The following is a 129,350-nucleotide window of genomic DNA, read 5'->3' on the forward strand; positions in this document are numbered from 1 at the left end:
AAACTGTAGAAGTGCGTATATACGCTATAGTATTTAGGTGACAATTGGGGAATGTGGTGAGTTGAAACAGGAAGCGAAAAGCAACACAGGAACTGTGGAAGATTTGTGATATCGATTGTCTTAAAGCATTTTTTTTCGTTGTCTTATTCATGTATAAAAATTATAAACAGTTTGTTATTTCTGCTTCATAGCCATAGAATTTAAGGCAAAATAAATAGATGGAAAAAAGATGCTTGTTTTCTTTTATAAGGTCTGTCACCATTAATTGGTAATACTTGTTTATAAATATGATGATGATTATAGAACTATGTGGAGTTTTTATATCAGTAACTTTCTCTGAAATCTTGTGGTTAGATTAAAATGTGTATGAGAATATGGTGCTCCTCTCTTCCTTGAGATTAGTATCCGTTTTTGAATAATGGTGTTAGAATTAACAGTTGTAATGTTTCCATAATACATGCAATATATGGTTATAGTTATCGTTTTAGTATTACTACTTTTGTTAAGCGAAGGAATATGTCGCGGTCGCGTGACAAAACTGGTGGTAACACGGAACCGATGCCATTTGTGCGGAAATTTGGCGCGGCAGCTGTTGCTGCTGCTGCTGCCGGTGAACCGACTGTTGAAACAATGGATAATGCAGAAGAGGGTAGTAATGGAAATGTTCCAGGTTAATTTTGTGGTTGAAAGAGGTTTTGATTTTAAAATGAATAGATATTTCCCGATGGCTGTGCCACTTGCGGGAATATTTGCTGAGAATATTTTTCACGATTCTTTACCGCTCGCATTATTTTTATTTTTTGTTACTATGTTGTAATTAGAATGTTCTGTTTATATGTACACTCACACTCATATTTTTATAGAAAATTATGTTTTATGTCAAGCAGTAAATCCTCTATCTAGAAGTTCTTATTTATGCATAATATACTAATTTTAGAATCTTATGCTCCACCGGTTTCGGAGTATTTGTCGCCAAAGCAGCGTTCTTCCCGTTCTCGATCTCGTTCTCGACATAAGCATAAGCGATCACGTTCACGGAACCATAGCAAACGTCGTTCGCGTTCTCGCGATCGCCGTCATTCACGAAAGCGTAGCCACAGCAGACGCAGCCATAGTCGTAGCAGGAAAAGTCAAAGTCGTAGTCGTCGACGAAGTCGTAGTCGAAGCAGAAGAAGTGGTAGTCACAGTAGGCAAAGTCGGAGTAGAAGCAAGCATAAAAAGCGTAGAGGTAGACTAAATAACCTCTTATTAAGCATTGCATGATAAAATTATTTTAGTGATTTAAATCAGAATTCAGTTTCAGATCGTACTGGTTCTCCACCAAAAGGGCCTGAAGAACAAAGTGAAAATCAAGAAAATCAAGTTAATGTGAGCTTCCATCTATATCCATACATTTAGAAGTTATTCATATCAACTGTATGCCAATTTTTTGCTTTATAGAATTAACTGGCAAATAAATTTTGATGACATTCCCATTTTCGTACATGTTAATTGCGATGTTAGATAATTTATTGTGTTTATTTTTCAATATTTTATGAGTAGATCTTTTAATACATCTCGTCACGCTTCATGATGTTATTTACAAGATGATGAAATGCGTTCTGCGTTTTGCATAGTTCAGAAGTATGGTTTTTGCAGACTACCACTGTTGGCTCTGCAAAATTGAAGACTGCACAGGGAGTACTTCCAATACTGGCACGCCCTGAAGTTGGTAAGTTAGCATCAAATAGTTTCTTTAGCAAAAATCATGTTATCCATTCGAAATGTTTGCAGTTGATAAGATGAAAACTGAAGATGAGGGAGCAGGTGCTGCAAGTGAAATTGGCCAACCGGAAAAGAAGCCTCGTAAATCACGTTGGAGTACCAACAAGTCTTTTGTACCGGGCATGCCAACGATATTACCGTCAAATCTTAGCGATGATCAGCGACAAGCTTATTTGCGTAAGAACTTATATTTCTTGTTAATGTTTTTTGCATTATGTATTAAAATTGGTTTTAAAAAGTCCTTAAAACATTTCATTATGCAAGGAATTGTGTCGATTAATCAGGTTCGTAATATTTTTGTTTTTTATTGTTTTAATTTGTCATAAATTTTATTGCTACTAATGGATCTGATAGAGTATAATGTTATCGATATGTGTAAGCCTTATTTCAGTACTAGGGATACATTAATGCACATTCCAGGGCACTGGAATCACGTTGTAGAAAGTGTAGATTAGCTGGGAGAACATAATAGTAGATCTCCATTAAAGATGACCACTTGTATATCATAAGCATAATTACTACGTCGTTGCTCTTTTTTTTTGTTTTCTTTTTTTTTTTTTTTCGTTTTTACACTACTTTTTCAATTTCACTTCAAATTTTGAGCCAGATCGGTTGTTGCAACTGTTAATGTTTGTTGTGAACTAATAAACGGGGGAGGGTGGCCCCGTAACCACCTATTTCAGTTCAGTTGGAAGTGGAAGATGCAACGCGAAAATTACGTCTTGGCGATTTCATGGGCAATCCGGATCCAGCTTTAAGGTTCATCAATCAATAAACGATAACGTTTATTGCTGCTTTGTTGACAATCAACAATTTAACAAACCATTTCTAGCCTAGCTGAACATCTATGATGTTGATGGACGCCTTCCTTCATTCCTGTATCTGTCAGCTCACTCACCAAGATGATGCATACCACAAGTTTTATTCGAAATTTTTCAATTTAATGAATTTTAAGTTCTTTCGTATTTCGTTCTCGTGGGGTGAGTTTGGTAGAACTATTTAAGTGTTTCGGTTCATTAAGCGCAGCACGCTTCTTAATTATCAGTACCACTCCTTACTCGAAACATCACGAATTGTTATGAAACTTCTGATTGTTAATTAGTGGTTTCATTTCCACTTCATAGTTTCTCCGCCGTTTTAGTGTAAGCTTAGCGTGGAAAACTTTAGTTTTTCGAGCCTGTACTTTTCAAAAAAATTTTTTAGCCCAATTTTAGTCGAAAAAATGAATGAAATGAAAAATATATTTAGACGAATAATTCTTGTTGGTTATGTTGATGATCCAACCTTTGAAATACATTATCCGTCGCCTCCATGCGGAATCTAAAAAATTGTTTTCAGGATCTCATCACCGAAAAGGCTACTAATCTTAATCCTAATCAAATCTTTTTTTAGCCTTTTAGCATCTGCTTTTCGTGAGCGGAAAAATGCTGCTGGGGAAATTCAACAGTTCAAATAAGATAATAAAAATTTCAGCTTTTGTCATTTATGGTTACATTTAGCCTACATCATATCTTTTTTGCAGAAGTCCATCGCCGGAACCGATTTATGATGCCAGCGGTAAACGATTGAATACCCGTGAAATACGAAAAAGGCAAGAATTGGAACAGTTGCGACATGAAAAAATCCAGGCATTGTTGAAATTAAATCCAAACTTCAAGCCTCCAGCGGATTACAGGTGCGTCTTTGATTTTTTCATGCTTTACAATTCATTTCTATAATTTTAATTCTAAGGACGATTTAAATGATCATGAATGTTTTAATTTTTTCTTTTCTGTTGTGTATAAACAAGGACAATCGATACCAAACAAAACAAAACTATCCAGTAGGGCGTAATAATGATCTAATAATCAATGTGCTGATAATTACAAGAGAACCTACTGCTACATTCATATAGTTTCGATATTGTAATCAAATGATGTATAACGTAATGCAACAAGTTAAAAAAGAAGCAAACTCTTTTGACAGTAAAAAAAATCATCCCCAAATTGATTCATTATCTTCTAGAGCACCAACAATACGTTTGCATGACAAGGTTTGGATACCACAAGAAAATCATCCAGAAATTAATTTTGTTGGATTACTGATTGGTCCACGTGGAAATACTCTGAAGGCTCTGGAAGCGGAGGTTTTCTATTATTTCTATTCGCATGCAAATCATAAATCATTATTTACTTAATCTAATGCATGATTTTTATTGGATTAAATTAGCATTATGATTCTTGTTTCATATTAGTAATTGCTCCACCTGGTTGTACAATACTTTGCAATCTGTGGGAGACGTTGAGCTCTTTTTTAATGTTTCAGACAGGTGCCAAAATTATAATTCGTGGTAAAGGTTCAGTAAAAGAAGGCAAATTGGGACGTCGTGAGGGACCAATGCCTGGTGAAAATGAACCCCTTCATGCTTATGTAACAGGCACTGATTATACGGTTATAAAAAAGGCATGTGAAAAAGTAAGAAATTTTTAATTATTCCACGTGCATGCTATTTTTTTTTACTGAAAATTTTGTCGAGTATGAAAATTATAGTTTTTGTAAATGTTTAAAAACTTTTTTGTTGAAATCTTTGAGACAAGCTTTTAGTAATCCTTATTTCGTCATGAATGTTGAAATTTTGATATGCATTTTGTAATTTGCATTTTATATGGTTACCAGTAAGATCTAATTTGTCCATATGGAAACACTGAATTTTAAGAAAACAACATTTGATTATTTTTCCAGTATTTCATGTTTCTTTATAATAATGAATATTCCTTCTTTTCATTTTTTTCCACTTTAGATTTGTCATCTTAATGATGCACTATTCTTTATTAATAATAGTTTTAAATTTAGGATTTAGTGCTTTATTATAACAATACTGCTACAGTCATTTAAAATCACAAATTTTTAAAAAGGTTATCTACTTTTTTCAGATAACATCAATTATAAATGAAGCACTGATGATACCTGATGGTCAAAATGAATTGCGTAAGCTGCAGCTGAGAGAGCTTGCACTTTTGAATGGCACTCTGCGACCTGAGGATTTGGCAAGCGGTGCCCGTTGTAGCAACTGTGGCTCTGATGAGCATAAAACGTGAGTATTCAGTACAAATTTGTGTTTTAGGAGATTTCCAAACTCTTCAGACGTATGATTCTATTGATTTCCCAGAATTTCTAGTAAGTTTACTCTGATAGCCATCACTGGTTCATACCTTGCTCATATATTTTTTCGAAATAATTTTCAGATGGGAATGTCCGGATGCTCCAAATGTTACTGCAAATATTATTTGTACCGCATGTGGTGCTGCGGGGCATATTGCTAAAGATTGCAAAAATCCACGACCTGGGAGTGGAGTGTTCAGTGTAGGAGATGGTGGCATGGATGATGAGGTCTCCTTGTTTTTTTTATCCTTTGTTGCGGCATTTTTGTAGTCACTTTTTTTGCTTAAATCCATTTTTCTCCCTTTTTTTTTTAATTAAGGCGCTGTTTCTATGTAATTCCTTTTCTAAACACTTAATCCTACTTTTTTAGTACACGGCATTGATGGCTGAGTTGGGAGAAAAGCCTGCATCGAAACCATATGGTGCTTCAGGAAAAGCAGGTTTGGGAACTGGAAATGCAGGATCTGGTTATAAGGTTTCTAATTTTTACATTTTTTATAAAGAAGTTGTCTTAAAATCGTGTTTGCTTGCAGACTTATTGACATCATAAATTTAAGGAGTTAAGCATTGAACAGTTCCCGCTGTAGAGTAAATCATTTTATAGGAAGGAAATCACGATTTATTACTACTGCTTTTAAGCCAGTGAATTATTCAGACGTTTCAAATATTTGACTTCAGAAAGGTGTTTCATCCTTTCTAACTTTCATTTACTGTCTAATAATGGATGATTAGAAATAAGTATATAGCAGGAAATATTCGGGTAGACTTGATATTTTCAAGATTTTTGACTGATATTTTGCCTTTATAAAAAATTTTTTTTTCATTTTTCGTTTTTCGTATGCTTCAAATGCAGGAACAGATCTGATAAAGGTGTTATTGTGACTTTGTGAATGAGTGGTGAAATCGTTGCCAAGTGCTTTTGATCTAATATCATTATTTACAGCCGAAGAATTATTCACTACCGACGGGTACACCGATCGTTCGAATCAATTTAGCAAGACAAGAAGGTATTGTGCTATATATATATGATTGCGCTAGCTATATTTTGAAAAGTTGTATATAAATTGAAATAAGTTAGGTTAGGAAGGAATGGGATGTGTTATATCGCAGTGTTATTGATTTCATATTATGCGGGACGATAAAAATTGATATTTTCGTTTTTTTTTTTACAATTATGGTATACTTGTGATATACGTTTGATAGTGGTAGAAAATTTCAAACTGTCCTTATGGATGATAATGCCACACTACAGCATTTTCTAATAGGGTGAGAGGCTTTTAACACGTTTCTTACTTATGGATTTTTTTCCCCTCAATAATATTGATTGATTCATCAGTAATATGCAAATTTTATGTTTAATTAGTACCGGTATTCAGCAGTACTTTTATCGCTGTTTAAGGAAATTGTAAGATTTATATTGAGATTATTTCAGGTATGGAGGGGTATTCAAAAGGTGGCACACAACCACCATTGGGTAGCAGTAATGTATCAACTGAAGGCATTCACTTTTTCAATACACCTCGACCACGACCTTCATACATGCCTAATGCTGCTGCTTGGGGTTCACCAGCAGGTCGTGGGTGGGGTGGTGTACCACCACCGCCGACGAGCCGATATCCTATGCCTGTTCCACCGCCACCACCGCCGATGTCACTTGGACTTGGTTTTATGCCTCCGCCACCACCACCGCCAGCGCCAGTACCGAAAATGGATCTGTCAAGCTTATTGGCACCACCTGCCCCTCCTCCACCACCACCGTCCTAGAATGGTTGCTGTTTTGATTGACTTTTAAAGGTAAGAATTGAGGTTTTGAGGCGTGGTAATATGTATTCAATGATGTTTAAAAGCATATCAAGTTTTTTAAAATAATAGACAGGTTAAAAACTGAAGAAATATTTTTCCTATAAATTTGAAATTAGTCATTTTTAACCATTTCATTTTAGTTTTTCTAACTTTGTTAGGTCATATGAATTGGCCGATTTGTTGACTTTTGATGGATTACTTTTATATATTTCGTGCTTCATTTTCTCTGCTAGCCTCTGAAGAAATGATTTTTTCAGTTGTTTTCCAAATTAAATTGTTTTATTGGTTGTTTTTCATTTTGCACTCGAAATAAGAGACGACTGTCACTAACATTAAGTAAAATTTTTCGATCAGTAAGAGTATCTCTCAGAAACTCTTTTGCACACACAATAATTTTGTATCGACACATGTCTATCTGGAGTATTAAACTGTTGAAATCAGATTACGATAAAAGTTGTACTTGAAAATATATTAATGCCCAAAGAACACTGTGTTCACTTCAGAGGCGGCTATTAAATGTATTTCAAGTTAATTGTCGTTCATCGTGTAGGTTTACTGAAGTTTTTTTTTTTTTTTTTTCAGTGGCTTTTCAACTTTCAAGGCGGTTTCGGAGAACATTATTCACTATTTGTCGCTTATAATTCAAGGACTCAGAAATATGAAAAAGTGTGATTTGCTGGGATACAAGTTTCTCATGAGTTTGTCAAAGTATAAATATAAGTCTAGAAATGGAGAGATAAAAGTTGCTACCCCGGTGAAAAGTTCGCACAATTTATTTTTGGGAGTTGATAGACTACAAAATATAATATTTTGAAAACAATCGAGGAGAATATATGGAAAAGCGGGAAGTAGCGACGTAACTTCAAAGAGTGATGTTACAGTGGCGAGAAGATATGATTAAGCAAATCAGCAAGAAAAATAAATAGAGATGATTACTTATTTCGATTGTAATTTAAAGAATTATACCGAGAAATTATCAACGCGTGATAAGTATGACACGATGGTCGAATTCAATGCGAAGGATTTTTTATGCATTTGAAAAGGGAAGGTGCGATCAAGTATTACCTGAATTATGCATTACCTAAGGAGCTGAGAATTGGAAAACAGATCAGGAATCAATTTTTCTCACCTGAAAATGTATCTCTAGTCCGAGATTATAAGTCATCAATTCCCTATTTAGTTCACTGATGGAATCATTACAGACAGCTTTATCATTAGTATAAACTGAAGTGGCCACTAGAGTGTTAGCATTTAACTATCAAAAAGTCATTATAAAATAAACGAATAAGATTTTTTCTTGATTTTTGTCCCTATTAGGGAAAATTTAATTTGCATGAAAGTGCGTCGTTCGATTGATAAGTACATTTTCAAGTAAGAGACTATGATATGGTGGGTGTGGCTGTAATGAGGAAGAAACAGTTGATATTTCCTTCGAAAGTTAACCATTTTTGTCAGTAATTGATAATAATATACATTTTCGACTTCCTTGACAAAAATTTAATTTGTGTACTTGTGTAGGTGGGAATATTATTTGTTCACTTCCAGTGACTATTGAAATTAAAAAAAATTGCTTTGCTAAACAGTATAACGGTCGCTCTGTTAACTTAAATTCTTTCTTTGTGAAATTTATTATTGGTGATAACCCATTGAAGCTATATTGTCTCATAACCTCGCATTTTGATTTCTTTCTTGACAACAAAAAAAAAAAACATGCAAAGTTTCTCTGCAAGAAAAAAAAAAACACTACGACAATATTGCTCTCTAATTTTTATTTCTTTTTCTTCAATTGAAAATAATTGCTATCAGCTTGAAGTATTGGCTATTTCTTGGGAAAAACTACCATATAAGATGAAAAAGTCGTATTTAACACTAGTCTCTGGACAAATTACTAGTAAATCAAATAACTGAAAGTATTTATTACCTTCGTTCTTCATTATGCAAGCTCATGTCATTCATCGAAATAATATTTATTACATTAATTGCTTATCATTATCAGATCTACACACATTATATTATACTGTTTTTGCGGTTTATTTTTTATAAATTGTCATCAGTGATAAAGATTGTTATTTAATATTAATTGTCAATCAGATGTTTGAGGATATTACCATCTTTTTCACAGGTCAAAAACAATCGAAATGAATAAACTGACGACTAGTTCTAAAAAATAAATTTGTGGAGTAGTTGACGATTTCGGGAAAATTATTTATGTCAACAGTAAAGTAAAGTAGTACAATCACTGCGAAACCAAGACATTAAATGTCTGCTGATCTCTATGATCGTTTAATTGAATAATGATTTTTTTCTTGAAAATTCAGTATTTTCTGATAATATCTCATTTTTATATCGTAATATATCAAAATATGAAATTTCAATCTTAAAATTAGAGTCTTTTACAGACGCAATAAAAGCAAATAAACTTAATGAGTAAGCAAACGATCAGTATTTGATGGAATATGATTTTGGATAAAAAAATATTAAGAAATTCTTGCATATGATAAAGAAGTTAAGAAAGATGTAGGACTTAAGGAAATTCTTTTTAATGAGGCAAGATTGTGACACCACATTTATAGCAGATTCTTTATCAGTAAAGTCAGCTGTTGATGTCATTTTTGGTTGGCTACTTTGGTTTTATATTAATACTCACTAGTCTTGTAAACATGTTAATGTTTAAACATTAGAGCAAACTGAAAGGTAATATGACGACCATATGTATTAATTAAATTTTAGTCTCATTAACTATCGTAGTCGATTAGTTCAAATATTATTTAGTTTTATTTCTCATATCTTTTCTTCATCATCAAGCATTATTTCTCATCCAGTAGGATAACTGGTATCATTGTTTAAGCATATAATCAAATTTCTTCAGATTCAAGGGCAACTTCTTATACAAAGTTTTTGTCTATTGTTGATATTCAAATTCTTCCATGAATATTTTTTGACAATTAGAAATGATCCAAAATTTACAACTTTTTTTTGTTGTCTTCAAATCCTTGCAGATTTATTTGTTTTTACTTCAACGGAATATGTAAAAGAATTTTCTGCTAATGTTACTTAATAAACATTTCATAGAAGCTTTCATTTACTATTGATTGAAAGAATATTCATTAGTGGTTCAAAGGTTTTTTTTTGACTATAGCGTAGTTAAATGAAAAAAAAATGCGTAATTTAAATAGCTCTTCTTCACTTGTGGAAATAATCAAATGAAGAAGTTATGACTCCATGGAAGGCAAAATTTGGCTATTATAAAATAAGTTTGATTTTTTCATTATGACAAATTACTAAAAAAATTAAAGAGAATAACAATGTGTTGCTAGGAGAATGATTATTCCATCAGTAATATTAAAATATAAAGTCTTTTCACCACTTTATAGTACTTTTCATAGTGAGTTAAACATTACTTCCATATTTATAAATGACTGTGTGTTGAATAAAGGACAGAACATATTGGAAGGTCAACAATATACTTTTTTAATATGTTAACAAAGATCTAATTAAAAAAGTGCTGCTTCTAGTTAATAATTAATTAATAGTTTTTATTGGCTTTACAAATTATACAAGTTTTTTCTTCCTTTTTTTTTTGATTTTGGTATTCTAATGGGTTTTCTGCTTTAATGAAATTAGATTTTGAATTTTGAAATTATCTACTGATATTCATTCCATCTGACTAAATTATCTGCTTAAATCAGTTATACAAGTGATATTTATTTATAATTAATAGTATTTTAAGTAATTTTTTTATTTTAAGTAATTTTGTGAATTTCAATATGAATATTTTTTTGAGCTTAGTGTTTAAAAAAGTGGAAACATGGAATCACTATTTAGGGGAATGTATACAAGAAATATAATTACTGTGTAAGCTATCCTTACTAACCTTAATAAAAGGTTTTAATTTTATTTTTACTGCTGTTTTTTTTTTAACGAATAAATCTTCTTTTGCTTAGGAGAAAATTTTATTAAAAAATATTTGCCAACATTCTAAAACTCCTTTTGTTGTCATTTTTACCCAGATTTCTGGACAAAAATTTGTATAGAAAAAAAAATCGGTAAAAGCATATATTTAATTTAAGTACATTCGGAACACGTTCACATAATAATATTTCAACGAACGCTTTTTCTGAAGTACTTATTATAAAAGAAGATAATTTTCCTAATGAATGTTGTAGGAAGGACACTATAAAAACACTTTATTAAGGTTACCTTTGATTTCAATGCCAGGGAAGAAGAAGAGAGGAATACGATGTTGAATAGGATTAAATTAACTTTTGATCTGTTTGTGAAAAGGATAACTTATATTTTGTTTAGTTGTTTTAGTACTGTTAGACTTTCATTGCATAAATGATAAACTTATTCACTGATTCATCAGTAAGCTAATAGCTTGAAAGAAATCTTTGGCATTAAAATGAAAAGTTTTCGCTTGATAAATGGTTCAGACATAACAATAATAAGTGCTTATGTGTTATTGAAAATTTTCATTTCCGTTGATGAAATTTGAAATTTCAATTCTCAGATAGATTTAGAAAATGGAATTCCATAATCATAAAAGTGTTATACATCTAAATACTTCTTGAATGTGAAAAAGCAAGATAGAAATTAACATCTAACAAAAGCTTGCTCTCCGATTCTTTCTTGGGTGTTCGCTTTTATTCCTCAAAATATTATTGTTATTTATCTCTTTCCTCAAAAAAAAAAAATATTATTGCGTCTATATCCTTATGCAAAACTAATATTTGATATGATTATCATATTAATCAAATCCTAAACATTCAATTTCTAGAAAAAAAAGTTGCATTTTAGCATTTTGATTCCATAGATGAAATTGCAATAATCTTTAAAAAGCTATGGCTTCATTTACTGTTTCACAGTAAAGTTTCATTTTTGAAGCTAGAACTTCATTTGACCAATCACAGATTCTTTGTTTAACACATTTGCAGCAGAATGTGAAAAAAATCATTTCTCCTGATATATCGTTGTACTAATTAATTAATCACGATTCTGAGTTAATGATAATGGAAGTCAAAATAATGCGAGAAGTTGTGAAAAGATGAAATAAAACTGGTACAAATAATTATTGTAAATCATAAAAGACAAAACTGACAAATTTTCAAGCATATTAGACTTACAATAAATCATTATTAGATGATTCAATGTGCTAAACAACTAAGCACAATTTAATTTTTGTTCAAAATATATTTTATATTGAACTTTAGATGAAAAATTATTCGCAATTATGTCGCATCCAGCAATACTACAAATCAAGTAATGAAGTAAATGTCTTTAGTCAATATATTGTAATTTGTAATTTAAAAAATAACTTCGAAACTTCGAACTTCTTTTCAGGATGATACTACAATTTTCAGTTTACATCGCAGGAGGACTTGTAGTTTTTGCGCTCAACATATTTTATTTTGCTGCAATCGTTCGAACAAAGATAAATCGTGAAAGATACGGCCTCACAGGAATGGAGGTGTGATGTTTTTTCAATAACTTTTCATTCTATGTTTCATATCCTTGGCCTATCACTTATAACTTAACTTATCTATATTGTTGGCTCGCCATCTATGAGACAACTTATATTGATACACAAGAAGAAACAGCGATTTTTGTTCTCAACGTTCCCTATAATTGAATGCTTTCTAAAATAAAGCAAAATGCTACTACAGTTTCTCATCATTCTCACAAAACTTATTATTTGCAGTTTTTCGCGGATGGTTTAATGGGATTTGCAATAACATTAGCTGGTGCGACACGTAACGCGCAAATTTTTCTAGGAAATCAAAATGGTACAGTTTCAAGAATAATTTGTGTGATTATGCCGCATAATGTTATTTTGGCCTGGTTAGTATATCTTTCCTAACTTGAGTCAATCTTATTTCAATTTCTAAAAAGGAAAGTAAATTTTAAAGACGAAGAGTTAATTAGGTCGATAATACAAGCATAAAACAACTTATATTTTTCATATTTTTTTTGGCATGAAAGTTAGCATATATTAAAAATAAAATATACAATATATATTTTTTTGTTCCGACAGTTTCCATATTTCAATTTCTTGGCTTGGTATGACATTATCGTCCATAAGGATAGTTAAAAATTTCTACCACTGTAAGAATATGTTACAAGGTATAACACAATTATATGTACGTCACAAGTATACCGTAGCAATTGAAATATGAAGCTTGTTAGAATATATCAGTAAGGAATAATTAATGTTAGAATATATCAGTAAGGAATAATTAATGTTAGAATATATCAGTAAGGAATAATTAATGTTAGAATATATCAGTAAGGAATAATTAATGTTAGAATATATCAGTAAGGAATAATTAATGTTAGAATATATCAGTAAGGAATAATTAATGTTAGAATATATCAGTAAGGAATAATTAATGTTAGAATATATCAGTAAGGAATAATTAATGTTAGAATATATCAGTAAGGAATAATTAATGTTAGAATATATCAGTAAGGAATAATTAATGTTAGAATATATCAGTAAGGAATAATTAATGTTAGAATATATCAGTAAGGAATAATTAATGTTAGAATATATCAGTAAGGAATAAGTAAGGAATAATCATCTTTACTGATGGATACAGTAAGAGGGAAATTGAACTTGCACTATGCTCGATTTGGTTGATTTTACTGTTCAAATCTTCATTTACTTGCAGTACGGGTCAAATCTCTCATCGGTAACTCTTAAGTAACTCTTCAATGAACTCATTCATACTTCACTTCCAGCAACAGTGACCTCATGATGTTTTCACTGCCACACTAGAAATTGTAACAATGATCACTGCTTTAGCCATCATGACCCCTTCTAATACCATTTTCTTCTTCTTTCTTCCTTCCATCCATCAATTTCTAGCCTTTTTAATCTTTATTTACTTCGTTTAAACTTTGTCTCATCCTTCTTTTTCTCCTTTTGTCGCTAAACTAATGCACAAACACAGAATTACCATTTGCGCTACGTACAAGAAACATTTGATTCCCGGCTATGGCAATAGACTTGCAGATGTAAGTCTTAATGACACTGCTTATTGCTTTTGTTAGAGCTTTTGTTACTTTTTTATTCTGATGATAATTGGCCAAAAAATTTAGGACAGAGCCGATGACCGCTATATCAATGCTTGTAGTTAGTATTGACCGGTTAATTTCAATCGTCAAACCTATTTTGTATTATAAAAAAATGTTGAATATTCAGCATTATTTGGTAAGATTTACTTGTGTCTTTTATGTAAAGAAATGCTAATTGTTGAATTAGTCGCCGAAGAGAAGATGAAAAAGCGACAGAATGACTCATTGGTTACTGATACGACGAATAGTCAGAGATTTCTTGCAAGCAACATGGAATTACTAAAAGCATTTTATAAGCTGAAACATTATCATATTAAACAGTTAAAGTCGGAAAATCGCAACATCAACTCGTAATTTAATTATCACAAATGTCATAAAACTTTCAAATTACTTATAATTTTAAAAATATTGAATTACAGATAGCTGGCAGCAATCTATCAATCCTTTTATTGATATCTGCAAGTGTACTTTGCTCATATCTAAATAATGTCAAAGTGCATTCTTTCTGCTGGTTAGCGCTATGAGACTTCCTAATGTAAATTCTGGAATGAACAAATGAAATTAACTGAGTCATTTACAGATAACATTTAGAATTTCTTGCGAATTTTTCACCGCTTTTTGAATTTATTTTATCTCTTTTACAACTTAAAGTAAGTAATTTCAATTTTACACTTAACTTTGCATGGCCAAGTTTTAAAGTATGCTTATAGGACACCAAATAGCCGATGTCCAATATTCAATCGAATATTCTATGGCACACGCATTAGTGCAGCTACTGGAAGTGTTATACTTTACATTGTCACTTTATTTATGGTGCGACGATATAGCAAAAGGATAAAAGAACAACAGGTTTTTATTTTTAATCTACATATGAGTTAAAATCATTCAAAGGAATTAATTACTTTTCCGACCCGTTACATTCATCTCAAATAGCAATTGCATTATCAATGTGAACGGTAGCTAATTGGTGAACTTAATTGCTGCATTTTCATGAATTTCACAAGAATCGAAATTTTTGATTTTGACAAAGTGTTTGCTTTGAATGTGTCGGTGGAAGTAAATTTGAAGGGCTTTCAACATTTAATGAAGTTTCTGTGTTAAGCAACAAATCATCTTTTTGTATTGTGATCCATTATGAACTACAATTCGTAATTTTCCAATTTGCTATTTTCAGAATTCCGAATCAGTTAAGATAAACAAGCGTCAATTAAACTTTACAAAAACCGTAGGTTTGTCGTGTTTTGCGACTGCTGGCCTATATGTTTTGCCTATGATTATCGCATTCTACGAAACGAGTGATGAAATCATACCAAATTCTGTTTACTCAGTAATTGTTATCATTTCATTTTTAAATTCTTTTTCCAAAACAATTATTGTTGGCTGTCGTTCACATGAAATTCGGGAAGCGGTTATAGATCTGATGCCGGGCGCATTTCGTATGTAAGTAGATTTCAAGTTTGCATGGTCTTCATATACCATATTTTTTTTATTCTTTTACTTATTAACCAAAGTATGTGCATTGTGTAAAATAATGACAGTACTTTTAGCGGAGTCGTTTAAGTCAAAATATTTCGTTAAACTCTAATTTGAGACCGAAGAATTAGAAAAGTTAGCTTTGTTATTCAACCGACTAAACAAACGAATAGTAAGTGATGGATATATGCCATCAAAAAGAATTTCCTATTTTGTATTATAATGCAGCAGTTGAATAATATTTGTCTGTGTAAGTCATGAAAAACTGAATTTTTTTTTTTTGATCACAGTCAGCGTTTTAGCAAATTGTTTAACGTAGGAAGGATGAAAAAGTTATTTTATGATTTCTAAACTTTTTTCCTTTTTATATTAGTAATCAAATTAAACATAGTTGAATTGGAGCAAAATCTATTTAAGCTCGATTAAATGAGCGTTACTTTCAATTCCAAATAATAAAACTTTATCGATTTACACAATACAGATTTGGAATACATAAAGCACAAACTGCGAAAGTGATCGAATTCAAGACTCGACAACACTGTACAACTGCATGTTAGCAATGGTGCTTACATATTTCGAACATATCTCTTAATTTTTTTTGAAGATATGTTTGCTTCTATGTTTTCATCTTTGTTATGTGATATAGTGCTTTTTCTACAATTCAGAAATAGCAAAATTGTTGGATGTGAATAGTTTTAGATATCAGTGGAAAACTGAATCGAATTATTGGCAATGAATATTTTGTTTTATATTAGCATTATCGCTTGAAAATCGGTAGTTATTTCTGTCCTTATCATTTACATTATTACCCAGTTGAGATTTATATTCCGTGTGAAAAATTTCGATGTCATTAGCAGAATCTTAAAAATAAATTTTTAATTATTTTTGAATTTTGTGCCGTCTTATGCTACACTTCCTTCAAAATTTGTGCTCTTTAATTTCAAAATTCCATACTATTTAAAAATGCATGAAGTATTTGTTGATGAATTCAGGAAGAGATCTACTTCTAATCGCTATTTTATTTAACTCCTTCTTTGCTGATTGAATTTGTAGTGTTATCTGATAACAATTATTGCGCATTATTTGATAAAGCAGGAACTTAATTGTTATTTTGCATTTTTAGTAAAGGTTACCTATTTATGAATTTTATTTTTCATAATTTTCAGATATTTTCTCATACATATTTATTAATTTGAGCTATTCAATTTTTCTTTTTTTGTTGAAATTTACCCCCCACCGTCTTTTGATTATATTATTCACACACTGCTCGAGTAATGAAATATTGAAGATCATTTTTCGTAGATACTTTCATATATTGAAAAACACAGGAAACGTGAAATTTAGTTTTACATTTAGGCCTTTCTTAAAAATGTTTTTTGAATCTCTTTCATTGCATTTTAATCGATATTACAGTATTACGTTCTTATTTTAACATAATTTTTCAATTACCTCTACTATTAATGAGTTTATTTTTAGCATTGATTTATTACATCTTTAATCTGAAATGTAGTAATAGTAGAGTAAAGTTATCTAAGTGGATTCGTTATTCTTTTCCTAAATTCTAAGGACACTTATCTCGTTAGAAAGAAGACATAATCCAAATTAGAAAAAAAATTTTCGTTTGCTTTAGTTGAATTGCTAGGAACAAAACAATAAACTTTAAAAAATCTATGCACGATCAAATTAGCTATTCTTAATGCGAAAAAAGAAAAGTAAAATTCTTAATTAATCAGGGTAAGTCTGGCTAAAAAGAGAACGAAGAGAGATAAGCTCCGAGTACAGTGTAGTTCTAGGTGGGACTCTGAAATGCATTTTTCATTTTCTTTCTACTTTTCATTGAACGAATGACTTCATCAGTCAGTTATTGCACTCTCTTCGAATTCCCTTCCTCCTTTCCTACTCTGAGATGACAAATTTCTTGCTCTAATTAGAAATAAAACAATTGCCGCATACTTTAAGTCATATAATGAGTTATATGTTTAATACTAATAAATGTATTATGGGAAATCCTTCACAATTTGAAAGCATTACTCCACTGTGACAACGTCTGACGGCGATTAAACCGTTTTCTTCCTGCAATTTGAAACTGTGAGAATTTGAAACTTAATAATGAGGAATCACTACCAACAACCAGAGAATTATGTAGTTATGGGATTATATTATTGGTCAGATCCATGATTTTCAGCAAAGGAAATAACTTGAGATAGAGTGCCTAGTAAAAGCAATCAGTCTCGGCATCTCAAGTTACTTCATTAGTTTCTCCTTCCTTCCATTGTCAAAAGCAGCATATATTAGTGAGCTTATCTTCTTTTTAACATATTAATATTGCAACAGAAATATCAATTACTAAAAATTTTTATTTTTTAAAATGAAAAAAGTTGACACTAATGATAGACAAACAATTAACAATTTCAAGACATGAAATGTGTACCATTCGGTTCGGTGGCAAGTTTCCTATAAGCTATGCCAAATATGCTTAAATGAATGCTTAAATCTTATAAACAAGAAAGAGTAGAGAGTAGAGAATTAATTGAATTTTCAATTAAATCCACTTTACGCGAAATTTTCATAACGTCCCAGTCACTGTAACGTAGTGGACTTGGCAAACACGTTGGAATATATTGCACTGGATTCGGGGGGGACGTACGTGGATTTTTTTATTTTGGTGGTGTCGTATAGGTGGTGAAGGGTTTGAGGGCGTGATTACTTGCTGTAGCTGTAATGGTATGTAGAAGTATATGGGAGGATGAAATATAGTTGCATTTAATTATTAACGGAAAAATTCATTAAAAGTTTGAGTTCCCTCAATTTTTTTTCCTAACTTTATTTAAGTCAGCGCATAGGCGTGAAACATTTTCAAATTCGGTATAACATTATCTGGATTGAAATTTAGAATAGTTTGTTTTGTGAATTATGTAAATGCAGCATTAATTGAACACTATGACATCCATCCTCCATCCGTTCTCCTTCAATTCAACTTTAATTTTTCTTCCAGAATATTATTAGTTCAAGTTTTAAATGAATATCTCATCTTTCCGCTTACCGGTGATCCCCAGAATATCGTCTGATTTTTGGACTAGTATTTTTTCCAGAAGTAAAGGTATTGCTTCCGCTGCAGCTGGAAGGTTAGTAAAGTGAAGACTTTTTAAGATGATCAATTAAATGACATAATGAGCTTTCCAGTTATTTCAGAAGCTTTGCTTTTCAGTTCGTGCCATGTTTATTTGTCAAGATCGAACTTTGTTTCTTCAGCACCACATCAGAATTTGATGTCGTTGTGGCGGGAGGTGGAATTGTTGGTTGCGCTACCGCAAGACAGTTAAAAATCAAAAATCCGGAATTGAAAGTAGCATTGCTAGAAAAAGAGGATCATTTGGGTAAGCATCGTGCACGCAAATCTATTCGTTAAATGCCAGTTGCTATAAAAACTTCACAACTCTCCCTCTCTCGATTCAAATAATGATGTTGTTGATTTCATGAGTGGTTAATGAAAAATTTGTTAGAATTGATGAAGAACACATCATCATTTGACATGAAATTTCGGATGAGAATATTCATTTAAAAAATTTAATTGAAAATTTAATTTCCTTGGAGAGATTATTCATGCCATTGATATTATTCTACAGAATTCAGATATAATAGGTAATTAGAAAATTCATAAAGAGGAGAATAAAATAATAATCCAGCAAGAGTTTCTGAATAAATATTGGGAAATCGAATAGAGGAGAAGCGGTGTTGCAGAATGTCGTTAGTAGGAGCTAAAAATATTGAGTTGAATAAGGTTAGGCATTGTGAAGATCAAATTAATGAGACAGAAATTAATCAACCATCTTGTTCATAAAAGTTTGTTGGAAGTAGGATAGGATTTTCTTGTGTGAAAAAAGTCTTCGTTGATTTGCAGCATTCCATCAAAGTGGTCACAACAGCGGTGTTCTTCATGCTGGAATTTATTATGCACCGGGTAGCCTGAAAGCAAAACTTTGTGTTCGTGGTAAGGTTCTCTTCCGAACTATCACTATTTCAAGTGAGCAAGTACCATGTGAAATAATTTCGGCATAAATTGCTAAATTTCGGTGAAGCTTTTGCCTACATCCTGATAGGATATTTCGACCTATATAGTTGTCGCAACCGTGACTTATATGAAATTTGATAGAGGACAAACAACATGAAATATATACATGTATGCAATATAAATTTATGGATTAACATACGGACGTATAAGTTTAAAATTTTAGCGTTTTTACTCATACCATTGCTTATGAAGTAAATTCATGCAATTTACTAAGATTTCAGTGGGATTTTGAGAATTCTCCAAATTCTAACATTAAATTCTAACATAACATTAAATGCAGGTATTGATTTGGCATATAAATACTGCGATGAGCATAAAGTACCTTACAAAAGAATTGGGAAGTTAATTGTTGCGGTTGAGCCAATCGAAGTGCCACGTCTAGAAGTAAGGTTTCCTTTCACATTCTTATATTTTTTTAATGTCTGCAAAGTTTTTAAAATGTATACTATATTTCAATAAATAACTAATTAATATATAACTTTTAGGAAAAAATTTTTTTGATAGAAATTTTAATTTAGCATGTAATATGTCGTGAAACCTCAAACTTGGGTAATTAAACCTTTATTTAACATGAAGCAAATAATAGCGCTTTATACATATCGTACGGATGCTACACCGATTAACAAACGCGTAACGAAAGATATAATTATAAAACATTAAAATGATATGAAAACCACCCCAAAATGCAGAATGAACCACCGTATGGAGGACGATGGTTTATATGCAGAACTGAGCTGACCAGATATCCGGCAGAGGATATTTAACTGATGTGAAACAAAGACTGCTAATAAAGGGTTTTGCTAACAAAGGGTTTTTGTTGTGTGAGGAAAAGGAATAAGAGGAATTTGTTAGTTTTGGATATAATAATTTAAATATTTCGTCTTTCACGACATAATAAGTTTTTTTTTCAGAGATTCCTTCATCCATCTACATAAACAAAGAAATGAGCCTAGATATGAAACATATTGAATAGTAAAATAAGATCACCTTAAGTATTTCATTTTCCGTCAAATATTTCATGCAGAAGTAAATACTACTGGTAAAGCTAACTATACTTCTGTCTTTTCATTTCTCACTCATAAGGCGAAGGTTATGTCTTTTGTTACTTACACATAACACTATATTTCTTCCCTAATAAATTCGAAAAACTGAGACCTTTCATACTAATAAATATACTTTTAGAATTTATTTCAACGAGCTGAGAAAAATGGATGCAGATCAATAAAAATGATTGGTGGTAGCGAAATCAAGAATTACGCTCCTTTTTGCAAGGTAGCGCACAGTCTTTCAGTCTTTTATCGTGATAAAACGCATAGTTTGTTTGACCTGCTAGACTTTTTTAGAGTCTTAATGTTCTAATTTTAAAGCCAAAGCAGATCCAACCACTTTGAAGCAATTTCCCTTATCCACCCTTTCAAGTTGAGTTGATGGAACGCGTTTCACAGTTTGGCGGATAAATTGATTTGGAGTTTTAATCTATTATTGAAAATCTCCAGAATCTGCAGTCTTAGAACACTAACGGATTCATTTATTCTACATTGCTATCGTTTGAAGATTTTCTATGTTGTTGATTTCATATTATTCTAATTGTTGTCTGAATTTTAAATTTCAGAAGCATCTTATCAATTAATAGCTATTATCAGGGATTTCCATTAAGATGATGTACTAACAGATTCATTTATGCTGCCTTGTTAATGCTTGAATGTCTTCTATACTAATGACTTCATAAACTCAGTGACTGTAGTAATACATTTTTTTCAAGTTTGGAAAAATATCAAGCGTAACAAATAAGCAATATTTAAATTTGTGTTTCACAAAAAGATTTTATCATATGACTTGTTCAGGGTTTGAAGGCACTCTGGTCTCCGTATACCGGCATTATTGATTGGGGACTAGTTACAAAATCATATGCAGAAGATTTCCAAAATCGTGGCGGCATTGTTTATACGAAATATCCATTAAAAACGTTATTGCTTGTTGGCGAATCGAAAAAAGAGAACATGGTCAATGATTATCCTGTTATGATCGAATCAGAACCCTCTTTGGTAGCTGTTGTTTTTCCATTTATTACAATGGTTAGTATGATATAGAGGAGATAGAATAGTCTACGTGGACACTTGGGAAACCATGATACATTTTCAGCAATTTGAAATGTAAAATACTTTTGGAAGTAGTTAAATCTGTAATGTTGTTGATGCTTTCACAGTCATATTTCATTGAAATAACTGCTAATTTTAACATTTTTTTGCTTCTGTGCTATGAAATTCCTTTTAATGAGGCCGGAAGTTAGATGAGATCGAGTTTTTATATTTAACTTTATTGTCGGTAGATTTCTGTTCTTACTTATGTTGGTAAATTGCAGCCGAAAATTCGCTGTAAATACTTGATAACATGCTGTGGGCTGCAATCAGATCGTATTGCGAAACTTTCCGGTGGTTTGCCAGACCCGAAAATTGTTCCTTTCCGTGGCGAATATCTTCTACTAACTTCTGAAGAGAAAAAGAAGCTTGTAACGACAAATGTTTATCCTGTAAGTTTTTTCAAGTTGTAATTTCATCGGTAGAATCATGTTTTACAAATGCGAATGGCATTGATTATTTTTTTGGTTAGTTTAGCTTGATAGGTTTTGTTTGTATCGCTCACTATTGGATTCATAATTACTATGTGATTTCCTGATTTCTCTCAACAATTAACTAAAAATTTTTTATAACAACCATTAAAACTTTCAAGTGGTTAGAAATTTTCAGGTGCCTGATTCACGCCTTCCGTTTCTTGGTGTACATTTCACGCCACGTATGAATGGAGGTCTCATATTTAAATTATCTGTATTGTTCTATTCATAAATATATCATTTTAAATTTGGACGTTTTGTCGTCGCTTTTGCTTTTTAAATATTCAAGAATGTCATTCATTCCTTATTATGTATATTATATTTTTATTTTGTATTTTCAGAATCTACTCGTTTATTTTTTTCAATATTTAAAGATTGTTTAGGCATTTAGCTTCAGATGTGTTTGATATTAGCTCCACCTTAAGAAGCATGCTTTCAACCGTTCAATTGCGTCTCTTATTCACGTGTGATTAGCAGTTGCAAAAGATTATATTTTTTTCAGATGTTTGGCTGGGACCGAATGCAGTTCTAGCGTACAAAAGAGAGGGATACAAATATTCTCAAATTTCAGTGCCTGATTTGTATGATGCTTTAACTTACAGGTGATTGCATCGGCATTTCTTTCCTCATAAATTCTTTGTTTATGAAATATTAATATAATGCAGACAGCTTGAAATTCTCTTGCAGAGGTACGAGAAAACTCATTCTCAAATTTTTTGGTTACGGAATGAAAGAATTGTATCGCGGAATTTGGACCAGAGCACAGGTGAAACAGTTACAGAGATTCATGCCTAACTTGAAAATATCGGACATCACACGGTAGATTTCTTTTTCGTTATCCATGTTACAAATCTAACATATTTTATTAGCACCATTACCTGGATAATGGTAGTTACTTTGATCTAATACTCCTACATATATATGTCAATCAACTAATTTCAGTCATTTTTTGTGAGGTCAGTTTCTGCTCTTATGTTTGTGGGAACAGCCCTCTCATCGCAATATTTTGTGGAACTACTCCTGATAATTCATATTGCATTGTTTTTAATCAAACATTTGACCAGATTCATTGTGTTTAGCTATGTTTTATAGTGGTCCGGCAGGAGTTCGAGCTCAAGCCGTTGACTTAAATGGGAATTTGGTTGATGACTTTATTTTCGATTGTGGTGAGGGAGAATTGAACCAATACGTATTGCATGTGCGTAATGCGCCTAGTCCAGGTGCTACAAGCAGTTTAGCTATTGCGGAAATGATTTGTGAAAAGGCATCTACTACGTTTGGTCTAAAACACTAGGCTTCAAAACTTTCATCTGCGCTTTAAGATTGATGTGAGATTTTTTCATTATATTTCTCAAAGTGAGGTTTTTTCATCAAATTTCTTATAAATTCTGCTGCTGTGCAGACATTGTTCATTACTGCAAATGATTTGCGGTCAAAAATGTGACCGAAGATTTATTTGTAATTTTCAGAGATTTGTTGGTATATTTTAAAAGCAATTCATCAATGCAGGCATGCTGGAGTTCAAAGAATTTTGATTCTTTCTTGCGTCATCAGTGTTGTTGCAAAAGATTAATAGTATAATGTAAAGAGATTAGATGAAGCAATGTGATTAGTGATACATTATAAATATGAATACAAAGGATTATTTTCTGCAAGCATTTTAATTTTTGAAGCTTCATTTGCGCAGACATTTAAATGTTCTAACTCGTATTATTTAGGCGTTTCAGTTCTTGAAATTTGTTTATTCCGGTCTTATGTGTATTTAGGTTTTTTAGGCTACTTGAAATTTAAATAATGTGAATTACCGAAATAATTTTATCTAGTCCTGTTAATACTGCTAATTTTCCATACTAATTTATTGTCATTTATCTGTTCGCTAGTTTGCTATTGTCCATCTGTGTAAATAGCTTATTTTCGTTTACTCATGTAATTATTTGTCTAGTATTTCTCTCACGTTTGATTGCTCGTATAGTTTTTTTGATTCAATTTTCAATTTGCAAATATTTTTGCTGTCTCATCATTCAAATGATTATTGTTATTATTATTTTTTTTATCTTACCGCGGAAGTTATACTATGTGAGATTTTTGATAAAACAAGTGCAAGTGTAAAATGTGCAATAAAATTGATTTCACGTTTCTGAAGTTCTGAATAGATTAAGAGTAAAGATATTCGTTTAAGTGTTAAGTCGTGAAAACTTGCACTCCATTGATTAAGTGTTACTCGATTTATTTCAACTTTTTAATTTGCCTCGAATCATGGAATAACGCCGAAATATACGACGCAGTCCCTTCCGGTATGACGAAATGTTTAAGACACCGCAAAAAATAACCACAGTTATAGTTTGTTTTCATGTAATTTGAAAAAAGATGCGAGAGACATTTTTTCATGAACTATTTTGTAGTGTTTGAAAGGTTTAAAGTAATCGAAGAATTAAATGCTGAGATTGAATCCTGAAATACATCTAATATAGCCTGATCTCCTTAATATATGCTTGTGGTGTGAGTAACATTCCGTTTTAATGGTTATATTCTCTAGGGATGTTATTACAATATTTTCAGTAGCAAAAGTTATATGCTCTACAACAGTCGACTTTAGATTCTCGAATTTTGTTGGTTGGTTAGTTTATTCTAAAATTAAGCTTTTTGTCATGAAATGCAATGTGACTAACTACAATGAAATTGGAATAAATTTTTAAAAAAATTCAAATGTATTAGGATGATAAATTTTTCACTTACTAGTGAAGATTGGAGTTTAGATTTTTTTCTACTGAAGTTTAAGTAATGATTTTAAACATCATTTTAATAAATCATTTGTTTCATTGCTAGCTCAGTGTTCTTTTTTTCCTTACAAAAGAACATAACAATAATTTTAAGATCAAATTTCCTGTACTATTTGAAAATTTTCGAGGGTGAAAATATTTTGAACAGTAAAATAATTACGAATCAAATCGACAACTAATGATGAAACGAAGCAGTAAAGATGAAAGAGAAGCGTATAAATACTAAATAATACTTTGAATCATCCGGTAAATGAAATGAAAATTAATACTGTCTATGATATGACAATATATATACCATTTAACATCAGCAGAGGTTACTATTACGTGTTCCACAATAAATTACGAGCTGTTAACTTCCGATTCATCCGTTAGCTACTGACATTGGTTCTATACTTTCTTGAAAGTAAGCAAATATGGTTTCACTGCTTTGACTGCTGCCACTCATTTCTTATAATTCATAACTACTTTAACTCTTAATAGCTAAGGAAAGTAAAAAATATGTGGAAGAAAATTCCATTAAATCCGTGACAATCCTCCAAATTTTAATGAAATTTCAAAATCCAGTTAGTTTTTAACTTTAATAAAATTGATAAATATTTTAAGTAAATATTTTAAGAGCACTAACTATACAGATACTGATAACTGATAATAGTTGCTAAGAATTGGATTAATATCGCATGGTGCTGTCCACTTGGTCGTTATGGTGACTTTATTGTCCGTTTTGTGGTTGATTCTTCTTAGCACTGGAGTCCAGAAGAAAATACAGTTCCTGGCATCATCTTTAATTTTTTGTATCTTTGTCAAGAATCTATGGATAACATTACAACTTATAACGTAAGAAAACACAGACTTGAAAAGATCGATTACCATTCCGTCAATATAAGTTGCTGAGTTCATTACAAGCTCATTTTTCACAACTATTTACTAATTATTCTATAACTGTTCGCTATTACTATTATTTTGATTAACAAAGTAAGTAAATGAGACAGTAATCAGTGGGCTTATTACCAAACATTTTTATATATTTCAAATGATGAAGATGCATCTCAAAAATTTTATTGACTAAAGTTTATAAACTGACAATATCAAAGAATAATCTAAATTTTATTTGCCTATGATCGATGTAGGCCAGCCGAAAAGAATGAATTTCGGCAATTATCTTCACCTAGTTTTGTAAAAATTTAAGAACAACAACTTCAAAATTCAAATGAATTTAAAGTAGACTGAAGATGGTTTTTTCTAAAGACGAAGGAATTAATTGCTAGCTTAGTTCAGCTGTACATATATTATGTCTCCAGATGAGGATGCAACATTTGCAGATCCTTTCCATGATGATGATAAAATTGATTAAGCTCTATCTCTAATTCATAACATTTAGTAACTAAGTGCTAAGTAACACGTCACATGTTTCAAAGTTCATCAAATCAATCACGTCTTATATGTTTAACAAGATACCACGCAGTAAATAAACACGAAAAAAAGCCTTATTCTAATTACAATATTAATAAATAATATCTCAATAATCACCTCAATATTTGAGGCATAATAACAAAATGAAAAAAGTGACAAAATTTTAGGGAAAAATGGTGAAACATATTAATACGAAACAAAATATTTTTGAACTACTCTTTCTTTTTCTCATTAAATGGCCAAGTATTGGTCTATCACAACTGAACACTATGAAAAATGTAGACACGAGTGAACTGGTTACATTGCTATTCATGCCACTAACAATTTCAATGATTTGTTGACAATCAAAAGGGTCGAGACAAAAATTTCTAACTGTAATCGAAATAGAAATGAAAGGAAAAGACTTCTAGCTGTTGTTCTCTATACTTTTCACTTTCTCATTTTCTGCTGTTTCGTTATGTATGCATCACAAATATGTTTGCACAGGCGTACAGAGTAACATTTCTTAGAATATCATTTTTTTATCTTTTCTTTCTAATTCAAAAACTTAAACGGAACTAGTTCTAATTGATATTTCCAGGTTGTAGCATCATGTTTTCTGAAATAATTTTGTTTTCTATCATTGCTTGTTTTATTCTTTTTTTGTTACAATTACAACATGTCTTATTCAAGTTAGTCTCATATTCTTCTTTTTTCTCATATTCTTGTCTTATCTTGTATGTTGTTTTATTGTAGGAAATACTATCCTGAAAAAGTTGAGCAATCATTTTCTTTTTCTTTCTAGTTTAAATTATCCAGTTAAGCTAACTGGTGCTTTTATATTTTACTTCGTATTGAAAAAAAAGCCACTTATCACTTCTCGTAATATCTAACATAAGCATTTTTTTTCGTATATTTTGTTCAAAAAACTTAATAACACTACCTCAATAAAATTACTTGAGTGAATTTGTCTCAAAACCTTCATCTTCAGCATTCCTGTTATTGTGATTTCAGCTTACAATGAAAGTTTTTATTTTTTATAGTTTTTTTATTTGATTTTAATTTCAGTAGCTACTGTAATTAGATGGTAACTTTTAATTTTTTTATTTGCAGTAAATTACGATTTTAAGACAAAGTCATTAAGAAGTAGCATATTCTAAGTTTATTTGAACAATATAGAAGTAAGATATTCGAAGCTTTTTTAGCACAACGATATTGAAATACTAAATTTATTTCTTTCAAGCTATCTCCATATTCAGCGCGACTCTTTGCGCTAATCTTTCTTGGGCTCATTCATGCACTAGTTTTTCCCAAGTTAGGATTGAAATTATTTGCATTAAAAGTAGTTTTGAGTGATGAAATGTATCTACTCTCTTATCAAGATACGATCAACAAAAGCTCAAGGTCCAATTTTAAGGTCACTAACCCACAAAGACACACAAACAGTAAACTTTTTAGTGTTCTGATTAGCTTCGAATTTTTTCCTTCATCACATCATTGAAAGTTATTTTCAGTTCTACTTTATATGTTCACAATTTTACTTAAAATTTTAATAATTTTTTTTCATGACTATTCCATTATTCAAGTTAATTATCCAATCCATAGCATTTATAATAATGGAAGGCCTGAGATAGGAAAAGTAAGATGGAAAAGAAACAAAACATATGAAGGCTTCAAAAACAAAAAGAGGACAGTAACTTCTTATTAATCATGTTATGTTGCTGATTGTGATCTGTTCATTACAATGTAACAAGAGAATAGGAGAGCAAAAGAAAATCAATTTCTTTTTTCCATACTCTTATCGTTTTCTGTGTGAGTGGATCACACTTGATTTTATTGAAACGAACATTTATAATGAAGGATTCTTAATTATAACTAAGGATGAATTTTTCACTTCAATATCTTCTTTTCATTTTTCATTACAAACCTGTTTATCAGCATATTATTACCAAGTTTCTATCGAGGACATCGCATATATTTTGTAAATTATTTTCTCATGTTCTAGTCACTGCCATTGCAGGAGAACGAATTTGTGACTGTCATGTCGTCATTATACAGAGATTCGTCTACCGAAACATATACAGTATCTGGTAGTTCGTCTACATGCGGTAAGATCAAATTTATTTTTTTCGTTTCACTTATATAGTTGAACTTCCTATTGAAACATTTACACTAATATCCAGATAGTATGTAAAAGAGTGCACTTACCTGCACATATAAAATAATCATGAGTATTTTCCTAACTGTTAACAAATGTTTGAAAAGAAGATGAAGAAGAAATGGATCAAACATCTTCGGAAGAGCCTATACGACCAATAATACATAAAAGGCGATTAACATTCACATCGGCAAAAGCTGTTAATGGCAATGAATTCAGCAGTGCTAATTTATTGGATAAAACTGTAATTTTATCTGACTTTTCATTAGCTGACAAACGGATATTGATGAAAATAAATTTGAAAAGATATTTTATAACTCCATACAAAAAGTGCGATAATTTAAAGTAATCTTAAACGGACGAACATTTGAAATAAACTTAACTTAAAGGTCGAAAAGGAATAATAAGATACTGAGAATTTAATAATGAAGTTGACAGAGTGCAGAAGTCACTTATTTGGAGCTGGAACTTTTCGAGCTTAGAAAATACAGTTTTCAACAGTATTTTACCAACTAATGCTTGAATTTATCATAACATGGCATGATGCTGTGAATTTACTATTCGGACAAGTGAGATGAGTCTTCTCTTTTTTAGTAAAAAAAAAGTAAAAACAACCATTCGCTCTTTAAAATCATTTCAGATTTTTTCTGAATTTTTTTCCTTTATTTTTATTTATCCTTTCAACTTTCTTTTGTAGAGAATGACCACTCCAGAAATGGCAACTGAAACCGAGCCAAATGTACTAGAGATTCCTACAAACAAAACAATTGAATTGGATAAGACGGCTGATATATCAAATGAGAACCAGAGCTCTCCTGGATTAGGCAGTCAAAGTGAATTCAATATAGTTTCGAAAGATTTCAATGAAGAAGTATTGAAGGCAGTAATTCGCGACGAACCTGGAACCATTGATGTCTCATCCAATGTTCCTGCTCCCAAAATTAATTTTGAATCTCTTCTTTGTGAATTTCCCACTGAACAAGCATTATTGGAAGCTTTTCCTAACGAAATTTCATCGAAAGCTTTAAGTGAAACTAATCCTGACTCAGCTTCTTGTACGATCATATCAAATGATACTTTAACTCATCCTTTACCTGCTGAACCAATTGACAATGTTTTGCAGAATATTGAATCAAAATCTGCAACTGCAATGCCGGTAGTAACAACACAAGCATCCACTGCTATAAGTACTACAAAAATCGCAGCATTTCAGGGAAAAGTTAAAGATGTTTCCCTATTTCCTGTACAGAATAATGAAGCAAAAGCTTCAGCTTCAGAGGATAATACACAAAAATTAACTGCAAACATCACTACCTCTTCTGTAAATACTGCATCCAAATGCACGACTGAAACCCAACATCTGCAACAAGTCCAGCTACAGCAATCCACTCCAGAATCATCCAAAGTGCAAGCATCACCACATGTTCCAACTCAAACATCATGCGAAACTTCAGAATCTGATACAGCGCAAGCATATAAAATAGTACCCGAATTACTAAGTAACCTGACACCTCTTCCAAACAAAAATTCTACAATACCTAACTTTTCCGATCAGGTGGGCTCTTTCTAAATTTATTCAAACTGTGATGTCAATCTAAATTGGGAAATAGCAGAATATATAAATGCGCAGTGTTTCCTAAGCGCAAGTTGAAGAGGTTAGTTTTGAATTTATGTATATCAATGATTGAAAGAAAACTTCGAAAGAATAAAATTATAGCTACAATTATAGCAATGATTGGAGATTGAAAAAATTTGAGATTGATGAAAAAGATCAGATATTGATAAATACATTAAAACATAGAGAATTATGATAGAGCTGGTCTAATCCATAAATTACGTATGCAATTTCCCTTTTCCTTTATTCAAAGTAAGTTGTGAAATGCGTAGATGCTTGTCCACCGGTTGCTTTTTCTCCTTTTCAGCTAAGATCCCATTAATAATTAGATTGAAAAAAAGTCTTTTATTTTTAGAATTTTTTGTTAAGAGCAATGTGACATTTCTAGTTTATTATCTTTACAATTTTGTCACTCATACCATCTTACTATGGCAGTTACCATTACTTTTTGGCTATTTAGCTGCTACAGCGAAGAGAGGTTTTGATATGCTCCATTGGCTTACGGTGAGGGAATTTGAGGAGGGGTGAAGGATCGGATGTAATAGTAATGAATCGGGCGGGGATTAATTACTACTGGTAGTAGTTATGGTACATCGATTAACATTTTATATTTGGTATTATGGTTTTAATTATAACTACTAGCACATCACAACTACCATTGTTTTTGCTGTAATGCGATTATAATAGTACTAATAATTGTAATTTACGTCCGTTTTTTCTTAGCAGTGCTAAAGATTAATTCAGGTTTATCTAGTTCTTTTCAAACTGCAGTTTACAATTTGCACAGAACTTCTGTAGATATTTGTTAGTTCAAACTTTAATAAATTTCAAATACACTATTTGTGTGATGGATACCTTGAACAGAAATGTAAATAATCTCAGTAGAAGTATTCTTTTGGAATTGTCTGAAAATTTAAGGTGGGAAAGTGAAATATTTCTAGTTGGCAAGAAAGAATTATCTCTAAACTAGTGTCAAGTCTATTATTTATGCCTGTTTTTTAGGTAGTTCTCGTTGGCACAGCATCGGGAACACCAGAGGTTCAAAAAACTGTGCAATTTGGTGTTATGGAAAGGAATAACAGTAGAAGTAAGTTTTTTTAATCTTGCGCTTTTTTTTTTTTTGAATCCATTTATTGCTGAATATTTAGGTAGATTGGCTAAAAAATAGATAGCAATACAGAATTATTCCCGAGATGTCTGAGCAGTTGTGTGGGCGAATAGATATCGAAACTTCTTACTGAAATATGAAGGACTGTCACTAATATTTAATTATGCTGTTGCCAGTATAACTGTCGTAATAGCTAGGATAAATCTGATTTTGGAGCAGGAAAGAGGAATCCTTCAAATAACAAAAATTCGTGAAAATGTGACATGAAGATAAAAAATTCATGAAGATTGTTTTCCAAACATGCGGTTATTGTAATATACATGTAATGGTTGTTGTGTGGTACATATCCTTTCATCTCAATTAGGTGTTCCTTTCGTGAAGATCAGAAAAAAAGGGATAAATATTTTAGTCGTAAAAAAAATTATCTAAAAACTAATTGTTAAGCTATAAAAGAGCGCTATAAAAACTTCTAATTTGCTGTCAGTCTAAAAACGTGACATAAGTTGTAAAGTTGTAAAATCCATTCTGCTACCAGTTGCCGTAAAAAGGAAATTTTCTACTTGCTGAAAAAGTCATCATTGCCAAAAAAGGACCAGTAATTCTAAAAAAGAAACCTGTTCGTGCAATCATAAGATAATTCTGAAGGACTAGATTTGGATTATATGTAGTGATGGGGTATAACCTAATAGTAATGATGAAAGTTTAGGAAACGGTTTGAGATTGTTTTTTCTATGCCCAACTATGTCATCATTATTCACAAAACTTCCTCATCCCTTTCTTTTTTCTTTTCGTGGTAGATTATTTGGACATTTTTAATTTTCCATCTTTTGTTAGTGCCTGATATTCAAACTGTTATTAGAGAAAATTAAGAAATTAATGGTTTGTTCAAACTTTATCCAAATTATATTTACTTTATGATCAATATCTATTGATTATATGACATCTTTTCACATTGTAGCGTTTTTTCGGTATATAATCATTAATATGGCATTAATATATTGTGCTACGATACCTTTGCGATATTCCATACTATGGCTCCTTTGTATATAGCTGACATTAATCAATTAAAGTACGGCAGATAAGAAGGAAGTAGAGAATAGTTCAGTTCTGTTTATATCTATGTATGTGCTCCTATATATATATCTATATCTATATATATATATATATAGATATAGATGTAGGTTATAGGTACATCTGCACATATTAACTATATTGTTGTTGTGTATTTAAGTATTGCATGCCGTTTATGTGTAAGTTTGGTTTGAGAATTTACTGGAGGACTAGAAATGCTGTCAATGACTGGGTCAGCGGTAGTTTCTGTTATGAAATTGTTTGGCAAGAAGAAAAAAGAATGTAAGTTGGAGTTAATACTACATGAGTTGTGTCATATTCTCTATTTCTTTTAAAATTTCATTTTTTATCCTGTCAATCTCTTAAAGACCGTAACTTTTCCTGCCTTAAATTATCAGGTCTCCTTAAAATCGAAATTTTCTTCCCATGTGATTGATAAGTATGATAATGATGAAATTTTGATATTTTACAGAATAATAATGAACAAAGAGAAACAGTTTTCTAATGTGCCTGTCAAATTGATTTAAAAGTTTCTCGAGAGGAAACTTGAAATGCTTAATAATTGGTGAGAAAAGGTGAAACAGATGATTGTCGATATAGCAAATATCTCCATTTACATCCAGTTGAGAGTGAGCTTCCAGAGATTCGGAATAACCAGCTTATTTTGATTAGGAATTATGATCACTAGTTATGTTATCTGTCACTTATTCGTCGGATAGACAAAACATTTTTGGTCTTGCTTTAATAGTTGACAGATTTATTATCTTTCCTCTCCTATAGTAAATAATCGCATGACTTTTGGGAATCTATGTTGTTAGAAATTCGAAAGAAATTAACAAAAAGCTAACTGATTTAAATTTCCTGGTGAAAAGAAATTCAAAATTTTCCTTGTTAGCAAGAATAAATTCATATTAAAAAAATTTTTCAGATGAAATAGTTTCAAAGGAACAGCAGTATCCCAGCGAAACGGTTGGAGTGAAGCAGACGACCCTAATTGAAGCGGAGAAACTGGAAGGCATGGAGGTATCATCTGATGCAATTCCCGAAGGAAGGCAAAATCCTGCCGAGGGACCAATAACGCAATTTGAAACGCCCCGTAGGCCAGCATCGAGGTAGATCCAGGTTTTTGTAAGAAATCTTAGGAAAATCAATGAATTTTTTTTATCTTTAAGATATGTAAGAGGACAGTAAAAATGGAAATGAAATTTTGTGAAAATGATTTGTGTAGTTCAGATTTCGCCGGAAGATACGCCCAAGAAAATGTATGTTAATATTTGTCTGTACGAAAGCTGGATGTATTTCTTGCATTTATATGTATGAAAGCATTTGGTCTTAATTCAGCGCTTGGATTCGAACTTGAACTAGAATGACCATATAACAAAGCCCATTTGCCACTGCTGTCAACGTTAGTCTCGTAGGCGTTTTGAAGCGGAGTTCAGGAATCTTACCAATGAGACTTTTACCGATAATGCAAAAAAACATGAAATATTTTGCAGACAAAGGACCGAAATTAAGTAATTTTTATAACCGCTGAGACGGAAGGAGAAATTGCTTAAGATTATGCTTAAGGTCATTTTTTAATAAAGTAAGTAACTCTAAATATTCTGTTGTAAGGATCAATGATGTTAGAGACTAATCGTATACTTTTGCTATCGAGAATGAAATCGGATTAACTTCTGAACTGCGTATGTTTTGAATGGTAGTACAGATGATGTTGGGAGATTCGAATTCTTTTATTTAGATCCAAATATTTAACTGTGTCGTATTAAATTGTATTCTCAATGAGTACTTTTTGCTAAAAACTTTCCACGCTCGTCATTCTCTTTCTATCATTTCTTTATCTTTGTGTTCCGTACTTTTTATATTCCAAATTTGTGCTATATATCTGCAGTCCAGTATCGGTTACTCTGCCCTCTATTATCTTAAAACTCTAACCACAGGCTATTTCCTCTTATTTTTCTCAAGAGTATTTTAACAGTTGCTAAAAAAAACACTTTCCAAAAAGCTTAGTAAATAGTTTTTTTTGGATTCATTTAATGCTTTCACTATTAAATGAATTAGATGGAATACACGTGTGGCTCCAGAAATCTTAAATAGCAATTACTGATTTCGTTACGAATTATCAGAACTCGCATGTATTTATCAGACATTAATATCGATTGTGACGTAATAAACTTAGTAAATAGTAATTACGGTGATATTTTTCAGCTGAGAATGATGTTCATTAGAGTATAATGTCGGGAACATCTGTTCTGCCATCAAATTAACTAGTGTTTATCGATAGCATCAGTCTTTCTCTTCATCCATTCATTCCTTTCTTTCTCGACATGTTTGTTTGGTATTTATTAACGCCTTTTTTAGTATTCCTATATTTTAACATTGGGAAAGGAGAGAAAAGTAGAAAGTTAATATAATTGGTTGGGAAAATGAGAATAATAGGGAATGAATATAATGATAAGAAATTAAGTATATATATATATTTTTTTTCTCACAAATAATTTTTTGAATCTAATCAGCCATCATTTTGAAAGTACTACATTTAATTATGTTATACTCAATCTTCATCAATACTGTGAAGTGCAGAGTTGTTCTCCATAACTTGTTATTCAGAGTTTGCGAGTTAGCGTAACCTCCGTGACTACTAAGCTACCTGAGGATATAGTGTCCCGATTAATATAACCATTCTCGAAATGAACAGTTACACTAATCTGCAATCTAACACTTCAAAATGTCAAGTTAGTTTTGACTTTCTAGCTTTTATGCAAGTATTATAATGTATTTACATACTAATTTATTATGGTAATTCTTTTTCATAATTGTGTGATTAGAAATATTGATTAATTTAGTCGACCATTCATTCACTAAATATAAAATTTTTCATTCACTAAAAAAAAATAAGTTCATTTCTTTAATTCGAACTGTGACAAGATTAGTTTTTTTCCACAAAATTTAAGTATTATATCATTAAGAAATAACCAGTTTAAAAATTAGTACAGGAAGTGATATCTTTAACTAATATTTGGTAAGTTTGTCAAATATCAAACGTTACCGTAGTATGTCACATAAATCATGTTCTGGATACAGCATTTCATAGAATGTTTTGAAATAATTGCATCATTGTTGAGTTCATTATCCTTTCTCCACCCAGCGGTCGCTGCATGGTTGACGGGAATTGACATTCACTTTCTTAAACTGTCCTCATTTCAGATTTCTCAAGCCCTGTGACATTATTGTCAAAGGCATACGCATCATTAATTTGTATTGTTGTATTCTTCCATTAAATGTTTAAAATTTTCGGATTTGAAGTTTTATGAATTAATTGATTCATTGTTAAAATTCTTTTTTCTGCAAAGCAGTTCAAAATTGAGCCTTTATATAATTCATTATATCTTACTGCCCAGAGTAACTGATCCAGTGGTTTTTTTATTATTTCTAATTCTGTTTTTCAGGCGATTTTGCTGTTATCTTTTATTTCGTGTTTATTGGTATTTGTTTTATACAGAATTAGTAAAGTTTAATCATTCAGGAGTGCTGGATTCTTTTTAAGTTTTTTGTTAGTGATTTTAGTCATCATAGTGTTTAGTCTAGATTTTTTTAAGCTTGTTTTTTTTTTTTTGTTTTGAATTTGTGAGTCAGTTTTTATTTAATTTTTGGGCCAGCTTTAATTTTTTATTTTTTATTACTAATTTTTCTTGACTGGGAGTCCGTACTTTTACTTTGGCTATTGATAGGTTTATGGTTTGTTTTGAAGATGATCATTCTTGAGAATGAGTTTCTAGGTTAGTTATATTTTTTTCTCATTGGTTAAGATTTTTGATGAGTGGTGTGGCTTTAACTTTGCGTATTAGTATTATTTTTTTGATTGGTCATTTTTTAATATTTACTATTTTAGATTTGGGCTTTTTCTTTTCTTTTTTTTCTTTATTGTTTATTATACCTGTTGAATTGTTTTTTGCTTTTTTGCAAAGTTATATTTTTTTAACTTTGATTTGTATGTTTTTATTAAATATAATTTAGTTTTAATTTATTATAGTAGTTTAAGTTAAGAATTTTGTTTTGATAGGACAATGGTTTGTTATAATTTTTTTTTTTTTTTGGCTTTTTAGTATTTTTGGTATTTTTGTTTTCCAAACAAAAGGATTTTAAGCTAATAATTTATTTACAAAATTATGTTTTTCCTGTTCCTAGTAATTCTTATGTTTTTTGTTGTTATTTTATCCATAATTATTATTCTCATGTTATTTTTTTTGGTTTTTTTATTATATTTTTGGTAAGTTTTGGTTTGTATTTTTATGGCAATTCTTTTAAGTTCAATTTAAAGCGTAGTGATAGTCGTATAATTGAGTTAATTTTGCAAGTTTTAGTTGTTAATTTTTTGGTTATCATAGCTGGACCTGGGTTTTGGTTGATCCAATATCAAGGTCGTATGTTTCGTCAGTCTGAATTAACTTTAAAGGTTATCGGTCATCAGTGATATTGAAGTTATGAATATGGTGACGATAGTAGATTAGTTTTTTTTGATTCTTTTATAAAGCCTGTAGATGATTTAAGTTTGGGTGATTTTCGGCTATTTGATGTTGATAATCGTTGTGTCCTACCTATTGGTGTTAACATCGGGCTGTATTGTACTTCTAGGGACGTGATTCATTCTTTTGCTGTACCTAAGTGTTTTGTTAAGATGGATGCCTTGAATGGTTTATTGACTAAAATTACTTTTAATTTTTTCTTGTTGTGGTTTGTTTTATGGCCAGTGCTATGGTAATTACATTTTTCTGGTTACATTTTTAAATTTTTTCCATTTTAATTTACTGGGAAATTTGTTTTTCTCTTTTTCCTTTTAACATTTTGAGATCATAATTTTTGTATACAATGACTTTTGTGTCTGAACTCAGAATTTCTACTGCAGCATAGATTCAAGGACAATTACACGTCCATCAAAAACACGAGTCCAACAATTACCGGATACAAGTCACGTCACGCAGTTCTCGAAAACTGAATCAGAATCTAGGATTGCAGATATGCCTTCTGCTAATCAGGGTAAGGTCTTTTCCTTTTCATTTTCGTTCGACCTTTTGAGAAATCATTTTAATATTTGGAAATAGCAGTATTTCTTCAGATTAAATGCATGATTTACAACCGCACTATAGTAAACACCGATGCATCATTCTGAAAGCCGGAATAACTCAAATGACTTTAGAAAATTTTTCAAAAAAAATCTTTTGAACTCTTACTTAACTTAATTCATATTTTCACTTTCTAACACTTTTTTTCGCTTCTTTGTAACCATAGCTAATGCTTTAACTTAATACCATGATCGTATCATAAGATAAATGTTGGCATTAACCATGCTAATATTCAACTGTAAAACTTTTTTTTTTACTGAAAAATCTGATTCCATTTAAATGTTCTATGAAAATCTTAATTTAACCATATTAGTTTTGTCAAAATATTAACTTTCAGAATTTCTTTTACATTAATGTTTTTAATATTTTTTGTAAAAGTTTTTGTTATTTTCATATTAACTTTCACAAATAAATGGTTACACAACTTTTGTAGGGCAGTCGCTTCCTTCAGCCGTTGTGACCATTACAGGCAGTCATGCTATATCACAACCTCCTCGGATATTGGAGCAGCAGTCGACAGTTGCACCACAACCACAAATAATTCCAGCTCTACCGTCAAGGTCAGCGCATCAACAAACTACGGCATCAAAGTCTGTTCCGCTACAGGAATATGTACCGAAAATCATTCCTCAGTTAGAGCAATTTACAGCCGCAGCAGCTCCAGTAAGGGGTATAATACCACCAAATATTACTCCGTGTGTTTCAGTTAATGCAAATTCTGCTGTCATTTCTAGTGCTGTAGCTATACAAGGTTCTCCTCATCATCCGGAAAATTCCCAAAGGTAAATTTCTATTATGATGATAAACATCTTTTTTCTGAATTACTAAGAAATAAAAGTTTCCTCAATTTTTTGCTTTTTTAGAGAAGAACGAAAATCGTCACAGCGTGTACGGCAGCGAACCGTCACAGTCCAGAGCCAAATAAGTCTCGATATAACAGCTGCATATAATGAAGTGAAACAAGTAATTATATTTTTTTGAAGCATATATTTCAGTTTTTCCAAAGGAAAAGTATTTTACCAATATTATATCATTCCTTAAGCAAAAACAGCATTCGATATTCCTTTTGTTTTTGATCCGTTTCTGTCGCATATTTTTGCAGATGTTCAGATGAAAATAAGTATGTTCTCTTTATTGAACTTACAGTTCAGATAATATTAAAGATTAATTCCTTTATCGAAAACGTTAATAAGAATCATAAAGTGATTTTAGAAGAAAATATTAGATCACTTGAACTAAATTAAGTTTGTAGTATGATTTAAATAAAGTCGAATCAGAACTGATTGTAGATGCACTCAGACGATCCTGCTACGGAACTTATGCGACGTGTGCAAGCAATTGTCGCTACAAGAGAGAAAGAATGGACTGCTAAAAACGAAAAGGTTAAAGAATTTTATGAAGAACTTTTAACTGTGTGCTTGGAAGTATTCACGAGTGGGTAGGACATCTTACAAAAGGATCACTTTGTATAAAGGTCAAAGGTAGACCGGTACTGTTGAGAGTGTAGCTGTTCAAATATAATATATCCGTTTCAGATTTATTTATTGTGTTCTAGTACGATCTATGGATATTAATAGCATAATGAATGTCGTTAATTATTAATTAGTTAATGAACTAATGGACATTACTTCCTAGCGATTAACTCTTAGTCGATTGAATTGTCTGTTAGTTGTTTGTTGCTAAGAAGTATGTGTTATCCATGTAAGTAAATGAGCACTAAATCGCCTATTTTTTAATTACGAATGGATAACTATCATTATAATTTAACAAATATTTATGATGCGTTATCGATTTGTAAATAAATATGCATTAAATAGCCCTCTGTTTAATTATGAATGCATAATTGTCATAAAAAACAACTGAACAAAATCTCACATTATTTTAAACATTTTCTACTTGGATTTAATGAATTGTATTTCAGTTGACTCAACTACTTGCACATGAGCAAAGGCGTAATGAACCACTAGAACAGAAAGCTGCTGAACGATTATTGGCTATGGCTGAATATGAAAAATTGGTGCAAGAATTTGTGGAAGAACTGAAGAAGAAGAATTCTGATGGTGAGAACTTTTGATTTTTTTCTGGTGATTAGATGGGGTCAGAAAGAGGTAAAATTGGTGTGTATTTTTACTCTACTTTAACTCTCCATAAAATAAGTTGATAGTATCATCACGATATAGAAAATTCATTGTATTCAGTTTTCTTGGTAATGTTCTTTCCACTGAACTTCTGATATGAGCTACACATTATCTCCACGATTGCAGTAGTTAGTACTTGCGCAACATAAACAGTTTTCTGATTCTTTGTGTTTGACATTATTTGTTCAAATATGTATACCACTGAAGTTCGTAATAATTTATATTGCTAATAACCGTGCAACTTTTTTTAGTTTTCTTAAAAGAAACATTGACTTTCCAAGAAATTACCGGTTCAACTTTATTGCACTATCAGAAAATGGTTCAGATGCTCAGTTGTTGAAATTGTACAGAAAAATTGCTTAGGTGAATCGAAGTCGGTGGGTAGACCAGGACCAGAAAGAAATTTATCACCAGATGATGTTACTCAGCTGCTTAAAGAACGAGACCAGTTAGCGGAGGAAGTGAATTCTTTGGAAACAAGTTACAGTGAACTTTTCAGACGTTATGAAAAATTGCGACAAACAAGCGTTGAAATTAAACGAGTACGTTTTCTTTTTATCTTCTGATTGTGATGATTTTGGTATGTTTTGCGAACTTTTCTGTGTGATTGACAAAGTACTCCGTTCCGTACTTTTACGAATACCGAAACCTTTCATTTTCTGAACATCGTATTTATGTATGTGTGTGTGTGTGTGTGTGTGTGTGTGTGTGTGTGTGTGTGTGACTATATGGTACTGAAGCAGCTAAATTTAAATTCTAATTAGCTTAAATTACGATCTTATTCAGAAAAATTCATTTAATCTTACTGTTGACATTTGGTTGTGTAAATTTAACTTGCTTATTTATTATTTGTTATTGTCAGTTACTTTCACTTTGAATCGTAATATCTTACACCGACTCATTGAAAAATATTTACACTGAATTGGTTTTTAGAAACTAGATGCCTTTATTTTAGAATGAAGACAGTGTCAAAAGCGCATCTGAGGAAATGGCAAGGAGATATTCACTTCTTGCTGAGAAATTTGAAATGCTTCGACGAAATGCCGAGGAACAACTTGATCTGTAAGCATTAATAAACCACACAAAAATATATATACATATATATGTGCTTCCATTGCTCAATGTTTGTTAATTCCGGTTACTAATGTTTTAGGTGCTAGTAACGTACTTGATCAAACTTAAATAACTGAAACATTTTGAAAAGGTAGTTGTTTTAACCTGTCACGATGACATTCTGAGCAGGGTTGGATTGAAATGATTTTTTAAGCGATTAATGTCTTTCTCAAATCTTTTTTAAGATTCATATACGAGATTGTCTATGTCCTCGGCATATAATTGTTCCATCAGCGACAAACTTACTACATGAATATCGAAGTTTTTATAGTAAATTAAGTACTTTGCCGTGAGTTACCACTTTACGAGCACGTGAATAGTTACACCAAATGCTTTGCTATTTCTGATAGAACATTTGCAAGATTTTTCCGTGGTCTTTTATTTTTTGAAAGGAATGTATTTGTAGCTTTATGCTGCATTTTATTTTGTGATCATGGTAAATGAAAATTTGATATATCTCTATACTAAGATTTGTTGCTATTAGATAATTTTAAAGGGCAAATAACGAAATAGAGAGGCTGATAAAGCAGCATGAAGCAGATACACTTGGTTTGCGTCTGAAAGTGAAACATCAGGAATCAAAGATCGACAGTTTGACTGTGAGTCTGGAAGCTAGGGTAAGTTACTGTATATTTCATAAAAGTGTGGACATGGTCTACTCTTGGAGAACATCATCAAATAGAATTCAAGTTTCTTAAAGTGTCTAATGCAATCTGCAAATGATAGTTATGTTGTTCTTAAATAGATAGAGTTATTTCTACATCAGATTTATTCATTGCGTTGTAAATCAGAAAATCGGAGACATTGATATAGCTGAACCTACTTTTAATTAAATAAGGAGAGTTTTTTAATCCAGGACTTTCCAATGTAGCTAATTCTGGTTCTGTTTAATTCCAGTTCCAGTTGTTTGACGTATATAATCTGATGTCCCCTTTCAGTTTATATAATATAGAATCATTCATTCATCCATTACATTTGATTTAAAACTTTCCGCCCACGCGATATTTTCACTCCAAGCTGCGCTTTCAATTTTCTTAATTTTGTTCTGCTTAATCAACCAAGTTTCTTTTCATTTGCTGCACAGGGAACTGAACCATAATTAAAAATAAATGAAGAATAACTGCATTATGTATGATGAGAAAGGGAAAATAAAATTTGGAAATTGTCAATGAAATTTTAACAAGAGGAGAATAATAATTGATACAGTCTTTATCACTGCGTTTAAGTGCATTTGGAATCAAAATTTTGGAGCTACTTTTCGTCCTTAGCCTAAATTAGTGATATATTTTTCTAGCGAATAAGACGATGTTCGGTAACAATGATATTTTTTTTTTCTAGCGAATAAGTCGTAATATTACGCATTATGCTCTGTGACCTTGAAACTATTTCACTTATCAAGAGTTAGAAGGCAGACCAGATGTAAGGGCAGAATATCTGTCACTCATTTTCCACACAAATTCCTTCTATGTATAAAAGAATATTACTGCCTTATCAGAGTCATGTGAAATTATTCTTAGCACTATATGTCATTACAGAATACATAATTCATTTATTCAGTATGCATAATCCTTTTACTTATATATATATATATATATGCATTCTTTGTTTTATCCCCTTTAATGTAGGTTTGTAAATTATATATTTATATTTGTAGTTATGTACTTGTAATTATATATTTGTAGCAGAAAGAGCTGGAAAGTATGACAGCAATATTTGAAGAAGTAATTACGAAAGCGGAAGCAAATGACGTTGCGGGTGATGCTTGATTTAAGCAAAATTTTGTCTTGTTTGATGGAACGTAATGCCAATGCTTATACATTACTTTACTATTTTGTTGAAATTATTTGAAAATTGTGTTCCTAATCTTTTATATACTAACTTTTATTATGTGTTTACTTAAGGATATCTTTAACTTACAAAGCAGCTTAGAAATATGATTATTCAGATTTGATAATTTCCCAGTTTGTGATCTTTTCATTTGCTTCCTCATTTTTCTTCATTCCAGATTAGAAGTACATCTGTGATTTTAGTAACCGAAAAGAAGAAAAACGGGGAAGCATGTGTATACCGAAAATTCACCTAAAGTTTTCTGATTTTGATTTACAATCAGAAATTTTATTCTGCAATTTTTGTACTTCAGAAACGAAATATGAAGTAATGGAGGATATTTTACTAGTTGTACAGTAATGGTTTTATCTGTGTATGTTATACAGTGAGCCTGAAAGGCATCTGTTCTTATTTAAATTTTGCTGTACTGTGTATGTAACACTTCATAGCTTTTTAATTTCATTTTTTACTTGTTTTAGACCGGTTTTCATTTACATGGATCTTCGATTCCTAATCCAGCACATTAAGTCGTGCAACGTTCTTCCAGATTTGAAAAATATCCTTTTCAAGGATTGTTACATGTACTTTATTTCATATTATGAGGAGATGGAAATTTTTCGAAATTCAAGTTTTTGAGACATTGTGTTCTAGCTTTTTTTTATCTTACCAATTGATTCCTTCCAGCTTAGTAATAGATCTCATCCCTCAGAATTGATTTTTATTGTTTTCATCACTATTTATAATGACAATAGTGATGAATTTCAGTGGGGTTATATGCTATACCTGAGTGGCAGGAAATATCATTCGTTTAGCATAAGCAAATAATTAAAATAATTTTTTTTTTTACTGAACAGGTATTTCTTGCCTCCTAGAGGGAGAAAGAAAGTAATGAATATTCATGGAGCACTTTTCGTTTCATAAACTATAGAAATTTGAGTTCATTTTTGCAAGAGGTTTTAGGATTTTATTTAAGGTTCATGTTTTTGCATAATGTTTCTTAAATTAATTTTTATTATGAGAATTTGTATGTTTATAAGAATATAAGTCTTTAGAAAATACTTAAGAATTAGTATTTCTTTTCTATGATTGTAATTTATCCTGCTTTCTTTGCCTATTTCGTGATATTTTATTTTTCTTCGTATTATATATTTGTATGATGTTTTGGCATATGTGCTTGAAAAATGCTTTTAGCTGACGATTTTCTTTTTCACATGTGTATGTACCGCAAGTTGATAATCAAACATAAGAAGTGAAGACGATGTGGTACTTCAAGTTGTCCGGATCTTTTTATGCTCATCTTTCAGTTAATGCAGATAGTATTCTTCACGGCTCTTCCTAATTCACATTTTTTATCAGTAGGATTGTGCAATACAATTAATGAAATCTAGAAAGAAATTTGTCGAACAAAATCTCTTATTTTCCTTTATTGAATTCTGCGCTGATTTCAAGTTGTAGCAAATTTTTTAAAAATAAAAAAGATAATTTTAGTTGAAGGTTTGTGGTGCTTCTTTATGATTTAAGGGTTCACAAACGAAGATATGGATGTAAAGTTTTTTAGATAGTTTGCGAAAGGTCACATAAGTCATAAGGGTGTTTTTATGTAATTCATTTCTCAACCGACTTGGTTATTTGAAAAGTGTAAAATAGCATTGGGAAACCATAATTCGCTGTAAATCAATTTATTTGCTGACGTAAACTGTTCAGGTTAAAAAAAATTTGAATTTGGAGAGCAGTTCGTAAACGTTGAAAACAAGTCAAAATCCAATGGTATTTGAAGCGTTGAAGAGTTAATGTATGCTTCTGTGTGGAAAATCCGAAAATATTTGAGAGTTCTGAGTCAAAATTCTTTTTGCATTTAAAGTATGTACAAACAAAATTCGATGAAATGAAATTTTTTGTGAAAAGATTTCAAATTCATTCCATTATTTCACTTCAAGCGTATTTCATATATTTCCTTACTTTCTCCTTACTTTCACATAACAGCAATTTTAGCCAAATTACAAAACAAAGTGACATATGGAATAATAATGAAAACAAAATTATATTTTCCTCAGGCAATAAGTTCAGCATCTTTCCTTTTGTGACTTTTTTCCTGATTTTCATAGACAATTTTTAATTGAAAACACTCATATTTAGATAGCGATGAAAAAAAGTTCCAGAAAAAACGCCGAATTTATTGCCCAAAAAAAAGCATTTTCTTTAGACATCGTACAATCTGATATAGATTAGACTGTCTCTCAAAAGCAAAACATCTTTACGAATTCATTCACAACGAAAAGGATTCTATATTAGCAATGGAAAAAAATATACAAAATAAAAAGCAAGCTGTTGTTAAAAGCAAAGAAGTTGTTAGAAGCCATTCAGTCATGTGTTTTTTCAAAGCGAACAATGAAAAATTGCAATACATTTTAATAAAGGATACATAAAAAGTGTGATATTGGAGATAGTTCCACAACAACGTAAACATATTAACTAATGACACCAAAAACGTGAAAATAAAAATGTGGAAAGAAGAATTACTGAAGAAATCCTGTTTGTAATCCAAAAATGCAGATAATAAAAGTGTTAAATACTAAGTAATGCTTATTTGCTTACTTATTATTCACTTAACTGTGATATTGGAGATAGCTTCCACAGTAACATTCACCTAATTTAAAAAATCCTGCAAAAATTTGTACTGATTGAAGAAAAAAAGATCGAAGAACAAGTGTTTCACCTTTTGAAGAAAAGTAGAATCCATAAAGTAAATAAGGTAATAACAAAGAAAAGAATCATGGTAGAAAGAATGAAAGTTGGAAAACAAAGAAATTTCTATTGAATTTTAACGATTTTAATTAATCGCAATTTTTTTATTGTAATTTTGAGCTTTCTATAAGATTTATTAACTGAAATACGAAAGTGATTTAACTGCAAAATTGAATCTTTTGAAAGATTTGTCATCAGTAAAATGAAAATATCAAATACAGTAGTGAATTCATAATCTCAAGAGCTGATCAACATTTCAATTTCTTCCAAAACTATTGTCGTATTTGCAAAAACACATTACCTAGAAAATCTGAGCCATCTATTTGCAAAAACATACCTGTAAGATCTAAGTTTTTAATTGATATCACTATCAGGCAATGATAATTATTTGAAAAAATGTAATTTGTGATCCACTAATTTTAATGAATTTTAGTTTTAAAGTTTTATTATCATTTCGACATCAAAATTTTTATGAATTTGATTGCTTAAATTACAAAACGATATTAAATTACAAAGTTAAAGTGTTTTAAATCATTCATCGCTAAAAAACAGTTCAAAATTATTAAATACTGTGAGTAATTTATCATCTTATTATTTTGCCAGCATTTCAATGCTTTTTTAAAGTATGTTGTAATTACTAGTAAGATAATACCTGCTGGACATTAATCATTTCAATTATTATATTATCAAAGAGATTAGCTTTTGGAGAGAAATGAAAAAATAAAAGAGATCCAATATTTTTAATGATTTTATTTTATTTTTTTATAAACATTTTTTTTTATATAATAAATTTTACTATCTCTTTTATGCTACTATCTTTATAACTTTATTATCTAAACGTAAAAGTGAAGTTAGCTACAATTCTAAAGTCTTTCAAATTATTTTAGAAAAAACTGATAGAAAATGATCAATACTACCAGTGAATAATCGTTTTATGATGTGGTCATCACTTCGATGTTAGCTTTTTCTTAAATATGTTATTGTTGTTATTAAGAATGCGTTACCTGCAAGGTTTAACTTAGAATATATATATAATCAAACAAAGTTCTTTTTGAAATTATCAAAGAAAATTTGAAATCAAAGCGATCCAATATTTCTAATGAATTTTAATTTTAAAGCATTATTATTATTCCGATGGTATTTTTAGAAGGTTTATTGTGTTATTTTAATTTAAGTGATGCTACTGCTGAAAGTATTCAGAATAAAAGAATTATTTGATTACCTCTCCCATTACTCTTATTGTGTATTCTGAAGGAGAAAAGTCGAATTTGTTAAATTAGCTGCTTACGAAAGAGCAGAAATTTCGTTCTAGATGAGCTAAGATTAAGGTTTACTGAGCGGATAGATGAGAGAAGAGAGAAAGATTGGTTGAAAATTTTTAATGAATAATCATTTGATAGCATCGATATTTTAGAAATATATTCATTGTTAAGTGGTGAATATCATAAGTTGGTCGACTCCTATCGCTTTTTGCCGTTATTTATGATAACATCGAATTTTTTAAGGCAAAAGATTGTTTGTTGTCGCTGAAAAAAGAGTAAAATGTCCAGCAATCAGCACAAAAACTTTTCAGCAGAAACTTTCAGTCTACTCGCTCATATGATGAATATGACATTAAACAAAGCTGAACAGGTTCTTATCTCTTCCTTATTTTTCATTAAAGTAAAGTTCACGCTAATCTTAAGCTAAAATTCAGTTGGCTCTTTTATCTCACATTCATTCAAATCTTTTTTCGCCATCAGTTCTCAACTATCAGTGATTATATTAGAACGCTTTCTTGGCATGCATGGAGTTTATGAAGCAACTTTTCTTTTTTTTTTTTTTTTTTGAAGTACTTTAATATTACGCGTTCAAATCATGCAGTGCAATGAAACACCTGGGTTTAATCTATGTTCTGACAATTACCTTCAGAGATGAATGGGCATGTGCTGAAGATACTTGTTGCTTCATAGATCATGACATTGATTATGATCAATGATATACTATTTCCTTTTTTTGACTTTTTGTGTCAACGAAATTTCGCTATTCCAATTTGTCTATAAAATCATGACCAAAGAAAATGTCATAAAACAAAAGCAAAAAGTTATGAGTTATAAATTTCAGAAATGACCAAATTATGCAATTTTTTTTGATTAGTAAGCAGTGATGTTTTTTTTTTTTTTTTTTCAGCTGTCTCAACGCAATCAGTTACCAACTGAAAACCCAAGATCGTATGAGAGTTCCGAGATGAAAGACAAGAATGAAGTATCATCAGAAAGTGGGTTTTCAATAATTGAACAGTAAATTTCAATTAAAATTTTTAAGTCAGATAATGTGTAACTCGCATTTAGATGCATCATTATCGGTTCCAAGAATCAATTCATCAAGAGGTGAAGCGCAGGTATTTATCATTTCAATGAATACTTGAATGTTCTTTTAAATTTGCCGTTTTTTGATCCTAAACTTTTGAAAGTATTAAAGAAAACTAGTTCTTATTTTTCCTAACAGTACTTATAAGCATTTTTTACAATTAACTAAATTATCTGCCACCAAATTCTCATAAGAATTTGCAAACCAAAAATATATCGAAAATTCTCTTTTGATTTCTTTTATTACATTGATAAGAGATGAAAAGGAATATTCAAAAGTGAAATCGTGCGTAATTGAAAACAGTCCAACATTGAACATTGCGCATTGCGCTAATATCTACTGTCTAACCAATAATGATAACAAGCTGATAAATACTTCCTTTTTTGTTTTGCTGTACACTGAAATCATCATTTAATTAATTGAAGAATACAAAAATATTTCATTATTCTAATATTTCAAGATTTCATCCACTTTGCAAAGAAATTTCAGCCAATTGCTTCACATGACGCTGCTGTTGATTTGTTTTCTGCTGATATCGCAACTGGACAAAAGTATAGAACTTACTGTAAACCCATTGTTGGTATTAGTGACTTTTAAACTAACGAGAATTCCAATTTATCTTCAAATTTAAACTTTACAAACTCTACTTCAAAATTCTTTTTTTAATAGGTTTATAATTTGGTAAAAATTTGTTTCTAATCCAAAAAGGTCATTTCGAATTTATGACATTCTTCGAAAATTGGCAGTGGGTTTCAATCATCATAAATATCTATATAAATGATTTTATATCACTGTTTTCATTGAAACACAAAATTTAGACGATTGAAATCTCAAACGAATGCCCAAGTGCAACATTTAATTACATGATGAAAGCACGGAAAGATGCGAGAGATATTCAAGTTCCTGCAAAGGTCATTTCAATTTTATCAACCTGATTGATGTAATTACTACGCCGTCGCAATTTATTTTCTTCATAAGTTAAACTTGTTCCAAATGAAGATTAGTAGTAATTGCAGATCTCAGTAACTCAATTACGTGAAGCAGGTATTTATATTAATTTCCAGCTAGACACACACCTACATCCTGAACTTCCACCGCTGTACATTTGCATATTCTGCCCGAATTATGTGCCGAAACAGGTGTGGATCAATGGAAAAGAATGTATTCATTAATGATATCACTGCTATGCACATACACATTTTCTAAATAAATTTATAACACTTGCAAATCGCTAACAATTGAGAATAGGCGATCATTCCTGATCTGATTTATCGCGATAAATGACAAATAGCTTCTTCATTCGTCTTTTTGTAAGATAGCCAAGAATTGAGAATTTACTGGAGCAATAAATACCCGTAAACACCACTAAATTACATTCGAATGGCTAATATGCTGGACGGAATGTAAAGATTGGACGTGAAAAACATCCTGAATTATTCTTTCCTTTATTCATTTATAGGTCTTTTCGAATCGAGAGCTGAAAAAAGAGGTAAAATCTATGCTTTTCAAGCTGAAAACCTCATGAGTAGAAAAAGGAAAATAACAAATAAACAAACAAACGAACTTTTCCAAATAATATACATTTGAAGGCACGTCGAAATTCCACGTTGAAAATAGTGTAAATGATTGGATTGATGCATGAGTTGATGTAGCCAAGCCAAGTTGTATAGAAAAAGGCATAGAAGTCAACTTGACAACTCTTAATATCCATTTGAATACATACTGCGTTGAGAATATATACCGAAAAAAATGGCACCCAACAAGCTAGAAATATCCCTGAAATTATTAAATCAATATGTTCATTTGTAAAATTATTTTACTTTAGGAGGATTATTTATGAAAATTGAAAAAGAAAACATGATAAAGGGTTATAAAAAGTGTGGAAGGAAATTTGATTACTGTTTTCAAAATTACTTCCACATCGAAACATTATATAACTGATCATCCCAGCTCTCTTTCAAAATTAAATTACAGAATTCGTTCCACATCATTTGTTCCCCAGTGCATTACTCGAGATGCTGGAACGCTGATACAAGCGAAACGGAGCTAATGAGAAGAATTTACAACTTACTTAAAAAAAATATGGAGCGTTCAATTTTTTAAGGTTTCTCGCGACATATATAACTTTGCGAAAAACCTCTGTAACTAATAAAGAAAGATATAATCCTATAATGAATAAATTTTCTATCACCAGAACTACTAATAGAAGCAGATAAATAGAAATAGGTTGTAAGTAAGTGAAATTTCTTTTGCTCGGTTTCAAAAGAAACCTGCAATGATTTGGCAGTGTATATGTGTATACAAATTTATTAATTATAATATCTTAATTGCTGATATTAAAATTCTGAAAATGCAAGAAATATAAATAGAAATATCATACCGACAACAACACCGAGTGTTTTTGTAGCTCGCTTCTCCATTCGTTGACTTCTGCTGCAATGCCGTCCGATCAAACTATTACCACGATTTAATGTTCTTCTAAAGACCGTTGACGCTCGTTCTGTCAGGAAGCTATTTCTATAAATAGATGATACTAGCTACTTAAGAGATATTTAGAAATATGACTGTAAGCAAGGGAAATTTCTTATATAGCTTCAATCTCCTCAACAATTTTAAACAATGAAACTACTCAAACGTTTGAAAAGATTGAAAGGTGCTGTTAGTGATAAATGATATGATAGTGATGTGAATTATCAATAAAGACTAACTTTGAATCATTTGAATTCAAGTGCGGAAGTTTTCTTCCCTTACTTTTCTTCCGAAGTCTCGACAGAATGCAGCATTTTCCCAAAGTTTTTCTGACTGTTTTATCAAGATTGCCAGATTCTTTTCTAGTATCATCCATTCCTCGGCATTCACTTTCTTCACCTTATTGAAATTTCATGTCCATCAGATATGAATTTTTGAATTCAAAAGTTCTTCGAAAATTTTATTAAGCATTGAAATTAATTTGAAGGATGAAAAAGTAAACAGTTGTTAAGCTTAATCATTTTTGCATAGTGAACTCAATTAACAACAGTTACCTTTCTCGAAATTTCTTTGCTGTTTGTCATAATACTCTATTTTAGTATCATTTTCCTTGGTTATTGATTCGTCTTTCTTTGCAACAAAATCAAGTTTTAGCTGTTTCTGCAAAATAAATTTTTACATTTATTTAGGATACCATAGAATTTCAAGCATTTTATCAATTTGTATTGTTTGAATTCATATCTCAAAATTACCTTTTCTTTTTCTTTTTGTTCAACAGTTTCTATGTATTGCTTTGCATTAGCATTTGTGAACAGATGTTGTTCTGTACCATTCAATTTGTCTCTTTCATCCTTAAATAGTACAACGTCAAGCAACCATTCACTTTCTTTTTCGTAGGAAGCAGAAGTCAAAATTCAAATTTCATTTAATCAAATATTCTATCATATCAAGCAGAAATTGAAAACCTTACTTGCGGTACAGGTTTATCAGTGAAACCTATATCAGTTTCCACTTCCTCATTATAGAAAACATCTTTTTCTTGCTTGTTTTCTGCAAAACTTTCAGTGTTTACTTTTCAATGGACAAATATGGAATTTGATGCTGAAATAAAACACGGAAAACGTAAAGTACGAAATATTTTTGACTCCAAAACACTCATATAATGAATGTTGAATAAAATAAACATATAATTTCAGTTTGAACAAATGAAAATTACCGGAAGTGTTCATTTTCTGCAATTCGTAAAATTTATAAACTTCTAATTGTGGAACAAATATCACTGAATTTTCTTTGCTTTTCAAATCGTTCTGTAAGAATCTGCAAAGTGCTTATAATTATATCTGAACAATTTTCCAATATAATTTATTGTCTTATTAACTGATTTTTTTTTTCTCAGCAGAATTTTAATGAGTAATTTTGAAATTTTTGTTTTAAAAGCACAGATTTTACCTTAATAGTAATGTACAACTTTTTCAATTTAATTACTTATATTTTATCAAATCTGTCACTATTTTACCTACTTCTCCAGCGCTAATTTTATTTGTAATTACTTTGAGTAATCCTTTCGACATTTTCATTTAGGGCACTAATTTGTTTTCAATTTACAAAACTTTGTTTCACTTTTCTTTTCTTTTCTTTGCTAGAAAGTATTTATCTAACGAACATAATTTTGTCCAAGGCTCCTTAAAACATTATTCAAACTTTTGTTTCTAAACGTTTCACTAGGTCAGGAATACACTAAATTTGCTAACCTAAATTCTTGTCAGACTTATACCTTTAATTCACTTAAATCTCTCAGCTCATTATTACTAACTTCTTGTTTCTTTTTTTGAAAATGCTTTTTTTTCATCTTTGAGATTTTTGGTTGAACGAGTTAAAAATTTCTAATGAAAATTATTTGATTTTAAATTCTTAATTTTCTTTTATTTGAATTCTTTTATTGAAAATTTATTTGAAAAATCAGTAATAAAAAAACTTTAGCTTTACAAAAGTTGAATTGCAACAGAAAGCTTAGCATACCGATTTAAAGTAACTTCTCTGCAGGGACAAGGCAAATTGTTCCAGTTCAATCTTTCCAGCATTCTCAGCAGAAATCCTTCACTGAATGATTTTTTTACTGCAATTTGAACCAAATTAATTAATGTAATCATTTTTTTGATTCTTTGAATGAATCCTTGAAGTTTTCTAAGCTATCAAGTTTTACTTCTGTTTGACTTCAGAAACAATTTCATTGGTCTTTTATTTATTTATTGATTGACATCTAAAGCCTTTAGTAATAAGGATGCAAAACTTAAATTCTGGATTATTTATCAGCCGCGTCTTACAAATGACATCATAATGATCACTGTGATTCATCTTTTGTAAATTAGCTATTTAAAAAGGAAGAAGTAAATTGCATAATAAGCTAATACATGTATTCTGAGTCACGGTCTCATAAAATTATCAAGCTTGATTAATTCACCTTTATTAGAAATCTCTTCGTCTGAAATATCGCTATCATCGATTTTGATTATTTCAGTATCACCATTCACTATTCTATTTATATACACTCCACAACCGTCGTATTGCTTAAGTGATTTTCGCATTCCATTTTTAGAATATTCCTTATTAATTTTATGAGAATAAAGTGTAGTTAACTTTGAAACCATATCAAGAGTATCGCTAAAAATAATGACAATAAAATTTTTGTGATGAATAAATCAATTCAAAGCAAAACAGGAAGCAGTAGTTCACCAGTATCGATGATGATGTAACGACGTTATAGAATTGTATAGAAGGCTGCAAATGTGCGCATTTTGTGCTAGATATATTTGCTTCTCGAAATATTTCGAGAATTATACCGAGTAATTAATAAATTGGAATGAAAAAGTCAGACAAAGTACTTTTGCTCACATATGTTATTTTTAATTGTTGCCGTTAACACATAATGATTGTTTAGGAAAACTTGTGCTAACAATTTTAACTCTTATTTGCTTGTACTTTTTGCTTTTGATTTCACCTTATCTCGTATTGTTAAAAAAAAAAAATAATATTTTTTGCTTCTAACAATATTATTTTATTTTTTTTTATATTTATTTGAAATACAGGTATTTCGAGAAACAACCAGAAAGCATACTTTTGTTTCTTCTTCCTTCCTTTGCCCAAACTGCCCAAATTCAGTTCATTTTTATCAGGATCTACTGTTAGCTGTGGTCTGATTATTTCTGCTGTTTCTACTGAAAAAAAAAGAAAAAAAAAAAAACTCTATCATTTTTGAATATTATAATTAAGTCCCTTTCTTCACGCGACGAGAATTTTCAGAAAAGGCAACTAAAACACTTTTCAAAAATAAAAAAAATGTGCGCTTATTTTGGTTTACTTGTTTACACAAATTGAATTGTTTTTTTAAAGTGATTCCTTGTTTTATAGATGTCATTTCTTCAGAACTTTTAACTGATGATTTAGTGAAATATAATTAAAATACAAGACTTGAAAAAGGACTATAAATTGCAAACGGAAAGCTTTTCAGAACTTTAAAGCCCCCAAAAACATCAAAGAATTTACAGACCATTATTTAAGCCTTAAGAAATAAATTAGATTCCCAACAAATTTTGGTTATCAAGAATAAGCCACAGAAAAATGAATTTTTTTTTATTTATTCGATTTAATAAGGTTTAAAACCTTGAAAGATAGTCAGAAATAATCGACTAAAATGAGACAAGCCATGCGGAATTCACTCATTCAAATATGGTCGCCAATTTAATATTATAAGTACATCAGACATGTTGGCCAAAGCTTTCCATAGCTTATTATTATACTTTATTTTCCAAAATGTAATAGTATCCTGTTCTTATGTTAATGTGGAGAACTCATTTATGGTCAGGAAGATATCAGCCGTTTAATATCCTGCAGAGGTAAGGGGTCCTTTAGCAATGTTCCATCCGCTCCGTTCCAAATCGTTACTACACTACAATAATAAAAAACAATAAATAGAAATGATCAATGCATTTTAGTGGGTGTCCATTGTCAAGTATATGTTACTAAATTTAATTATCATATCAACGTTGGGTTAATTGATATTGAACACGTCAGAAGATAGTTGAAATTAAAAGGATCGTCTTGAAGTTTTTGCATCACCTATTATGGAAACTGTAGAAATCTGCAGTTATAAAATAACATATGACAGTGAAAGAAGCAGAGGAACAGGGGAACAAAAGAAATCCGGAATATCGGAGGTTTCTTTAAGCTCAGCAAAATAACCTTTTTTTTTTTTTTAAATACGACTCCAAATTGATGAAAAAGAAATACTAATTTATTAGACAAGTTTGAAAGAAACATGTCTAATTAAATGACCAAGAGACCAGAGAAAAGAGAATAGTTTGCTTAACTTTGTCAGATTTCGGAAACATTAAAGAAAAAATATTTCTTAGATTTCCAAAAAAATTGTAATCTTTTCAGCAATATATCAGTGACTCAATCTGCTGTGATACAGCAATTTTCACAAATGGCAAATTTTTACGGAGTCTTTCACTACTCCGTAAAAAATTGAAAGAAGAAAATTTTCAGCTTCATTTCAAAAATGAATTTTGATATTATGATGAGAGCATTCTTACATTTTACATTTTCAAACTTACTAAAACGACAATTTATTTCACAAGATGTGAGTATAATTAAAGTTTATGTGAACTCTTAGTTCTCAAATACGTTCATTTCCATTTCTCTTTTTCTTCTCATTTCAACACTTATTTTTGCTTATATTACAGAAAACAAGAGGGTGGCAAGTTGTTGTGTCGTTTAATGCCATACTTCTAGTATTCCTGTTGTAATTAGAATAAAGCAAACGAATTAATCAATTCATAATAAACAAACCGATTCCAGTTATCGCCTTCTGGTCACTGCAATTGAAATTACTGACAGCTGTCGTTTCCTTCGCTAATCTAAAATTAATGGGAAGGGAAATCAGCAAAATTGCAGTTGAATCCTAGGAAGTGTAACAGCAAATGAAGTATTGTAAACATGTTAAAATAATGAGAAATTTCTTTTAAGTTGACGGAGTGGGAATTAAAATGAGCAAGTTTTCTTCGGAGAGCAAATAAATTCTGATAATTGTTACTGAATCAAAATTTCAGTTTAGACAAAACTGATGAGAATTGTAAACTGAAAACTTCATCTTGCAATTAAAAATTTTGCCCTATGATCCGGAGAACGTTACCGTTCAGTTGTGCATTTCTTCATTCTGAAAACAATTCAGACCTTTTTAACGGTCGTAAATATGACCAACGCTGTTTCCTGGACAATTTTTGTCTTTGACGTAAAGCAATCATTATCCTAAAATATTTTCTGTGTAATTTCGGTTGCAAAACGAAATCTTTCACAAAAAAAGAAATTTAATTTCGGTTGCAAAACGAAATCTTTCACAAAAAAAGAAATTTGCTAAATATTTGAGAAAGGTGCTTTCATATTCGGTTATAACAGAAGATTCAACAAGTAAGACAGATATCATTAGAAAAACAGTTTTAAAAGGAAAATAATGAAAGCAACGAAAACACTAACCTAATATAAACAAATAGGACAATAAAACAAGGTATGACGAAACTAATAATTGACGAGGATATTGAAAATATTGGATTATAGAAGCGACATTCATATGGATCCGCATCTGATGGTCGGATATTCACACCTGCGATTAATTAATTAATCATAAGGAAATTTTGAGTTGATTTTCTGAAGCTAATTATCAAATAAATGAATTAGTTTGATCGATAATAAATACTCCTTAAATTCTTCTAATAAGCACAGTGAAAATATATAAAGCTGGAACAGTGATGACTTACCGAGTACCATAGGACTAGCAAGTGCAAGGGAAATGACCCAAATGACTGCCATAATAAAAATAACCCGTTTTGTATCATGGGAATTGTGTGAATAACTTATGGGATGAGTAACTGCTCGGTACCTACAATTGATAAATTAACCTTTTCGTATTCCCTAAGATGAGGGTTGTACTGCCTAACACATATAAATTCTCATTAATGCTATCATTTTTGTCAGAACTATGAATATATCACTAATTAAATATAGCACTAATAGTTAAGCACTTTTTTCAAATGAAACATAGAATTAATTAAGAATAGTTGCAGAATTTATCACATTAATCTTTAAACTGAGGTCTTTGTGGGATACATGGTTCGCTTCTAATCGATTAAAAAACTTATGTTTCCGTCAGATATGCAGCTGTTCCTTAGGATAGCAAAAAAGTTCAACTGACAAGTTGTTTCAATGGTAACTCAATTAATGAGGTCTGAAAATGATTTTCCATCTGTTTAATCTATTCACCTATCAAAACTAATGACTGTAAGTATAAGTATGGACGCAGTACTACAGGCGACATCACTTGCTGAATATATATCGCACATCATAGATCCGAGGAACCAATAACCACCTTGCACCTGAAATGGAACATGTCGTAAACAATCATAGCTATCACAGTATTACCATGTCATGAAGAGGAAGAAAAAACTATTTAGATGGCAAAGCTGGAAAAAACCATTTTCATTAACTTTGAAATTGATTTAGAAAAATTAGTAAAGCGGTCAGCTATTCTTGAAGTGTAAAAAGACAATTCAATTGTAAGTAATTTCAGTATTGTGTATTATTCCGTTCACCTTTTCTGCATCACTTACTCAAATATTCAATATTTCTTTTTTCCTTCTGAAGAGTGAAGTGATTCTGATAGAATATGTGAAAGCAAATAACTTTAGATCCAGTGAAAATCTTTGTCTTTGTTAGTTATCACATTAGTTGATTAAATAACTTCTTGAAATTCCCACCAAAAAAACACTGAGCTTCATTGAAAATTGCTTTATACTTCTTGAAAAAAATGCACTTGGGAGATTTAATAGCTAATGTTTCCATTCAAGCGATTAATGGAACATTAGTTTTTTTAATCATATAAGCATTTCATTAGGTATTACACCAGTTAAGTTCCCATTGCATATGCGCTAATTAAATTTCTCTATTATTACAGCTTTGCTTGCTTTTCACTTCATCAATTCTTTCTAAAAATAACAGTGAAATTTTTTAAAAAATCTCATTAATTTCTACTAATCTTATTTAGTAATGATTCCAAAACAACGATAGCCCCAACATAGAATAATCTTTAGCATGAAACAAACAAAACGGTTTGCGACAATATTCCTGTTTAAAAAAAATCTAGCATTCCATTTTAGAAGTAAATACACTAGCCTTCTAGGGTAGCAGTAAAATAAGTGAAATCAATGAGAAAAAATCATGAAATCATGGAAAAATAATGATAAGATAAATAGAAACGCTTCTTTACTTGTTAATTTACATAATGTTAATGATAAGTTAATGATCATTAGTACGGTCAGTTGTCTAGTCCTACTAATACATATCCTTTGCTGCTAATGTCTTTAGCTCATTTGCTTGATTCCACTTGTCTTATTATATGATATCATCGGAACTAATATCATCTGATTGTTCATGCTAACATAAATATAGCCTTTTTACGCTAGGCCTATTAACTTTTGAACTAACATTTGATGATTAATTTATCATCCTGCTTTTAAAACAATGTATAATTTCTTTCGACCAGAATTGCTTTTAGCATTCAGCAGCAGAGAAAAAAAAATTGTAATTAAAATGCTTCAATAGATTTTATTGTTTGCTCTCTTAAATTATCACTTGTTCTATCCTTATCACCAGTAATTTACTCTATTTTTTAATGAACTTGAAACAGACTAGAAACTCACATGGACATAAACAGCATAAGGCATGACGAAAAGTCCAACTAGGAGATCAGCGACAGCCAAACCAAAGATTAGGAAATTAATAGCAGAATGAAGAGTTTTAAAACGTAGTACAGCAATAATTACCATCGAGTTACCCAAAACAGTAATGGTCGGAATAATTAAAAAGAATAATCCGGAAATGTTAAGTTCATGATCCGGAGTGGCTAACTTCGGCGAGCATTGCAAAGATGTTGAGTCCGTAACGCAACTGCTTATATTCATGGTATTATAAGTATCATTTTTTGTCGATATCAGATCCATCTGTTTTAAATTGATTTTGAGAAAGGTTTTAACAAAAACTTTTACTAGCAAAAAATAGAACGCTATTTTAACACCTGTCCAAGTTAGCCTTTTTTCTTCCATTTCTATATCTTAAAGGAAAAAATACCAATGTATTATTAATGGAAGACCACTCGATAACGCTTTATTTTTTGCAATCATCCAATTTATGCGGAAATATTCTTCCTATTAGTATCACTGTTTAACCTCGTTTAACCTCTAGCTGGTATACTATCATGTACCATTAAGAGAACTTTCATGGCAAATGACAGTGATGATGCTGCTACTTCTGCTTGTCATTAACTTTACAGCTCGAGAGGGATGCTGGCTTCAAACGATCAGTTCCTAAATTAGTTAATAGGAGAAGAAAAAGTAATCTTCCAATTATTTCTATTAGATTTGAGTTTGCATGCAAACTTGTAGTTTGTGGACAATTCGCTCTAGAAATATTGGTATGTTTTACATACTTCAGTATTCCCTGAAAATTATGATTACATTTGGTAATAATATCATTTTAGCTGGTTATTTGATACATATTACCTAGAGGAATAATTACCGGAACAGGCAAGGAAAAGAACGGAAACTATTTGGTGATGACATTATAGCAATAGAGCGCAATGTTTACTGCCACAGGCAATTGTGCACCCAAAAGGTTATTTCTAGACTTAATGGATTGGCTAGCTGTTAGGAAAACAAATTCGTAAAAGTATAAAAATAATCGTAGTGTATAATCGACTGAAAGAAGAAAGAAAAAAAAGTAAGGCATGATGGGAATTGAAGCTTTCTTTCAACGATTACGGTGAAAACAAGGAGGGGACACGATGAGATGATAAACGGAATTGCATATGAATGAAAAAACGACGGAAATATTCACATACAGCTGACGAACTTAGTAAATTGGCATTGTAACAGGGATTGAATTGGATTGGATGAGTAGCGCAGAAGACTGAATTAACGAGAGAGAGGGAGAGAGAGAAGAAGAAGAAGGGAATTTTTGAATTATCGCTCGAATTAGGTGTGAAAACAACAAAAAACTGACCACTTATTGCAAAAAGTCTGAAATGCAACTATTTCAGTTTACATCCAATGATCAGTTCCTTAATTTGCTTAATCAATCAATCACCAGCCAGAATAAAAAAGCAATTACCGAGATATTCTTGTTTCTCCCTCATTAATACTGGTTATCTAACATTAATAACGAAAAGATATTATCCTGAACCGGAAAAATAATTAAATTAAAAGATGGGATATAAGTGATTGATAGATGAATAAGAAAAGGAAAGACAGAGTGCTTCTATCATCATCAGCAGATCCCTAAATACGGTCGATGCTGTCAAAACGTTCTGGAATTAATTATAAGTATTATTTGCAGTGAAAGTATGTCAGGTGTACCTGTCATTGTAATTAAGAAAATGAATATAATATTACATCTTCTTGTCACTACTATTTACCAAAAAAAGAATGTTGTATTTGTGAAGGGTACAAAGTGTAGAATTTCGAATAAAGAAACTTTATTCAAATTTTGAAAAATCCACCAGCAACAATTCCAATATAGAATTAATGGTTTTGAACTTAGCATTACACTCACTCGTCACTTAGAGAGAAATCATTTATTCAATGGTTGAATATTTTACAGTGAATCATTACTTTATGATGAAAAGAAGTTGCAACTTGGCAACTTGGGAAGTATAGTAATTAGACAATTTGATTTTACTCAAAAAAGTTTTCGAAGAAATTTGTTGAGAGGTAATTAAGAAAAACAGCTATTTTATAGCTCCCAAGCCAATCATGGTAGACTGCACTTCTATTGCAATTCACTCATTCACACTGCATTATCGAAATTAAATATTTCAGACTATAATTATCAATAAATGGAAGCGAAAGTTCCTAAAAAACACAAAATAAACTTTTAAAAACGAGAAATTAAATAAAAGTTTTTAGTTTTCAAAACATAGCTCTCCGGATTTATAATGAAATAAGAGAAAAAGGCAACGAAGCAGAAGAGCAAACACTTTAAAGCACTGATATTCTTTCTTGCTAAAATTGTTCTCATTAACCTTTCAGATTTGGATGATATTTACTTTATCAGTCAATCAATCAATCAATCCATTTTCTCATTATTTATTGGATTTAAATGGACATTTATTTTTATTAATGGATATAAATTAGATACAAACTGCTGAAAAAAGAATAACAAAAAAGAATATATTTAGGAAATATTGATTTTTTCATGTAGCAAATATGTATTCATTCATTACAAAAGTTAATGTTTCGCACAAGAAATTTAAATATCAATAAAAATTAGAAACTTGAGAAAATCTTCGGAGGAATTATGATGATGAAATGTTAGACAATTAGGAAGCAAAGAAAAAATTCTCTGAAACTCATAATTTTTCCGTCTTTTTGCTGATTTATCTCATTTTTCCTCATCATCGTCATTGTTTTTAAGTTTGCTTATTACCTATTCGTTTATTTTTCATTAGCAGAAGTGTTAAAAGTTTTTCTTCACCTTTGTAATATGTGACATATATGTGAATTGTTCTGTGTGTATATGAAATGTTCAAGTAAGAAATTCAACGCAACGAATCTATTTAAAGATTTCACTTTAATATTGTAATTTAACATACAAATAAGTTAATTCTTTTTTGGTAGTAGAATAACAAGATGTAATTAACTTATAATCACAAAAATCATAACTAAGTTGATCATCATTTATCAGCTTTGAAAAAAAGGAATTAACTTTATTATTTACTCATAAATTTTGCTCATTGTTTTTGTTTCTTCTTTATATTAACCTATCTTTTATAAATTTAGCATTTTGAAATAAGGATATTTCATGAAGCAAATCTTTTAGCTACTTATATTGCAATTCTTGCAGCAAGTTAATCAAATTTTAATTTCAATGTTGGAAAGGGCAATTTGTACAAGCGTGAAGGCCATATGACGTGCCCGATGTTTATGATTGACCTTACTACCAATTGACCAATAAAAAGACGATTTTGGCAGTATTCTAGGCAAATTTTAGTTTCAGGTGTCTGATGTTTTAGAAGAGTGAAAAAGAAGTGAATTAAATCATCATGGTGTCAGCTTAAGAAATGCAAAATAAGGCGTAAAATTTAGAGAGTCGATATTTCATTAGTAATAAATAACTGAGTGATTTTTTCTTATTTTTTTAAAGTTGAAAAAACCATGGATATCAAAAATTTAATAATTCTTTAGACTTTTATTTCTTTTTTCATGAAAATTTTGCTTTTAGCCCAAGTAATACATTTAAAAAAATTTAGTTTGAGAAACGTAAGGTAACAAGGCGGTCATGCTTGATATTCACTCAAGCCTTTCGTAAAAACCTGCAATAAAAGCGGTTTAATTCGGATATTTTGAATTAGATCTCAATATACAAACTTTATAATTTAGATAATGCTAAGGAAAGCATGCAAACTTGCAAGATAGAAAATCGCCGAAATTCAAAATTATGAGGAGATTATGAACCTAGAAACATCTCCACACTTTTTAGCTTAAGTTTTTCTAAAACTAAGCTATTAAAAGATAGTTTTAATAAAAAACGGCTTTTTCATAATTTTCCTGGCATAACAGTAAATTTTGCCAGTTTAATCTTAACATGCAATGCGCATTTCATCTTGAATTCCTCAATTTTCAGCTTAGCACAACCTCTCAAAGCACAAATAAACAATTTAAGAATCTTGAATCTCCTAATGCATTACGTATGCTGATTAATCGAATTATTATGAAAAGAATATTTATTAACAAAAGGAGCTCAAATTTAAATATTAGCTAAATGAGGCGACGTTTCCAATTCTTGATAAATTACTTCCAAGCAGAGGACAGTCGTGGTCAAATGTACATTTGATACTAACTTTCAGCAGCATCTAATACAAACATCATCCAAAACTAACATAGTGAAATTGCGTTTGTCTTTAACAATTTATTACTTTTGAATAGGGTTCTCAAATTCTGGAATATAAAGATTTGCTGGACAGGAAAATATTAATATCATCGTTATCGACTTTTGACATGTAAAAGAATGGAAATTGTGCGAGAATGGGTGAAGCAGAAAAATAAAGCTTTAGGAATGTGAAAATGAGTTAAATTTATCAAAATATCTTCCTTTTTTTTTATCTTCCTTTAAAAAGATCGAGCTGACATATCGACCATAAAAGTATAACGGTTAAATGAAGATATCGATCAAATGATTCCAAATGAAAAATGCTTCAAAGCTATGAATTCTTTCAAAATTTAAATTTGTTTTACAGAAATTGTTGAATGGCCAAATTACATTTTGCAAGAATTCATTTGCAAAACAACTTTAAAAAAAATTTTATATATTCAGCGACACAAAATCAAATCATGCAAATTTCTTTGAATAATTGATTAGAAAAATTCATCCGTTTCTGATGTCATCGTCGGATTTTCAAAAAATGAATTTCTCTAGTCAAGAAGATTGATTTAAACTGATTGGAAATAGAAATAGTTTGCAGCAAATTTTTTGCAAAAAAAATTAACAAATCTAACAGTTCTATTTTTAAATTCTAAAAAGGTGAATAGTACTTTTTTTTTTTCTGATTTCCTTAATATTTCTTTTTGTCCTTTCTTCTTTACGCATGATAGTATCTTTTTTTTTGTTTGTATCGGTAAAATCAGGAATTAAGTTTCCAATTTTTTGTTAGAATTTTATAATTCTAAGACGCTATTACTTCATGAAATTATTTGTAACTGTAGTTGGCATACGTAGTCTTTTAGCACCAAATACATTCCCCGAATTTTATATTGATCCGGATATTCTTTCAACCTTTCCGATGCAATTGTGAGTTAAAGAGTATTTGAGATGATTTAATGGAAATTAATGGAATATTCCAAAAGAGACAAGCAAAAAGTTCGTGTAAATGATAATTTTATTGCTGCTTTCTCGATTAGCCACAGTGAATTAAAACAAGTCTCAGTGTTTTGTAAGAAATAAGCACATTATGTTATTTTACTTTTGAAGTAGACTGATAAGTGTTTCAACTGGAAGTAAGGCGGAAAAGGAGCAATTACATGGATTATATGTTTCAAATGAAATCGATTATGAGATAGAGGAAGGGAGGATCAGTATAAAGAAAAAAAGCAGTTTTTACATAATTGAGAAAAACCAAAAATAATATGAGACATGCCGGGATCTCCCGACATGCCGTCAAGAAGAAATTCATTTTTATCCCTGGAATTCTTTCTCACGTTGCTATTTGTTCAAATGGAATTGAATTTGCGTTTTTTTTTTCGCAAAGTCTAATTCAATTTCACATAACTCTGTCCCAAAAAGCCAAGAAAAACAACGGTAGGCCTTTTGGTGAACTAAGAAAAAAGGAAAAGTGTAGGTGTAAATAGATAGTGAAGTAAAAAAATACTATTTTCACATCACCGAACCAACTGTTCCCTATTTCATTTGTTCCTTTGCTTCTTTCCCTTCCACTTTTTGACACCAGAAGAATTAATGAGTTTTCATTTCTATTTCCAACTGAAAAAAGAGAGGTGACAAGAAGGTGACAAAAAAGAAAAGAAAAAGTTATGTCTCAGCTATGCTTCCATTGATTAACGAATTAATTAGACTTCTTCAGAAAATAATGGAGAATTTTAATAATAGAAAAAGAATTCCATTCACTACGCACAAACTATTTGGTTAAAACATAAATTACAGCTTGCTAAATACTGCATAGATTTAGGTTCCAGTTCAGCAGATCAATTTTTAAGTTCACCTTCTTTTTATTTTTATTTGGATAGACCTAAGGTCTTTTTCGATGTTTCAGTGAATGAAAGCTCATTAAGATTAATTTTGAAACAATAGTTTTATGTCACCTGTTCTCACTATTAGACTATCACTTTAATCTAAATAATTTATTACATTAAAAGAATTACACGATACTCGTTTCTTTGTAATAGCCAGCGATACGAAGGATAAAATCGAGGATAAAACTAAAAAACAAAAGAAGAAAAAATGAACAAAATAACTTTCACTTGTTTTGAGGGGCACAATTCGTTCTTAAGCACTAATCGTGCAGTTTGAATATGCAACGATCGTCTCAGCTTCAGCAGAATGCTTACAATAGTATAAACTACTGACAATCACTGACAATCGGTCGTAACGCATTGCAAGAATGACACTTACATTGCGAAGTATAAAATCTTATAATTTATTGCCATAAGATCAAAAAAGTGAAAATTAATAGTTCAGTCCAAGATAAAAATCTTCGTTTATCAAAAAACGATGGAAAAAAAAGAAAAATCGAACAATAAAAAGGAATTTATAAATTTTCTAGCTAGCTCATGACTTCGTTTCTTCAGTCTCATCTGCGAATTTTTTAAATTTCTGCTGAATGAAGTGAAAATCTAGTTTGAGATATTTTGAAAACTAAATTATTAAACTAAGACAATAAAGTTAATGAAGAAATTCAAAAATCTTCATGTTTTCCATCATGAATGTCACTACTTAGAAAGAAGTGAAGTACAAATATCCGTTAAAAGTAAGAAATTTCTGAAGAGTTATAATATAGTGCGTATAAGATTCTAATCCAACAATTCCTTCCCAAAAATTAGAAGACTATTGACGCCCATAAAGGACGAGAATTTCGCTTTGATGATACAAACTTGCTTCAACGCATTGAAAGGAATTCCAAACTATCATTATATCGAAGCGAAAGTAATCACATGAATGATGGTATTTATCATTTTTCTAATACTTCATGATTCGAGAATAAGAGATTAAGCTAGCATATGAAAATTAGATTCACATCGAAAGACCAATTTAAATCTTAAAAGAAACAAGTAGAGAGTTTAATACCAAATTGAATAAAGAGTGCATTCAAATTATGCTCACACACTTAAATGGTGCAATGACAAGAAGCATTTCTACCAATTCGCAACGAAAATAGAGCACAGTAATTTCAAAATACAATCAGTTATCTCCTACTCCTTTTCTTCCTCACTCAATCTTTTTCATCAGTGAGTAGATACAGTGTATTTATATCTACAGCACTTTGTCTTTTTTTCCTTCTCTGTTTCAAGATTTCAGAAGCTATCGGTGACATAACCATCACCACACTTCCTCTCGCGTATGTTAGAAACTTACTTAATTTTGCGTATTCTTCTGTATTTTCGCAAGTGATGAATGAATTCAAGATTTTAGTGCGCAAAAAAAGCAAATTAATTGAATCGTCAGGGAAGCAATTAAAACTTTTACACGATTTTTTATTTAAAAAGAATTTGAATATTCTAAAAAGATTGAATGCAAAATTCTTTAAAAATTTGAAATAAAAAATTATTTCAATTCATCAAATAAAGATCTGTTGTAGATAAATCACTAAAAGTTTCATCTCCCCAGGGAAAGGTTCAAAAATAATCATTCATCTTCACTAACCTTTCCTACTCACTGTTATCACTACAAAATACATCGACCATTGAGTCGTTAAGCATTAATTATTGAACATCATCTGAATTATTAATTATTGAACATAGCAGTCACTTTTAAAACTCTCTGCATCCAGCAATAACTCCTCAGCTGTCAGTTAAACGTACTATCTTAGTACTATGTTATTTGATAAAACTTCGCAAAATATTATTCTAAATCACTAAAAAAATCTTTACCACATTATATTCATTGTAAAACGAAGTGGGACGCGCAAATTTCTTACTCCTCTTATCTCGATTAATTATATCAAAAAAATTTAACATTTATAGCATCCATAGATTTGCTCTAGAAATTTAAAATTATCCTTCCTCTACTTCCATTTCCAAAATACTTCACAAAATTTTTTATGAAAATTAGATTTCGCATAATTTTGACTGATTTAAATCTTTCATACATCCGATTCCCTCTCATTTTCCCCACCCAAAATTGATAACAATCAAATTGTATTCACCACGCTTCTCTAAGAAATGATAGCTATCATTAAAAAACGCAGATTTGAAAACAAAATCAAGACTGGATGAAAATCACAAACAAATCTTACTTTTTCCCTGAATACAATAAGATCGATTTGATAAAAATGGAAAGCACGACCTGGAATGTATTGTAAATATGCTTCCATTACTATGACAGTCTTATTTTATAAATGACTTTCAAAACATATAAGTTAACTTAAATAATAAAAAAAAAAAGCTTGGAGTGTTCAGGGCCAGGTATCTTGTTAACAAGGTCGGCTTAATAAGACGTAGCGGTATTATAAATCAATATCGCTACGCTGCATGTTTGTTCAAAAAATGTTATCTCTTCTTACTTTTTTAAAAAATTAGCTTTGAAAAACAAAAATGAACGACCGGCAGTTATCACATCAAAATGAATTAGAACTTCAAGAGCTTTAATGAGGGGAATAATTTCACTTGGTTGAGGTCGGAAAAGGTACGAAGAGCCTTCGTTGCTAGGAGTTTTAATGACTATCTACCATCACGCATCATTATAAATCTAGTTTTGTGGAGATGATGCTGGACGACACCTAATCAATCCCATTGTTGTTCTAATTGGCACAATGAGCTTAGGTTAACAATATGGAAGAATCCTACAGATTACTGATTCAAATAATTTGGCTAAATCTGATTGTCTGATTACCGGTTGAAATCTTGCAACTACTTGCAAAATCTAATCCTTCAGCAACGGATACTGTAGCGAAAAGTGGAAGCGAAACTTCACATGCTGTTTTTATGCCATTTTGTGGTCGATTTGAAGAGAGAGCTTTATCAACTTAATCATTAAGTAAAATAAATATTCAAAATCTTTCCGTATGTAACAACATCTGGAATAAACTTTCAAAGTTTATCCTGAGGTTACGAACCAAAAAAATGATTTTACCCACTTAAATAATCATTTTTATTTCACTCAATTTTATAAAAAGTGGAACAGAGAAAAAAGTGAGTGGTTATTTTATAGTTTCTTATCCATTAAAAAAACTTCAAATCCAGTGGATGAGGAATGAAATTGAGAAAAAAGCTTTTATGTGCAACATGAAGGAATACATAAATTTCTTATTAGCTTTGTTTCTTCTTCAACGGACGGTACTCAGCGACCACAACCGCATGATCCCTTTCATATGGTTCCAGCGTCACTTGCTCACGTGGCTTAAACTTTTCCTCCTTTAGTTTATTCACTTCACCAGCAAACACTGCTTCCGGTGCTGCCGTCGAATCAATGCAATTCGCCTAAATAAAAATTACAAGCAAGTCATAAAACATACCTAATATATATAGAACTGTCGTTAAATGACCAATTCACTTTCTTAACAAGAAAAAAGGAAAAATTCCTAGATTAGCAACAGCTGAAAAATCTAGTGTCCAGAAAAAGAAAGTGATCGCTACTCGGCTGTTTGTCCCGTCCTTCGGCTCTATCACTTTGTTTATATATGACAAAAAATACTCAGTTCTTAAGAGGAATTGTACACTTTTATGGCTCTTTCATAGTTGAATACATACCCAATTTTTATTTTCCCAACTATTTCACACCCGTCATGCCAGTATCATTGGGAGCTAAAATTTAACCTAAAAGCGTTTGGGAAATCTTAATATTTCTAGAAAATTGACTTCACTTGCTGATAGTAGTCTCAACTGTTATGCACATAGTAGCAATCATATGTTTGGTCAAATGAGTTGATGATCCTAAGTTCGTTTATGATCTCCCACCATTTTATAAATGATGGATGAGTTAAACACAAAAATAAATATATAGTGTAAGACATACAAACATTACATGTATGTAAAATGTGCTTTGCAACGCTAATTATAGCTGTTTCACATGAGGCATATGCAAATGTTCAAATTGGCTTTTCAGGGTGTCATCAACTTTTAAAATGCAATGGGTTTGTAAGAGGATTTAGACAGATAGACCAGAAAGGACAAATGAATTACTACAAGCAAAAAAGTAAACGAACCTTAATCGAGATTACAACATGACCGCCATTTTTCAAGAAATGGTGGGCATTTATAGCAACAATTCTGGCTTGATCAGGCTGCGCTACATCAGAAAATATCGTATCCACCACTCCTACAAAGCATTATTTGATCATTAAAACCAACATCCCAATTTGAATTCCTTTAGTTTTCTAAGGGAATTAAAATATGTAAAAATATATAACATCTATATAATAGTTACATACCGACAAGCATCCTGTATTTTTGAGGATGACGAGCATCGTCTACAATGGGAATGATATTTGGTCTCTTTTTTGCTATATTCAACAGATCTCGACCAGATCTATGAGAAAATTCCACGGCATAAACCAAACCATCCTAGAAAAGTATTTTGGTAAATTTTGAAATTAAATTCATGGATACAGCGGCGATTATGCTTAAAAATAATTGTGATCTGTAACTTACTGGACCAACGATATCAGAGCAGTGAGATACAGTAGTGCCCGATGCAGCACCCAAATACAGAAGCTTTGATCCCGGTTTGATATGTATATCATCCAAACCACCAAGTATTGAAGCTGCCAATTTTGATCGGAAAGGATTCCAAACCCGATATTCAACCTTTTCCTTATCATCATTTTCAATGGACACTCTTTTTTCACCGTACACTGATTCACCAGTAACTAAGTTCCGAGTACCCAATGCATCCTCTTTGCCTTTGATGATAAAAACACCTGAATTTGAAAAAGTACAGAAAATTGAATATGGTAATTCTAAAAGGAGCAGTACCTTGATGAAAAAATAAAAAATTAAATAATAGAGAACACTGTAAATTAATAAAGAATGAAAATGATTAAATTTGGCATTACACGAATATTTTAGCTAGTGAAACGTTTGTTTTATACAAAACGATGGAAGCAAAGTACAAATGACACTAACCTTCATGTCGGTGTGGCTCGATGATAACCTTTCTGCCACCCCGCATTCCTCCACCTCGTCCTCCACCTCGAGGACTTGCACGACCACGCGGTGATCGTCCTCTTCCACTACAAATGAACAAATGATGAAGTTAGCATTCACTTTATTTAAAGTCAGTTTAGAAGTTGTTGTTAACAATAGCAAAGCTTACAAACTGATCAGAAAAAGAAAAATTTTACATTTTATCTGTTATCAGTAGCTTATGTTTGTCAAGAATACAGCCGCCAAAAAATTTTTAGGAAAGCAAACAAACCCTCCGCGAACATCTGCTCCATTCATACCACGAAAGCCTCTTCCACCACCGCCACCACTTCTCCTGTCACCAAAACTTCCCATTCCAACACTGTTTTTGTCACCAAAACCACCTCGACCTGGAAGTTTATAATGTCTTCACACAACACGCTGTTGCAATCACTTTCATGTTCTGATATATATGCAAATAATCAGAGTGATCTTGATTGCAGAAAAAAGAAAGTAATCACCACTTCCTCCTCGGGGTGACCCACGAAATCCACCACCTCTTGATAACCCTCGAAAACCACCACCACCTCTCGGGGAACCTCGAAAGCCAACTCCATCTGAAAAATACTAACAAAGTAGTCATCAATATTAAACGAAAATCAGGGAGATCAAAGCTCGAGTGGAATGTTCAGTAAATGCGCAAAACTTACTGGTACTGGCGCCTCCTCTCGGTACATGAGCTGGATATCCCATTGTATAGTCTTTCTGAAATTAAAGTAACTTGGAGAATATTTTCGACTTAAAAACAAGTAAACGACAGTAACAATGGAGAATATCACACACATAAAACATCTCGCAGATAGAAACTATATAACAGGACGAGATGTCAATCTTTGAGTACTCACCGAAAACGAAGACAGAAAGACGAAAGGCTGGTGGAAATAAAATGAGCATTGTTGTCGGACGACACACGAGTCAAGGAATGCGGTCTACGTTCACGATGAGATGGATAAAAGAGGCAGTTCCCTGGTTCGTCCCCTGGTACCTGAGACACCAATACAGCACAGCACACGCAACTTATTCCCGGAAGTAAAACATCCAGAAAACCCGTGCGAGTATGAAGAGCAAACAGGAAAATGGACAATAGCTGGAAACCCACGCACTGCCACACGAATTTTGCCTTTCTCAGCCTAAACTTCCCACACAGACGTCGTATTTCATAATGTGTTAATTTAACGATGATGGGATGGTTCGCCACTAGATGAGAAGGAATTCCGAGACTTCTCGCACTCTCTCATCAAATGTAGTGTATTTCTATATTACTCTTGTTCTTTATCGTCTCCTGTCAGATAACAATCACTTAATTGCTACCTCTTCTTAGTCTACAACAGCACGTGTTCTCTTATAAATTCTTTTAATCTCTGTTGCATCCTGGTTACAATATAATTTTTATTCGTAATTGATTGTCTTCTGAAGAGTGTTTTGAGCAGGTTGATATGTTGCAGGTGTTGTTGGATAGGGAATTTGTAGTGAAGATTGGGAGGTGTTGTGGTGGCGAGGATGAGTTCTGATGAAGGATGTCGTCCTCTTCGCGGGAAAGTGCTATTACCAGCGAGTGGTGTACTAACTGAAGATGGCATTCCTTTCTATCATTTGATACGGTATGCGCTGAAACCGATTCATTTACAACGAGTTAAGCAGTGTGGTTCGTTTTCATACTTTTCCTTCACGTATTTCACTTCATGGCTAAAGGCGAAGAAAATGTTTAAGTGGGAAATTGACGCATTTATTGACTTTACTCACAATACTTATTCATTTGCAAGTCAAAAATGTCGATGATGATATACTCATATTTTACACAGTTCACATCCAAAATGGATTTTACGACATTTCTTCCGCCAATTAGTGATGTGTTGAAATTTCAAGTATTTATTTAAGGGATCGAACTGAAAATTGGGCAGTTTTCAAATGAAGAAAATAATCTACTTGAAAGGGTTTGATTTATTTCTTAACATTTTCTAAAAAGCCATATCTGATTCGTCCCTCCTCATCTATTTGTAATTGCGATTCTGGTATGCTAGGAATTCTTTATCATTTGTTTGGAAAAGTTCCTTATATTTAAATATATAAAGTGTTCGATTTTTTTAGAACTGGGAGAGATATGCAGCAGCAAATAATGTCGATTGCAGTCGAGCTTATGAATTTGCAGGCGGTTATAGTAGAGAAATGGATGCGGATGAACGGACCAATCTATTAGTCTTTCAGAACAAAACTAATTTTGTCCCGGCAATGTGTAAGTAGTTTTCACATGTTGATGGAAAGAAAAAGTGTTGTGTTATCTTTTTATGTTTCAATTAAAATATTTTATTAGCTCAATGATGTTACAATAGAGAATTTTTTCCATCAAAAAACTGTAAATCACTGCAGCTTTAATATTATTCGTACTGTTTAGTTTTAACAGATGTAATTTTTTTTAAGTTGTCATTTTCAATCGTAATCGTTTCTTAGGTGAAGGACTCAATGATCGGACAGGACGACAGGTGATTAGCAGAATGTTGATTATGTACCATCCGGGTGAAAAAAACAGGTGCCATTATGTTTTTATTTACTGATTTGTTTTTTTTTTTTTCAAATGTTTGCAGATCCTATATTAGTGCTTTTGAAAGTAAACAAAAAGTAGTTTTAAGAAAAAAAGTAAAAAACTTTGAGAGCAAAAAAGAGATGCTGAATGATTTTTTTTTTCATGATGAAAAAATTAAAGTGGTATGGTTATGGATCAAATTTTTTCATAGAATAGATTTAAGAATTTCCTTAATCTATTTCTATGAACCTATTTTTAAAAATTACACATTGGTTTTCTTAAAGGATCATTTGTTTTTCATGTAAAGGCTAGAATGGAACAATGAACTAGAGGAACAATTTGAGAAGTTGTATGCTGAAGGTTGCTCATCCCGGGCTATAAGTATTCGTTTGCAGCGATCCAAGGCCGAAATAGATTATCGAATTAATTTATTGAGAAGGAGAACGGAAAAACCATGTGATTTTGACGACTATGATACTGAATTGACTGATAGTGCTCGACAAGTTCTTTATGGTATTACATTTTTGATTTTTTTACATATTTTTATAGTGTTATTATTCATATTTCTTGATTATTAAGACAGGATTGCCTATGTACTGCTTATATACCGTTTTTTTTTTTTTCCTTTTTTCTCTTAGATCGTTTATAAATAGTTACATTTGCAAATTTCACGCTTGATATTTCTTCAAGCTCACAGTCACTTTTTTTTTCTTTTAATTGTTATCGGAAAGAAACAGCATTTTAATTTTTTTGAAGGTTTTGTAACCAAATGGTTGCTTCCTAGAAATTGTCCTTCCGAATTAGAAGAAATGTTGCCAGAAAAAGAAACATGGAATGTGGCTGATTTTGCTTTACTGCAGGATCAGGAAAAGGCTATTTCGTATTTGCCCTGGCTTTCACTTACTTGGAAAATGTTACGTCCTGTTCCTGTGATCAAAAAATTGTGGTATCAGTTTTTATTTTTATATAAATATTGTATGATGCTACCTCTTTTAAAAAGCATTTTTTTTTTTAAAATAAAGATCAAGTTTTTTTCTTTCATATTGTACTTATATACAAACGTTTGCCATCTAAATACTAGGTTTTTACCTTCAACCATGTTTTTTGCTAGCCTTATCATTTTAGTAATCGCTATGTAAGTCATTGTGATATGCAAGCGAAAATTGCCTAATTCATGACAATATGACTGATCTTGAAGCACTGTATCGTGATTTTCTGTGTATCACTATTAGTGAGGCTGTTAATGAAGGCCAGTATTCGGAATTCTGAATTTTCAAGAAACAAATACTTTTATCGTAGGTTGAAAGAGGTCGATAGATTACGTGCAACATGTGAAAGATTTAATGGCGATACAGAAAAGGCTACAGATGCTTGCATGCCAAAACTTCCTCTAATAAGTGTTGGCGAATATAGACGTGCTCTAAGTTTGTTTCTGGAACAAAAACCAATGTTCCCAAGTCGTATTGATATTGAACAGTTACAAAGGAGGTAAGACCTTCAGTTGTTTTTAGTGCTTTGATGTGACGGCAATATTAGTTACCGGTTACGAACAATGACCCATATTTGATTTTAGACGCGATTTGTTATTCTTTATATAATTAATTTCGATTTCTTCGGTTATAAATCTCAATCGCTAGTCAGTTTTTGTAATTTGATTCCATGTTTGGGAACATGAGTAGCAGTAGAGGTCTGTATATGCTAGTACTACTTTCGTATTTAAAATCTAAGAAATTTAAATTCCAGAATCGAGGAGGAAAATTTAGTCGGATATTGCACAAATGGTTTAATTGAAGGTGAATTTCTGAAAAGAATGTTGTGCGGTCATATTGTTAATTTTAGACATGCCACAAGGACAATGAATTTCAACTGTGTTGGTAAGCTCTTTTAAACGAAATTATTCTCTGAAAATTTTTCTACAAAGTTGGAGGAAATTATTAGATACTTATTAGCTTCTTCAAAAACTGTAATGTTTCGGAATTAAATGTTGTATAACTTTCTTAACTTATTAGTAAGTGTAAAATTGAATACCTACCAACAGAAACATTTCGCCTGCACAATTTTCAGATTGGATTACCGTTCTGATCGAGTATCTGACGCATTTGGATGGAAGCCTCAGGAAGTGGCACTATAGTATGAAGTATGTAAGAGAACTTATTTCACAAAAATTGGAAAAAAAACATGAAAATGTTCTAATTAGCAGTAATGATACTATGAACGCTGATGAGAATAATTCACTTTCTTATTCAGCAGCATTTAACAGGGCTCATAAATATGAACAAAAAAACTGCATATCATATATTAGTGATCTAGAAGTACACAACACAAATAGTCAAAAACTTGTAACAAATAAGGGATCTACTGCCTCTGATTTTTATACTGAATACTTCACCGAAAAATTAAGAAATCTTATCGAGTCTCGAATTATATTGTTTGATGAACAACAGCAACGAAATTTTGCGAAAAAATTAAGGAAGATAATGAAGAAGGATGAGAAATTAGAAGCATTGCGAGGATTGATTGAGAAAATGATTTCCATCCTGGAAGATGAGCAAAAAATGAATTTGATCAGAAAACACGAAAAGATCATAAGAAGATTCCAGAAAATGCAGGGAGCGAGAAGTACGCAAAGTGACGTTCACTGTGATTTTAATGAAGCGGAAATGCCTAATAAAATTTGCAATGGAAAAGATGAGACAAGAAACTATAGCTATTCTGAAGGAGTTGCTGGAATGATCCAAGAGACAAAGATGTTATATTCTGATATTGGTTTTAATATGAGTGGTTCATTGGAAAAGGATGAAGCAAATAGTAAAGGAGAATCAAGACGACGGAAATAGGAATTGGTGGGGACTCTATTTTATCAGGGCTAAATGAGCTAGTAAAGCCAGTTCAAGAATCACAGTGTGGCATTGTGGACATCTTTCCATCTCCAGCAAGAAAGTGTAAAGGAATTAAACATGAAAGGAGAGGAAATTATGATACCATTACTAAATTCTTTAGCATACTGAATGCGTAGCAATTGAATTTCGAATAGCCTTGTTATTCTCTTTTTTATTATCATAACATGGAGGCAAAATTTTGATTATGATTATAGTGAACTTTGTTAACATATATACATTGGATTGTCTGGCTTTTTGTATTTAATGGCTACCCTGAACTATCTACTTTTTTTTTCTTTTTATAAGCTTAATTCTAACAGACCAGTATATGCTTTTTTACATGATTTTGAATTTTGAAAACTTTGTGATTTCTAATCTCTGATCAAAACTGCTAATGAGAAAATCATATGAATCGGTTTTTATTTCTTACTGAATATGAAGAATTTGTAAGAGTCATTGACTTCAGTGTTAATATATACATTTATAACTCTTTTTGTTTGCAGAGAACTGGATGTTTAGACATTTTTTGTTGAACATATACTTCTTTAGTTTGCTGATAACTGATTTGAATAAGCGCATTGAAACAACTTTCCCCAGCTAGTCATCTTTATTAAGGTTTATAAGAGTTGTTGCAAGGATGTATTTGGAACAATCTGCATGTTTCATTTAAAAGCTACTTCTCATTATTAGGATGTTTTTACGCTGATCATATCTCTTCATAATGATGCAATTTAACAGCAGAATACTAAGAACGCAAATTGACAATTTATGAGTAATCAGTTGAGTACCTAATAAAACAAATAATGAACGAAAATGTGTGTAGTCGACGACAAATATTTCTAAATGGTGTGGTCAGTTGCTTTGAAGTTATAGTTATATCTTTTATATATTTACGTATTGCTCATACACTCCGCTGACATAATTCATTCAAGGCTTACATTTTACGCAGTTTTGATGCAACACCCTTCATATAAGCGTTGGATTGAGAAATAATGTGAGCCAATTGTTGTTGAAAAAGTGTGCAGACATCCTCCTCAACCCTTTCGAAATTAATATTTGCTTGTATTTCAGACTTTTCCCAAAACCTGTCAAAATCCACTGAAGTTTCTGACCTCAACATTTAGTAGTTCCCTTTGTAGGTCACCAAAGTGACATGTTTCCCGGGCAGTCATATAAAACTGACGGTCTAGAAATATTTGCACGACTTATAAGCAGCTTTGAGATTTCAACAGATTTTAGAGCTTTATAAGATATACCGATGAATTATTAGGTCAAAATTGACGGAACTTTCTTGGTTAGTAAACTCTGGTTAAAAACTCCGATGCAGCTTTTGTTATTGAAGCTATGTGTAAGAGATTTTCACTACAGCACTGGTGTCGTAGCAGTACTAAAAAATCCCAAGAAAGCGAATTGATTTCCTGTGAGCCGATTTCGATATCCAAAACCATTAGATGCATGCAAGTTCTAAATCGATTTAAAAGCAAAGAATAAGGGCAGATTCTGTACCAACCTTTCATTTACATAAAAGAGAACAATAATCAACACATGTGTTATGAAGTGTTTTTAAAAAGTAATTATATTTCTATTTCGGGTTCGTAAGCAATATCTCGTCCAAGCTCAGTAGCAAATTCGTAGTACAGCTGGGAAACATCAAATGCTGGAAAGCGAATTTTCTCGGTCGGCGAAATGTGCACCACTGCAAGAAACAATAATATTTCAAACATAACAGAAGTACAGTACAACTAGAAGCATATAAAATAGCCCAAACTACAGATATGTAAACTATGCAACTATTAAAAAGGAAGAGAACTGACTATTGCAAACACCGCCAGAACCGGTATCACGATAAGTAGCATGCATTATTCCTCGCCGACCCAGTTTGTATGCTTCTTCATCTGTCATTTTAGGACGGTAAAAATTGTCTAGGATACCATAAGCACTGAAATAAGCGAACATCTTGGCAAAACATATATTTTTACTCTCAATTTTCCCGAAAACATTGACATTAGCTCCCGGCGCATTTGCGCAGAAATCCATTCATCCAGTCCAAAAATTCGAAAAGCTTCGTCCTAGCATTAATTAAACAGTTTTAATAATTCAAATATATGCAAAACACACCTCAGTGAACCTGAACCTATGCTACACAGTCTTAACTGAATGCGCTGTCCTTCACTGTCAACTTTAAAAATCGCAGGACCACGCTTGTCATAGCCAGCAATCATGGAGCCCTGAAAAAATAATTAGAGTTTTAATAAACATTCTAACTGCTTCGATATCAATAATTTCATAACCAACACATCTGGACGAAGTACATGATGGTTTCAAAGCAAAAACATTATAATTTAAAAGAACACATCTCCTTGAATTTCAACAACACTTTCATAAAAATCTAACAAGTTTAAGTTGGTAATATCGACTCAAAAGTTTCAGAGAGTTTGTAAAAGAATAGTAAGGTAAATATGCTAAAAATTAGTAAAAAAACACCACTCACGACTGATAGTCCATGGTTTCGATAAGAATATAAAACATTCTGGAAATATTTGCTTGCAGCAGCCACAGTAATTTCCGTTTTTTCTCGAAGCTCGTACAGTCTAAAAAGTTTTTTTTTTTACTTATTTGATCTTTTATTTACGACAGGATAATGGGAAAAAAAATTTATATACAATAAAAATCACACAATAAACTAACGTGCAATATTTAGCAACTATACGTGTCCAAAATTGACAGTCGGCGGCACCACCAGCCATAGTTGCCACCATTCGATCGCCGATGTCCAGTATTTTCATAACACTCTTGGACGCTGTAAGGAATCTCAACTTACAATAAATTCTAAACTTTCCAAGTTATGCAGCTCAGAAAACTTTTAGGTTTTCATCAGAAATTAATAAAAATAGATCTGGATGAAATCTGATTACATATGTATTCTCCAGCAGATGCACGCGAATCCACAGCAACTATAATCCCTCCTTTATCTGCTGGCGTTTTTGGCTCATAGATGAATGCAAGTGTTGTAGTTCCTTTCAAAAACTGCAAATTCTTTGCACCCGAATGTTTGCCGAAATGTGATTCGACAAATTCAGCAGGCTGAAAGAATAGAAATCCAACGACATAAAAGCACTTCTTATTAGTGTAATCGAAAGATTAAAAGAATAATGATATGTGTTACATACTTGCGCAACACGAGGCTTACTTTCTAAAATGACAAAAAAGTCCTTAGATCTCGTTTAAATGATGTTTTTCTAAAATACATTGAAACAAGAATACAAAATCGATAAAACAAAGATTACAGCACACACAGAGAGAACTTCTTTGTTTAATGAAACTTCTGAAACTTGAACATCAATATTAGCTAGTACTAAAAACTTCCCTAATCAATATGCTGCCTTCTGATGGTGCAAAAATAATCAAACTGTTCCGTTAAGTACATTCGACATTATATTTCTCGTTGCTCCTACAATACATGATTTTTTTCTATGTGGCATTTACATGACTGAATAGACTGAAGGAGTTACTTACTGTTCCATATGGAGGCTGCATGAAGTACAAGTCGTCTATGACTGGCTCGTGAAGGTCACGCTGTGGCACGTCATCACCTACGCTGCCGACTAACATGGATATCTGTAGAAAGAGGAACCCAAACTCCTCCAAGTATAATCAAATGAGAGCAAACCACAACTCACTTCTACTTTCAACACTAACGAAATCGTTATCAAACCAGTGTCGATACGCTACTCTGGTTTCATCACTATGCGAATCCTCCGGTAAAAGAACTGTCTTTGTTTGGATTGTATGAAGTTGGTGAGTGTGGGTGGTTGGTTTTAACTCGATATTTCGGAAGGATTGATAAGGATAGTTCGTAATAAACCTTTTATTATTATCACATAAAGATGGAGTGGTGTTAAATATTGTGGCACAACGGTAATTAGTAGTAAAATTTTAAGGGAATATTTTGAGAATGGTAAAGCAACGAATTAAAAGTGATTTTTTCTTGACAGAAAATTTGAAAATGCTATTATCTATATTTTAGGGAGTTCGTTCTGAGTTTGCTGACGGCTGCATTTTCATTTTAAATGATTGCAGTTATTCTTTGTAGTCGTTGAAAATGTTTTGCAGCTGATTTGTCTTACTTCATAGTTAAAGAGTTCGGATCTTCATGGAAAGTTTGCTACTTTAATTTGCATGAGTAGGTCTTTTTACAAATTTTTGAGACTTCTGGTTCTCAGTTCTTTTTTTTTAAAAAAAAAAGAAAGAAAAAAAAAACGAATCTCTTGTTGCGATTTCGATTGTCTCAAATTTGTTTCCTAGAAATGGGCAGAATAAAGCTCTGTAAAGTTTAGTTACTGAATTGATTTACTCAAGATAAATACCATAAAATATTTTGTTTGCTAATTATGGGTACAGATTGAGGATTGAGCATTACACATTGGATAGGTAACTTCATTTGAAAACAATTAGACATCAGTACAGCACAATAGAAAGTCCTAACAACCAAAAGTATGTAAGAGCTCGATATAAGGACTTTTTTTAAAAATAAAAATTTCCAGAAATCATTTCGAAATACCCTTTCATAAATATTAAGACTTTTACATACAAGTATATGTACGGAAATTTTAGTGTTTATGAAACACGGTTTTGATAAGCCATTTGAATAAATTTTTCTGTCATACTTCTCACATTCCATCAAATTTCTAATGGTAATGGAGATGAGATCAAACTATGCATTTAATTCAAATTTTAAGGCATGAAATGAAACTAAACCCTCAAACAAATTCGCCTTGAAATTTCATGTTCAGAAATGAGGAATTATCACTGAAAGACATTACTCTCGTTTATTTGTAGCCATAATTTTTCAAGAAGTGACAAAACACAAATAATGATTATACATTAGAATCCGTACTCTTGGATATTCTGCGTTGTCCACCACCACCGCGATGATACCCTTCACGTTTATGATTTTTGTAATTCTTCGCTTTTATGCTACCATAATATTCCAGACGGCACTGTTCATCGGCTTCCTTAATTTCCATTCTTTTTGCAACAATTTGTTCATCGATTAGGGTGTTTGCTTTGCATCTGCAACAGTTTGATATTGCATGCGCTAACGTCACACTTTGTGCAGAATGTTTCTGTCTCAATTACAAACAAGGAATACTACTCAGGAAATGGCATATCCCGCAGAAGCCAATGATTTTAGGATGACTAACAGTTTGCTAATAGTGCAGCACTTGGACAACTGTCCGCAATAACTTCTCAATTTGCGTGCTTCACGAAAACACAACTTCTGTTGTGCACTAATTTTTTTGCCTTTGTGAATCGATCTCCGACTTTTTCCGTTGTTTTTTCCCCTTTCCTTTTCATTGGTCACAAGTTTTTTTCTTTTGTCTAAGTTCTTCTTCAGTATTGCATTACATTTCACTTTCTAGAAATATATTCATTTAATGATTAAATAAGGAATTCTTTGCAATAACTTATCCGCTAGTTTTGAAATTATTATATAGAAAAGATATAGGCATCATCTTCCTGTTTTATTTCAAAATTTCTCATACTACTTTACCTAATAAATGTGTTATCTTTTCAGTGGGCTTTAATCTTCCGATAAATTTTCCAATCTCTTCCACCCATAATTTTTGGATCACCCGTCGTGAGAATAGAGACAGATTCAGATTCTTCTACTTATCGAGTTATAGTCCCTTTTTGTTAATGCACCATGTAGAATGTCATTTTGATAATTATATATAGAAAGTGCTAAAGAGTTATACATAGGAACTGCTGAAAAAATTATTACCTTAGGACAAGTTTCTTTGCCGTGACTAGGATTTATGAATTCAATGTTACAGTGCATTACTGCTAAGGATATCAATGCTCAAAGTTAACAATTTTACGAACTCAATAGAGTTAGCTCTTTTTCCAGATGGCTAACATTGGCAATGGTTTATCCAGTTGTATCATTTCGTGGAAATCTCATGGAAACAATTAATTATCCTGAATCAAATCTGGTATGGTGATTCTGTCTACTGCTGGTACTTGTCCGATAAAGATGCTCCAATTTAGTTAACCTTTTTTACCCAAACAGTTCTGGTTAAATATTAGAGAACACGGACTATTCTATTATAATCTGAAACAATTTGCAATATGTCAAGAAATGATTTAACAATACCTTTTTCTCATTTTCAATAGTTGTCGCAGTGGGCAATTTTTCACGTAAACAATTTTCATAGAGCGAAATTCGCTGCAAATAATCTGTCCTATGCTAATTTCAGAGTAAAATTTTAGACAGTTTCTTGCTATGTTTATAACATTTTAAAAAATTGAAAATTTTAATGATGTCAAACTAACGCTGTACGAAATTCCGCTTTTTTATCTATCTCAACACTTGTATTTCTGTTTTATCATGATTTTGGAGTCAACAAACATATAATTATATTTGAATAATCTTTTGGCAAACCTATTGATATTTCACTTTAATTTAGGTTTAATTTAAAATTCTTCGTCATATTTCTCGTAATTACTGCCCTTAACATAAAATCCAAAATTCTTATTTTTTATGATTCCAAGACTTGTATGCATACGTCATTGGTTAATTCTCTGAGTTCTGACTCTAAAGACTCGTTCTGGCACACTCGCTTTTCAGTACGTGATAGGCATTCGTCAGTTTTGGCTCGAGATTTTGCATAACATTCAATCAGTTGCTCACATGCTGGATTCTGTAACGTTATTTAAGTCAAATGAAAATTAAACTTTATCAGTTATACCTACTTCATAAATATTCCCAATATTTAGAACTCAGTCATTCAAAATCAACTTGAAATAACAATCCTTGGAAATTTTGACTATCAACACAGTAAAATATTTGTTTTAGGACAAAACGAAAAGCATCTTAATCTTCGAAGTCAAAACGATCCGAATTACCAGTTTAGAAAAAAACATAATTTAAACGAATTATTTAAGCTTCTAGTGTTGTAACCTCTTTACGCAGTTATATTTGATATGTTATCAGGATGTATTCTATCAAATTATCAGACAGCCATGAAGACTATCATTTCTGATGTGTTGTAAATATGATTCGTCTACGTTGTCAAAAAAAGTTACATATAACGAACTTTTGGTTGAACGACGTTTGAACTGATCGAGATGATCAATACAGCCAATAAGAACATCTAGCAAAATTCTAGCAAGAAGAATCTAAAATAACAAATTTAAGGATTATTAGTTACTTCGATTCAACTTATCCTAATTTGTCTATACTTTTGTTATTTTATTCTGCAGTTCGTTTTTTTTTTTTTTTTCTTTTTTGTGTCTTAAACGCAATTAAATCTGAAAGCAAATCGTATTTCTGTTAAATTTTATGAATACAACTTTTTTATTTTGTGGATAGAACTTTTATAAATAGAAATAAAAATAGAGTTGAAGGAAAAAGCGAAGGTTTAATGAAGAAATGTAAAAAAAATAAGGAAAAATCCCTGAAAAAGTAACGATATGCTTCTAACTGAAAATAATCATTTTATTTAAAAGAGATAAAGTGATAACAAAAATGCACTTCTGCAAATTATCTTTAGTAGTATAATTTTGAAGATTCTGGAAAAATCCAGGAAATATAAATGCATGAGATGAGAGATGTCATCTATGAGAAATGCGCAACTTGGAAGGAGTGGAAAGACAAACAGATATCTCAGTTACACTCACTGGACTGTTTTTATTAAATCTGAATATGATCAATAAAGTGGAAGCTCATGCGAAGTGAAAAGGATATTTTATGGGGAGTGAAATGTGGGAAATGTGGGGCGTAAATAGCATGACATCTTATGAGAAATTATTCAAATGGTCAATCCTGAAATGACCAGATGAGTTTTGCTACTGCATTAGCAATTTCTTCAAATTAATAATTGAACATTTTGAAGTCAATAAAACTGTCAAGAGTTGATATTTCTTATAAAGCATTATGTTAATAGAAATGTTAATAGAAAGTTAACAGAAAGGATTAGATGTTAATAGAAAGGATTTAAAAAAAATGATGATTATTATAACTCACTTTTAGCTTCCTTTTTCCATTGATAGTTTTCTGTTTAAAAACAAAAAAGTTCCGAGGTCACTTTGCAAATGGGTTAATATTTTATTTTCTTAAAAGAATTGCTTTTTTTCTTTTTTCTTTTTTTGTTTTTTAAAGAAAACATTCAGAAAAGAGGAAAAAATGAATGTAGAATCTGAACTTTCTTTACTATTTCCCTTCCATTACCATAATTGTTTTAAGGTTCATAATTTTTTATATTTTCTAAGAGATGGCAATATGAATCCGATAAGTATTTATGAGGGAACACCTCTTCAGAATGAAATTATTTTTGAAAACTGTACAAAGATTAAGTCGTTGAACTATCATATAATAGTGCGATAACTTGGCGAAAATCAGCAGCAATATCACTCAGTTATCATTTATCTATTAACTCACATGATGTACTTTAATGTAACAATTAATATTATTTAATGTTGCATCATTATTATCAAGGCGCAAGAAATTTCACAAAAAGTTTAAAACAACGAATTGCAGCAGGATAGTAAAACTTTCTTTTTGAAATTAAAGTTAAGGATGTTACTATGAACTTCAATTAATTGGAAAAAAAAAAATGGGAGAATTTTCATATCAATGAATAAAAGTGCACTACAAAAGAATAACAGATGTCAGGCATGCGATAATAAATTTCATTTTTTTGAAAACCAATTTCATATTAAACTTCGATGAGTCAAAGAATTAATCATAGGAAAAAATCGAAATTTGATACAAAGGATGTGAAAAGCTGACCAAAATAGTTCTGCTGGGAACTGAAAATCTTGTAATGGTGGAAATTTCGAGTTATTTAAAACAGTTCAAGGCTAAAAGTATGAATCATCCAGCTGGAAACTGTTCCAGTGATACCTGTTTTTTTCTGAATATATTAAATATCTACAACGCAAAAAGGTAAAAGATGACTCGGCACATAAAATGCCTAAGTTACCCGATAAACGCAAAAGGTTTTTAAATATTAAGGTTTTAGAAATCTAGATCGGTTGAAATATTTTATAGGGACTTTCGCAGCTTTTTGTTTTTCCCAACAAATCATCCGATTGTAATGCATAAACTTTTAACTATCCATTCACTCTGCGCTTTAAAAGTATATTTCATTGGTATGGAAACACTGGAACCAAATGCACTAAGAAGCCATCCATATTCAGTTTCAATAAAGTGACCGAGTAAATTGAAGCATTCATTCAAATTTGTATAATTGACAATTTTCAAAAATTTTTAAATGAATAGATTCCATTCCTAAATTTCATCAATTCCATTCCTAAATTGACAACAGATGTTGGGATAGCTGCTTACATAGTTATTAACTCGTAGGATTTTTATAGATATAATGATATAATGTGGAAATTGACATATTCCAAAGAAGTTCAGTAGAATTTATCATCTTAGTACTTCCCTTCATTTGTTTCATTTTATGAAAAACTGAAGAAAACATAATGTTTACAATATGACCGCTATCAAAACGATTCCTCATTTTCGACATACTCTATTGCATATTAATTTTTGTTGCTTTTCTAGAAAACATTCAACGATTATATTTCTATAAAGGAAAGGAAATATTTTTTCTGAAAAGACAAAAGGAAAAAAAAAAATGTTTGTAAAATAAATTTCATAGAGTTATTATTTCTTTACTATTTTCAGAAATAAAAAATAAAGCTATTTTCGTTGCACAAATCACAGGCCGTTTAAGAAATACATTACAATTAGTATTACCAACATGCACAATGATCTTTACTATTTTAATCTGAAATACACCGAGGAAGCCCTCGTCATAAATTAATTCCCTATGTTTACAGTTACATTTATTTGATGCGCATTTCGATGAGCGATCATTATTGACACTCTTACACTATGATGAAATCTTCAGAATAGATTAATATAACCTTAGTAATTCGAATGATTACTTCGAAAATCAAAAATCCACTATCGGTACTAGTAAATCCCCTGTAATTTCTGTTTTCCATTGTCTTTGTTCTGTGAGTACTGAGACAGTTCTAATTTAGAACTCTTTGTTTACTTAGAAAGAAAGCTCCAACAATAAATCAGTGATGTTTCTCTATGCAGATGTACAATCGTTGTCTGTTATGGCAAACAACTTATTGTCTCCATAGATCACCTACGTTGGATTTTTGGCCACAAATGGCTTTTACAAATTATCATAGCATTTTTTCCAATTTATACTTTTCACCATCTCATTTATAATCTTTAATCGAAAATTGAAATAATGCACTAATTTCTGAGGCAAATTTCTTCTTCATAATCATCGCATCTCATTCCTTATCTCTTCTTACAAGCATCTCAGAGAAAATAATTCTTTCAATAAAAGAGAGATTTTTGAGAAAAAACAATACTGGCAAGTAATTAATCTCAACTTGTATATTATTAAAACACTTTGGAAAATATGACGAAATGATCAACTGTTTCATAAACAATTCATGGATGTATGACATTCAGACATATACAAAATACATTTCGCTATGATAAAATGCATCGAAAAAAGTTTAAAAGCAAAAGATAATAGGAATCCTAAATGCTGCCAACAATAGCGAAATGTTAATAATAAGAGATATTTTTTTTTTTTTGAAACTAATATTTAATTCTTCAAGTGATAAGTCTTTTAATCTTCTTTTTGCGATTATCATTTATCAATAAATGTGTAGAGAGCATCCTCTCTTCATGATAGAGGGGAAGAGGAAGAAGAAATGTTCACCGAAAACAATAAATAATTCGTATTTAGAAATGCAATTATATATTTATAAAGATGTTTTTTGCAAATAACAGCTATAAATTTCGAGTAATTAAGTAATACCTGAATAAATGGAAGCAAGCACTATAGCAACAAAGTCAAAATTTAATGAAATTAACAATCGATATTGTTTGCTTCTTCATTTCACAAGAAGTAGGAATGGATGAATGATGAATGAAAATTTTCAATTCGCATCTGATAGAAATGATTTAGAGAATGGATAAATAAATGTTATTGAAGTGATGCTGCGCTACATACACACCTATTTGAATTAGATGGGTCAGTGAACAAATGTATAATATTTGTGAATGTAATTGAAAGATTAATGACACTACCATTCGTCCACTTTGCAGTCCAAGAAATAATAAATGAAACATTTCTGTTTGGTTTCAACCATGACCACTGTCCATTAATGCTTACACAGTTTATTTTACATATTCTTTCTGTTTTATAAAACAGAACAAATTTTGCAATTAAATGTTGCTAAATTGAAGGAATTTTGAAGCAGTATTGGTGTATGGCAATATGCAACAATTACTGCACACTAAAGATAACAAAATAGAAAAAAAGAGAACAACAAAATAAGTTAAATGAGTAAAAATTGTTTTTCTTTTCCCAAAAAACAGATAAAATTTGACATTTATTTTTGCAAGTATACCATGATTAATCAATGTATATTTATTATGTTAAAATGCCTTTGTAAGTGCAAAACTAGCAGCAAAGCGTATTTGACTTGTTTTATTACAAAACCAGAATTATTTTAATTAATTTGAGTTATACTCTGGAAACCCAAGCCATCATTAATAAATATTTTATACTAAAACGACACATGTCATCAAATTTAAATATACTCTAGGCGTCTATATGTTTTCCAATTAAAAAAATTTCTAACAGTATGCTATGATGCATCTATTTTTGCATAAGGCATTTTTTTCTTTATTTTGAACTTCTTGCCTACTGCTGTTTATATTTGGCATTTTCCATCTGAAAAACACTTTATAATAGAAAGAAAGAAAACTACGGAGACATCTTTTCAGAACCTCGAATGTCTGGGTAGTTGCAAGGAGTACCAAATGTCTGAGCACTGAGACAATGGTCAAGAATCTGACCGCTTCTATTTATTTGTTGGTCAGCTGCATCTGTTGTAAACGTAATGTAAACAAAATATCATAAACAAATAGTGTCATAACACGAATATTATTCTAAGTGGTTTCAATAAATAGGCGGAAGTTTTTTACGCCATATCATTTGCAGCACAGTATAAAACTTAAACTAATACAAATTAAACAGCATTAAGCTATGTTTATCTGCTTGATGTCACATCAACAAATTTGTTTTAATTAAACATTATTTGATTCCAACAGCTGATGGTTTTCCAAATGTATTCGTAAGCTGCTACTAATATTGCTAAATTTTTTTTTCCAAATTTTTTTTAGAATGATAGTTTTTATCATCTTATTATGATTCAAATAAATATTTTACAAGCAGTTTTCTTCTTCTCAATCCTTAAGTAATTAAAACCTTATTAATACTTTCTACACTTGGAAACAGTTGCAACCCCTTATGCTTTCTGCAAGATGCACATTAGTTCAATAACTCACTATGTAATTTGAAGTTTAAATTGTATGTCTACTTTTCTACTTTTTTCTATGCAAACAAATGCAACAAAATTCATTTCCACATGAACATTGTTCAACTGAACTTCAGATAACTTCGTTTAGTAAAAAATAAGTTTAGTGATTTGAATGAATGTCCATTAAGAAAAGTGAAGTATTGTTTCTTCAAATAATTAAAATACACAAATGGAATCAATGAAAAGTAAAGGTTTGTGAGCACTACTGAAGTTGTACACTAATGATGATGACTTGAGTGTTCGTGGTCTGCGCAATATCTTTCAAGGCCACTGTTACACTTAACATAATTATCTGCCACTATCAGCAATAAATTTGATCAGTAAATTAGCGTCAAAAAAAGAAATTCTGTAAGAACTGTCGCCCTTGGTACTTCCATCTGTGTCGTAAACCATCAATCTGACACAGGTGGTTTACGTACATAAATTAAAATACATTTCTGCAACTCCTCAAAATTTCTACTTATTTTTACTTCAAAATTTTTACTTGAACTTTTAACTCGTTTGTTATCTCAACTATTCAGCTTACATCGCGTCACAAGTCGCGTGTATTTCGAGTTGACGTATCAGAGCCACACCATGCCATTATTTCTACAAATGTGTTTCTTTTCTAGAAAATAATTGAAATATCAATATGGCTTCATTTGTGCAAGCAGTGAAATATTCCTACTTTACTAATGAATTGTTATCAACAAGTAAATATATTTGCGAATCAGAGTTTCAAATTTCACTTCTGATATATAATTGTGTCTGAAATGTTTTCTTTTCAAATTAACATTTTATATCAAGAACCAGCTGCAATCATAACAGTAATGAAACTAATCCAATTATTCCCTTTCTTTGAGCGTTTGCTTCTGATAAGTTTCATTATTACAAATAGCGCACCGAGTCAGTTCATAATTTATTCGCAGCACCATCTTCTCTTCTCTAAGGAACTCATTAAAGTGTCCGAAAATGTCTTTTACATTTAGCATTGTTTGAAAGGATAGAAAATATGAGTTTTTATTCAAAATAATTTTATTTCAATGAATTGCAACGAAAAAAATAATAATTTGAGCACTCAATAAATAATATTTCAAAGGAAGTATGCTATAAACAGATTAAACTGAGATCAATAAAACGAAGGATTCAGTAATATTCTGCATATTTGAGAAAACAGGAGTATCTGAAATTGTTGTAAAAATAATATTAAGTTAATTTTTAATTAGAAAATTGATATCAACAACATTCTCAAATAGTTACAAATGGTAAGAGAAAAAAAGACTTTGAATTATACATTTAGATATACACAGACTGATGTAGATTTAGGAAATAAAAGTTCTTAATGAAATTAATAGCACTGATTGCTCTTAATATTTTCAGTTATATGGAAATAAACAATTTTAAAATTGAATAGGAAGTTTCACTTTAAAATATGAGTTTTATACAACTTCAAAGAATAACGACTTTATGGTAATGCAAATTGTTTTTAAAATTCCAAAAACATAGCACATATATACTTAGTAAAAAAAAGTTGGAGCAGCACTATATAAAAAGCATTTTGATTGCCGGATTTTAAATTTAGTCATTTAAAAAATAGTCATTTAAAAAATTTCACCAAGAATTTGATTTATAAAAACTTACGTGAAATTTGTTTGAGAAAAATTGATTCCCTGATGAAAACAGATTCATTTTTTAGAAATCGGTAGCATCCGATAATTTGTTTACTAAATTTAAAAAACCAAACAAATTTTTATTATTAGTAAAATAAAATAAATCTCTGAATTTCAATATATCAATGATGAATTAATCAATCGCAGAAACTATCATGAATTAATCAATCGCAGAAACTATTCGTCATCTTTCCTTTGTTTAAAGTTTTGTTAAATATTAATTAAAAAGTGAAACATTAGATGCTTAGATCAATGACTAATTATAACTTCCAGTATAATCAGTATTTTATCGATGAAGAAGAATTTTTCATCATTAATCATTCTCAAAAGTAATAACGGAATTTTTTTAAACTTCGATAAGTTTTCAAAAACTTGTGGAACGGAGAAAATACAAAAATAACCAAATAATTAATAAATAATCAATTGTAACGGCGTTAATTTGAATGTCTTTTTATATACATTTATGTACATTAATAATGACAATAATAGTAAGTAATAATAATAACAATAGTAATGATAATAATGATAATCCTTTCGAGATATAAACATTAAACAATAAAAAAGTTCTGCACTCAGAATAAAATTTTAAAGCCGACTTTTGGATTAATGCAACAATAAGAAGAGAATTTGATTTAATGCTCTTTAAGTCTCTCATTTTTGATGAAGGTCAGTGGAGGCACTTTCAAATTAAAATTCAAATATTCATGAATGTTCAAAGTCCTTCTATGCTTTCGTAATCAAGAATGATTGAAAATACAAATATTTATGCAATATCAAACTTCTCTTTTAATTTTTAAGTCATATTTTATCATTAGCATTGTTATATAAAATTTCCCCAACCGACGATCATTGATTACTGACTTTTTGATTACTAAATTTATTTTTTTATTTTTTTTTTATTCAATGAAATTCATTTTGCTAATCATTTTTCAAGTCATTCACTGGAATTTTGGGCGAACTATCTCAAATTCTATATTTAATGCCTTAAATCTCTTGAGATTTTCCAATTTTTTACCAGTCGAGTTTAATAATCCAGACTTCTATTATTCCAAAGTTTTACTAAGCAAAGACAACCACAAGTACTTCTGATTACTTCTTTTTAAAAAATAAATAAGATTAAGTACGTTATAATAGGACTGATTAAGCAATTACGTTCTCTATTTTATTGCAGCGATTAAATTCCCTCGTTAGTGCTTTTTTAAATTTGAAATCAAATAAAATTTCATCTGCTGTTACCAAATTATCATTATGCAAATTAATGGATCATTTGAAAAAAGAAGAAAGAAATAGCTGCAGCTGCTAGAAAGTAAATAAATAAAGTGAAAAGCGGAGACCCGAGTTCCGCTCCGAAACACACCAATAGAAAGAATGAAAAGCACTTAGCTGAATAATCGTTGTCATGGAATAATGTCACATCAAGCCAGCAGTTTACATTTTGTTATCTGTAAAATGAGAAAAAAAAATTGTAAATGCAACCAAAAAACACCAAAAATAAGGTATTTTTATTTAAAGTTAAAGAAGCAAATATCTAATTGAAATTGAAGATGAAAGGTCACCGAATCAAAGCAAATTTAATCGCGGAGCTTTTTTGAATACTTTCAATTTAACAAACAGCTCGATAAAAGTTGCTTCGTGATCATAAGAAGTCAAGTTCTAACTAATTAGTACTTACCAAAAAAGTGTCAGAAAGAATGAATGAATGCGACGGGGGATGATGTGGCGCAAATGTTTTATTCTCTAGCGACATCCACAACTGAGTACTTCCATGTCAGGGTAGTTCTTGATGACAATTTTACCCTCAACATCAATATAGAGGATTGCTAGAGACTCCATTTCAGTTGGGACGCAACATGGAGCTGGTACTAAGTTTGGATCCACTGAATTGATAAGGCCTTGTACTATGGCGTGATTTGTCGTGTTGAAATGGCTTGTCAGTGGGTTCGGACATTCACCTTGACACTGATAAGCGCTGTAGCTTGCTAGAAGTACAATCCTAATTAATTTTAGTTTAAATTAATTTCCAGTAGATTTGTTATTCATCACTCAAGGTAATTCTTATAGTTTTGCTATAGATTTGTTTAAATCTAAATAACATAAAGAAATGATTGGCATGCTATTAGGACATTAAAAAATACGATTTCAAAAATTATTCTAGTTCTTGTGATTAAAAATAATAAAGGCATATCAAAATGCTTACAGGGAGCCAAGATCCAATCTTGCCAGTTCAATTCATTAAAATCAACTAAAAGTTGTGTACGTCGACAATAATTTTTATCAGCCAATCGATGCTCATGCTTTTTATGTTGATGTCGTCGTCGCTTGTTTGCTTTCCGTTTCTTTCGCACCTAAAATTCCACAATTTGTCTGATTTTAGTTTTCTAAATATTTGCGTTTATAGGAACATTTATGGTTAAAGGTGCTTCAGTTCAATGTTGTTATGAAGTGCTGATACAAAAAGATTATAAGTACAGTGCTACGTAGACCGAAACACTTCCGATTTATTACATACTTTGTTCGAAAATTTTATGCTCACTTAAGCGCGATTTATTTTGATAAGGTAAGAAACATAACGGACCCTAGCAGTATCATCAGTCTGAACGTAAACAACCAGTGCAGAGGACTGCTTCCTGTCGTACGGCGAGTCGGAATAAGTTGCTGTTTCATATGACGTGCTTGCATATTTACTCAATAATTTCATTGCAAAATCAACCTAAAATATTGAAATTACAATCAAAACAACTTCTTTATTGAACATTCACATATGCCATATTCATAACAGTTTATATTGTTTTGTTAAATTAGACATTACACCAGAAAATTTCTTTTTCACTGATTGGTACATACCATAAATTCAACACACATACCCTATTCATATTCGGTCGTCTCCTACGTATCGCTTCCGTGACATCCATTTCCACCCATTGGTATTCTTCTCGTAAATCACCTTCAATAAACTTCGCGTCGATTAACCTGCAATAAGATATATTTAAAAATACGCGAGAAATTAAGAGAACCACCCATCAAATAGAATAAAAAATATTCCATTTAAGTTTTAAATGTCGAGTAATAGAATTGCAAGAATTTGATGTTACTAATGTATTTTTAAATTTGCGGAAATGAAAATGATATATGGACCATAGGTGAACTCAATTTTGAAATTATTAAAAAGAAAGAATGAATGAAGAATACTCGCCAAAAAAAATTTTTTCAAATGATCTAGCCTTTTCAAATATTTACCTCCATATTTCGGGATTTCTTTGATCAACTTCATAAATCTTGATATGTCTTCGACTTTTCTCATTTCTCAATTTCAATTTTAGCTCTGCTCGATTGATTATCTCACTGGTGATATTTCGTACAGTAACCGATAAGTCGTACTGAAGTAACAGGGTGCTAAAAAATATCATTTTTATCTGAGATTACTAAATTATAGCTACAACAGCAGCATTTTACCAATAAATAAATATTTTAAAGAGTAAACTAAATTTTAAAGAGCTGACTAAAATGATACCTATTATCTGATTCCATAACATTATATGGATAGTAATGTCGAACCCAAGCAATATCTTCCATCTTCACCTTTTCATAAATACTCCACATGTAGTATGGGATTGATACTGCTGGCTTGACTTGTTTTGGTTGTTCTTTCATTCCAAATCTAAGTGAAAATGAAACAGTTACACAGCAGTTGAAAGGCATCTTGTCAGTGTATTTTGTCAAAATAAATTAATGAAATGCTAAATAGCAATGAAATGAACGGATAATATCTCTAAGATTTTATCAAGACAGATTAGAATATGAACTCCGCAAGAATTATTTTCTTATGTTTTAAAACTGCATATTCTAATAATTTAATCTTTAAAAGACTAACTTTCTTAAGAATACTTCTCTTAAAAGTTGAATTTCTTGTTCAGTAAATCGGCTTGCGCCAGTTGGTGGAAGATCTGTAGTAGCTGCTGACAGTGATGTCACCGAACTGTAGAAGATTATAATTAGAGGAAATAGTACTGATTCTAATATCTTCAGTGATGCAACTTGTTGCGTACAATATGAATGGTAATTTCGTTTTTGTCTTCTTTTTTCAACAGTAACTTCAGAAGCAGTTGTAAAATTAGTTGTAATAGCGGTAACAATGAGAGTAGCAGAAGTGGGAGTGGTAATTAGTTGGTTATGCACTTTTGTGCGCTGTTCAACTAAAAATTCTGGTTTGATAGATTCCAAAAATTCGTTCATTTTAGGTCGCAGTAGTAGAAGAGGGTCACAACAGCCACTGAGAACTGCATTGAGCCTCTTGTCCTTCCCAAATTGTGATGCTCTTGCTATCACAGTTGTTAACTATGATAGTGATGGGCTAAGAAGGATTCCTTTTTGTTTAGTCGAACTTCCAATGTAGATCGTTTCTTTTGATATTCAACAAAATTTGAACGAATTTTTATTTCCTTTTCTTCTTGAGATGCTTCAGTTTAGTACCAAGCATATCTATTAAAAATGTTTTCAACAATCTCAAAGAAATAAAAGACCGATATATCTTGTGAAAGATTAATCTGCGATCATTCTCTAATGCCACTTTATCAACTGTACACTGATATGCATATAAAATACAAAATAAATCCTATAATTGCGCTTCAGTCTGCAGAAATCTTCTAGATTCTTCCAGAAGACTAAATTCTCTCTTTTTACCGGTAGCTCTCTGCTTCTTTGCGCAATAGCGTTCTTCTTTTTTCTTCTGATATGATTTTCACTTTCTTTTTTAAACGTGTACTTCTCTTTCTCTCTCTTTCCGTGCGTGTTTTTCTTTCTTCCTTCCAATCCAATTTCCCCTGCAGTACTAGATCCACTTCTAAACAGCACTCGTTGGTGTCTGAAATATGATTCAAAATTTGCGATGCTGAATCAAAATTGGACAAAGCCGTACACATTATCCATTTTATGCCTTAAACTTATTTCTGCAGTTCTTCCTCAACTGATATTCGTGTTTTTTTCCTTTTCGTAGTTAGCCTTCTCTGTGATTTTGAATTGAATTTTTCTCACTCGAGACAATTAATAACGATTGAAGTGGAAAAATTTTGGATATAATTCTGCCACCATTTTTTCCAAATTAGTAGAAAGAGTAAATTTCATAAGTTTTACAACTGGCTCATGCATTGTATATCAAATCAAAATCAATCATATTTAACATCAATTCCTTTTTCTGAATTCTGGTTTAAAGTGAATTTATTAGATTTGAGTCATATTTTTATTCTAAAAATTCTACTCTTTTCAAGAAGAGTGAAAAGTCTAAAGTACTTTTTTGCCCGATATTGTATCAATCTCGTGAGACTAAATGTTGCAAAAAAGGGAGTAATTTAACAATGGGAGCAATTTTAGTTTTTTTGTAATTGCTAGTAAGTTAATTAGGCTTTAGCAAGTGTTTTTCAACTCTTTGCCTAGATCGATACTGAAGTTATTGGAACTGGCGAAAAAGCTGATTAGTATTTATCAATGGAAATTTCTTCAATCTTGTACAAGCATTTGAAAGATCATAAAAATTCGTTTCAGACATCAAAAAAAAAGAAAAAAAAACAAAAAAAATTAAGAAGAATAATTTGAAGTGTCACAAACATAGAACCATTAATAATAAAGGAATTAATATTTTCCAAAAGTGTCTCTCCAGAAAAGACACAGTTTTATTACAAAAATATAAGTACAAATGAGAATTCGTTACAGGAAGAAGGAAGAACTGAATCAGTTAGGCATGAAATTCCTCTATTATGAAAAGAATGAATTATAGATTTGTTGATGGAAAGAAACGATTCATTGGAACAGTATGGTACACATCATCAATGTAAATATCGTCGGAGGTAGAAGACTTCAATTGAATTATCTTCTCTTGAGCAGTATAGTATCTTGACAATTAGGAAACGAATCAAACGAAAAATTACGGTACTGATGTCTTCTATTTTCTACTTTAAAAATCAATGACTAATTTTTTACTACAATATTCAGTCCCTCCTAATCTTTTAATTTCTGTTACAGTAACAAAACTTCTGGAACAGATTGTTCAATTATAATAGTAATTTGAACAATTTGTAATTACTCTGATAAATACCTCATATCTCATCTTTTTAATATCTAGAACATGTCTATGAAACGTGAAGAGAGAATTTGCACTTCAAAATGTCATCTTCCAATAGGAAACAATATATCCTTCAAATGTATGCTTAAAACTGCAAACTGTCAAATCCTGTTGAACTTTTAAATGACCTCAATATTTCAAAAAGACATGAAGATGATTGAATTAAGCAGTTTTTTCTGTCCCACCGAATAAATCCACATTTCATTTAGAATATGCCAAAAAACACTGTGGGAATTAATAGAGCTACATTGGATTATCATTCCAAATTTTAAATAATTCTGGATAAAATAGGTTCAAGCAATAGGAAAGTTTAATATCGCATAATAGGTAATTAGGTCTTTGCTATCTATTCACTAGTTCCAGTTTGTTTGAAATTTACCTGCTTATAGAATTGAAATTTAATTTACTAAAAATTTACTAATGCAAATAAGAATTCATTGTTTTTCCATTTCTTCACTCACATTTAAAACAAGACAAATTAGTTTTTAAATACTACAGTTTTTTCTCTTTCTGTATTTATAAAAGAAAGTACTGATATGTCTTGAAAACAAGTTTATTCTGTATAGTTTTATAGAGAACCTGAATATGTCGATTACTATTTTGTGTCGTAATTAGGAAAAATAGTGGTGCAAATTAGAGGAATTTTTAGTTATTATTTTAATAATATTAATTTAAATTTTAAAGTATCAAAAATTTTATCTATTAAAACGACTGACTGGGACATTGCGGTCAGTTAATTTTGATCTGAAGATGGCAAAAATAATATTTATTTCGTGTATTTGTCAGAACGAATAGAAATTTGAAAGTTGCAATGGACAATGAATGTGTCACTAACAACCTAAAAGGGTGGCTTTACCATAATATATTTTCGTTTGATGTAGAAATAGAAACATATAACAGTGATCTCTCTCTAACACTGATGATTCATTATGTGTTGTACATTTTTAGGTAACATTTGGAAGTTAGAAACTTTCAGTATATCTATTTTATGCATAATAATGCAAGGCTAACGGAACATATGTATCTTAGCAGTCTAATTCAGGTTCCAGAAAAAAGGAATGGATGAAATTGAAAGTTGCGATGAACAATAAATGTTAAAAAAATCCGAATACAATTCTAAAGATTAGTAAAAAATTCATGTGAAAAGTAAATAAGTATATATATATATATTTTTTTCGTCTAGTCATACTGTGATTAAACGAAAAACTAAAATTATATAAATGAATGATGAGTCCTAATAATACATTCGATTATACTTCCATTATACTTTTAACTATTGAAAACGAAAAGGGGGAAGTGCAGGTAAAGTTTAATGTACGTGGTGCTGATGATGATGATAATGATTGATGATACTGTGAGGAACATTTCCGCTAACAGCGAAACAGGATGTGCTCACGATTTTTTCACGCTAATTACATGATGATTAGACTTGAGCTCTAGGCGGCAGACAACGCATTTGTTACGGAATATTTTTGTAAAAAATAGCCTGATTTTTGTATTGATATCATATAGATCGTCATTCTTCAAATTACAGCTAATCCTCCAAACAATAGCTTTCTTGTTACTTAACTATTCTGATGTTTTTCCTTAATTAATTTCGGTAAGTAAAAACATATACAATTTAGGATGATTCACGGTGCTCGGAAAATAAACACCGATTGATTTTTAAATCGTATGAAATGTTCGGATCTGAGAACATGCAGTTCGTAAAAAAAATTGAAAACTAATTGATTGATTAAAATGTTCTAATTGCACTTAGCATATCTCCACCTCTTTAATTTTTACAACAATAATTTAATATGATACAAATTTTCAGTTAAGAAAATCTTGAAATATCATTTGTAAATAGTAAAATTCTGTTTCTAACTTAACTACGAGAAAAAAAATCAAATACGAATATCTTCAAGATGACATTATTTCACATAATTATAAATCTAAGCCACTCACTCAGGAATGCAAGGAACACTTTATGGATTCTAAGGTATTGAAAAAAAGTGAATGAGGTTACTTCATTCATTATTACTATCATTGAAATGTGTCCTTTACGAAAATAAAATTTGCGGAATTTTTGCAGCGACTCATTTAATATAGACGGAAGAAAGCAGTTAGTCATCCATTTTCTCCCATATCTAATATACACTTGTCCTTCCCTCGAAATTCTCTCACCTTCATCAACTGATTGCACAAACTATATCATAAGAAATGTCAGAAAAGTTCACTTTTTATTGAGAGCATTAAGAATCAATAAGACATTAAGATAAGTTGAGACAACTGATAGTGAGTGATTAGTTGGTGACAGTTATGTTGAATAAAGCTTATTGTAATTGTTACCAGTGAAAGCAATTTATTAGCAAATTTTAAGCATGCCTTATGTGAAAAAAATTGAGATCTTCAGAGAGCTGTTATGTCGTCACCTCTGTTCGGGATAACATGATTGGGTAGCCATTCCAAATGATGCTTCTTTTATTTTAGGAATTTTTAAATTATCCAGAAGACGAAAATTTGAACAAAACTGGAAATTTGAAAGTATAACAAAATTTGTTTAATTACCAATATATATAATATAAATTGTTAATTAAACGGAATAGATGTTGAATAATTAAAATAAAATGAAATTTAATCACAACTTTCTTCTCAGGCCTGATTAAGAGACGAAGCAGGAATGTTATATTCAAAAAAGGTTGAATTCCAAAGATTTATCATCATTTAGTGTTTTAATATTATAATGATATAATGATCTATTTCAATCATTGATCATAAATTATAAAAAAACCCTAATTAAGTTAGAGGAAATAAGTGTCGATACATTATAATTCTAATACCTGAGATAGAACAGATCCGCATAGGTAGTAAAAGTATTGAAAACCGAGCTGATTACGTCGATGAGAGGGGTTAATCTGTCGCAATGTGCTTACTTACCTGTTTGCTACTTAGTCTGCCTTTGCAACTCTCTAACTTATCTCCGTCCTCCCTTCAACCAAAAAGTTCATTTTCTGTTTATGCGGGTACACATTGTGATGCTATTGCTACCTTTGTTAATTTGTTTAATCTTAAGATTTGTGTGTCAACTTACTATACTTTTAATGTCTCTTCTTCTCCCTTCTTTTTGTCGCACCGAGTAAGCAATATCATTCCCACAAATCATTTCTCTTTTCTATCTACCCATTATTTTATTATATCGAAAACATGAACACCTGAAATCAATCTGGAAGCATCTGACTTTTCGAATAATCAGTAGCAATATTGTTAAATGAAAAACAAGTAAGGATTAAAGCTTTACATACGACTAAAATTATTTTCATTTTCTTCACTTTTTATCTGCACATACAAAATTTATATACATTATTCATACTGAAATTCTTTCTCTTCCCTTTCCGGCCACTTTGTATTCCAAATCCATTTTTTCGTTTTTATTTTTATTCCAAGTTCCTCATTTAAGCGTATTCTTGCAATTACACCAAAACCGTAAAACAGATTCCAAAATTTATTATTGAAAAGGAAAGAAATAAAAATTATAACACTTCAGCAAAAAAAAAAAAATATTCTATCAGTACTGTGCTGAATAATTTCCTCAATGTTAAAAAAAAAAATTAAGAACAAGTGTAAAGAGGAAATAAATAATAAATGGTAAAAATGTTTGCGCAAAACAATACAATGCTGAATGGAACAATTGCTGTGGTGAGTGAAAACAGTAGAATGAGCGGTTCCTTTGGAGAATCCGGGACATCCTGGATAGTCAGATGATGAAACAAAGGCAATATCAGATGTCAAAGATCTTCAATCTTAAAACTTCTCAAAGAAAGAAAATTTCTGCATCCACCAACTGTACAAGACAAAACATCTTCTACATAATAGTTGATGATCCTTGGCTCTAAAATTATATCTAAAAAACAAATAATGCTTGTAGACGCTAGGAATGACTTTAAATAATTGTGCCAAAAAACGTTTAAGCATTAAAATCAAACTTCGCCGGACAATATGTGATAGTGTCTTTTTTTTTTAATTCAGATCCCCGCTATAAGTCTCGGCTTAATTCTCTAGCATATTCATTTGATAATTAGCAGTATATTTGTGTTTCTAATAATCTACGTATGATCGGAAGTTAAAGGCCACTTGTAAACTAACGTGAAGTTCTGTGAAACATTAAACAAGCATAGGATCTGCTCAGTTTGAATTGAAATATGAAAATTTGTCTGATTGCGCTTCTTTGTTGTTAACTGATTGATAATTTCTAGGAAAACGCAAAACAAAAAAGAGTTGGAAGAGCCTTTCAGAGCAATTTTCAAAGTTATACCGACAGCAATTTGATGAAATTTGAATTGCTATTGACATTTGACCCTCAAAAGAAAACTGTGTGTTCTTGCTGAAATATGATAGCAGCAAAATGAAATACGATACAATTTTATACTGAAAAAGGCCTAACAAAAAGCAGCATCAGTTTCTCGGACATTGATGTTGCAACTTCAATTGTCCGACAGAAGGCCATAAAACAATTGCATTACCAAAAAGTATAGATTAAGTTCAAATACTTCAAGTTTTCAAAAAAAAAAAGTCAAAAATAAAGAAATAGTTTGAGGAATGAAGCTAATTTTCCATTCCATACATTATATCTCTAGTAGCAGCTTTTTATATTTTTTGGATTGTAATTAAAAATTAAATTTAGATTTGAAAATTAATCCAATAAAATATCATTTACAAGAAAATATTCCTAATATTTCATTCGAACCATTTTTTTTCATCCTCTTTTCCTTTTATTTTACCTTGGCATTCTGACTAATAATTTTTGTTCTAATCAGTGTGAGAAGTAAATAACTAAATTTAATTCAAATCAAAGTACAACAAAAGGATCAATGTACTAAGTCGAAATGAGTTATTTCAGCAAGGCATGCATCTGATTTATGAATCATTTTAGGGCAAACACTCAAGGAGAATGAAAATATACAGCTTTTCATTGATTTCCGCCCTCTGTCTTAGATATACAAATCAAGCACTGAGATTTAGAAATAAAGTTTGAAGATTTAGTCAAACATTTATTTGATTTCATATTATAATTAACTTTTTTTACTTATCTGAGAGAGAAATATCTAATCTTTGAAGCCAGAAACATCTGTTTTGACCATATAACGTCTATTTCTATCGTGTTGATTGGAAATTTTTTTTCAGTTGTCTGCTAGAATATTTATTTGGTAAGATATAAAACTAATTAAACATGTGTTTTTAAAAGAAAACATTTTTTCTTGAATTCATTTAAAGACTTCAGATTTACGAGGAACAAAAAAGGAAAAAGTTGGAGAATCCCATATGATATGTCAACTGTGCTTGAGAAATAATTTCTTTTAGAGAAAGAGAAAGTACTTTGATATTTTTTAAGTCTTGGAATAAACTGTTATTTCAATGTCTTCTAATCGATTATTCATACGGTCTGTCCAATGACAATAATTAACAGGAGGAGTCGATCTCTGTGGTCAAACATAACGTGGACAGCATAATTGGATGATGATGCTGCTGCTGCTGCTGACCTCAAGAATTCATTTCTTTGCCATACCGAGTAACCTTATCACGAAACCCGCTAAAGCAATGATAGCATACAGCAGATTCCACTTCAGGAATCAGGCCTTTCCGTTTTCATCCTGCCAAAAGGAAGAAATGCAAATTTGACAGTTACTGTGCAATATCAGACACTATTCCATCTTTCAGATACTACCTTATTGAAGAAATTTTCAGATATTACCTTCTCGAAGAAATAGACAGAAGTTTTATAGAACTAAAATCAATTACATCTAGAACAGAACTAAAGTTTAATATAGACTAAAACTGATTAACAGAAGTAAATTATCAAACTATTAGCTAATAAAAACGGAGAGTGGATGTAACTCTGAGAGATAAAACCCTGCTAATATTAGTAAAGAATGGACGAAAAAAAGATAAGGAAGCATTGAATTGAACCCTTTCATGCCGCATTGAGCTGTTGGCAGTAGTAACACGGATACCTCTCAATGGCAGTAGCGCGTCACATCACATTCCATCGCGACAAATGGACAATCGTAGAAACAGCGCTGAACAGCAAAAAGCATTGAAAGGCAGAAAAAGTGGCGCCGTCTATATTGGGTACTGTACAATTATGTGTTATTCTCATAACTATTACCACTGCTAGTGCTACTGTTACTGTTATTGTTACTGTTATTGTTATTGTTACTGCTGTATTACTATTGCAAGTGCATTAGAGGAAGCCACGAGTGGATGAACAGACAATTAGACTGAAAAACATATGCATGCTTCATACATTCTTGCACAAATTTTTTCTTCTAATTTAGAAGCAAATATTCAATATGAATTTTAACAAAATTCAAATAAGTTCATTTGTATATTTAATTGATCGGTGGTTCTGACAGACTAAATTGACATATAAGCTAGGTACAAGATGATAAAACTGAAGACAATTGATTAATTAAATATTTTATATGAATAATTAATTAAATATCTGCAAGAATAATTAAACTAAACAATCAATTAAATATTGGATATGAACAGTAGTGGACTTTAAATCGTCTTTAAAAAATTATATGTTAAAAAGTGACGGATAATCTTCGCAAGAATTAATAGATGAACTGATTTCCAAGCTTTTGGATGGATGTCACTTAGATGAAATCAACATGACACTGAAAAATGAATACAAATAAAGAATGAATGAGTAGTAGACTAAACAAGCAGAACAAACTGAAATTATACGAAGAGGGAGGCAGGTATCAAGTTAAACAAGCAGGACACAAAATAACTTATGCATCATTATGCGGTCAATTACAAATGATTCATTTCAAAAACTTTTTAAGCTTTAAGCTTAAAAATAATGACTTGTAAATATGTTTTAACATATGATAAAACGAAAACTGAAGCTGTGGAATTCATTGAGGAAGATACCTGAATCAACAATTACATGTCTTTGAGGTGTTAAGATCTTGACGTTTTACTAATGAAAATAATGTAATATAAATGAAGAGCAAAATATAAGGTTATAATTAATAAACCAATCTTTTGTAGTGTGAAACCACTTTGCTACGTATTGTCTAAACTATTGTAAGAAATATATAATCTGAAGTAAAAACACTTTGTTGGTCTGTTTTCTTTCTAATAAAACTCAGAAAAAAGCATTTTCCGGAAATCCCAAGCAAATGTCACTAGTAAACTGCTAGAACTTGGCAAAATCAGACATTTACTTAATCATTTCAATCACATTCTTTCATTAGCTCATTTGAAAATTTAATAAGGCAGACAAACACTCATGAATATTTAAAGACAAATAAATGTAAAAATGGAAAGAATTTGACGGAAAAGTAGTATATCAATCTTTTAAGTCAGTAGAATGATATTTATATTCATAAACTTTAATTCATATCAGAAAACTTTATTTCATATAGTTTTTTCGCCTATTTTATGAAAAAAATGGCACTCTTCTATTTAAGACCTTAGCTTCATTAAGAACTTCAAATCCAGAGAATTCCCTTTAAAAATTTAAGTAAAAACATGAACAAAGATTGATTTAGTCCTTCAACAGCCACAGGTCATAAGTCAGAGTGCTGTAAAAAATAGAATTACATAGATTTCAATATGAGTACTGTACGGTTTGACCATTCTGCTCTACCGCTCGCAACCTTAAAGCACTAAACGTCCATGCAAGCCACTCATTATATATTCCAGTATGCTGACCAATCGGTTGTCCAGCTCAAATTAACCATGTAGTGTCGCTTAAAACTTTGCTTTTGCCAGCTATGAGCCGATATTTCTCAAGGAAAATGGAATATCTATGAAAGTTTATGGAAGGATCACTCGACTATAAAACCAAAGCAAAAGAGTGATCATATGCGATGACCATAAAAAGAACATTACCTCATTTACCCATTATCACTGAATAGGTAAATCTAGAGAAAAGATGCCTCGACGTGTGGCTAATTTTTTTGATCTTTCCTTTTTACCTTTTCCTGATAGAAGATGAATATGCAGCATGATATTATTTAACTGCTCGCATTTTTCATTGCCTAATTAGGAACTCAACGCAAACAGTAGCAAAGTGATAAAATATTTTGATTTTAAATGCTGATTTTTACTGATATATTTGACAGGGGATAAACAGTGTGATCTAATTTTAATACTGAGGGACTAAAGCAACTAAAACACATTTTGGGAATGAGCAGAGATTTTTAGATTTCTATAAAGATTCCCGAGGACAAGCATTTCAAATTTTAGCCTCGAGGTTCCACAGATGGAATCAAATTCAGCTTATCATAATTGCGAAATGGAGAGGCCAGAAAAACAAAAATTCCCAACAATTTTTCTATGTCTCTAGGATTAAAATTATTTGTCTTAATCAAGCTTCTGGACAAAAGAAGAAATTTTCCCTCATTTAAAACTAAACGACATTTCAACCTCTTAAACTTAAATTCTCAAACAGAAAAATGAAATGGAATATGTGATCTTAACTTTTTAACCTCAGTGATAAGGTAATAATTGATAAATTGCTTATTGAATTCCAAACCACTGACAATTAATAAAATGCATAACAGACTGGATACATAAATTATTTGTGATTTTAAATTTAAATAACTAAATCTTAGCTACTTAATGACAAATGAATAAATATTTGGAAAAAGCAGAATGCTAAAAAATGTAAAGATTTTTGTATATCCTTATATACCATAACTTGTTGACTTTCTTAGTTTTTAACTTGTAACAATTTAAGATTTCTAATTTTCCTGTTTGATGATGTGGATTTCCAACTGTTAGTCATTTACCATAATATTAGGACTTAATTATAATAGATGGATTTGTATGAATTTGAAGGTTATATCTTTAAATCTCAGTTTTGAAGCAGTTTGATATGATGCATCATTTTTGTGTTTTAATGAAAAATAATGTCTATCAAATCAAGAATTCCTTAAGGTGATGAAAAACGTCTGATTTTCTATGATAATTATTAATCTCTTCCAGAATTACTCTAGAATGGTTCGGATTTTCAGGGCGGTAACGGTCGTAGTGGCTATGTGTGCAATTTCACAGACTATTGCAAGGCTGAAAAGTGTTTGCTATGTCTATTAAAATCTCTATTATTTTAGATAGCAAACGTTTCTTTGGAAGGTATTCAGTTCCACTCGAATTATTTCTTCATATGTCTAGCGGTTATTCTTCAGTGAAGTATCATATGGAAAATGAACAAGAATGAATTTATCAATTTCATTCTTGTTCAGTTGGTAACTTAAGACATTATATTCGCAACATTTTAGTATTATTTAAATGTAATAATGTTCTGAGTGTCATAGAATTTCACAACAATTCAATCATCACAGGGTCCTAAGCTACTTCACTTCAAAATTGTATTAAAAACATCGATCAGTGGATATTAAAAAGTTTTGCAGAATTCAATGGCGAATACGGTATGATAGTGTATATGATGATATTCATTGATTCCCTTATCCCGGGTTTAGTGCGTTCTGAACTGCAAATAGAATAAACTAGAAAAAGTAGAGGAGTAGCAAATGTCCAAATGAAAATGCAAGGAGAAGAAAAAAGGAAGAGTAAATTAAAAACAAGCGGAAAATTATAAATGGTGAATAGAGAGACACTGTTGATAGCAAATGGGGGGACATCAAGTTCTGGGGAATTGCGAAAGGAAAAAGAAAGGAATCTTTGGCGCCGCGACTCGGCGCAGACCATATATCACCCTCCGTTTTCTACTTCGACACCTCTTCCATGCTCCGCTTCTGTCCTACACACCTTTTTAAAGCGACGACGCTAATTAATCTTCAATTGCTTGAGACAGAGACATGCATTATTTACCTCCTTCCACACTCCTCTTTCAAGCCTACGACTTCTATCTGTCTATCTCTTCATGCCAAATGTTGCAATCGAAGAAAAACGGTTCATGCCTTGAAAATCCCTCTCTTTTTGATCATGAACTATTGATGGATCTTTAAACGCTCCTAGAAGCTAACATTTCATCATTTAGTAAACAAAATTAGACTGGCATAAAGTATGAACCTTAGATCATTCTTGTACCAAAACTTAATGTAACTGAGCACTAGAATTTTATGTAATATTCAGAGGGAATATTTATTTAAGCAGTGGTCCATAGTGCACTTCGTTTAGCACATTTTTATATTTAAATTTTAAAATTAAGTATATATATATATTATATATATATATATATATATATATACTTCATATACATTACGCATAATCATGCTTTATACTCTTAAACAATAATAAAGAAGTCCAAGATGATGGTCATTTTTAAGAAACCTGTCTTATAAAAACTCAAGAAAGCCATGAAAACAGAATAAATTTTTAATTGATACATTTTATTAATTTATTAATTGATATAAACTAGTTGAATTACAAAAAGAGATGAGACAGTGTTGAATGTTATATTGCTTTCTTAAAATATCCTTCCTGTATTAATCAAAAGATTCGGAATAATTTAGAGAAGAGATAAAATGTAAGAATTAAAAATTTCATTCTGTTTTCGAATCAGTGGCATACTGCGAAACTTGAGAGTAAATTTTAAGTTAATCTATGCAGTAAAGAAATGTAGCCTATATTTAAAGAAAAGAAGAATACTTATTCTTGAATACAGTCTTAGTCTTTCAATTTCAGCCTACATTGAATCTAGTTCGGCACATTATAACAGGAAAACAACGGTTAAGTGCTGATATCTGAAAAAGGATTTTCTTGTCCTGTATTTGAAATTCCTCGAAATTTATTTATTTTTTTTTTCAAAATAAAAGAATCAATTTTAATGCAGCAGAAGCAGAATGTGATTCCTTAGTGAAGAAATCTAAAAGAATAAAAAAAAGGCTTTGCCCGTTTTTGCATTTGGGACGACCTCGAATGGATCTGTTTGGGAAATTCATTTTTTTAAAGAAAACTATCTGATAAGAAAGCATGTTCGGAGGTACAACATTTTGTGCTGCACACTGACCTCATCCATCATTCATTTGTCAGATTTTCTTCTATTCAAACAAAATATTACTTCCAACTACAACAATAATATGCAAATTCTCATATTATCAACTTTATCCACGTTGTATCCTTAGAAAACAGCCTTAATGCAATGGCACAATGAGACTTAGAGAGATAATGATAGCAACAAATTGTGATGTGAAATACTGTTTTGCTTGGAAACTTCTTGCAAATTTTTTTGGAAACATCACATCATATCACTCTTGCAGCCAGTGCAACTTTTACACCGTGACAAACTGTTCGAGTTAGGTTTCATCAGAGACATAAAGAAACGAATAATACATTAACAAAAATTATACAATCATAACCTCTCTAGGAGTTCTTAAATTTTGAAAGAACAAGTTAAAAAATGTTTCTTTCTAGTGGAAAAATATAACATAAGACACATGCAGCAATACTTCTGATGCGACGATGACGCTGCTTAGGGAAATTGCAGAATTGTTTTTCCTATCTACTTGTTTGGGATCGCTTTTCAAAATATTGAAGGAAAACACTCATTTTTTAATCGGTGTCAATCAGCTAATTTGGATTGGCAAAGAATAATACGCGATTTTGGCTAGGTGCTTAAAGTAAGCTTAAAAATCTATGTGTTCAAAATAACAAAAAATTTAAGGAAAAGAAGACAAGAGAAAGGAGATTTAAATTATGGTTTTTTGTTATTATTACTAAATAATTTGAATAATCTATTTTAGATTTTAATTAAGAATATCGTTCCACGTACTCGAAAAATATCTTAATCATTCTTCTATAACTTCTCAAGTGGCTTTCTAACTGAACTTTCAATATTAAATTCTTAAATCGGAAGTAATTTAAAGCTTAATTTCATATTTGCTAAAGTATTTGTTCCCCAAATTATAATTCCTCACAAAACATTTGGAAGGAAATTGTCCCAAACTTTTATAGCATTCAAAAAAATATAGCAGTTGAGGTACGCAGAATTAGAATTAGTTACTCCCGAATATTTGGTGAGCCATCATGTGAAACAAAGGTAAATGTTTACGTCTGTCTATAAATGGAAACGGTCGGTCGATGAATGGTATTTCCCAACTCTTAAGATTGTAAATTTTCCCATAGATTTAGAAATGAACAATCATCTATAGCAGACAAATAATTCATCGTGCACTGCTAAAAAAAACGATTGTACTTCTTTCTTCTTGAGTAAGAACAAACGGTAAGAAGACATGAATAAGAATAAAAAATATGTTAAAAAGAAAATATTTCTAACTGTGGCAGTCGAATTTTGCAATCAGTGTGATATTATCATAAATTTCTGAGAGATTTTCTTTTAACTTATAGTTTTATAGTCGTAATTTGTTATTATCTGGATAAATATTGCTTATTATACTTTCGCTAATAAATTGCAGAGAAACAGGGGTTGTTTTTTTCCTATTCTTTTTCGAGACTTATGAAACATAAGATACCGAGCTTTCCTAACAACAATGAAAAGGAGGCAAAAAGAAGAGAAGCTACAAACTATGCTTCAAAAAACAAAAGCAATAGTAAGCGAAAATATTGCAAATATTGCAAGTTGCATTTATATCACTCCACATATTCAAACTAAAACTTAGTCTCTAAACAACAATGCTTTGGGATTTCAGGAGACATTGATGGGACATTAGTTTGTCTTCTTGTACTTACCGATTGGTTAACGATATCTATAGATGAATTACAAAAAAGTCACATTGAACTAATTAGTCTGCAAATAAAAATAAAAAAAAGATGATTCAAATTAGATCGAATGGCCCAATGGAGAAATTCAAATCAAAACACATATTTAATTTTCCATCTCTTTTAAAATTCCTCTCTGTTCCATGAACTTAAGTAAAAAACATCTGTTAATTATAATAAGCAGAAATGGATTGGCAGAATCGCCATTTCCAATTTTCTATTTGTTTAAAAGACTTTTATTCCACATAAAAATTTCTATTTCATAAGAGATCTGTGAACAACGTTATATGAGTTGGGATTTCTGCAGCAATGTTTCACTTATTTAATGTTGTTTTCTGTTTTGTTTTTAAATTTGCATAAGAATAACAAAGGTATTTTTAAGTAACCTCAAAATTTCTTATCAAATTCAAAAACTCTATTTATATGTCATTCTAAAAAAAAATCCAATTATGATATCTTTGGTTGCCATCGCAAATAAAATCATTTTTGAAACTATATTTTTAATCTACAACACATATTTTAATCTACAGTTCTAGACAAAAGACAACTCAAATGAATTAGTCTTAATTTTGAAAGCCTTTTAGTTGCTCAAATGCAACCTTAAAAAGAAAATAAGAAGTTAATTTGCTGAGAAATAACCAATTAGAAAGAGATGAATTATTTGTTTAATAAAAACGAATTAGAATTTTATTCTTACAGCTTGCGAGGATCAAATTTCCACTTAAAGTTGTTAACTGTTCCAGCCGTTCAAAAGTTTCTTTTGAAAACAATTGAGACACTACTGTACATTCCTGAAGAGCATAATTTCACTTTTGAATTATGCGACGCAAATGAGATATGATAAAATTTAGGAATTTCCGGAACACTTTTGATTTTAGAAGCAATATTTATTTACAATAATTTATGTAATCTTTAAGCGTTTCATTGCAAAATGCAACAAAATGAAAAGCCTTTCAGCTGAGTAAGTCATGCTTATGAATTGAGAGGTGTATACCTCAGAATGTATTTTAAAAATTCAACAGTATTAGCTTTTTCAATTATTTAACACGTGGAATTCAAGCTAAGAAATATTGGCATACAGAGAATCTTTTACACAACGACCTTGAATTGTAGTTTTTCTTTGAATCAGCAAACATTTTAAAATGAAAAAAAGCTCAATCAAGAAAAAAAAAAAAAACATGAAAGGAGTAGAAATAGAGAAGGAAGAAGATAGGTAATAAGTTTCATTTATTTTCCTGTCCTAACAAGTTTGGTACAGTGTTTTATATTTGCCACTCATTTTTGCTCGGAAGCGAAAAACTCATTTTTTTTCTTTGCTAGAAAATAATGAATTAGTTTTCTGAAAAAAGCAGAAAACTTTTGCTTCGCCTGTAGTGCCGCATAATTTTGATGAAAAAAGTTGATTAACTGAGGTTGAAATCCTCATTAATCTTTCACATTTGTTGAAACGACACAGCACAATCAAACCAAACGATAGTTATTTGCAAAATGAAATCTTTGGAAAGCAAATCTGCAAAAGGAAATTCTAAAATACTTTTTCTTTCGCATTGCAATAACATGTAACTTACAGCATTATATCAACGAGGACATCATGTCTTATCCTTTTATTTAAGAACAAAAAAAAGACAAGAAAAGAAATAAACAAACAAACAAGCATTGATCAGTCTTATTCATTCCAGTTAATAAGTCCAGATGCAAAATGCAGCTTTAACTGTACTTGTAGGTCCACTTTAATGCTGTAATGTAGATTCTGCCAACTTCTAGTCAATATTTTAAAAGATGCTACAACTACTTGTTAGCTTCCTCTGCTGCAACTGATACTGTGCCAGTGTTGTTGCAACGATTTAGACAACATTCACACTTAACTAAGGACCGATTGAGCGATTGTTTCAGGGATTGCTTTTATAAATCATTTGATAGTAGGGTTAGTGGCAATCTGTGAGCGCTACCTCCATGAAAAGGTCAGCAGTTAACTAAACATATTGGCTCACATCCAGCAAATTTTCTAATATTAATAAGTTTCCTTAATAAATATTTCCATCTCGGATAAGTTTTTTTTTTTTCAATAAATCAGTATTTTCTCAGGAAATCAATCGTAAGTATGGTGCCATCTCAATCAATCATTCAAGAGATGATTAGGTAATTGTGATTGAAAATTGTGACGGTTGCAAACAAATGTGATGATGACCTTTACCACTCGCTTTATAACTATTGTGGGTATTTATTTTTTTCAAGACTTAGCTTAGACTTCGAAAAATTCGCCGTCTGGATAAGCAATTGCAGATTTAAAGGGAAACACTGAACTAAAGGAAACTAAAAAGGATGCTAAAAGTTACTGGTTGTAAATGTTCAGGAGATGTTTTTAAAATTTTACTCCATAATTTAAATACCTTAAGATTGTAAAATTTAATATGAACTAGGCTTTGAAACTTGAAAAATTATTGAAATCTGAATTGTTGAGTACATATTTTATAGGCTACGAAGAAAAAAACATATTAGAATTTTTAAATAACATTTTAATTGATTTGAAAACTTTAAATAGGAAGGAACATACAATAAGTCGGGCATTCTATAACTGACTTAGGTAAAAATAACAAGACAGTCGTCATTGGAAAATGAGTTGAAATAGGTGATGAAGAAAAGGATGACAGTGATTGTATGATGAGATTAAAGATATCGATAAATGAAAGAGAGTGGAAGCAAAAGGAAGAGCAGAGAAAGTAAGGTAAGAAAGAATAGAATTAAGATAGGTAATTAATATAATTGCTGAGAAATGTGGAGAAGATTCGATGACCAAGGAAAAGTGCCACTGAGGATAATTTCCTGGAATAAGGATGAGAAGAAATGAAAAGAACGGATAGACAGAAAGGCGCGTCGATGTGAAAGTACGATAACAACCACACAGTTCAACAGCCACTACACTCTCACTGATGGTATAAAATGAGACTCTTGAAAAGGTACATCACTTTTTTTTATTTTTAATTTGTTACCGATCAACAAGCAAAATGCCGTTCTTAAAGGCTGAAAAATCAATAATGATAATGACAATGAATGATGATTGTGGTGACGAGATTTATGATTAAAGCAATGATAGCGTAATAATAACACTTCTCATCTTTTGCTTTCTTTTCTTTATCAAAAATCATGCCTTCAAGTTACAAATCCATTGAGTGTTTGTTCTTTTACTGTTACGATCTCAAATTTATTCCATTACGATACCATCTTTGAATGGAATAAAGAAGGGAAAACCTTCTAATCTCCTTACCAACATCAAAATTTTTATTATGCATGTTTTTACTAATCTTGACGCAATTTTAATTTAACTGAAAGTAAGTAGGGAAAATAAAAGGAGAAGTGGTGGATTTTCTGTGAAATAAAAAAAATTACATATGAAGTAATTTTTTTTATTGATAGCATCTAATCTAATCCACTCGAAATATGCATTTACGTTAATCACATGTAATAGATAATCTAATCCATTAAAAATATTCATTTAAGTTAATCACACGTAATAGGTAACATTTTAACTGCAACACTAGTTATCGACTCAAAACCAAGTCATAATTCATCCACACGACCATGTGCCTTTTCAAAGCATTACTTTATTCCCATTACACTTTTGATCCATCCATGATTGGAACATGATCTGGTAAACCCTGCTTCTATATTTACTTCTTTGAAGTAGTTTTCTGCTGGAACAAGCATAATTTAAACCAATTTAAACTGGTTCTTTCCACAGCTTTTGATATTCCGTCCATTTCAAATTTTTTGAAAGGTATTTTCATTTTTTTTAAGTTCATACTTTTTTTGCTAATGAATCATTAAGCGGTAGTAACAAACCGTTCGTTCATTTTCTGCTTCTGGTCATTGGTGAGATATTTTCACAATATTAAAGATGTGGACTAACTGAAATAGAAAAAAGAGCATTCATCACCACGACGGCATGATTTCTAAAACGTTCAACTAATATGAAATGGTTCTATTGGTTGGAATTGAGCCAAAAGAAATTTATCAATCAAAAAATTTCTCGAACTACTGCTCATTTCTTTTGCTCTTTTTTTTTTCTTTGCTTTGCTCAATAAAAACTTGATAAATTGGTTTGAATGACATAAATGCTTGTCCTGAAAGCGGTACATTGAAGTAGAGCAATGATCATGATATGGATCAACAATACTTTTCCGCTTGCTTTTCAAATCGTCCTTTTCAGAAAATCTTTCAACATTCTAAAATATTCGAGGAAATTCTTCAACCAATTCGATAAGAACTTTTATAAACATTGCAAACGAAAAGAGATAGAGAACATTTAGGATGTGATTTCATTCTGGTGGAGGCAGTTTTTTTATTCTTTTCATTCATTTGTTCATTTGGAATAGTCTGAAAATGAAATCAAAAAATTCAGCGGAGAAATAGAACCGATAGTTGTAAGAAGAGGAGCAAATTCATTCTTAAACCTACAAAAAATCATGAAATCTTCTATTTCCATCTCTTTTTCATTTTTAGCGTTGAAATTTTAAACAAATTACAAGCATCAGCAAATTATTTTCAACAAAAAATTTTGTTGTATGAATAAAACATTTACCATTATTATTTTGATGGCTTTTAGTAGTGCTAGCTCCGATATTGTTATTCCTATTGTTGTTGCTGTTTTTTTGTTATTGCTGTAGAGGATATCTTTAAAGAACATCAAGTGGTTTTACATTGTCCTTTTTAATTTCATTTCTGTCTCATTCAATACACGAAAATTTTTTCTTGTTTTGCAAATACTGATAGCTATAATTGCACTTCAATAAAAATCGCCAAAAAGAAACGAACGGGTCTTTTCCCATTTCTTATTCGTTACTCAACTCATTTATATTGTAAGAAAAGAGTATTTATCAAAGGACAAATAAAAGAAGAAAAATTATTCGCAATAAATTTAATGGTTATCCATTACTTCTCATCTACACATTTTAATATTATTTTCATGTCCTTTATTTTCCATTTTTCTTACCCAAATTCTCAATGTTCAGAAAATAATCAAAGATTCAACCAATATGATTGAATTGCAACAAACAGCTAAATTGTTTATTCATTCGATATAAAATGCACAACTGTTTCTTACTGTGAATAGGTATTTCCCCTACTGTGCGTTTTCTTCTGTATTTGTATTTAAAGATAAAAGTGATCAGTGGAATACTTTTAGCCAGCATATGCCTTTTGATGCCGATAACAATCAAGAAATGATCTCTAAAACATCATATGGATCGATATGGATCGTGATAATCCAAATAAATTTGTCAAAAGCTTGACTATTTGATTAAGATATTTTACTCATTTTGGTTTTTGTCACATCTTTTTTTGTTTAAATAATCAAATCTCTGAAAGCTGATGTCCGTTTCCCTTGAGTTTGTGTGGGATTTTGTAGGCCAAAAAAAATTGTATGTACTTTTAAATTATATACTATTATTTATAACAGCAATTTGATTACTATAAAACCCAGTGTTATTCGATGTGTAATGTGAAAATAGTTTAAAACTATTTAATTGCTTGAATAACATTAAGTGAAGCTTATAAAGTCTGTAAGCGTCTAATCGTTTGTATCGAACTCCATGACTTATTAAAACGGGCTTGAGAATTTTCCATCTATACAAGACTGTCAATTTCTGTTCATATGATTTATTTTATACTATAAAGACACATTCGTCAAAAAATTATGCTATCGTGATATTGCAGTAAGTTGATAACAATAATAACCAAAATTTGTCCCCAAGAGGTGATTAAGATGGCAAACTCTAATCGTTTGATTGTTCATTTCTTAAGAGTTTTAGGACTGACAATTTCGTTTCAGGCATAAAAAAATTTCGCCATTTAGAGGGAGATTTGACATTATGATGACCATATTAGTTTTCACTTGGATGTTGAAGATATTAATAGAATCGATCACATGATCAAACATAATTATGTCATTTAATAAACTGAATTAAATAAACTCGTTTATCCTTAGGCTTCCTCCAAATCTTCAAATTGTTTCACAAAAAACTGTATATTTTCAAGTTCAACATCTTCATCAACACAATTTCTTTATTTCACTTTTAAAATTCTATTTAATTTACGGATATGCACTTATAAATGACTCCTGCACCAAAAAATTGTGACGAACAAAAAACGCATTTCAAATGAATAGAAATAAACAAGACTTTTTTTTAATTCAAAAAATATACAAAAGCCTAATGAACCCGCGACATTTGATAAGGGAATTGGATACTGGAAGAGGTCCGAATCAGTGAAGAATTCGATGGAATTGTATTGAAACAAAATAAGTTATTCACTTTCATATACTCCTTCTTGTTAATAACTTTTTATTAGGCAAAGGACTATTATCAGTGTTGAAAATATGCATGTGTACTAATGCTGTACCTGATCCCGAGGTAGCCGTTTCTAGAGAATGTTGTGATTCCCGCGGATAGGATAAGGAACATAATACCAATGATTCATCATTAGTGTCCGTTTCCATCACTCTTTCATTAATTTGTAATTCGCTTGGTGAGGTAACATTCTCAATTACCTGCTCTTCTTCTTCTGTACTTCTTTCTTCCACTGGTGGCCTGAAATTTCAACATTTATTTACATAGATAACGTGATAATAATTTTGCAAATGGAGCAATAATATTTCTTAGAGAATCCTGATGGAGTATACCTGATAAATGGGGGTAATTTGGTAGCATCTTCATAGGTTGGTAGTGGTGGAAGATTGTCTCCGCGTTGACAGGACCTTCCTGGAAATCTTCCTTAGGGTACTAAGCAAAGTATAATATGCTTTATACCAAAATAAACAGTTTTTTAAAGTTATGATTGGGTTGTTTATATAAGCAACCTCTATGGGGAATTATAACATAAGGAGGGGGTCCTTCGTTGGGAAATGTAATAGTTCTGAATGACGGAATTCCTGAATCGTCCGATACTATCACATTGCCATGACGTGAATTAATTTCAATGCTTGACCGGACTAGTGCTTCACGTCGGACACTCGCAAACCGGTTTTGCACCTAAAATAAAGGAGGATTGAAGTTTGGAATCAAAATATCTGGGAAATGGAGAAGAGGAAAAGAGAAAGAGTTGTAAGGGGATCTAGGGAGTAAACCCAAGGATCGGTCTTTCAAGGCCTATAGAAAAAATAAATGATATGGTTTCAAGAAGGTTCAATAAAAATCCATAGAATGCTTATGAAATTAGCTTCTTTCAAGCAGTAGAAATAAACCAAAGTTGTAATTATACTTTAATATCATGAAATTATAGTTATAACTGCGCCATTGGAACTTTTTACAAAAATTTTTTGTTGTAACAACTATATGAAAAGTGTTTCGTTGCGTGATAAAATATGTAAATGGAAAAAGACTTTCTCATAAACATAACAGTATTTTAGCAAACTTTAAGTGAAAACATTAGCTAACCTGCATTCTATGTTTCATCAACAAATACATAGAAAGAATGAGGACAGCAATCATAACCAAGCTGAATATAGTACTCGATACATCTCGAGTAAGGAGATCACTGTCTTGATAAACATTCTGCAAATGATTATAAATGTACAAAGCGAACCTGATTTTATTGTGCAAATAATAGTAGTAAGAAAGGTTGAAAAGTTTTGTCAAAAAAATTAAAACATTAAAGTTTTCTTTTTGATTTGAGTAAATTTTTTCTTTTTTTTTTTTTGATTTTTCCGAAGCAACCTAAACCCATAAATGATATTTGCTGTTCATTTAATTGTCAATCATCTGTTTTGTTATCACTGCATCATTGTCTCCATTAATTTAATATCACTAGTCACTCCATCCAGTGAATTAATTAGCGGAAAATACAAGTTTTGAGACAAAATGTCTATGTGAATGTATAATCACACAGACATTTAACTTATTACTTTATTAAAAATTTTCTTGATCTCTGCTAACAACATCATCATCAAAATTCACAAAACTCAACCACTCAATTAATTTTGATGACTGAACTGTTACACATTAGACCTCTGATCATTTAGTTGTTATCAGATAATAGCTTCTTAGTTTTATTTGTATTAAAAATTTTGCGAGGAAACAGAAAGTTTCGTTGCAAATATACTTCTGATTGAAATGGTTCATTTCGTTAGTATGTTCTTACGCTGTAATCATAATATTAAGAGACTACTAAGTGCTTATTTACGAACACGTCCCTCTCCACAGCTATGTCTCATATCATTTAAGAATTTCGAAAATGTAATAAAAAACCCCTCAGGCACTCAGCATTTACTAAATAGATATAATCAGTTTCTTGTTTTTGAATTGCGTCAGTTGGGAAAGATTGATGGAAAAGAAAATAATTATAGCTATTATAGGGGAATAACCTGCTTAGAGTAGATAATTCGAAAGAAGGGACCGAGATAAACATGGTACAGCGAACCTGTTCTCTGTAGCCGTGAAATCGCAACATAACTGATGTACGATTAGCATCAATTTCGCAGTGATAACCGAGGAAATTCGGAGGACACAGACATTGATGCCGTAACTCAGTACCGCCGTTCAAACACACTATATTTCGACATTCTTCACCTTGATAAAATGGCGTACATGAGCAATAATCACGGCCATCTGCGCCTACAAAATGCAATTGCGAGCAGTGACTTGAACGATTTTTAAATTTATCCAATATCAGTTAAACTTTATAACAATGGCTATATAGTAATAATACATGCAGTTCATGATAAAAAATGAAGGCGTATTCTGCTAAAAAAGAAAAGGAGAAAGTCATGATTATTAAGCACACATTCAATTTTCAAAAACAGCTTATTCACGGCTGTTAGGCAATTAGTTCTTTTCAGAATAGCTGAAAAGAACTAATTGCAATTTGATCAATTTTGGGAAGCGTTTGGATGTTATAATAAAGTAACTAATGATAGATGAAACAAGTAATTCATCTTAGCAAAATATTTCGTGCAATGTTTCGTTTTGTTTCTGCCATTTATGAATTAAAATAGGCTTCCTTTGAAATCATTTTCAATGAACAATTTAAGAAAATGGCAGTTAGTATTAAGATTTCTCACAAATCTCGGACAAAATACCTTAGGCAAGATATTTTTAACGTAGGCAAAGACATCATCTGCACATGTTGTAGTGCATAGAAATTAACTATGTTAACGAAATCACACTTATATCGACGAACCTGTCATTCGCTGTCCCTGATCGCAGTATTTTTCGCATTGCTCACCGAAATATGGTTTTGGACAGATGCAATACAAACTGGAATCGAACGAACGATGACCATTATTAAGGCATGGCTTGAGACGTCTACAATTTCGGTCTAAGTACTCATGTGCTGACACTTCTGAAAAATTCTTTTAAATACAAGACAAATTTCATATTATTTTCATCTTGTCTAGTTAGATGAAACAATGAATAATTTAAACGATAGCCTAAAAGTGAGAAGACGAAGAATAAACAAACTTACCTGGACATTTACAGGCCACACCTATACCAGTAAAATCGTCAAAAGTGAACAGTGCGGAAGAGGATAGGAGATAAGTGCCGCGATATATGCGGCATTTGGAGTTGATCACCTCCTCCTTTGCTACACCTCGAGTTCGAGATCCAACACTACTACTGCTACTACTAGATATAGTACGTTCACCGTAACGCTCGTCAGTTATGTAATCCGATTCCTCATGGGTCCAATTTCGAATAATCTAAAACTAAAACTATCTGAACAGAGTTAATTTTGATTTGCACTAATAATTTTTACCCACTTCTAATGGTAAAGTTAAAAATATGCTATGGAGTGCATAGCGCATGAATCATGTTAAGCTTATTAATTTATAAGTGATGGCACTTATATGCAAATAATCAGTAAAGATTCACTGTATTTTGTTCAAGAATTTCTCGAAGAATTGACAAATGCTATTTAATATGAGAGTTAAGATGCAACTTTCTCATGTTTCAATTCTTAAAAAACATTTTCAGATTTCCAGTTAATAAAAAAAATATTCATTAAAAATTTAAATTGAGATGAGAATAAATTCTTTATTCATTGCTGAATTTCTAATTAGTTAATAGCAATAGAGGCGATGGCAAAGATAAAAAAAATACAAACTTTATTTTATCCAAATATAGAAGATAAAATACCTTTGGATTTTCCGGGACCGGGTATCCACTCAAACAACAGGTAATTCGGAATGAGCGCGCTAACCATAAGGAACTGTGACCAGCTTTCGTTGATTTTGTTGTGAAATTGTTTTCTGCAAGATGAGAAGGCTGTATTTGGGGATCAAAGTATAAAGTGGTCCAATAGAAATGTTTTTTCTGCTATTGAAAATTTCATTTTTTATTCCTTTTTCTTTTAAAAAATTATGTTCTCTAAAATTCCAGATAATTTTCTAAACTTCTTCATGTGAAATGATAAATAATCTATCATATCGGTAAATGTCATTCATCCGAAATGTAATTATTACTTCAAAACCGTCGGAATAGGGGGATGAAAAATTCAGCATGGCCATGTCCAAAAATACAAACAAATCAGTAAACAGCAAGGACAATAATGATAAACCATTGAAAAAAAGACAAAATAAACGAATATCTATCTAGTTTTCTATTCTCTTCAAGTTGTAAACATATTTAAATCATAGGTTCTATTGTCAATATTCTTATGGGCAATAAAGTCAAAGGACACCTTTTTTCAAAATCAAAAGTAAAGCACTTGTACTATTAGTAGTTTAATATGAAATATTTAACTAAGATTGTCTGTCAGAAGAACTCTTCAAGAAAACAGCTTTCTTTTTCTCCAAAAGTTAAATGATATATTTTAAAACAAACCGAGACTTTCAGGGCTAGCAATAATGATAAGAGTGGAAAACAAAATAATTTGCAGTATTAGCATTGCTACTATTCAAGCAATCGATAATCAAAGAGTATTTACAGTAAATATTGAATCGCTCGAACCTCATTAGTCCATTTTTAACTGAAATGAGAAAATGATCTAAAAATCTCAAAGAAGTTTTGAATGGTTAGTGTAATAGATATTTATTACATTTATGCACTTAAAATTTTGCAACAAACAAAAAGAGAAAGAAAATTTCCTAAAATAAGTAATTGGAAAAATCCAACCATTGATTTGAACATAAAATAGTGTAACTGAACAATAATTTAAACATAAACCAATGTAATTGAACTAAAAATTTGAAAAAACCAATGATTGATTTGAACATGAACAAAACTAAATTTGCGTTGTCTCTTTTTTTTTTTTTTTTTTTTGATATTAAAACTGTTAACTATACGGCTACCAAGATATATTACTTTTGATTGCTTTATGGCGATTTCATCATTATTCCTCACTACCTCATCTAAAGCCTGAAAGCCAAAAAGCCAATGTTTGATAAATTTGAAAAGCAAATGTGGAATACACGAGAGTGAGTTTTGTTGGAAAAAAAAAAATGCCAATATAATCTTAACAACCGATTGCTCATCACTTCTCATCAAGCCTAGGATTTGGATAGCATATCATTTGGCATGGAAATTGGATAAAAAATGTTGACGATAGCAAACATTTTGGATAAATTATGGATGAAGAAAAGAAATACAGTAGAATGAGGTCTGTCTTCAATCAAATTTCAAATATATAAAATCGAATCCATAAATTAAAATTAAGCGAAAAATGCTTATATCCATAGCAACTATTTCAATATCCAGTACAACCTTTAATGAAATAACAACCAGATGAATACTTTCTCAAGTTCGCATTGTTTAAACAACATTTTTATCATTTCGGACTCCAATAATTGAAAAATATCGCTTTTCAGATGAATACCAAGTTAGTACTGAAACTTTTTGCTATTGGTTGCTGCTAAAAATAAACTCCATTAATCAAAATGAATCAGATAAACGTCTTTTCGAAATTGTCAACAAGAATTTCTTATAAGAACCAGTTTCTTTACTTCCTACCAAGCGATTTGAGCAAAGAAACTATGTTTCTTATTTATCTTCTAACTTTATTACTGGCTAGGAAGCATCGAACAAATTGCCCTGAGTAAGAGCTCAATAGGCTCAAAATATTCTCATAAAGAGTATTAGTAGAAGTCAGATGTCAATATTCATTGCAATAAAGCGACCTGCATGTCTCACCCAGTAATTTTTATTTCAAAGAATTAAGCAATCAACTTTGAACATTCATTTCATGCATAAAATTTCACAAAACAATCAACTAATAAGAAGTCAGTCATTGAAATAACACTTAAGGCTTAGTAATAGGCGACGATTTATGGTTCACCTGCAATGTCGACCATATCAATTCATCAATCGTCAATTATACTGCCAAGAACTTAAAGAAATGCAAACGATTCAAAGTAAATTTAAAAATTGTCAGAAATTAAAAAAAACCTTAGCCTGGTATTGTTATAAAGCCGTAATTATAGTTAAGCATTCCTTAATAAATTACATATAAAGCATTCTTTGATAAAATCTGTAGTCAACAAATAAAACTGTATGCCAATAATTGGAAAAAAAATGTAAAAATTATATCTTAAAAAACAGATATCATTGTTAACAATCGAATGACTATTGATGGGTGGTGGTCTTGGAAGAACATTGCAAGGAAAAATTGGTCTTAGTCTAACCCTTCGGAAAATTAATTTTTTTTTTTCTTTTTTTAAATTAGACACATAGCGAATTCAAAGGGTTTGATTCTATTGCATGTATGTAAAGGCTTTTACTCATCACTATGCAAAATAACTTCATCGATATTCTTTAAACTAGAAAAAGATATCTTGAAAAAATTTTTGAATGATAATCTTCATAAGTTAGGAAAAAGAGTTCTAAAAGCTGTTGGCATTAAATTCGCAAAAATATTTGAAAAAATTCAAATATTGAAAAAGTTTTCAAAAGCAAATTGGAAAGTCAACGAAACTAATTCGCTCATTCAAAAGGTTGTTCGAGCTATCTGATAAAATAAAATGATAATTTGGTTAAGAAATTAATAATTGACAAAGAAAGTAAGAAATAATTGACTGATTAACCGTCATAAGAAAGGTATCTGAACAACAGAAAAAAATAAAACAAGTTAAAAAACTTTATTTCCCCTTGTCACTTTGAAAAAAATTTGACTATTAATTGAAATGAAGAAATATTTGGATAGTTGAAAAAGCAGCAAAATGTGATTGCAGGGTTGATAGCTAGAAATAAGACGAGCTAAAATTATAAGCAACATTTGAGAGAAAAGCACAAAGCACAAGCAGCCTACCTAAACATACCTCCTGCACAAATACATGTAGCTGCTGGGAGAATTTTTCGAAATTGGAGAAAGAAATCAAGTTTTACCTGCGGAATGGGAGCTGGTTGCTTCAACTGATAGAGCTACCTAACTTTAGCAATATTCGTTATATTTTACTATTTCACTTTTAAAATGAACTGCGCTGATGTAACATATGTACCTTGGAAATGTGAATAAATTTTTTTTTTTCACTGACGTTCATTTAAATGTCAATGAAACATATCTGTATCCCAATTAGTTCAAGCCTTAACCGATCACAGTGTGCGTATACATATTTAATGATGATACTTCCTTTTGATTTTTCATAACTTTAAAATTTTAAATTGAAGAAGAAAGATAGGAAACCAGCTATTTTTTTGAACACATCAAAATTAAGTGGTAAATTTTGAAATGAGTATGTTCGGGGAGGAAGTGCAGTATTCAACACGATAACACGATGACAATTTTAGTAAACAAACAAACATTTCCATTTAATTCATTTTCAGTGCACAGTTACTTAATTTAGGTCAATTTATTTTGTACTTAAAAGGAATCATATTAGTTGAAAGTTCACTAATATTCAAAAATTTCGAAATCCTGGAACGAATGATCTTATTGCTAACTTATAGCCTATTTTCATATTATGTTTATGGTGCATTTAAATGATAAAACTGGGAAATTGAGATGTATGAGTTACGACAATTTTAATTTTCATCAAAATCCCCAATGAAGAACAGGACAAAGAATACATGAAATTCTTGCAAAACTTAAAGTAAACTAGCAAATGATATTTTGCAAGTTGACAAATGAAAGTTTTTTGGGGCGAAGACAAAACAAAGGTAGAAAAAGAGTTATAAAAAGTTAAGAAGAATTAAATGTTTGAAATTATCGCGGAAATAAATCCTGAAACTTGCGTATCGATTTATTATTTTTGCTTATGGGCATAAATATAATGCAAAAGGATAGTACAAGCAGTACAGCTTCGTTAAATTTCGTAACTTTTAATACGATTTCCTACGACTAGTTGTAAGGTTGAAATGTTATTTTTTCATGCGTAAAAACCTTTTTGGAAGAGATTAATTTCATATATGAAAAAAAAAAAACACTTTTATTAGGGGAATAGTGACAACAATTGATTCAATACTCTTCGATGTGTAACCATTTGCACACTAAAGATTGGGATTTTAAATTTTCTCAAAGAAGACTCATTTAAATTTTTTTTTTTCGAATCATTCAAACTTAGAGTATTTACACTGACGAGGCATAGTAGAAGAGATTCTCAGTGAAAAATATATAAATGTTTTTATTTTCAAGCCATGTAAAAGACGGGCAATATTAAGTACGAGAATGACTAAAAAGAGCATTGTCACTAAAAAGATTAAAAAGACTAAAAAGAGCATTGGGCTTGCCAATTAATTATAAACATCTCATTACCGCTTATGCTAACAAATGTAAACCATTCATATTTCTGGCCGAAAAGATCGCAATATTTTAATGCTACGAATTATTCTGAATTGAAAAATTTCAAAAAAAAAAAAAAATTGATGCTCCTAAAGAACAAGAAATGCAAATAGTTTTGAGGTGTACATCACAACTATGTGAAGTGAACCAAAAATAATTCGTAAAAACTTCCTGGGAAAGAAATTGAATTTAAGAGATGAAAACTAGCAATATAACTTGGTTTTTCAAATTGTTATTGAAAACAAAATGGAAATCTTCAGTTGTTAATGTCATCTTTTTCACTTCCTCATAATAGCTTCTTTCTCTTGCTTGCTAGACGACTGTTGTCGTGATAAAAGGTGATAATTCCGTTGGAAGGGTGAAATGATTTGAATGATTTGTAACAAAATCTATTCTATCGATTTGAAAATAATATTGATTTTGTTGCGATGATAAGCACAATTGTGAGGAATGACATTAACTCGCAACAATAACTGTCCTTTCCACAATTACTTCAGAGGAAGAATATGAATATTTTTTTGGAGTAAAGTTACTGCTTTTAAAAGCAAATTAAACAAAATGTCACCTATGACTATTAAGAAATGAACCGAATTATAATTATTATAGTTAGCTAAAGAAGAAATGCATATGAGCTAGCTTTTGATAAAATTAAACTCAAAAAAAAAAAATAAGCTTACGGATTAAAGTTCACAAAAATCAGAATGAGTTCCTTTTCCATCTCTAATCCTTGAATGATTTATATATATCGGTAATTTTCAGCTGTTCAACCTGAACGTTAAACATATAAATTAATGCTAGCGCTCACTGAAGAGATTAAAAGCAGTCATTCAATTGCTAGTGTTATGATACTGATGTCTAGTAGGAAATCCATTCTGTATGTATTGGATGTGCAAGGAAATATTTCACGCTTTTAAGATAATTAATAAAGACAATGGCTATAAAGCTCTTAAAACTCATGAAGGGAGTCGAATGACTCAAATAACTCAGGGGAATTTGCAAATCCTAGAATATTTAAGTCAAATAATCACAAAACTCTTTTAAATTAATTTTTGATTTCTAAATCAGATTAAATTTCGACCGCCCCTTTTTTTTGGTCATTTTTTTTTTTTTCAAACATTCAAAATCTATTACAGCAGTTTGATGAATAATTAAAGACATGCCTAGACAACAACAAAAGAAAGTAAATTTGGATTTTCGAGTAGAAGGTAAATTTGGATTCTGGAAGTCTAAAAAGGTTTTTTTAAGACTTGCACTGAGGGGATAAGCAATTGTGTCAATAAAAGAAAAATTTTCCTGAGTTATTCCAAACATTTGACATTTTTGTTCATTTATCTTATTTATGCACCATATAAAATATAATCGCTTCTGTTAGACAGTTGAAATCCAATCGAAAAAGCTTTAAAGTGAAGAAGTTACCTTATGAGGCCAACATCCCTATCTTGAGTATAATGAAAAAACTATTGTAATAATCAGCATGAGTTCACTGTATTTCGTTTTTTGGTAATCCTTCCTTTTCTGTTTTTGCTTTTTAAATGTTTTCATAGCTGTACATCTGAATTTAAATTTTGAAATTTTAAGACCACTGCTGAGCGGCAGTAACATCCATAAAATTGTTTTTGAATTACTGACTCTAGAAAAAAGACAGAGGAAAATTTAAATTGCATATGTAATGAACTAGTCTTTTATGATGGCGAATCTTTGGGTATTCCAAAAAAAAAAAATAATTAATTTCAGATTTCCGAGGTGCTTAATAGATTACTCTGCCTCATTCATATACATATATTTCATATATATACATATATCTCATTCATATATATACGTCAAATGCAGTTTAACTATATTCTTACCAATAGTAATTGTCACACAAGTAATAGCTTTGTAATAGACCTACAAGTGATATGTGTATATACAAATTACACTAACGTTATAATTAGGGAACATGTCAAGAAGAGATATTTGGAAGGGGATAAATAATGACGATACAGATATAATAGCCTTTCTCATCCTTCCCTTTAATTTCCCTCGTCGTAGAAATTTGAATCTCAATTTTTCAATTTAGCAATTTCCATCAGAAACAAATGTACAGTTAATAAAGCCACGCTGAATGTTGAAGGTCATCAATTAGGTATATTGAAATCCAACATATTCTTCCCTAATAAAAGTAGCTGGTAAAGATAAAAGGAGTAGTAGTTAATATACGATGATAGTATAATCATGATGAATTTTCAAAAAGATGCAAAAATATTTTCTTAAAGAATAAAATTGAGAGAATGATGACGATGACAGAAAAACACTGAAAAGTGGTGATTGGTTTAATCTAAAATGTTTTGTTGTTGAGAAATGTTTTGAACAAAGTACAAATATATTTTCAGAGTAGGTGTTTTTTTTTTTTTTTTTTGTAAATTTGAAGATTTGTTATTAACAAAGTAATTTTAGGGTTGATAGCTTAGATGAAAGCAGAGGAAAAAGTACATATATCAATACTGCTGACAGCTCATTTACTATAATAATTCCCTCTCTTTATAATGATATTGGTTGGTTAAAAAATGTAAATTTGGAAAAAGATCCCCATAGAAAAAGTATAAACACAATGAGTAATTAATCATGCAATATAGAAATTGAAATCAAACATGGAATTAATATTAACTGATCTAAACAAATATAACTAGGTAAAAATATTTTATGTGCCAAAAAATTCCTAATAGCTGCAAAAATTTTTTTCAAAATTGAAACGCTAAAGAATATTGAGACTTCGTCTTTTCGAGTTAAAGATAGATTAGATTTCTTATAAAGCTCGATAAAATAAGACCAAAAATTCTCAATCAAATTTACTTGTTTAATTTAGATTTGATGGCTATAAAATAATATCAAAATGTACAAAAGAACCGGTCAAGAATACAATTTATTTTAAAAATAAAAGCCGAACGATTTTTGACTTCAATGCATGAATATTGAATTGAAAACTAAAATACTTAAAGAACTATATAATTTAGATTTGTTTTGAAATATCTGTTTATGACTTATCAACTAATTAATAACAAGAACCGCGACCATTTCAGCTGGAAATTAAACAAAACATGTCTCAAAGCAGACCAGAACTGAAATTGAAAATGAAATCATAGTAAAAATCTTCCTCATTCTGCTCTGAGGAAGTATTTAATGCGTTATAAAGTTCTATTAACTTGGAAGGGAAGACATTTGTAATTACTGCTGTCAGTGCTTTATAAATGAATGAAAAAGAAGCATAAAATTAATTCCAGTTTCATTTTCAATTGCATTTCTCACCTAGGATAACTTACTATTTTCTCAGTTAAACAATTATCAACTATACAATGACTTTGACCGTTCAAAAGACTTTTAAAAGCTTGAACAAGTATTATCATATGCTAGCAATATGTCAACCAGTATTAGTACCAGTGTCACCTAACCTTACCAAATTATATCAAAGACTGAGGACTTTACATATCTCTTGATATTACCATCGGAAGAGTTAACTGTTATTTGCAGCAGATCCAATAATAAAGAAAGTGAAACGAAATTCGCCGGCAACACTTCTGCTGAAATAAAAACTGTTTCATTATTCCGAATAGATGATGCGAATGAGAGAGAGAAAGAGATCCACTTTTTTCAATTCCTTTTCAGCCGTAGAAAAGTATAATTTATTACTATTACTTACTAACAAATGCTAACAATCTTCCTTGATTCTATTTCATCATTATTCCATTCATCCATGGATAGTTTATCAATCTTTAATTATATTGATCCAGTGATTACATTCTAGAAAGCGTGACGAATTCGCAACAACAGCTAATAACAAGAGCATTAGCATGACATCGTTGACAATATCACTTCACTACATTAATCAATCAAAAATAGTAAACATAGTCTTTGCAAATCTTGATTAAAAGTCACTGTTTTGGAATAAAGACTAGCAATAATTTATTACCAACAAGGATATTTTTTACGTTATATGTAACGTTTTCCTTACTGCGTTACACAGATTGCCAGTGTTTCAAGAATGCCAGTTAATCAAGACCAATGCTACCTTTCATAAAGATAGCAGAAGATACCTCAGTATTTCTTTTAGCACTAATTCCATGTTTTCTTTGATATTTACCAAGTGTAAAACAGTAAGTGTAAATACACTACGACTCTTCTTTTTGAATCAGTATAATCAAAATAAACTGTTCATATCACAATATCTTAATACTACAAGAAAAGCAGTAACTCAAAACTAGAGGTTCCAAATGACATTTCAAGAATCTAGCTTCCTTATTGCCTGTTTGTTGAAACTTACCAGTTAAAGCTTATTTATCCATTCATCCGACTTGCTTTCTCCAACCATACCTTTCACCTTTAACAAAATGTTGTAATCTATGCATAGTTATGGTAATCTTTCTCATAGACAACATACTTTTAACGGCAGACTTTTCGAACAGTGCTTTACCTGTCATTTTGTATCATAAATAAGAACTACAATAAATTGAAATGAAAAATGAAATAACATTACATCACTGTTCATGAAACAACTGCCATTACTATTGATGGATTCGATTTCCCCAGGCATATAGGAAAATTAAGCTTTTCAAAGTTTATAGTGTGCATTAGAAAAATTTAACTTCCACCGATAAGACTGATGCGGAATGAATAAAAATACTACACCTCACTTACATATCTCTAGAAAAAAAAATTCTGCAGCAAGACATTAATTCTGATCAATTATGAGTTAAGTAACAACCAGCATTAGCTTAAATGCAGAGTAACAATATTCTACAAGTTGCCTCTAACGTTAACCTACCAACAAATCTTATATCAGAACACTGAGAACCAGATGAAAAATATTCTTCGATAAGCTTAATATATTTTTTCCTATTTATTACCAGATTAACTACTGCGACATTTTTTTTTCTCAAAAAAGAATAGTACTTTAAAAAATGTTCAAAAAAAATTAAATACATAGGATGCAAAAACTTGCCAAGAGAAATAAGGAGCACAAACAACTTAATATATGTAAATCAAAACTTGGCGGATCATAAGCATTTTAGCATGTTTGACTAATAATAGTTGCAATGTATGTACAACTGCATACATATATGTACAAGTGTAAGCCGTAGTTCAAAAAACATAAGACTATCACTAAAATCAAAAATAAAAAAATAGCAGACAAAGGACTAAAGCATCATTTCATCTATAAAGCACTTTTTTAAGAAGGGTTTAGAAACGTTAAGAAAAGCTATGAGATGTTCAAGGCATGAATATTTCAGTACCAAAACCATTTGTTACAGTGTCTATAACTAACGAAAAATAAGGATAACGTGATAGTAGAAATTAAAATGCACGGAAAAGCAGCACAATATACAGCTTGCGAGGAGGTAAAAATTCATGATAATAAATTAAAAAAATACAGATCAATTTGAGGCGCAATTCTCAAAACTGCGGAAATGTCTCAAAAATTATCACATCCTTTAAAATAACTACAGTCGAACTTATGTTCGGTTGATAACAAAATGGAAAATTTAATGTAAATCTACGACACAAAACACGACGGCAAGCGACGAAATTTACGCACGCAACGTGTTACATTCACATTATTGTCGTATTAAAAGCAGAACGAATTACTAAATCAACACACATCAACCCACTACTTTAAAGAAAACAAACTGAATAATTTTATGACTTAGTAATCCAAGAATTGAAAAACTATTTAAGCATTATTAGTCAAAAACCGCTCATCATACCGCTCACCAGCTTCCACTGAGATGAAAAACAGGCAACACACCTTTTTAAGGATGTAAAATTAAAGGAAGAATATATAAATGATCATATTAAACTATTAAGCAAGAGTGCAGATATAACAAAATGCTAAAAGACACCCTTAATTTGTGAGATCGAAGCCAAATATATGGACGACCTCACCCATTCCTTTTGTTTTACTTTCACGAAAAATAAGAGGTGTCCCAACGCGCACATATTCAGGAGAGCTATAGAATTCGAACAGAACGGTAACCCACTGACAAGGCACTATCGATGGGGCATCCAGTTCCATTATTGTAGCCGTTTGACAAACTGAACCAATATAAACTGTAACGAAGTAAAGATTATAGAAGTCCCTGTATTTCAACATCTAAAATACGAATTTACTATACAAGGTCAGTATCGGATACTGTGAAAATTAATCCAACATAATTAATTGAATTAAAGTGAAATGAATTTAAACAGATTTGAATATAATTCTGAAACTTTTTTGAAAGCTAACCTGTTCCTTGAAAACCCACACATATTTCATTTGCAGAATGATAGAGCAAATAAAGACGAGCAGTGAAACGTCGACAAGCTATCCCTTCGTCTTTAGCATTTAATAAAACCATACCCTTTAAAAAAATCAATCTCCAACAAATCTTGAAAACTTTAACGAACAATGCTCTTTATATAACATTTTCAGGAATTCATCAGAACAAGCATTTTTCTACAGAGAAATGTTTGCTTGTCATCTTGTGTCATTCCTATTTGCTTTTTTCATACTGCTGGTCCATTGTCAGTTAAAATTACGTCACATTTTCAAGTTGTAATATGTATCAACAAATCTCTAATTTCGCTATTATATGATTACTATGGATCTCCATTTACATCTATTGTATGGTACCTATATTATCACTGCTAATTAAACTAGAAAACTTTAAACAAGAAATCTAAACACATTATTATTCGCATGCTAAATTTTTCAGTGTTTTCATATTCCTTCCGACTAATGAATGACCACGAGCTCAATGACCCAATAATAGTTTTTCACAAAACTTTGTTATTATAATTATGAACTCCTGCAGAAAAAGAACACAGAAGAAAAAAAGTAGATGTCGCCGAATATTTCCAGAGATTTCAATAAGATAGAAAAAGCTTACCCTTCGTATATTTTGAACATAGGTTTCGTCAAGCGCTAAGGCCATAGAAGCCGCCTCGCCAGGTCGTACGAAACATACTGGTTGTTTGTTCCGCCGTATACTTTCAATTCTCCCAATATGATAATTACCATCTTTGAACGGACCGATTTGTATTGCGTCTTTTTCTCTTAATATACCATCCGTTAAAACACCGCACACTACAACATTCACCTGAAAACTTAGTTTATAACTTATACAGAGTTTTATACGCAAATGAGCGCAGTAAGAAAAATTAGTATTTCCTCTATGAAAAACAAAAATGGAAATTTGTTTAATAAAATAACCTGTGGAACACGGTAAACTTCCTCTATTGAAAACAGCAGAGCGTTTAATGATATTTCGTCATGTTTTAATTTCGAAAAGCTACTGGAAGGCAAAATATTCAAGAACTTTTTTAGAAGATGGAGATTAAGGCCCGATACATTTGATATAAGGAAAATTGGTATCACATTTTTGCTTAACATTGCAGTGGCGCAGCTGAAAAACATAAACAGTCAGTCACAAAAAACTTTAATCTTATAAATACTAAATTAATAAAACGAACTGATTGGGAAAGAACGTCACCCTTTTATATTAGTAATGCAAGAAAACTGTAACTATAGGAAAAGCTCACCACACAGCTGCGTCGGAACTTTCAATTCGTTTTAGAATGCATT

General features: G+C 30.9%; 13 protein-coding genes across 18 annotated transcripts in view; 6 read left to right on the forward strand and 7 right to left on the reverse strand.

Moving 5' to 3' along the window:
* Nucleotides 1–516: 516 nt before the first annotated feature.
* Bma-sfa-1 (Uncharacterized protein) lies at nt 517–6,669 on the forward strand (the record flags this gene model as incomplete). The annotated part of the gene is made up of 14 exons (XM_001901852.2): nt 517–670; nt 938–1,228; nt 1,304–1,368; nt 1,639–1,711; nt 1,774–1,941; nt 2,448–2,523; nt 3,287–3,439; nt 3,769–3,889; nt 4,069–4,218; nt 4,677–4,837; nt 4,989–5,133; nt 5,276–5,380; nt 5,849–5,912; nt 6,338–6,669. 14 exons carry the CDS (start codon nt 517–519, stop codon nt 6,667–6,669), a joined length of 2,058 nt encoding a protein of 685 aa, XP_001901887.2.
* Nucleotides 6,670–12,049: 5,380 nt separating this feature from the next.
* Bm17764 (Uncharacterized protein) lies at nt 12,050–15,812 on the forward strand (the record flags this gene model as incomplete). Its single annotated transcript, XM_043081822.1, has 7 exons — nt 12,050–12,175; nt 12,407–12,546; nt 13,807–13,918; nt 14,202–14,293; nt 14,493–14,631; nt 14,957–15,222; nt 15,737–15,812. The coding sequence occupies 7 exons, from the start codon at nt 12,050–12,052 to the stop codon at nt 15,810–15,812; spliced, it is 951 nt and encodes a 316-aa protein (XP_042937756.1).
* A 2,461-nt stretch (nt 15,813–18,273) lies between these two features.
* Bm6576 (Uncharacterized protein) lies at nt 18,274–23,511 on the forward strand (the record flags this gene model as incomplete). Of its 2 annotated transcripts, XM_043081823.1 has the most annotated exons (12): nt 18,274–18,380; nt 18,508–18,632; nt 19,157–19,246; nt 19,608–19,711; nt 20,510–20,599; nt 21,172–21,372; nt 21,690–21,857; nt 22,075–22,132; nt 22,441–22,540; nt 22,626–22,757; nt 23,031–23,218; nt 23,408–23,511. In XM_043081823.1, 12 exons carry the CDS (start codon nt 18,274–18,276, stop codon nt 23,509–23,511), a joined length of 1,467 nt encoding a protein of 488 aa, XP_042937757.1. The 2 variants fall into 2 exon arrangements, with proteins under 2 accessions (XP_042937757.1, XP_042937758.1); XM_043081824.1 differs by lacking the exon at nt 23,408–23,511 and having other exon boundaries at nt 23,031–23,232.
* Nucleotides 23,512–28,386: 4,875 nt separating this feature from the next.
* On the forward strand, nt 28,387–42,199 carry Bm9972 (Uncharacterized protein; the record flags this gene model as incomplete). Its single annotated transcript, XM_043081825.1, has 13 exons — nt 28,387–28,509; nt 28,963–29,820; nt 30,883–30,967; nt 32,988–33,171; nt 36,966–37,096; nt 37,616–37,964; nt 38,046–38,145; nt 38,472–38,564; nt 39,104–39,242; nt 39,684–39,862; nt 40,276–40,382; nt 40,930–41,050; nt 42,116–42,199. The coding sequence occupies 13 exons, from the start codon at nt 28,387–28,389 to the stop codon at nt 42,197–42,199; spliced, it is 2,553 nt and encodes an 850-aa protein (XP_042937759.1).
* A 4,348-nt stretch (nt 42,200–46,547) lies between these two features.
* Bm9970 (Uncharacterized protein) lies at nt 46,548–48,526 on the forward strand (the record flags this gene model as incomplete). Of its 2 annotated transcripts, none has more annotated exons than XM_043081826.1 (6): nt 46,548–46,637; nt 47,175–47,262; nt 47,336–47,385; nt 47,844–47,930; nt 48,173–48,265; nt 48,371–48,526. In XM_043081826.1, 6 exons carry the CDS (start codon nt 46,548–46,550, stop codon nt 48,524–48,526), a joined length of 564 nt encoding a protein of 187 aa, XP_042937760.1. The 2 variants fall into 2 exon arrangements, with proteins under 2 accessions (XP_042937760.1, XP_042937761.1); XM_043081827.1 differs by having other exon boundaries at nt 48,419–48,526.
* A 281-nt stretch (nt 48,527–48,807) lies between these two features.
* On the reverse strand, nt 48,808–57,874 carry Bma-dop-2 (the record flags this gene model as incomplete). 3 transcript variants are annotated; one of them, XM_043081829.1, is made up of 17 exons in its annotated part: nt 48,808–48,831; nt 48,919–49,130; nt 49,735–49,871; nt 50,063–50,216; nt 50,378–50,483; nt 50,576–50,674; nt 50,794–50,873; nt 51,040–51,140; nt 51,843–51,939; nt 52,285–52,484; nt 52,939–53,038; nt 54,672–54,739; nt 55,056–55,130; nt 55,356–55,482; nt 55,637–55,758; nt 56,139–56,251; nt 57,575–57,874. In XM_043081829.1, the coding sequence occupies 17 exons, from the start codon at nt 57,872–57,874 to the stop codon at nt 48,808–48,810; spliced, it is 2,115 nt and encodes a 704-aa protein (XP_042937763.1). The 3 variants fall into 3 exon arrangements, with proteins under 3 accessions (XP_042937763.1, XP_042937762.1, XP_042937764.1); XM_043081828.1 differs by having other exon boundaries at nt 50,063–50,222; XM_043081830.1 differs by lacking the exons at nt 52,939–53,038; nt 54,672–54,739; nt 55,056–55,130; ... (2 more) ...; nt 56,139–56,251; nt 57,575–57,874 and having other exon boundaries at nt 50,063–50,222; nt 52,285–52,471.
* A 9,027-nt stretch (nt 57,875–66,901) lies between these two features.
* Bma-fib-1 (Fibrillarin, putative) lies at nt 66,902–69,469 on the reverse strand (the record flags this gene model as incomplete). 2 transcript variants are annotated; one of them, XM_001902461.2, is made up of 8 exons in its annotated part: nt 66,902–67,072; nt 67,798–67,910; nt 68,023–68,155; nt 68,243–68,511; nt 68,717–68,823; nt 69,009–69,126; nt 69,238–69,333; nt 69,427–69,469. In XM_001902461.2, the coding sequence occupies 8 exons, from the start codon at nt 69,467–69,469 to the stop codon at nt 66,902–66,904; spliced, it is 1,050 nt and encodes a 349-aa protein (XP_001902496.1). The 2 variants fall into 2 exon arrangements, with proteins under 2 accessions (XP_001902496.1, XP_042937765.1); XM_043081831.1 differs by lacking the exons at nt 69,238–69,333; nt 69,427–69,469 and having other exon boundaries at nt 69,009–69,091.
* An 807-nt stretch (nt 69,470–70,276) lies between these two features.
* On the forward strand, nt 70,277–74,030 carry Bm1342 (Uncharacterized protein; the record flags this gene model as incomplete). The annotated part of the gene is made up of 10 exons (XM_043081832.1): nt 70,277–70,421; nt 70,655–70,710; nt 70,865–71,009; nt 71,225–71,303; nt 71,605–71,810; nt 72,054–72,243; nt 72,597–72,785; nt 73,041–73,171; nt 73,362–73,434; nt 73,898–74,030. 10 exons carry the CDS (start codon nt 70,277–70,279, stop codon nt 74,028–74,030), a joined length of 1,347 nt encoding a protein of 448 aa, XP_042937766.1.
* Nucleotides 74,031–75,750: 1,720 nt separating this feature from the next.
* Nucleotides 75,751–77,788, reverse strand: Bma-pbs-5 (Proteasome A-type and B-type family protein; the record flags this gene model as incomplete). Its single annotated transcript, XM_001902463.2, has 7 exons — nt 75,751–75,872; nt 75,991–76,115; nt 76,295–76,404; nt 76,668–76,767; nt 76,865–76,976; nt 77,092–77,260; nt 77,693–77,788. 7 exons carry the CDS (start codon nt 77,786–77,788, stop codon nt 75,751–75,753), a joined length of 834 nt encoding a protein of 277 aa, XP_001902498.1.
* Nucleotides 77,789–79,053: 1,265 nt separating this feature from the next.
* Nucleotides 79,054–81,333, reverse strand: Bm9969 (Uncharacterized protein; the record flags this gene model as incomplete). The annotated part of the gene is made up of 5 exons (XM_043081833.1): nt 79,054–79,249; nt 79,381–79,595; nt 80,334–80,405; nt 80,746–80,880; nt 81,277–81,333. The coding sequence occupies 5 exons, from the start codon at nt 81,331–81,333 to the stop codon at nt 79,054–79,056; spliced, it is 675 nt and encodes a 224-aa protein (XP_042937767.1).
* Nucleotides 81,334–89,997: 8,664 nt separating this feature from the next.
* On the reverse strand, nt 89,998–92,493 carry Bma-dbl-1 (Uncharacterized protein; the record flags this gene model as incomplete). Its single annotated transcript, XM_001901845.2, has 7 exons — nt 89,998–90,239; nt 90,458–90,605; nt 90,836–90,970; nt 91,125–91,230; nt 91,498–91,653; nt 91,772–91,918; nt 92,132–92,493. 7 exons carry the CDS (start codon nt 92,491–92,493, stop codon nt 89,998–90,000), a joined length of 1,296 nt encoding a protein of 431 aa, XP_001901880.1.
* Nucleotides 92,494–113,363: 20,870 nt separating this feature from the next.
* Nucleotides 113,364–117,931, reverse strand: Bm6008 (Uncharacterized protein; the record flags this gene model as incomplete). Its single annotated transcript, XM_001901844.1, has 9 exons — nt 113,364–113,637; nt 113,730–113,808; nt 113,907–114,078; nt 114,484–114,600; nt 115,466–115,659; nt 116,225–116,386; nt 116,510–116,744; nt 117,181–117,293; nt 117,868–117,931. The coding sequence occupies 9 exons, from the start codon at nt 117,929–117,931 to the stop codon at nt 113,364–113,366; spliced, it is 1,410 nt and encodes a 469-aa protein (XP_001901879.1).
* Nucleotides 117,932–127,631: 9,700 nt separating this feature from the next.
* Nucleotides 127,632–129,350, reverse strand: part of Bm5561 (Uncharacterized protein) — a gene marked incomplete at both ends in the record, with an annotated part of 3,951 nt that continues 2,232 nt past the window's right edge. The window contains 5 exons of the mRNA XM_043081834.1: nt 127,632–127,837; nt 128,013–128,127; nt 128,656–128,865; nt 128,979–129,171; nt 129,308–129,350. The exon at nt 129,308–129,350 is cut by the window's right edge and continues 44 nt beyond it. Of these exons, the coding sequence (XP_042937768.1) occupies nt 127,632–127,837; nt 128,013–128,127; nt 128,656–128,865; nt 128,979–129,171; nt 129,308–129,350 (767 nt within the window). The remainder of the gene's footprint in view (nt 127,838–128,012; nt 128,128–128,655; nt 128,866–128,978; nt 129,172–129,307) is intronic.

The sequence above is a fragment of the Brugia malayi genome, assembly GCF_000002995.4.
Source record: "Brugia malayi strain FR3 genome assembly, contig: Bm_v4_Chr4_scaffold_001, whole genome shotgun sequence".
Lineage (NCBI taxonomy): Eukaryota > Metazoa > Nematoda > Chromadorea > Rhabditida > Onchocercidae > Brugia > Brugia malayi.